The sequence below is a fragment of the Pinus tabuliformis genome, chromosome 1_2, assembly GCF_031772625.1.
Source record: "Pinus tabuliformis cultivar Carrire ecotype Pingquan chromosome 1_2, CPIR1, whole genome shotgun sequence".
Classification (NCBI taxonomy): Eukaryota; Viridiplantae; Streptophyta; class Pinopsida; order Pinales; family Pinaceae; genus Pinus; species Pinus tabuliformis.
This window is the reverse complement of record NC_142298.1, coordinates 1,110,667,673-1,110,811,851: the sequence shown is the minus strand read 5'-3', so window position 1 is coordinate 1,110,811,851 and position 144,179 is coordinate 1,110,667,673.

Sequence of the window (144,179 nt, the reverse complement as noted above, 5' to 3'; positions counted from 1 at the left end):
CCTAGTGTTAGCCTCCTGCTACAGCAGGTTAATCATCTTTCATGATCGACATTTTTACATGCCAAATATGTCGTACTATGCATGCTGCAATGCTCCATAGTTGCTACAGATGGCCAAAGAACTGCCCATGAAAGCATCCTAGTCTAAATGCCACTGCTGTGTTCCAATTTTCGGTAAGCAATTCATTTTTAGTTTGAGGCAATTCGTTCAGTTGCAGGACTTCAAGCAAGGAATGTCTAACTTCCCCTTCTTCCTCTTTTCCCAAATCTCTCACTAACTTCCCCTAAAAGAGGTCAAGATATGCTTGATACCTCTTACTTTCATCATTATCCATATCATTTTCCTTGGTGAAGATCTGCTTCACTCAAGGATTGTTCACACTTCTTCTATCAGTCATTTTCGCCCATTTGATAGCCTAAGACATCATACTTAGCGCTTTTTCTCATCATTGTCATATTAACTATTAACTTTACTATGTAGCTCCCTATTTATTTCCCCTTCCCCTACTAAAACTATGTATATTACTCCCCTATATACTTATCCCTCCCCCTGGTTGAAAAATAACCTTATACATCCTCCGGAATTGCTAAGTTTATCTAAAACTTAGCAAGAGCCCTCAATAGCCCCTCTAACCATCTCCCAAATGCATAAGGACTCATTCCTTTGCATAGTTTCCCTTCATATGTATAAAAATCATCCTTTTGGCCTTGTTTTACCTTTTTAAGGTATGAAACCCTTTTTTATAGGCCTAAACCCTCCTCCGATCTGAATCCCCTCCCTCCGACACGATATCGCTGTCGGAGGTGCTAACAGTGTTGGCCGCATATATATATATATATATATATATATATATATATATATATATAACACCATTTCCCTCTCCTCCGATGTGATATCGCTATCGGAGGCCCCCCTTATCATATCTCCCCTTTATCGCATATTACATATCGCGGCCGTCCGATCAAGCCTCAGATCCGACGGCTCATATTAAGTCACAAACCCCATTTCGACGATCACAACAAAAATGAAGTCACGCCCCATGCTCTCCTCCAACGCGAAATGCCAGCTTAATCTCCGTCGTCCATTTGGCCCTTAGATCAACGGCCCGTTTTTTATTGCATTGCCCCATATATTGCTCCAACTGGCTAGAGCCGAAATAATAATAAGGCACGACATATATATTTTTCGGGTCCGTAAATGGCCCCTTGTACAGCGAAATGGAAAGGCTCCGATGGGCCGGAGCCGAAAAGTTATAAAGAGAAGTTTTAATGGGTTTCTGGTCTGCTTATCATTTTTATTAAAATCCGCCGAGTTGGGTTCGTCGATGGGCCAGACCTGATCTCCATAAAGAAAGAGCCTATAAGCATTTCGGGTCCGCAAAGATTGGTACTGTGCGCCCCATATCCGGATCCAATAAATTATAAAGAGCAGTTGAAAGGGATTTCGGGTTCGATGACTCATTTTCACTCAAATCCACCGATAAGAGTTCGCCGATGGGCCGGACCCGATATAAATCATAAGGGAGCCTATAATGCATTTCAGGTCTGCGGGGTTCATGGCTCATCGGAGGCATTATGGTTTGGGATCCACCGATCTATTGATCGCCGATTTAGCGCCAGTCGTTGGATCTGCCTTCTCGCGATCCAACGGCCATGATTTAATAGAATGCACAGTGTTGTGGCAGTGCCAATTTTCAATGAAAATTCATGTTTTTTAAGCATTCGCGTGTTATAAGGAAAAGGGCATTTGTTAAAGTTTTGTTTATACAGCGCTCCCGCCCGCCACATCTGCAAAGCATTTTTTGAAGATTTAAGCATCATTTTTTATCGGCCAAGCACTGATAGCATCCCAAAGGCCACGGAAGCATTTGCAACAGTTATTCTTGCATTAAATTGGCAGATAGAGGGGCGATTAGACAGTTAAAGAGTATCAGAGAGAGAAAGTGGCCTGATTTAGTGTCAAAGTGTATCAGAGGAAGCGGCAAAGAGTATCAGATCAAAATATCAGCAGCCCGAAGCAGCAGAACATTAAAGAGGCCCCCATCAAAATCAATAAAGCAGCTCAGAGCCATCAAAGCCCACCAGATCACAGTTATGAGCATTAAAGCCACTCTACAGCAGTAGAACCGCCTAGAGGGGAAATTCAAGTGTTTAAAGCCTAGATTTTGCAGAGACAGTGTACAAAGACACATATGAGCAGCACAGCAAGTCCCAAGGCACAGTTATTGCAGAAGTGCCAGTGCATTGCTCAAAAGACCAATAATTTATTCATTCTTATGGATGCAGTCCCTGCACAGCTGGTAGATAGGCATTCTTTCATTTATTTGCAATAAATGTTAGGTTAGAAGCATTCATTTCTCCATATCTGCTATCAAATCTGCTGTTGTAGATATTTTGTAGATATTTTCTCTATTTATACCACCCTCTGGATAGTGTAAAGGTTTGGTTGTATTTCTCATTCCAGACTTGCACTATAAGCTTAAGAACTTCTGTAATCAAAGATTGCTGGAATATTTGCATCTGAACTGGCTGGTTGTGCTTTCAATGGCTGAAGAGCTTGATATGGAATTCTTGTGCTTGCTCATGGTCCAATAAGTCTTTCCTCCCTCTGTTTTCAGCTTATATGTATTCGTATCATCTATATATCATAATCTAAGTTGCAGGAAGAAGGAATAGTTCAGAAATGGTTTTCATGCCCTCTGTGCTCAATTCTTGTAACTTTTCTATGTTTTCGTCCGAATTAGTGATGAATATGCATACTTAATTCATCATCTTTAAGCTATTTCCTTCACATATGAATGTTGTCTAGGAAACTCTTCATTGCTCCTATTTAGCCTTCATCCACTTTCCCTCTTTGGCTGGATGAGAGATCCTTAATTGCCTCTCATCCCCTAACCTCCATTTCATCCTTGTTCTAGCATTAATCATTGTGCCATGTGTATCTATCCTGCTCCATATTCCCCTCTTCTGCCAAGGAAAACACACCCTTCAGTTCACATTCATTGAATCCATGCCCAATGGTTTGAACTTCTTACACTTTGTATGCCAACTCTGCTTGAATAGATCAACCATCCCACCAAACTCAAACAAAACCCATGTGCATCATATCTAGCCTAAAATCATCCCTTAAACAAAGCTAAATCCTAAAGAGAGAGCCCTCTCTGACTGCAGGTAGGCTAGGACCTGCAGTCCAAAGATTGGTTTGTGGTTACCTCAGCCGTATCCCTTTGGGAGTAAAAAGGGACAACCTGAGTGATAACATAATGGCGACTCCACTGGGACCTGAAATCATTTGTTTATTACTATGTACCCCCAATTTTGATCAGTTTCCCTTGTTTTCTGGAGAAGGTGTCCCTTTTCTTCAGAGCTTCTCATGTTTAGCTCTGATCTATGATGGTGGACAGAGATCAGGCACTTCAACGTTAATTCATCCACCTGGCGACTCCACTCAGAATAAAGACTCCACTGGAGAAATGAACCCAAAAGAGATATATGAGCAGATCAGGCTTTTGACCTGGATTACTATCCAAGAGGTCGTGTTTCTTCTCCATAAAGTTTTGTTGTGTATATTGTCTTTTAAAGATGATTCTATATCAGATTTTTATGATTTTCCTTTGGAAAATGTTGTTGAAAAGCCTCCTTGCACATTAGAGCAGCAGTCTTCAAATGTTGTTGAAGATCATCATACAGCCAAGGAGGAACCAAAAATAGAGCCCAATCTTACAGTTCCTGTATATACTCATGTGTCTTGTAAATTTCATGATAGATATAAGCCTCTCATTTCGCCTCCTGTGCTGAATCCTTTGCCTGTAGATCATCCTAAGTATCTCCCTAGATTTGATGGAGAAAATGGTATTACTGCCCAGAAACATATCCAGGCTTTTGAAGATTATCTTAATATATTTGAAGTAGAAGATGAAGATGTCAGTCTTAGATTATTTGCCATTTCTTTGCAAGGTGAAGTTAGGACTTGGTTTAAAGCATTGCCTGAGGCCAGCATCTCTAATCTTCAGCAGTGTTCCAAGCTCTTCCTTGATAGATGGACGATTAAAATCAATTTCCTCTCGCTCATCGAAGAATATAATCAGTTAGAAAGGCATCCAAATGAATCTGTTCAGCAATTTTATGATCGATTCAATCAAGTTTATCTTTCTATGCCTTTGAATATAAGACCTCCCCCTGATTTAGCTCTATTGCACTATCCTAGAGCTTTTGATCCAGAGATTGAGTTTCATTTGAGAGAAAGAAACCCGTCCACTATGAAACAAATGCAGGACATAGTAGTGGACGTGGAGGCAAATCTGAGGATGAGGGAAAAACAACGCAAGGCAGAGCAAGAAGAAAGACTTCATAGTGTGTTACAAAAGTCAGAAGAAATGATGCAGTTGATCACAATGAAAGTAGAAAGTCTAGAGTGCCAGGACACATCTGTTGTGCAAGAGGAAAGTAGTGACATTCACGAACAAACCTACCACAAATCAGATGACATATTCATAGAGCCATATGTGAAGGAGGAGTCTCCTGATATACTGTGTGAATATAATAGCTTCTCTTCTTTCAGCTGTCAGACCAAATATGATATGTATGATGATGATTATGAGCCTAAGGACCAAATCAGCCTTGCAGAGGAATCAGATCCTATTTTGGCAGGAAACGAAGTTCAGGCTCAGCAGCTTGAATGAAAGGATCAACTTGCCCAGTTCAGTTATGAAGTAAAGGAGGAAAGTGCAGAAAATTTTGATTTCAACGAAGGAACTTTACCATTTTGTTTTGAGTCTTTTCAATTTATCAGGGATAATTATCATGTTGTGTACGATCAAGTGTCACCTTGTGTTGCTATTGACTGCCTGGAGGTTAATCAAAATATTGTTCCAAAGGTATTGCCTCTAGTTTTGCAGCCCCAAAGAGCCATCGAATATTAGATTGAGGAAGACTTAGAAGTAGCAACATATGATCAAATGATCCAAGTGGATCCCCTTCCTCTTTGTTTTCATCCATCTGAGTTATTCCAAGAAGAAGAAGAGGAGCAGTCTGTGCAGATCAGTCAAGTCCTATTCGAGCTAGATTGTAATAAGTTGCAAGCACCTCTGCAAGTTTTGAATGACATATCTACTGGCAGGCAGAATGATGAAAGAGATCAGCGCTTTTCTCCATTAGCAGGCTGCAAGGCTCAGTATCGAGTTTTTGATGATCTCCCGACTCCAAGGCATGGTAGTGATCCTGAACCTTTGTACAGTTCTTTATTTCGGCCTAGCAATTGTATATATATGTTGCAGGACAGTTTTGTACAGTGTTTAAACACAGCAAAGGAGGTCAGTAGCTTCCTGATCTTCTCAAAGATTAACAAAGCCACATCAAATTGCAAGATCTCAGTTTTTCTCTCAGGCAAGCACAAGCAGCAAAGCCCACTCATGTTTTTATTGCTTAAGTGGCTGCATTGGCTATTTCACTTCAGCTAACAGCAAAGAAAGTGCTGGTTAGGCTGGGTAGGTAGGTAGGATCAATAAGGCAGCCAACCAAGGGAATTTTGCAAAACACAACAACAATTGAATACAAGGCAGTCTCACCTGTTGTTCTTGGCTTTTCACAAGGAAAAGCCATCCCCAAGTGGAGCCACTGTTAGCCTCCTGCTACAGCAGGTTAATCATCTTTCATGATCGACATTTTTACATGCCAAATATGTCGTACTATGCATGCTGCAATGCTCCATATTTGCTACAGATGGCCAAAGAACTGTCCATGAAAGCGTGCTAGTCTAAATGCCACTGTTGTGTTCCAATTTTTGGTAAGCAATTCATTTTTAGTTTGAGGCAGTTTGTTCAGTTGGAGGACTTCAAGCGAGGCATGTCTAACTTCCCCTTCTTCCTCTTTTCCCAAATCTCTCACTAACTTCCCCTAAAAGAGGTCAAGATCTGCTTGATACCTCTTAGTTTCATCATTCTCCATATCATTTGCCTTGGTGAAGATCTGCTTCACTCAAGGAATGTTCACACTTCTTCTATCAGTCATTTTCCCCCATTTGATAGCCTAAGACATCATACTTAGCACTTTTTCTCATCATTGTCATATTAACTATTAACTTTACTATGTAGCTCCCTATTTATTTCCCCTTCCCCTACTAAAACTATGTATATTACTCCCCTATATAATTATCCCCCCCTTTGGTTGAAAAATAACCTTATACATCCTCGGGAATTGCTAAGTTTATCTGAAACTTAGCAAGAGCCCACAATACCCCCTCTAACCATCTCCCAAATGCATGACTCATTCCTTTGCATAGTTTCCCTTCATATGTATAAAAATCATCCTTTTGGCGTTGTTTTACCTTTTTAAGATATGAACCCCTTTTTTATAGGCCTAAACCCTCCTCCGATCCGAATCCCCTCCCTCCGACGTGATATCGCTGTCGGAGGTGCTAACAGTGTTGGCCACACACACACAGATATATATATATATATATATATATATATATATATAACACCATTTCCCTCTCCTCCGATGCGATATCGCTATCAGAGGCCCCCTTATCATATCTCCCCTTTATCGCATTTTACATATCGTGGGTGTTCGATCAAGCCTCAGATCCGACGGCCCGTATTAAGTTGCAAACCCCATTTCGCCGATCGCAACAAAAATGATGTCATGCCCCACGCTCTCCTCCGACGCAAAATGCCGACTTAATCTCCGCCGTCCATTTGGCCCTCAGATCAATGGCCCATTTTTTATCGCATTGCCCCATATATTGCTCTGATTGGCTGGAGCCGAAATAATAATAAGGCACGACATATATATTTTTCGGGTCTGTAAATGGCCCCTTGTACAGCGAAATGGAAAGGCTCCGACGGGCCGGAGCTGAAAAGTTACAAAGAGCAGTTTTAATGGGTTTCGGGTCCGCTTATCATTTTTATTAAAATCCGCTGAGTTGGGTTCGCCGATGGGCCGAACCCAATCTCCATAAAGAAAGAGCCTATAAGAATTTCGGGTCCGCAAAGATTGGTACTGTGCCCCCCATATCCGGATCTGATAAATTATAAAGAGTAGTTGAAAGGGATCTCGGGTCGGATGACTCATTTTCATTCAAATCCACCGATAAGAGTTCGCCGATGGGCCAGACCCGATATAAATCATAAGGGAGCCTATAATGCATTTTGGGTCCATGGGGTTCATCGCTCATCGGAGGCATTATGGTTTGGGATCCGTCGATCCGCCGATCGCCGATTTAGCGCCATTCGTTGGATCTGCCTTCTCGCGATCCAACGACCATGATCTAATAGAATGCACAGTGTTGCGGCAGTGCCAATTTTCAATGAAAATTCATGTTTTTAAGCATTCGTGCGTTATAAGGAAAGGGGCATTTGTTAAAGTTTTGTTTATACAGCGCTCCCGCTCGCCATAACTGCAAAGCATTTTTTGAAGACTTAAGCATCATTTTTTATCGGCCAAGCGCCGATAGCATCCCAAAGGCCACGGAAGCATTTGCAGCAGTTATTCCTGCATTAAATTGGCAAATAAAGGGGCAATTAGACAATTAAAGAGTATTAGAGAGGGAAAGTGGCCTGATTCAGTGTCAAAGTGTATCAGAGGAAGCGACAAAGAGTATCAGATCAAAATATCAGCAGCCTGAAGCAGCAGAACATTAAAGGGGCCCCGATAAAAGTCAATAAAGCAGCTCAAAGCCATCAAAGCCCACCAGATCACAATTATGAGCATTAAAGCCACTCTACAGCAGCAGAACCGCCTAGAAGGGCAATTCAAGTGTTTAAAGCCCAGATTTTGCAGAGACAGTGTACAAAGACACATATGAGCAGAGCAGCAAGTTCCAAGGCACAGTTATTGCAGAAGTTCCAGTGCATTGCTCAAAAGACCAATAATTTATTCATTCTTATGGCTGCAGTCCCTGCGCAACTGGTAGATAGGCATTCTTTCATTTATTTGCAATAAATGTTAGGTTAGAAGCATTCATTTCTCCAGATCTGCTATCAGATCTGCTGTTGTAGATATTTTGTAGATATTTTCTCTATTTATACCACCCTCTGGATAGTGTAAAGGGTTGGTTGTATTTCTCATTCCAGACTTGCGCTATAAGCTTAAGAACTTCTGTAATCAAAGATTGTTGGAATATTTGCATATGAACTGGCTGGTTGTGCTTTCAATCGCTGAAGAGCTTGATATGGAATTCTCGTGCTTGCTCATCGTCCAATAAGTCTTTCCTCCCTCTGTTGTCAACTTATATGTATTTGTATCATCTATATATCATAATCTAAGTTGCAGGAAGAAGGAATAGTTCAAAAATGGTTTTCATGCCCTCTGTGCTCAATTCTTGTAACTTTTCTATGTTTTCCTCCGAATTAGTGATGAATATGCATACTTAATTGATCATGTTTAAGCTATTTCCTTCACATATGAATGTTGTCTATGAAACTCTTCATTGCTCCTATTTAGCCTTCATCCACTTTCCCTCTTTGGCTGGATGAGAGATCCTCAATTGCCTCTCATCCCCTGACCTCCATTTCATCCTTGTTCCAGCATTAATCATTGTTCCATGTGTAGCTATCCTGCTCCATATTCCCCTCTTCTGCCAAGGAAAACACACCCTTCAGTTCACATTCATTGAATCCATGCCCAATGGTTTGAACTTCTTACACTTTGTATGCCAACTCTGCTTGAATAGATCAACCATCCCACCAAACTCAAACAAAACCCATGTGCATCATATCTGGCCTAAAATCATCCCTTAAATAAAGCTAAATCCTAAAGAGAGATCCCTCTCTGACTGTAGGTAGGCTAGGACCTGCAGTCCAAAGATTGGTTTGTGGTTACCTCGGCCGTATCCCTTTGGGAGTAAAAAGGGACAACCTAAGTGATAACACCTGGAATAGAGTACTCTCGCAAAGGTCTATGAAAATATGTTGTTCTATTCTCTCAAGGTAGATTATTGCAAAAAACATTTGGAGTTCTACTCTTCACCTAGCCATAGACCTTATTGCTCCAGATATTTAAAAAACAAGTCACTTGTGAGCCATCAATCCATTACTATTTTGTCTCTTCTTAGCATTGTCCTTAATTACAGAAGAAAAGGCGATGTCATCTCCTCCTTTCTCTCCCACCTTACATAGAATACATTTATGGTAAGGTACCCAACCCCTATGGTCCACCTATCATTATATAATTATTCCTTTGTCTTAACATTTTCCATTCACATAAACCTACATCATATATTATTCTTCATTTGTCTTCAATTTTGTAATAATCAATATAATAATTAATTAGTAAGATTTATAGTTGTTACAAATTTAAAATTTAAGAATGGAATGCCAAGAAAATGTATCATGTAGATATTGAACATTTCATATATTAAATCAATATGGAATTTGCATATCTTTAAAAATTGCACCACTAAAAGCTACACCAAGGCTTGTTTTGCACATACCAAAAACGATTATAGTAGGAGACCAAAATGCCAGATGAACACCACCATTGTATAAACTTAATTTGAAAATCCAAAAAACCCAACTTTTCCATTCAATAAGAAAACAATAGATAGGAAATGTAGTTGAAAAGTTTGAAAAGCATAACCACTTGGTTCTATCTCATATAACTTTTCTTGATGAATGAAAATGGTGTATTCCTTTGTAGAAAAGTATGAGCTTTGAAATTATCCATGATAATTTCATATTCTTGGGGCTTATTTTTCAAGGCAAATTCCAATGTTCACTCTAAACTAACTATGATCATCAATAACCACTTGGTGAATGCTAGTAGTCAACCAGTAAACCAACCACACTAGAATTTGAAACTGAATAGGTCAAAATCAAAATTAAGTATGTTAACACAAGAGTTCAATAAGAACTTGAATTTGGTTATTTGGTCCTACTAGGGAGATATTTCCATTAAAGGAAATCATAACACAAGAAACATTACAATAAAGTATAAGTGATCTGAATGATGACATTACCAAAGATGTAAGTGAAGGACTCAGAAATTTATGGTGATCATGGGAATGATAGATCTCCAAGACAGCATCAAAAATAATTATCCACCCTCAAAAACCCTGCCCAAAACATTGAAGTGTGGTTCAAAACAAATTGTTGGTAGGCTATTAATTCTACGAACAATCATTGCCTCTCCAATTTTACAAGAAGCTCCTACTCAAGCTGCCTCCTCAACTATGGTTATAGTAAGTCCTTGCAAATGTTTTTGCTACAAGAAATTAAAATTGCCTTGGAATATCCACCAATCTTAGGGAACTTGACTTCTTTGCATGGCCTAACTATTTTGGGTTGATTGGTCAGTTAACTAGATGATCACTGAGTTTGAATGAAGTCCCATTTCTTAAATGACCTTCCACTAGTTCCTCCAAAAGTTAGAACTAGTTTAACTGACAACAACCTAAGGTAATTGAACTTTATTGCTACAAATTAGCAATTGCATATGCAAAACTGAATTCTAACTCCTCCAAATTGATTTTACTGAGCAAACTTGGTGACACAAGGCATGTCACACAAGTTAACATCATCCAAGTTGTCTGTTGATGTGGAAATTCGAATTTTTTCAATTTAATCAAGGAAAAATCAAATTGAGAATTTCTTGCTACATTTTTAACACATAGTTCACTAGAATGCATTACTTTCACTATGAACTTGGCATTGTTCACATGCTAAGTTCATAAGGTTTTGGGCTGATGTGGTTCTATGTGTTGTGTATATGAAGAATAGGTGTCCATCTCATGCTATCAAAAACAAAACTCCCTATGAAATGTGGTATGGCCACATTCCTTCGGTGAGGCATCTTAGGGTTTTTGGTTCCTCTTGTTATGCCTTCATACCTAAGGAACAGATAAAAAGACTCAGTGAAAGGAGTCACAAATGTATCTTCTTTAGGTACTCATACCTCCAAAGAATACCATCTCTATGATGAAGTCAATAAGAAGTTTATAATATCTAGAGATGTTATCCTTCTTGAGTCTTCCATGATTGACAATGTTGTTGAGTGGCATATTAATCTTTTGGATAGATTCTAACACACAAAGTATTTTGAAGAGTTTGATAGTGACATTCCACATCTCCTTCTCTTAGCTCTATACTTTCTAAGAAGAGCCTTGAAGAAATTAGGTTGAAGGAAATTCCTTCCCCTGCTTTGTCAGGAAAGAGATAAGAGACTACTGGTAGTAGGTAGCCAAATCTAACAAGAAGTGAGGGTACATGGAATATAAAAAGCAAGGATTAGTGCAAAGGAGTGTACTAACTATATGCATATCATAAAACATATTTCATCCAACTTAGGATGCCTTGCATTGTGCATGGTTAGTCATAAGATCATGTTGGTCACAACCTCTGTAGCTTAAATAAACAAGTGGTAATACTCTTCATCTTCTAAGCTATGTAATAAACAAGTGAAAGGGAGAAAGACACGTAGAGGAAACACATGGAATGAATTTCAGTTCTTGCAACCATGCATGTCATTGAAGATAGAATGATACGACAATGATAAGCAATCTTTTAAGCTACACTAAGAGGTGTATTTCAAAGCATGTGCTTTGTTTTCCATACCTAACCTCCAAAGGGTTATGCATCAGATGGAGTCTTCATGTGGTACTGATATTCTATCATACCTTGGGTTCCTTGGTATGCTTATTTTTCTCCTCATCTCCTTGAGAGTCATCTATCATGTCATCCTTATTCGTGGCCGCTGAGAGACATAATTTTGTATTTTCGGCGGCTAGTGAATGTCATGGGATGAGCTCCTGGGAGGACACATTTACACAGTTTTAGGATGTAAGGCACTGCTATAATATGAGGCCCTGGGAGGACACATCTATGCAGTTTCAGGATGCAAGGCAGAATAGGTAGTCAAGGGACAAAACTGCACAGTTTCTGGAGATAGTGGGTTCCAGTGGAGGGAAGGAGATTGAAGGAAACCACTGCACAATTTTGAATGTTAAGGGAAGTTGGGATTTTTGCGCATTGCATAGTTCCAACAGGCAAGGGAAAATATTGAGGGTTACATATGTGAAGTGTGCAGTTAAGGAACGTTGGATGATTCTAGGTTTCTAAGGAAACTCTGAAATTTGGCTAAGTGTGGGATCAATGGAACTGATTCGAACAGTGATAAAAATTTACTACAATCACAGACTTGAAAACTTAGCAATACATTATAGACCACCCAGAACATATAACACATACTTCGCTTAATTCAACAACCTTTGTGGTAGCTTATGACAAGTGTGGCTCTGATGATATACTTTGGGAGGATAAAGGCGACACTTTCATAAGAGTGTGTGAAATGAGTGTCAAACATGTCTATGTGGCAAGGATAACCAATTCTCATAAAGATTTCCCCTTGAAGCAAAACAAACCTCCCTTTACATGACAAGAGATAACCCCCATGCCCAATGATGACACATTCTATGTAAATATAAAAGCATGAATGACTCTCGAGATCGAAAAGGGGAACTTGAGATCATCAACTTACCAATAAGAGACTAAGGAATGATCAATCACAATATCCATAGTAGGCTTCGAAATTTAAGTGCAGGCCAAAAATTGGGAGGTTGTTACAGCCGCTACAATAGAGGCTTCACCTTCTTGCTAGCTTCTTTTTCAACTAGTGCCTTGAATTCTACGAACTTGGTGAATGTCTCATCTTTCTTCCACATCAAGAAGATCTAACACTTCTGTGAGGTCATCAATAAAATTGAAAACATATTTGTGTCTATCAGTGGAGGTTGTCGAGAAAGGTCCATAAACATGACAGTGGATCCTTTCTAGGACTGCATGTGCTTTGTTGTCCCAATCATAGGCGGATCCTTTATGGAGGCCAGTGGTTATTTATCGTATAATACTTGAGGTACCATGATACAAATGGCCAAGTATTTTGTGCCAAAGTTCATCGACATCGCGACCTGCACTTTCTCCACCTTAGTGCTTAATCCAACACAGTCTTCCACATCTAGCTTATATAGGTTCTTCACATGAACCCCGATCTTCTTCACCTTTCCCGTGGATATCTGTCTTAAGAACACTTTTCCCTTGACGAATATCACTTCACAGCCATGGTCTTCCAAAGCTGCAACAAAGATGAGATTTTTCTTTAGGCCTAGAAAAAACATGACATCGTTGAGCCTAATAGGGGAGTGTGACTCCGTCTGGAAGGTGACTGTACAAATACTAATCATATTGTACCTTTTTTCATCCCCTAGATTAATGTGCATCTAGAGATCTTTCTCCTCCAAGTCACTGAAAAAATATTTACATCTTGTCATGTGGAACGATGTACTTGAGTCCAAGTACCACACAATCCCCATCATTGTGTTGGACATGCATACAATAAGGGTTAAGTCAAGCTCGAACTATGAAGCCAAGGTTTAACATGTTTCTCCTCCTAAGGTCTTCTTGCTTGCATTTTTTTGTGGACACTTCATGGCATAGTGCCTACATTCATGACAATAGAAGCATTTAATTTTTGACAGATCTTTCTTCTTTCCCCCTTGACTAGATTCTTGTTTGGTTTGGTTTGAGATTTATTCCGTTTTCCCTTCTTTCCCTTTCAAACCAGTCTAAAGTTTTCTTTATCCTCACCTTTGGATGATGTCCTGTCTCTAGTATTCCACCTTATGTCCTCCTATACCAAATTAGACCATAAGTGTTCCCAATTCGATAGCTTCTCCCTTCCTTTCACTGAATATTAATAGTTATGCCAGCTCTTGGGAAGGCCCAGAAGGGCTAGGCTTACCAAGCGAGCCTTTGACCCAATAACACTAACTATTGCAAGCTCATAATGAACTTGTGTGAACCTACTCAGATACTACAAGATAGTGTCATTCTTCTACATCTTGATATTTCAAAGTTTATCCTTGAGCTCCAGCTTGCTGTGGTCACTACTATTCTAGAATAGATTTGTCAGTGTCTACCTCATTGCATAAGTATTTTCTTTCCCATGGAGATTGGTGACAATATGGTCTCTTATTCCCCCCAATATGTCTCGCCCATACTCCTTCTAATATTATTCTCCTCACCTTAGTTACATCTTTCTTTCACTGAGCAATGTTTTCGGCATCATATTTCGCTAGTTTTGCAACATCTCCCTTGATGTATTCTAGAAATCCATTGTCATCGAATACATCCTCCATGTGATCCTTCCATGCAATGAAATTAGAGTTTCATTCCAAGGAATACTAGCCTCAACCCATTGAAGGTCATCTTCTCAGCTTTGAAGAGATCCTACTACACTGAACTGCAAATTTGAACCTCCTCAGAAAGAACTTTTTAAATTCATGCTCTAATGTGAATCTTGCTCTAATACCATGTAGAAATTATGGTGTAGATTTTCAACTGCTCATGAAGTTTTAATCAAAATTACAAGTCAAAAACCTAGTCTACTACACTACAGAAGTTAATTCCCAACTTAGAACAAAAATTTTGGACATGCAATAATAATTAACACACATGCACACTGAATCTTTCTTGGGGAAAGAAATCTAGTAAAAACCCCAATGTATGCTTGAATTAATATGATGAACATAGATGTATCACAATTGCTTTGCTCAACTAGCACAACCTACAAGGGAATAATCCCTCTCTCTACTCATTGAGAAGCTCTGACCTAGACTTAGTAAATTTATGCCTTTTCTTGATTAACTATTTCCTTGCGCAATTCCCAATGTTGATCATCTGAGTGCCTGAAACACTTGTACACTCAAGACTAGTCTACAACTAATGTTACACTACCTTGGAATCTCCACCACAACTGGGGAACTCGAATTCTTTGCATGCACTAGTTATTTTAGGATGATTGATTAGTTAACTAGATGATGATTGAGTTTGATTGAAGTCCCACTGCACAACTGACCTTCCACGAGTTCCTCCAACAATTAGAACTAGTTTACTTGAATACAACTCGAGATAACTGACTTTGATTGATACAAATTAGCAATCACAAATACTTAACTAAACTCTAACTCCTCTAAATCGAATTTACTCAGTAAAATGGGTGACACAAGGAATGTCATACAAGTTTATTTCATCCAAGTTGTATGCTGATGTGGAAATTCATTTTTTCTCAATTTAATGAAGGAAAAATCAAATTAAGAATTTATTGCTACATTTTTCAACAATCTTTCAGGTGAAACTAATCCATGTTGTTGATGACAGTCAAGAGTTCCAGCACAATAATGTATTTATAATTGCAACCAACAGATAGAAGTAGCATTCAAAATAAATGAAACAGTCAAAAAACAAATATTAAAACAAAATTGATGGAGACCTTGAAAAGTACTCCAACTATGATACTTCTTATCCACGTTCAGCAAAAGTTCCTCCATCACTCCTCTCATGAAGCACACCTCTGTTTTCGGCCTTCATCACCCTAAATCCCATCAGTTTTTGTCGACCTCCATCACTCCACTTCCTGAAGAACCCATCAACAATGTAAAGTTGGACCCCTAATCCTTTACCTTTACCTTTTTTACTAGTGCCTTTATTGAAAATTTGAAGACAAAATATTTCTTTTCTCTTAAAAATTTGTCTTAAAATCCCACTCCATGTAGCAGTGTTGAATGCAACGATAGACAAGTTACCTCTAATCGCATTAGTAGATATGAAAGGGGCAAAACAGGAGTCGATGTCCAATAAATCTTGTTAGTAAAAGTTGTCATGTTCTCCTTAGTCGATCACCCCCACAAAACAAAATGCTCAACAAATCCTTGTCTTTATATAAAATAACATGAATGGTAAGTAAAATAACAACCTTGGTATATGTGCAAGACAGTAGTTGCCTGCAAGATGGCTGACTTAGGGCACATTGTCGGAGTAAATTTTACAGTTGTTAGATAATATTGTTTTAAATTGATATGTTTGTGTCTTAATTGTTAATTGTCTTAAATAGGTTTCATCTAAAGTGGCCATTATCTTAAATATAAAGTTTTGTCTTAAAATATTTTTGTATCAAACTATTTTTGTCTCAAATATAAAGTTTCGTCTTAAAACAATTTTGTCTTAAATTGTTTTTGTCTTTAAATGTTTGTCCAAAACTACTTTTGTCTTAAATATAAAGTTTCGTCTCAAATTTTTTTTGTCTTAAAGTATTTTTGTCTTAAACTATTTTTGTCTTAAATATAAAGTTTTGTCTTAAAATACTTTTGTCTCGAATTGTTTTTGTCTTAAAGTTTATATTTAAGACAATTCAATTGATATTAAATTTTAATGTAAAATAATTAAAATAAAAAGTGATATTTCAAGACAAAAGATTTCATTTGTATTAAAAAAATGTCTTAAAAGTGGCCTCGGTGCAGTAGTGCATGGACTCACCAATACTTCCTCCATGATTTTCTCCTCACAGACTCTCGGTCCCTAACTTTCCCAGCATCACAAATGACTTTTACATCCATATTTATCTCAACATACAAACTTGACATTAATGCATGATAGAGAAAATAATTAATATCCAACATGGCCGAATATACATAGTAAATGGTTTTCTGAACTTGTAGATGTTGTGGAGTGTGGGCAACAGCCGTCGAGTGAATTCTTTCCCATACTTATTTACTAAACTTCATTAAATGCCTTAACCTCTATGATGTGTTGTGGAATGGTCCGCATTGTACTTCTGTTATGACTTCAGTCCTTTTGCCTACAAAAGAAATCACAACCATGTAGTGGTTGACTGGGCACACATGGTGTTTGTCAGTATGTTTAAGTTGATGATTAAGATTATTATTTCTAGAAAATTGCTCATTCCTATCACATGCCAAAAAAAAGGCTCCATAATGAGGGCACGGTCAAAGCCCATGGCCTGAAGATGCTCAATTGCCTCACGTTCCTTTGGAATTACATTAATATTCTGGGGCATTCCTCCGCCAAGCTGGTTGAAGAAATCCCCTACAACATGTTGGAATTTGACAACTAATTGTAAATATGTGTAAAAATTGTATTTACTGGCAAGTTGGTTTTCTAACGACACAACAGTTATGTAATGGAAGATGCTCCTATAAAATGATGAATGCCCGAACTATTGTAATAAGGAGAATCATTGTTGGTTTAATAGAAAATCCAATCCCTTACCCTGTGGATGTTTCCTTAACACCCTGTCAAGGTTTTACTATATAAAAATCTTGTGTTTTTTACTTGTGTCTTTAATTTAGTTTCATTTATATAATTCTTGTTTAATTAACTGCTTGGGCCAACAATTGTTATTAGAGCAATTGAGTTGAGTTGAGGAGACAGTGCATTAGAAAATGTGAAAGTGTTAATATTGGGAGCTTGAGCCCTCGAACATGCTGCGTGAAGAATGGGAGACGCTGCATAAGAAAAAAGTGAAAGCATGAATATTGGGAACCCAAGTGCTCGAAGACGCCGCATGAAGAAGGGGAGACGTTGCATAAGAAAAAGGTGAAAGCATGAATATTGGGAGCTCAAACCCTCGAAAACATTGTGGCTGGGTCATTTACTACTGAATTTTTCTTGAACATTTTCTTTTAGTACAACAACAAGGATTTTATCTGCATTTCACATAGTTTCAGTCATCGAAGATGATGTTGTTTTGGTAGAAATACAATTCGCCTGCAAACATCCAAACCTGTCGTTGTTTCTGCCAGTGTGAATGATCCTTAGAAAACCCTGTACTTTGAAGCCATGCATGCTGGAGGGAGAGAAGCCACATTCGAAATAGATCTGCAGAGTTGAAATCGTGTTTTTGCTGGAGAGATATGCCACCACTTGCAGTCATCAGCGCCTTTTACCTGCATAAAGATCGCTAAGAATTCACCTCAGAAGAAAGCCTTCGATCAGAAGTTTGGGTATTTATTAAAATTTTGTTTTCGTTCAGAAATTTTTTGAAGATCTGTTGAGTTGTCTGAAGTTTTTTAAATACAAATTTTTTGAGTATTTGAGGAAATCTCAGGGTTTGAAATATGTGAAGTAAATTAAATAAAAGAAGGCAAATTTGTGGAAACGGTTTTTTCATTGATTTCTAGAAAAGGATTTCATTTCATTGAAGGGTTTCATTGAAGAACAGAGGAAAGGGAATTCTTACAAGATATCTGTTGTTGGTTTTCTAAGTAAAATTTAAAAAAAAATTGAGAAAGTAAAATTCTGAATTTTTTTTTGGGAATTTGTGAAATTTTTCCAAAAAATTGTAGGAAAAAAAAAACTTGCAAAAACCTTGTTGGAAGAAGACAAATCAAATATTTTGAAGGACTAAAACCCTAGGAGGTTGAAATAATGAAACCATAGGAGAAAGGAGATGACCAAGATGATGAATGGAAAGTTCGAGGTGGAGAAATTCACCAGCAAGAACAACTTTGTTCTATGCAAACTGAAGGTTAGGGATTTGCTGGTGTAACAAGGGTTGCACAAAGCAGTAGACAGGACAAATAAGAAACCTGCTAGCATGACTGATTCAAATTGGGAGTACTTGGATGCCCGAGATCTCAGTACCATCAAGTTATTCCTGGCAGATGAAGTTCTCTTCAACATTGTTAAATAGAGTTCAGCGACAGTTTTATGGGAAAAATTGGAAAGATATATATGAAAAAATCGTTAACCAATAGAATTTAATTGAAAAGACAATTGTACAATCTTCGGTTGAAGGAGGATACAAAAGTTGCAAAAAATTTAAATATTTTTAATACACTTATATGCCAATTATTAGATATGGAAGTGAAAATTCAGGAAGAAGACAAAGCTATAAACTTGTTGTGCTCTATTCCAGAGTCATGGGACCACTTCGTAACTTCAATCAGTTTGAGCACTGCTGATTCTTTGAAATTTGAATCAGTTGTGGGAGCTCTCTTATCTGAAGAAGTACGAAGGAAATCTAGTACTGAAACAACTCCACCAGAAGCCATGATAGCCAGAGGACGGTCAAAGGAGAGGAGAAAGAACAAGGGAGTCTTCCAAGTCAAAATCAAAGCGAAAGAAGTGTAAGGAAAAATGTTGGCAATGCAATAAAATTGGACACCTCAAGAAAGACTGTTGGAAACAAAAAGATTCTGATAACCCAAAGAAGGAACAAAATCACATTGATTCAAGTATGATAGACGAAGTTTTATCTACTAAAGAATTATGTATGATAAATGAAACTTTACCTCTATGTGATGTCGCTCAGGATTTTTAAAGTTGGCTATTAGACTCTGGTGTTTCTCATCACATGTGTCCACACAGAAATTGGTTTACTTTGTATCAAGCTGTAAATGGTAGTTCTGTGTTTATGAGTAGTATTGTATCATGTCAGACTATTGGGATGGGAAATATCATGATTAAAATGTATGATAAAACAATTAGCACATTAACTAATGTTATACGTGTACATGAATTGAAGAAAAAAATTAATTTCTTTGGGAGTGTTGGATTCGGATGGTTATAAGTTTACAGATTAGAATGAAGTGCTGAAAGTCTCAATAGGTGCCCTAGTTGTTATGAAAGAAGAGAAGGTTAGAAATCTTTACAGACTCAAAGGAAGTACTTAGGTTAGTGAAGCAGTGATTGTGTCAGAGAAAGAAGAAGAATGTACTCACCTATGGCATCAACGATTGGGTCACATGAGCAAGAAAGGTCTTCAGGTACTGATGAAACGTAAATTACTTCCTGATTTGTAATCCCTGAAGTTGGATTTCTGTAAACATTGTGTGTATGGAAAACAATGTAAATAATAGTTCAAAACTAGAAGTCATAATAGTAAATAAATTTTGGACTATATTCATTCTGATATGTGGGGACCATCTCCTGTTGTATCATATGGAGGTGCTTTATATTTTTTAACGTTTATTGATGATTTTTCCTATCAGGTTTGGGTCTTTATGTTGAAAAATAAAGTTGATGTATTCAATGTATTTAAAAAATTTAAAGCAATGGTAGAAAAAAGAACAAGGAAATCAATTAAATCTTTAAGAACTAACAATGGTGGTGAATTTACTTCTCTAGAATTTGAACAATACTGTAAGGATGAAGTAATTGTTAAACACAAAACTGTTGTTTATACTCCTCAACAAAATGGTGTTTTTGAACGTATCAATCGAACTATTATGGAAAGAGACAGAAGAATGATCAGCAATGCTTACGTGAAAATAATTGTAAAATTCCTCAAGAATTTTGGTCAGGTTTGTCTTGTGATTATTCACATTTAAGAATATTTGGTTGCGATTCCTATGCTTGTATTCCTAAAAATCAGCGTTAAAAATTAGATCCAAAATAGAAATATTATGTCTTTGTTGGTATGACTATGCGGTGAAAGGGTATAGGTTGTGGGATCCTACGTCACAGAAGATAGTCATTAGTAGAGATGTAACATTTGATGAATCTTCTCTTTTGAAATCGAATGTTGAAGGAATTGAACAGGAACAAGTATCGCTATATCAACAAATTCAGTTGGAGGCTAGACCTTTCTTTGAAAGTCGAAAGGAAGGAGAGACTTCTGGAGGAAAAGGTGATGAAAATACAAAGGAATTTCTTGACGTTTCTGAACCAGTTCAACAACCAGGCACTCTAAGAAGGTATACAAGGGAAAGAAAAACTCCAAAAATGTATGGATATTATGCTTCATCTTACTCTTTGATTACTGAAGATAGGGAACCTTCTTGTTATCAGGAAGCAGTAGATGATATGGATAGTGAAAAATGGAAAACGACTATGGAAGACGAAATGGATTCCTTAGCTAAGAACAATACCTAGTATCCTGTAGAACTTCCTGAAGGAAAAGTGTTGTTGGATGCAAATGGGTCTTCAAATTGAAATGGAAAGTTGATGGAAGTATCGAAAGGTATAAGGTGAGAATAGTAGTGAAAGGGTATTCTCAGTTTGAAGGTATTGACTTTCATGAGATTTTTTTACCAGTTGTAAAACTTGTTTCTATTCATACTGTGTTGGCACTAACTGCATTACTTAACCTTGAGTTAGAATAGTTATATGTTAAAACATATTTTCTACATGGTGATTTGGATGAAGAGATATATATGGAACAACCAGAAGGTTTTGTGCAAGGTCAGAGCAAAAGATTAGTTTGGAAGGTTAGGAAATCATTGTATGGCTTGAGGCAGTCTCCCAGGCAATGGTACAAGAAGTTTGACTCCTTCATAGTGAGCCAGAACTTAATTAGAAGTGAGTATGATCATTGCAAATTCTTTATCTTAGTTTTGCATGTTGACGATATGCTTATTACAAACAAAAACATGCAAGAGATCAATAGGTTAAAGGCTTAGCTTTATAGGACGTTTGATATGAAGGATCTTGGAGTAGCAAAATATATCTTGGGCATGGAGATACACAGAGACAGGAAAAATGGTAAGCTTTGGTTATCATAGCATAAGTATTTGGAAAGAGTACTTGAAAAGTTCTGTATGAATAGTGTGAAACCTGTTAATTTTCCATTAGCTTCCCATTTTAAGCTTTGTTCGGTTTTGAGTCCTAGAACTGATGAAGAAAAGTAGTATATGTCTTATGTACCATATGCAAATATTGTAGGCAACTTAATGTATGTGATAGTATCTACAAGACCTGACATTTCACATGCAGTTGGACTTGTTAGCAAGTTGATGGCAAATTCAGGTGAAGAACATTGGTGAGTAGTGAAATGGGTGCTTCAATTTCTAAGATGCACAAGTGACCATTGCATCATCTTTAATGGTAGTGAAGGATCAGTCTGTGGATATGTAGACGGTGATTATGTAAGTGATTGGGAGAAAAGGAGATCTACTACAGGTTATGTCTTTACTCTTACAGGTGGAGCAATTAGTTGGATGTCAAAGCTTGAAGAAACAGTTGCGTTGCTCACTACTGAAGCAGATTATGTAGTTTCTTTAGATGCCAGTACTGAAGCAATCTAGTTAAAGGGTCTACTTGATGAGATTGGAACGACGCATGAGAGAGTGAATGTACTCTGTGAGAGTCAAAGTGCTATTCACTTAGCTAAAAATCCAGCTTAACATAGCAAGACCATGCACATTGATGTAAGATATAATTTTCTGAGACATGTGATCGATGGTGGAAAAGTAGCTCTTAAGAAGGTCCATACACGGGAAAATTGTGTAGACATATTTACCAAGCGAGTTACAGTAGAGAAGTTACGATGGTGTTTAGCTTCTCTTCGCTTACAGAAGAGATGATGAATGGGCATAGGAAAATTGTTGTCAAGGTGGAGTTTGTTGGAATTTGACAACTAATTGTAAATGTGTAAAAATTTTGGATTTCAGCCATATCTGGTTCATTTCTTTTAAGTTGAATCTCGAAGTATCCACAGTGATATTCATACTTGTCAATGCTTCAAATCCCAACAGGGATCCATCATCAGGACAATTACTGAATGATGATAGAAGAAGAGCTCAGTAAGAAGATAAGTATTACAAAAAAAATTTCGGCGAAGATCACATGAAAGATCATTTGTCGACGCGTTTCGAACCAACCAGTGTGGTTCATCGTCAGGACAAGTTGAAGAAACAGATCCAGCCTAGTAGTTTAAATAGACAGAGCAAAGTCCCCAACGGTTAAAAAGACTAACAGCTACTTTTGACTAGGTACTTTAAAAAATACTACCCGGGTGACTAGTCCTTTAAATAAATTAATATTGTGATAAAAATATTAGAAATAATTAAAAATATATAATAGTTATGTTCAATTATTACCTAAAAATAATTTATGTTAATAGTTAGTTAAAGACAAATAAATAAAAATCATATCTAAGGGGAAAAAATTACCCTAGAGGGGGACAGTCCCTCAAATAATAATGATAAATAATTAAAAAAATTTAAAAATAAATAAACAATTATGTTCAATTAGTAAAAATAATTTATAAAAATAGTTAGTTAGAGATAAATAATTAAAAAATTATATCTAAGGGAAAAAATATTTCTCAAAGAGAGACCAATCCCTTAGAAAAAATAAAATAATTATGTGAAATTTTTTTTATTAATAAAACTTATATGATAATAGTTAGTAATGATAATAGTTAAATAGACATAAATAATCAAAATTATATTGAATTAAATTATATTAAAATTAAAATATAATTAAAATTATATTTAAAATCAAATTATATTAAAATTATATTATTAAATTATATTAAAATTATGTTAAAATTATATTACCCTAGGGGGACCAACCCCCTAAAATAAAATGATTTAATGATAATATATAATTCAAAAATTAAAATTTTTAAGTTAAATTAGTAATTAAAAATACTACGTGATAATATTTAGTTACAAATAAATTATTAAAAATAAGAAGGAAAAATAAGAAGGAATTAAAAACAGGACCAATAAAATGAGTAAAATAAAATATATATGTATGTATAAAAAATATATAAATAAATAAATAAATAATTAAATAATTAAATAAAATAATTAAATAAATACATAAATAAATAAAAATAAATAAAAATAATAATAACAATAACAATAAAAAAAATAATAATAATAATAATAATAATAATAATAATAATAATAATAATAATAATAGTTCAGAATAATAATAAATAAATACGTAAAAAAAAAAAAAAGAGGACTAGGATGAGAGTGCTCGGACCCAACACCAACTAATTTTCCAGCCGTCATCTCTATTGAGATTACTCGGCCTCTTTTCAATCTCAAGCGCCTCCCTAAATTTCCGATGATGGAAGTGCGAAACCTTAGCAATAACACTAGCTTCCTCAATACAAACATGATGATTGGTTTTCTTGGTGTGCTCAGCCAAAGCGGAAGACTTAGTACGCCTATGCTTAAGATCAGCTGCATGCTCACTAATCCTCTGATTAATGGAGCAACCAGTTTCCCCAATGTAGGAGGTCCCACAGGAACAGGAGACCAAGTACACACCTTTCATATCTTTAGGGTCGATAGGATCCTTTGCTGATCTGAGGGACATGCAAATGGTGTTCAGGGGCCTAAAGGTCACAGGAACATCATGCGACCTGAGAATCCTGCCAATCTTATCAGTAGTCCCCTGAACATAAGGAAGAAGGACACGAGGAACTCGCTCCTTTGGTTCTCGATGAGATAGTGAATTCTTCGAAGCTTTAACGAAAGCCCTCTAACCCAGGAATCTACTATAACCGTTCTCAACAAAGACATCAAGGAGATGGGATTTTTCTTTCTCAAAACTCTCATTATCCGAGATCCTTAGGGCCCGAGTAGCCAGGTTATTGAAAACACCAATCTTTTGAGCTGGGAAATGATGGGAACTGGCATGAAGATACTGCTCAGTATGTGTTTTCTTCCGAAAAACTCGGTGGCCGAGGGAACCATCACTATTCTTAGAAATAAGAATATCGAGGAACGGAAGGCAACCATCGACCTCTTGCTCCATGGTGAACTTAATGGCAGAGGATTGATTATTGAGATGATTGAAGAAGAGATCTAATTCCTCTTGGCCGTGAGGCCAGATAACATTGGTGTCATCCACATATCTTCTAAAACTCTTTGGCAGGAGCCTGGAAGAGTTTAGAGCCTTGGACTCAAAATCTTCCATGAAAAGATTAGCAACGATAGGGGAAAGGGGTAAGCCCATGGCAACCCCACAGGTTTGCTCGAAGAACTCTCCCTCAAAACAGAAAAACGTAGAAGTGAGACAGATCTCAACTAACTTAGCAGTGTCACGATCTGTTAGCTGGTTGATCACCTCCATGGCCTCACTAATAGGGATTCAAGTGAAGAGGGAAACAACATCAAAACTAACAAGAATGTCCCCAGGGTCAAGCTTAATGTCCTTGAGCTCCTTAATGTAGGAATCCGAGTCCTTTACGAAGGACTCCGTACGACCAACCAAGGGCTTAAGCTTTAACGCAAGGAACTTAGCAAGAAGGTAGGTAGGACCACCAATGGTGTTGACAATGGGCCTCAAGGGACCCCCATCCTTGTGAATCTTGGGGAGACCATATATTCTAGGTGTGATAGGGTTGCTTTCAATGAGTTTATGGTGCAGGGAACTCAATGAGCTAATGGATTTAATGGCAAGCGCCACCTTCTTAGCAACCTTCTTTAACAGATTCTTAGGAAGCTTTTTGTAGCTACCACTATTATGAAGATGATCCAACATCTTGCTATGGTAATCAGCCTTGTTCAAAATAACGGCAGCACCACCCTTGTCTGCCTTTAAAACAATGATATCCTTGTTCTGGTTCAAGGATCTGAGAGCGACAGATTCATCCTTGCTAAGGTTGCTCTTAGGGGGCTTAGCCTTTCTCAAGAAAACCGCACAATCTTGCCTTATGGTGTCCTTGACCCTATCAAGTAAATTTCGGATCCCAAACTCGATGTCACAAATAATATCATCTACTCGGATTCTCTTCGGAGCCAAGTCAAAATTTAAACCTTTGCCTAACAGTTTAAAAACAGAAGGGGGAAAGGAGAAACTGGAAATATTTAAAACCTTATTAGAACGAGAAGGAAGGCATTGATTATCAGCCTCATTCTTATTATTCTCCAAGCTAGATGAATTAGCCTTAAAAAATGAAAACTTATTATGTGAATTCTTATTATTACTGAATCTATTACCATTATATTTATTAATAAATTGATTATTATTATTGTTAATATTCTTATTATAAATATTAATATTATTAGTATTCTTATTATCCATATTAATATTATTAATAATATTATCATAACCATTACTAATATTATAATTATTACTCGTATCAATACTATTATTAATACTATTATTCATATCAATAATAATATTATTCATATCATTATTAACATTAATTATATCCTTGTTATTCATATTAATAATATCATTATTATAATGCAAATTATTCTTATCGCTTATAATAAAATCGTTGTTATTCCTACCATGTTGATTATCAATGATACCAAAACGCTTATTATCAAGACCAAAAGGAGACAGCGTACTCACCGAAAGGAGACTGTCACGCGGACGGGGAGAGGGGGTCGAGCCATCTCTGCTCCCCACAGACCTGCGGGCCAGCTAAAAATCCAGCTCCACGGTCAAGCTATCCACCGGAGATATCAACTGGCCCGAAGGATGAGGAACCAGAGGACGAGGAAGGGGGGCCGAGTCCCCGCTGACCAAAACAAACTGGTTTACCAACGCATTACCAGGTTCTGCGTTATGCATATGACCAGCTGAAGAGGAAACAGAGCTGACTAACCGGCCAGCACAAAGGCCATCGAGCTCCATAGATTCGCACAACAACGAAGGACGATCCGAATAAAGAGCCCCTGGATCTGAATCTTTGATTCCGTTTAAATCAAAACTGGGCTCTGTAGACTCAGAAACCCTCAGTGCAGGCCCGGAAACAGTAGAAACCACCGTCGTGCTGCTGATGCCAACCGCTATCTGACCCAGGCTCGGAGAGGAAGATAGATCTGGGAGGATGTCATTAGAAGGATAGCAATCACTATCATCGAAGCTGCAACCAAACCCCAATCTGCAAGAAGGGGCAGCACGTTCATCAACAGAGCTGCTAGATAACCAACTATTAAGCCCAGAGATTTGACAAGGAGAAATGCGGCTCCAGGAAGCTGCTCCCCTAGATCTATCCTGAACTGCTGAAATTTCAACAAGCCTCTGAAACTTAGAAGCTTGATGCTACTTCCGAACCTCTTCTACCCGAAGGGACATCAGATCTGAACATGCATCTATTCTTGCCCAAAGGGAAGATGAAAATAGTTCCCAAGATCCAGATGCAAACCCAAAAGAAACCAGGACAACAGATTCAGAGATTTCCTGACCCTACTGATTTCTGCCCTAATTAACGCCAAACTCGCCTTAAGGAAAGCCTGATGGTTTTGGGGAGTGTTAAGGCGGTGATTAATCCGGGCAAAGACAGGGATGATGGAGGAGTCTCTGCATCTTTTAAGAAAGGCTAGATCCGTCTTCAACCTTGAAACCTGCAAGCGTGCCCGTTCAAAATGATGGACCTTGGTTGCGATGGCTTTTCCGTGCAGGGATTCAATAGTAGAGTTTAGGGTTTTGTGATCCATATCAAGTTTACAAAAAAAATTCGGCGAAGATCACATGAGACATCATTTGTCGACGCGTTTCGAACCAACCAGTGTGGTTCATCGTCAGGACAAGTTGAAGAAATAGATCCAGCCTAGCAGTTTAAATAGACAGAGCAAAGCCCCCAGCGGTTAAAAAGACTAACAACTACTTTTGACTAGGTACCTTAAAAAATGCTACCCGGGGGGACCAGTCCTTTAAATAAATTAATATTGTGATAAAAATATTAAAAATAATTAAAAATATATAATAGTTATGTTCAATTATAACCTAAAAATAATTTATGTTAATAGTTAGTTAAAGACAAATAAATAAAAATCATATCTAAGGGGAAAAAATTACCCTAGAGGGGATAGTCCCTCAAATAATAATGATAAATAATTAAAAAAATTTAAAAATAAATAAACAATTATGTTCAATTAGTAAAAATAATTTATAAAAATAGTTAGTTAGAGATAAATAATTAAAAAATTATATCTAAGGGAAAAAATATTTCTCATAGAGGGACCAATCCCTTAGAAAAAATAAAATAATTATGTGAAAACTTTTTTATCAATAAAACTTATATGATAATAGTTAGTAATGATAATAGTTAAATAAACATAAATAATCAGAATTATATTGAATTAAATTATATTAAAATTATATTAAAATAAAATATAATTAAAACTAAATTATATTAAAATTATATTAAAATAAAAATATAATTAAAATTATATTAAAATTATATTATTAAATTATATTAAAATTATGTTAAAATTATATTACCCTAGGGGGACCAACACTCTAAAATAAAATGATTTAATGATAATATATAATTCAAAAATTAAAATTTTTAAGTTAAATTAGTAATTAAAAATACTACGTGATAATATTTAGTTACAAATAAATTATTAAAAATAAGAAGGAAAAATAAGAAGGAATTAAAAACAGGACCAATAAAATGAGTAAAATAAAATATATATGTATATATAAAAAATATATAAAAGAATAAATAAATAAATAAATAATTAAATAAAATAATTAAAAAATAAATACATAAATAAATAATAATAATAATAATAAATGATGATGATGATGGTTAACGTCCGCTGAGACCAAATAATGATCTATCGGACCTAAAAAGACAAATTATTTATTTTGATTTAAGATTTTATTCCTATGCTCAAAAAGCTTGGAGAGAAGCCTCCCGAGTTCACTATTATTTGGCATTGTAAAAGGCTAGGAAGGTCAGTATTGTAACAAAGGTTGTGAAATTGAGATCTAATGTGGTTGTATGCAGGGCACTCTAAGAGGAAGTGGTTTTCATCCTCGATGCTCCTATTCTCACAAATATGGCATATCCTTTCCATCCATGGCGTTTTAGGAACTGCCCAACGGCCAGTTTTACTATGGAGCTCATGAGAATTCATTCTAATCTTTGCTATATTAATTTTCTTCTTTGAGCTAGTTAAAATAGAGAGATACTTTTGATCTTCAATGGTGGGGTTGATGACCTTCTTATAATAACTTAATTTTCTTTTTGACGCTAAATCTTTCTCACACCACAATTTTTCTTTGAACTTAGAAGTAACAATATCTTTAATGTTATTTATGTTTTGCAGAGCATCATTCTCATTGATCTCCCAACAGTTTAGCCAGGCCCTTGTGTCCTTATGCCATCCTCGGTTAAGCCTTAGGTGGTTTTGGCTGGAATTTAAAGCTAGCTTAGGAAGTCTATGACTGTCTATGTTATTGAGCTTGTGCTTGTACAACAGAAACCTAAGCATAGCCAGGCTCTCAATAGGAGAAAGACCTGCTTCTATAAGGAGAATAGGATAGGGTGTATTACTTTTAATTTTCAGGTTATAAGTTATAAAACGCTTCTGGATTTGCTCAATCTTTCTCCATGATTCTCTGGAGATGCTACAGCCCCAAACTTCACAGCCATATAAGATAACAGGAGTGACTAAAGTTTCAAAGAGGAACTTCTTTTTATCCCACATTACGAGGTTTGCTGTTTTACAATTATTTTCAAGACCAAAATAAGCTTTCCATCCCCCATTGATCCTTTTCTCAATACTATGGTTCCAGTTGAGCTTGTGATGGATATCAATTCCTAGGTATTTGTAAGAGTGCACTTCCTCCAAGTTATTATTGTCATACATAAAATTAGCGCAAGTATCCTTCTTGGATTTGATAATCATAACTTTTGTTTTGTCAGTGTTAACAGTCATACCCATGGTAGAGCAGAAATCCTTAAGAAGCTAATAATAATAATAATAATACTAATACTAATACTAATAAAATAATTCAGAATAATAATAAATAAATACGTAAAAAAAAAAAAAAAAAAAAAAAAAAAAAAAAAAAAAAAAAAAAAAAAAAAACGAGGACTAGGACAAGAGTGCTGGGACCCAACACCGACTGATTTTCCAGCCATCATCTCTATTGAGATTACCCGGCCTCTTTTCAATCTCAAGCGCCTCCCTAAATTTCCGATGATGGAAGTGCGAAACCTTAGCAATAACACTAGCTTCCTCAATACAAACATGATGATTGGTTTTCTCGGCGTGCTCAGCCAAAGCGGAAGACTTAGTACGCCTATGCTTAAGATGAGTTGCATGCTCACTAATCCTCTGATTAATCACTGGTCGCTCCAGTAATCAGAGGATTAGTGAGCATGCAGCTGATCTTAAGCATAGGCGTACTAAGTCTTCTGCTTTGGCTGAGCACGCCGAGAAAACCAATCATCATGTTTGTATTGAGGAAGCTAGTGTTATTGCTAAGGTTTCGCACTTCCATCATCGGAAATTTAGGGAGGCGCTTGAGATTGAAAAGAGGCCGAGTAATCTCAATAGAGATGATGGCTGGAAAATCAGTCGGTGTTGGGTCCCAGCACTCTCGTCCTAGTCCTCGTTTTTTTTTTACGTATTTATTTATTATTATTCTGAATTATTTTATTATTATTATTATTATTATTATTATTTTTATTTTTATTTTTATTTATTTATTTATTCTTTTATATATTGTTTATATATACATATATATTTTTTTTACTCATTTTATTGGTCTTGTTTTTAATTCCTTCTTGTTTTTCCTTCTCATTTTTAATAATTTATTTGTAACTAAATATTATCACGTACTGTTTTTAATTTCTAATTTAGCTTAAAAATTTTAATTTTTGAATTATATATTATCATTAAATCATTTTATTTTAGGGAGTTGGTCCCCCTAGGATAATATAATTTTAACATAATTTTTATATAATTTAATAATATAATTTTAATATAATTTGAATTTAAATAAAATTTTAATTATATTTTAATTTTAATATAATTTAATTCAATATAATTTTGATTATTTATGTTTATTTAACTATTATCATTACTAACTATTATCATATAAGTTTTATTAATAAAAAAGTTTTCACATAATTATTTTATTTTTTCTAAGGGATTGGTGCCTCTTTGAGAAATATCTTTTCCCTTAGATATAATTTTTTAATTATTTGTCTCTAGCTAACTATTTTTATAAATTATTTTTACTAATTGAACATAATTTTTTATTTATTTTTAAAATTTTTTAATTATTTATTATTATTATTTGAGGGACTGTCCCCCTCTAGGGTAATTTTTTCCCCTTAGATATTATTTTTATTTATTTGTCTTTAACTAACTATTAACATGAATTATTTTTAGGTAATAATTGAACATAACTATTATATATTTTTAATATTTTTATCACAATATTAATTTATTAGTGAGGCCATGGAGGTGATCAACCGCCTAACAGATCCTGACACTGCTAAGTTAGTTGAGATCTGTCTCACTTCTATGTTTTCCTGTTTTGAGGGAGAGTTCTTCGAGCAAACCTGCGGGGTTGCCATGGGCTCACCCCTTTCCCCTGTTGTTGCTAATCTTTTCATGGAAGATTTTGAGTCCAAGGCTGTAAACTCTTCCAAGCTCCTGCAAAAGCTTTGGAGAAGATATGTGGATGACACCAATGTTATCTGGCCTCATGGCCAAGAGGAATTAGATCTCTTCTTCAATCATCTCAATAATCAATCCTCTGCCATTAAGTTCAACATGGAGCAGGAGGTCGATGGTTACCTTCCATTCCTCGATATTCTTATTTCTAAGAATAGTGATGGTTCCCTCGGCCACCGAGTTTTTCGGAAGAAAACGCATACTGAGCAATATCTTCATGCTAGTTCCCATCATTTCCCGGCTCAAAAGATGGGTGTTCTCAATGCCCTGGCTACTCGAGCCCAAAGGATCTCGGATAAGGAGAGTTTTGAGAAAGAAAAATCCCATCTCCTTGATGTCTTTATTGAGAACGGTTATAGTAGATTCCTGGGTCAGAGGGCTTTCGTTAAAGCTTCGAAGAATTCGCTATCTCATCGTGAACCAAAGGAGCGAGTTCCTGGTGTCATTCTTCCTTATGTTCAGGGGACTACTGATAAGATTGGTAGGATTCTCAGGTCGCATGATGTTCCTGTGACCTTTAGGCCCCTGAGCACCATTTGCATGTCCCTCAGATCAACGAAGGATCCTATCGACTCTAAAGATATGAAAGGTGTGTACTTGATCCCCTATTCCTGTGGGACACCCTACATTGGGGAAGTCGGTCGCTCCATTAATCAGAGGATTAGTGAGCATGCAGCTGATCTTAAGCATAGGCGTACTAAGTCTTCCGCTTTGGCGGAGCACGCCGAGAAAACCAATCATCATGTTTGTATTGAGGAAGCTAGTGTTTTTGCTAAGGTTTCGCACTTCCATCATCGGAAATTTAGGGAGGCGCTTGAGATTGAAAAGAGGCCGAGTAATCTCAATAGAGATGATGGCTGGAAAATCAGCCGGTGTTGGGTCCCAGCACTCTCGTCCTAGTCCTCGTTTTTTTTTTTTTACGTATTTATTTATTATTATTATGAATTTATTTATTATTATTCTGAATTATTTTATTATTATTATTATTATTATTATTTTTATTTTTATTTTTATTTTTATTTTTATTTTTATTTTTATTTTTATTTTTATTTTTATTTATTTATTTATGTATTTATTTAATTATTTTATTGAATTATTTATTTATTCTTTTATATATTTTTTTATATATACATATATATTTTATTTTACTCATTTTATTGGTCATGTTTTTATTTCCTTCTAATTTTTCTTTCTTATGTTTAATAATTTATTTGTAACTAAATATTATCACGTGCTGTTTTTAATTTCTAATTTAGCTTAAAAATTTTAATTCTTGAATTATATATTATCATTAAATCATTTTATTTTAGGGGGTTGGTCCCCCTAGGGTAATATAATTTTAACATAATTTTAATATAATTTAATAATATAATTTTAATATAATTTGATTGTAAATATAATTTTAATTATATTTTAATTTTAATATAATTTTAATATAATTTAATTCAATATAATTTTGATTATTTATGTTTATTTAACTATTATCATTACTGACAATTATCATATAAGTTTTATTAATAAAAAAGTTTTCACATAATTATTTTATTTTTTCTAAAGGATTGGTCCCTCTTTGAGAAATATTTTTTCCCTTAGATATAATTTTTTAATTATTTATCTCTAACTAACTATTTTTATAAATTATTTTTACTAATTGAACATAACTGTTTATTTATTTTTAAATTTTTTTAATTATTTATTATTATTATATGAGGGACTGTCCCCCTCTAGGGTAATTTTTCCCCTTAGATATGATTTTTATTTATTTGTCTTTAACTAACTATTAACATAAATTATTTTTAGGTAATAATTGAACATAACTATTATATATTTTTAATTATTTTTTATATTTTTATCACAATATTAATTTATTTAAAGGACTGGTCACCTCGGGTAGCATTTTTTAAGGTACCTTGTCAAAAGTAGCTGTTACTCTTTTTAACCGCTGGTGGCTTTGCTCTGTCTATTTAAACTGCTAGGCTGGATCTGTTTCTTCAACTTGTCCTGACGATGAACCACACTGGTTGGTTCGAAACGCATCGACAAATGATGTCTCATGTGATCTTCACCGAATTTTTTTTCGTAAACTTGATATGGATCACAGAAGCCTAAACTCTACTATTGAATCCCTGCACAAAAAAGCCATTGCAACCAAGGTCCATCATTTTGAACGGGCACGCTTACAGGTTTCAAGGTTAAAGACAGATCTAGCTTTTCTTAAAAGATGCAGAGACTCCTCCATCATCCCTCTTTTTGCCTGGATTAATCACCGCCTTAACACTCCCCAAAATCATCAGGTTTTCCTTAAGGCGAGTTTGGCGTTAATTAGGGCAAAAATCAGTAGGGTCAGGAAATCTCTGAATTTGTTGTCTCGGTTTCTTTTGGGTTTGCATCTGGATCTTGGGAACTTGTTTTCATCTTCCCTTTGGGCCAGAATAGATGCCTGTTCAACTCTGAAGTCCCTTCGGGTAGAAGAGATTTGGAAGCAGCATCAAGCTTCTAATTTTCAGAGGCTTGTTGAAATTTCAACAGTTCAGGATAGATCTAGGGGAGCAGCTTCCCGGAGCCGCATTTCTCCTTGCCAAATCTCTGCGCTTAATAGTTGGTTATCTGGCAGCTCTGTTGATGAACGTGCTGCCCCTTCCTGCAGATTGGGGTCTGGTTTCCGCTCTGGTGATAGTGATTGCTATCCCTCTAACGACATCCTCCCAGATCTATCTTCCTCTCCAAGCCTGGGTCAGATAGCGGTTGGCAGCAGCAGCACGGAAGTGGTTTCTACTGTTTCCGGGCCTGCGCTGAGGGTTTCTAAGACTACAAAGCCCGGTTTCGATTTAAACGACATCGGGGATTCAGATCCGGGGGCTCTTAATTCGGATCGCCCTTCGTTGCTGTGCGAATCTGTGGAGCCCGATGGCGTTTGTGCTGGCCGGTTAGTCAGCTCTGTTTCCTCGTCAGCTGGTCATATGCTTAACGCAGAACCTGGTAATGCGTTGGTAAACCGGTCTGTTTTGGTCAGCGGGGACTCGGCCCCCCTTCCTCGTCCTCCGGTTCCTCATCCTTCGGGCCAGTTGATATCTCCGGTGGATAGCTTGACCGTGGAGCTAGATTTTGAGCTGGCTCGTAGGTCCGTGGGGAGCAGAGATGGCTCGACCCCCTCTCCCCGTCCGCGTGACAGTCTCCTTTCGGTGAGTACGTTGTCTCCTTTTGGTCTTGATAATAAGCGTTTTGGTATCATTGATAATCAGCATGGTAGGAATAACAACGATTTTATTATAAGCGATAAAAATAATTTACATTATAATAATGATATTATTAATATGAATAACAAGGATATAGTTAATGTTAGTAATGATATGAATAATATCATTATTGATATGAATAATAGTATTGAGAAGAGTAATAATTATAATATTAGTAATGGTTATGATAATATTATTAATAATATTAATATGGATAATAAGAATACTAATAATATTAATATTTATAATAAGAATATTAACAATAATAATAATCAATTTATTAATAAATATAATGGTAATAGATTCAGTAATAATAAGAATTCGCATAATAAGTTTTCATTTTTTAAGGCTAATTTGTCTAGCTTGGAGAATAATAAGAATGAGGCTCATAATCAGTGCCTTCCTTCTCGTTCTAATAAGGTTTTAAATCTTTCTAGTTTCTCCTTTCCCCCTTCTGTTTTTAAAGTTTTAGGCAAAGGTTTAAATTTTGCCTTGGCTCCGAAGAGAATCCCGGTAGATGATATTATTTGTGACATCGAGTTTGGGATCCGAAATTTACCTGATAGGGTCAAGGACACCATCAGGCAAGATTGTGCGGTTGTCTTGAGAAAGGCTAAGCCCCCTAAGAGCAACCTTAGCAAGGATGAATCTGTCGCTCTCAGATCCTTGAACCAGAACAAGGATATCATTGTTTTAAAGGCAGACAAGGGTGGTGTTGCCGTTATTCTGAACAAGGCTCATTACCATAGCAAGATGTTGGATCATCTTCATAATAGTGGTAGCTACAAAAGGCTTCCTAATAATCCGTTAAAGAAGGTTGCTAAGAAGGTTGTGCTTGCCATTAAATACATTAGCTCATTGATTTCCCTGCACCATAAACTCATTGAAAGCAACCCTATCATGCCTAGAATATATGGTCTCCCCAAGATTCACAAGGATGGGGCTCCCTTGAGGCCCATTGTCAACACCATTGGTGGTCCTACCTACCTTCTTACTAAGTTCCTTGCAATAAAGCTTAAGCCCTTGGTTGGTCATTTGGAGTCCTTCGTAAAGTACTCGGCTTCCTACATTAAGGAGCTCAAGGACATTAAGCTTGACCCTGGGGACATTCTTGTTAGTTTTGATGTTGTTTCCCTCTTCACTTGCATCCCTATTAGTGAGGCCATGGAGGTGATCAACCACCTAACAGATCCTGACACTGCTAAGTTAGTTGAGATCTGTCTCACTTCTACGTTTTTTTGTTTTGAGGGAGAGTTCTTCGAGCAAACCTGCAGGGTTGCCATGGGCTCACCCCTTTCCCCTGTTGTTGCTAGTCTTTTCATGGAAGATTTTGAGTCCAAGGCTCTAAACTCTTCCAAGCTCCTGCCAAATCTTTGGAGAAGATATGTGGATGACACCAATGTTATCTGGAATCATGGCCAAGAGGAATTATATCTCTTTGTCAATCATCTCAATAATCAATCCTCTACCATTAAGTTCACCATGGAGCAGGAGTTCGATGGTTGCCTTCTGTTCCTCGATATTCTTATTTCTAAGAATAGTGATGGTTCCCTCGGCCACCGAGTTTTTCAGAAGAAAACGCATACTGAGTGGTATCTTCATGCCAATTCCCATCATTTCCCGGCTCAAAAGATGGGTGTTCTCAATGCCCTGGCTACTCGGGCCCTAAGGATCTCGGATAAGGAGAGTTTTGAGAAAGAAAAATCCCATCTCCTTGATGTCTTTGTTGAGAACTGTTATAGTAGATTCCTGGGTGAGAGGGCTTTCGTTAAAGCTTCGAAGAATTCATTATCTCATCGAGAACCAAAGGAGTGAGTTCTTGGTGTCCTTCTTCCTTATGTTCAGGGGACTACTGATAAGATTGGTAGGATTCTCAAGTTGCATGATGTTCCTGTGACCTTTAGGCCCCTGAACACCATTTGCATGTCCCTCAGATCAACGAAGGATCCTATCGACCCTAAATATAAGAAAGGTGTATACTTGATCCCCTGTTCCTGTGGGACCCCCTACATTGGGGAAGTTGGTCGCTCCATTAATCACAGGATTAGTGAGCATGCAGCTGATCTTAAGCATAGGCGTACTAAGTCTTCCACTTTGTCTGAGCACGCCGAGAAAACCAATCATCATGTTTGTATTGAGGAAGCTAGTGTTATTGCTAAGGTTTCGCACTTCCATCATCGGAAATTTAGGGAGGCGCTTGAGATTGGAAAGAGGCCGAGTAATCTCAATAGAGATGATGGCTAGAAAATCAGTCGGTGTTGGGTCCCAGCATTCTCCTCCTAGTCCTCGTTTTTTTTTTTTACGTATTTATTTATTATTATTCTGAATTATTATTATTATTATTATTATTATTATTATTATTATTATTATTATTATTATTATTATTATTATTATTATTATTTTTATTTTTATTTTTATTTATTTATTTATGTATTTATTTAATTATTTAATTATTTATTTATTCTTTTATATATTTTTTATATATACATATATATTTTATTTTACTCATTTTATTGGTCCTGTTTTTAGTTCCTTCTTATTTTTCCTTCTTACTTTTAATAATTTATTTGTAACTAAATATTATCACGTAGTATTTTTAATTACTAATTTAACTTAAAAATTTTAATTTTTGAATTATATATTATCATTAAACCATTTTATTTTAGGGGGTTGGTCCCCCTAGGGTAATATAATTTTAACATAATTTTAATAATATAATTTTAATATAATTTGATTTTAAATATAATTTTAATTATATTTTAATTTTAATATAATTTTAATATAATTTAGTTTTAATTATATTTTAATTTTAATATAATTTTAATATAATTTAATTCAATATAATTTTGATTATTTATGTTTATTTAACTATTATCATTACTAACTATTATCATATAAGTTTTATTAATAAAGAAGTTTTCACATAATTATTTTATTTTTTCTAAGGATTGGTCCCTCTTTGAGAAATATTTTTTCCCTTAGATATAATTTTTTAATTATTTATCTCTAACTAACTATTTTTATAAATTATTTTTACTAATTGAACATAATTGTTTATTTATTTTTAAATTTTTTTAATTATTTATCATTATTATTTGAGGGACTGTGCCTCTCTAGGGTAATTTTTTCCCCCTAGATATGATTTTTATTTATTTCTCTTTAACTAACTATTAACATAAATTATTTTTAGGTAATAATTGAACATAACTATTATATATTTTTAATTATTTTTAATATTTTTATCACAATATTAATTTATTTAAAGGACTGGTCACCCCGGGTAGCATTTTTTAAGGTACCTAGTCAAAAGTAGCTGTTAGTCTTTTTAACAGCTGGGGACTTTGCTCTGTCTATTTAAACTGCTAGGCTGGATCTGTTTCTTCAACTTGTCCTGATGATGAACCACACTGGTTGGTTCGAAACGCGTCGACAAATGATGTCTCATGTGATCTTCGCCGACTTTTTTTTTTGTAAACTTGATATGGATCATAGAAGCCTAAGAATCATGGTCGATCGGAGAAGAGAAGATGGAGCGATGGCGGCGCCTTGAGGTTTAGGGTTTCTAGGTACTGTGATAGACACAGAGCTGGAAGCGAATAGATCGAGGCTAGAAGTTTTGCTCAGAAGGGGACAAAATCTGACCCTACAGATGGTCAACGAGGGGTCCATTGGGACCCCTTCTTTCAAACAAATAGTCATGCAGAAGTAGAAACCAACAACGCAGGAAGGAGTCAGAATTTCAGGATATGAGAGACTCAGGCAGAATAGCGGGAAAAACAAGGAGAAAAAACAAGAAGAGGGCAGAGGACCAAGTAGCAACCCTCAAATCAATGAAAAAGAAGTTGAGGGACTGGTGAATAATGGAAAAAATACTACTACAGGACAAAGACTCGCAGATCACAATGAGAAGCAGTCAAAGGAGAAGGGGGAACAAAAAGAAGACCCCCAGGGGAAGGAAGGAATGTTAGGTGAAACCAGCTCGAACCCCAGCAACCACCCAACAACAAGCGGGACCTGCAAACCAAAAAAAGCAGAGACCCTAAGAGTTGTCATAGTAGATCTGGAGATCCAAGCTTATCGAGAACACATGGCAGAGCATGCAGTCATTTGCAAGTTTACGGGTTTATGGCCATCTGAAAGAGCTTTATGCCAATGGATACGACAACACTAGAAACCCAAGGGCGATATGAAACTACATTTAGGAGAAAAATGCTTCTTCACTGTAGTTTTTACCAACCTAGAGGACAAGGACAGAATTTTTGATGGTGGCCCATACTTCTTAGCTTCAGCAGGTCTCTACATGTGGCCATGGAAACCAAATTTTGTTCCAGAAAGGGAAACTTTCACTCAGGTACCAATATGGATAAGGCTGTTTTCTCTGCCCATTGACTACTAGGGTCTCTCAGCACTGAAACAAATTGGGGATCGGCTGGGTACGTTTGTCAAAGCCTCAGAGGCGACAATACAAAGAAGATACACCTCATGTGCAAGAATATGCGTGGAAATGGATGTCTCCGGTGCTCTACATGAGGGTCTATGGCTAGAGTACAGGGATTAGGATTACTTCCAAGCAATAGATTATGAACAAATACCTTTTCGCTGCCAAAAATGTCATGAGCATGGAAATCTAATGAGGGAATGTCATCTGAACAAACAAGAAGAAGTCATTAAAACAGAGCAAGTAGACAGAGGCAGAGATAATTTTGTAAAACCCAAGACAAGACAAAGAGCCAACCGAAGAAGACCAAACAGAATAGAAACAGAGCGAGGATACCACAGGAATACCTTTGAAGTCTTATAGTTAGACACAGACTCAGAGGATCCGAATAAAGCTCTCACCTCCAACGGGGAGCCAATCGATAACAGATGGAAAACCTCAAAAGAAACAGAAGAAAACATGATAAGCACCGAAATCCAAATGAATGAGCAGACAGAATCACCTGAGGAGGATGCAGATATGCTCACCAGCGATGGAGGAAGCGATGATTTAGAACTCGAGGAAGTTCTAGCAAAGGAAGGAATGAACCTACAAGTCATGGAAGAAAACTGGAAACTTCGAGGCATAGAAAATGTGCCGGAAGAAGAAATCAGAAAGGTTAATGAGTTATTCATTGCGAGGCAAAAAGCAGAATTAGAAAGACAAAGTAGAAAGTTAGGTATAGCAAGAGGAGCTGGGATCCCACCAAAGAGGCTTCTCCTCAACTCAACAAGATCTCAGCAAAAAAAGAAGAGAGGAAGGAGAACAAGTGGTGAAGCTCTGCAGGAGCTTGGAATATTGATGATAAACTCAGGGAAGATGAAGGCTCTAGAAGCCTTCTCTTTTTACCAATAATTCTTCTAGTTAATCATGAAAATCATCTCATGGAATGCAAGAGGGCTAAACAGCCAAGCAAAGCAAATAATTCTGAAAAGAAAATTTCAGAAAGAAAAACCGGATATCTTTTTCATTCAAGAAACTAAAAGTAGTAATACAAGCATGGCTAACATTAAAAAGCAGCTTGGAAGCCATCTTAACTACATGGAAGTAGAAAGTCAGGGGCGAGAAGGAGGTCTAGTCACGCTGTGGGACTCTAGAGTGCTTCAGATCATATCGGCAGAAGCCACCAGAGCTTTTATAGCGGTGGAAGCCCAGCCCACAGGTAATTCTGAATGCTTCTTATGTATAAATGTTTATGGAGCCCAGAAGATAGAGGATAAAATTACTTTTTTAAAGTCCCTGTCAAGTTTAATTTCTAGACATCCTCACTCCAAGTGCATCATGGGGGGTGACTTTAACATGATAACTACTCTTCTGGAGAAGAAAGGGGGAATAAGAAAACTCAGCAAGGATGCTGAATTATTTACAAATTTCATTGATAGTGCCAAACTGGTGGATATCCCACCTAAGAGTGGCACTTATACTTGGAATAATAGACGAGGGGGAGATAGGCTGATTGCCTCTCATCTGGATAGATTTATCATATCAGAGAGCATAATTATGAATGGTATTCTAGTTGAATCAGATATCCTTCCAAGTGGAGGATCTGACCACTGGCCAATATCCTTAGTAGCAGCTATCCATGGCACCCCCAGGAATAAACCTTTCAGATTTGAAAAATTTTGGTTGGATCACCCCAACTTCCTCAATCTGGTAGAGAAATGGTGGTCTGAACCAGTGATTGGAGGGGGTTCCAAAATGTTTAACCTTCAGAAGAAACTAAAATACACAAAAGCCAAAATCAAAGAATGGAACATTACAGATTTTGGAGATATCTTTAAGGAAAAACATTGATAGAGAACAGATTGGAATAGATTCACAAAGCGTGGGCTTCAGGGCACAATAGTGAAGAGTTTGCAGAGCAGGAAAGGATTCTAACTGGTCAGTGGCACACACGTTGTCAACAGGAAGAGACTCTTTGGAAGCAGAAATCGAGGATCCGATGGCTTAAAGAGGGTGAGCAGAACACCAAATTTTTTCACAGATCTGCACTAGATTACAGAAGAGCAAATAGAATTCTGGAACTCAAGAATGAGAATGGTGAAACTTTAAAGAATCACCAAGACATAGCGGCCTTACTAACCAGGCACTTCAGTAGTATTGCCAAGGAACCGTCGGCAAACAGAGAGGTTGCCATCAAGGAGCTCATCTCAGCCATCCCCAAAACCATCACCGAAGCTCAGAACTCAACTCTTAGCAGAGAAATAACCTTAGAGGAAGTGGAGGAAGCTGTCCGCAGTATGCCTAGTGATAAGGCCCCTGGACCGGATGGTTTCACTATTAATTTTTACAAAGCCTGCTGGAACCTAGTAAAGCATGAGATATGGGAAGTTGTTGAGGACTCTAGAAAATCTGGCACCATCCTCAAATCTCTCAACTCAACCTTCATAGCACTTATCCCAAAGATGGAAGAAGCAAACTCTCCTGAGAAGTTCAGACCAATTGCTCTGTGTAATGTCATTTATAAAATTATTTCAAAAGTTATAGCTAATAGACTCAAGCCTATTCTTCCTGGCCTCATATCAGAAGAGCAATCTGGGTATGTTGAAGGGAGACAGATCTTAGACAATATTCTTCTAGCTCAAGAAATGATTCACACCCTGCAAACTAGGAAATTAGTAGGAATGCTAATGCAGCTTGATCTATCAAAAGCCTATGACAAGGTCAGTTGGCAATATCTAGAAGCCATTCTAAGAGCCTTTGGTTTTTGCAAACAATGGATCAATTGGATCTTAGCCCTTATTAAATCAACCAGATTTTCAATCCTTGTCAATGGATCTCCTTCTAAACCCTTTTCACCTTCTCGGGGAATCAGACAGGGGGACCCTCTCTCCCACTTCCTGTTCGTTATTCTTATGGAAGGTCTCAGTAGACTTATAGCCAAAGCAAGAAGAGAGGGGAAAATCAAGGGCCTTCAGCCTATCCAATCTCTGCCAGCAACAACACACCAACAGTTTGTGGATGATACGATGTTGCATGCAACTCCCACAGTAAAAGAGGCTCTAGCTTATAAGAAAATCCTTGATCTTTTCAACAAGGCATCCGGAATGGAAATCAATTTTTCCATGTCCACAATTTACTTCTTCCATACTCATCCAGCTATTCAGAAGCACCTCTCTAATATACTTGGGTTCAGAAAAGGGTGTCTACCTTCAAGATATTTGGGAGCACCGCTAACTCTCAAACCCTGGCAAAAAGTGCACTGGGAGAGAATTATAGCTAACCTGGAGAAAAGGTGCAAGCACTGGACATACAGAGCACTTAATTTTGCGGGGAGACTAGTTCTCACAAAGGCGGTTTTGCAAGCTATACCTCAGTACTTTATCTCCATGTTGCCATCCCCCAACGACATCCTCCAACAGATTAGATCAATCCAAAGATCCTTTCTATGGAATGGAAATGGGGAGAAGGAAAAATGGGCACTTGTAGCATGGCATAAACTTTGTACACCAAAAATTAAAGGAGGCCTATATCTAGTATATCCTTCAGTCATCAACATGACTTGTGGAGCCAAACTCTAGTGGCGATGGATAAAAGAGCCCCATCTCCCCTGGGCAAGACATTGGAAATAGAAATATACCCCCGAACACAATAGTAGTGATCTTATTAGGCTTCAGGAGGTTCCTGAGGGATCACCCATATGGAATCTTGCTCGGAAAAATTGCAACTTGGTACAGGAAAATAGTTTATGGGAGATCCGAAATGGGCATTCAGCGCTCTTTTGGGAAGATGTGTGGCAACAGATCCCAAAATTGGAAAATCCCGAACTCGATCAGCTCAAGCAGAAATGTTAGCACGAAGGTCGTTACAGAGTTAACCAATACTGGGACTGGAACAACAGGGACACCATCTGGATAGAATGGATAAAATTTGACCTGGATAACAGCAATGGGGATGATGATAGTTCCAAGCATCTACATAACCAATTACTCAAAAGGAAAATAAGGAAGACGGATGAACAGGACAAGCTCAGATGGGGAATGAAGGGTAACAGAAATTTCTCTCTCAAGGAATCCAGGGAACTAATAGAGATTACAGAGCATAGGGAGGTTTCACCCTGAAGTCATAATGTGTGGGACGGCCTGTTTTGGCCAAAAATTAAAACTTTCCTCTGGCTTTTAATGAGGAAAAAAAACTTGACTTGGGAGAATCTATGTAGCAAAGGTTTTCATGGGCCGTCCAGATGCCCAATGTGCATGGCAAAGGAAGAATCAATGAATCATTTATTTAATTCCTGTGACTGGGCTTGCCAGTTGTGGAATTGGGCGGAGGGTGTAATGCTAAATTCTAACAGAAATAGGGAGTCCATTCAGGATACCATACAAAATTGGCAAAAGAACTTCTCAAAAAATTCCAGGGTCAACAGCATTTGGAAAGCTATGCTTGGGTTTTTAACATCGACCATCTGAAAGGAGCGTAACAGGAGAATATTCCAAGATGAATATAGAAACACAGAGCATGCCATAGACACTCTCATGAGAAACATTAAACAGTTAATTCAAGTAAAAGTAAAAGAGGAAACTAATGAGAAGTCGTCATCTAGTGACTTACGGATTTTAAAACTCTTCCAGCTGCATACCAACCAGAGCATGACTACGTCGAGAAGCCAGCAAAGCCCGCAGTCTAAGTCCAGCAGTTGGAGTTACCCACCGGTGGGTTGGCTGAAGTTGAATTTTGATGGTGCATCTAGAGGAAACCCTGGGATGGCGGGCATTGGAGGAATTATAAGAGACCATAAAGGAGACATCCTTCATATTTACTGCAAAGCACTGGGAGAGGGGACGAACAATGAAATGGAGTTTGCAGCTTTAGAACAGGGACTACGAATTCTAAGAGACATGCAGAATTATACAGCGGTGGTTGAAGGAGATTCTGCCCTGGTAATCTCTGTGGCTAAGAGAATCTATAGCGGAACCAAAGCAAGCAAAGCCACGAAGCATTGGAGATTAGCAAAGGTGACGGAAAACATAGCTGAGTTGATCAGCGGTATGAGAGGGTTAGTCTTCCAGGCGGTGAGGCGCAAAGCAAATGCGATTGTGGACCACCTCGCAAACCATGGCATCGATAATCAAAATAGGGAATGGGACAGCTGTTGGCAGTAGGTGAACTGCCCAAACTTGAAAAGGAAGTGCATCCAGCTGGCCGAACAAGACAAGGATATTGCAAATCGGGCTCAACCGGAAGGCGTTCTGACACCGGGTTTCTCTTCATGATGAAAAGCAAAGAAGTGGGCACGGACATTAAAAGCTGGAAAAAAACAATAGGACAATTAATTCCGGTGTGTTTATGGCAACCGGAGGGGAATAAAGGAAACAAATCTAAGATGATGAGCCACAACGATCACCATCGTCACCACAACAAGTTGGAGGACACATGGCATTCTCTGATTAGAGAAGAAGGAGGTAACATTAATGTGAAAGGTTAGATACACCACGCGGAAAACACATTTCAAAGCAGCATCAATAATGTCGGTACATCCACGTCGTTTCGGGTAAATCGAGTGGTCATGAACAATATCCTCCAAAGCAATTATTTAGTAGCAAGTGGAGGCATAGCTAGGAACAGAATTTTGCACTCCATAGCTCTGGTTCATCCATTATTGACTCTCAGAGCCAGGTCTCATGCTGCAAGGGTTAGGATAAGTATGGAAGGTGATAGCTGCCACAGTGTTAAGGCGAACATGGAACTCCAAATAGCAAGGGAGATGTATGAAACCAGGACAGCGGTGAAGAACAAACGCAAGCTGTCTGAACTGGAAGCCGCGGTGAAAGAAGAAGAACGATTGAGGTCGGAGAAGGATATAGCGCAGGAAGTCGACTGGCTTCAAGATCCTGGCACAGTCACGAAGCGCGCAACTCAATTTGTGCGTACTCAAGTGGAAAGCTGGAGGGTCAAAACCCTGCTGGCGCGGGCTCTGGAAGCAAAGGAAGACAGTAAAAAGCTCCCCCAGAATGACCAGGTGATCCCGGAGGCACAGATGAAAAGTCTTTACGCCATTTATGAAGCTTTGGATTTCAAAGTCACTGCAGTTCATGAGATGGTTGACTCATTGTCCAAGAAAGTTACGGTGCTCATAAAGCTCCTCAGGCAGACGCTCAATCCAGATGCAAAACAAACTGGAGGCCTGCAGGAAAAGAAGGAGGAATGCCGCAGCTATCACTCCCTGCAGGCAAGAGTTGACAGCCATGTGCTGGAACAGGCCCTGGATACGATGAGCAGGTTCGGGCAGTCTCCTTAATTCTTGGGTTCTGATGTTATCTCTCATCCTTCTTTCTGAATGCGCATATATCCTGATCGGTTTCGTTGGTCTCCCAAAATATGGGATTTTGTTATTACCATAGTCTATGCGGGTTGAAGGACTGCAGTCCTCGTGTCAGTATTTTCTATTTACAAGCGGTGTTAGATAGCAGAAACAGCCACCCTGCGTGGTGTGCAGATGATAGCCATTTTTGTGGTTTTTAGGGGTGGGAATCAGAATGTTTGGCCCTTATTTTTCAGGCCTCGATCTTGTAGTGCAGATTTTTTGTATTATAGTTTTTCTCTGTTAATATAAATCTCTGACTTACACAAAAAAATAGAAGCCTAAAATCTACTAAGAAGATAAGTAATGTTTAAGATATTTTCATTTCAAGGAGATGAGGTTGGCTTTAAAATTTTAATATGTGTATTTTTTTAATTAATTTTTTATTTATTCATAATAATTATTAACCATGTTTTAAAGTTTTATTATTTTTTTTTAAAGTGTGGTTCACGGGCACCGGAGTGGCCGCTACGTCCACATAGAGAAGCGGGGTAGCTCCACCCGAAGGGATCTGCCGGTCAGCCATATCACGCCTAACCCCGAGGGCGTCGAGGAGATTTGACCCCGTGACCTCCCAAACCTAGAGAGTACTAGCAACGGGAACTCGACCATTTGAGCTATCCCTCGGGGCTTTTTAAAGTTTTATTATAATCTTTATAATAAATTGTATTTTGTTATTTTATTTTATTTTTATTAGAAGATATTTTAATGAATAGTTTATCCTTTTTATTATTATTAAAAGAATATGTATAATGTTATTGTAATGATTAATTAGTTTAATTAATTAATGGATTCTGTTAAAAAAAAATAAGTTATTATTATATCTTAATTCTAATTAATTAGTTAATAATTAGGATAATTAATTTTTATTTTATTATTGATAAAGGATAAATTTATTTTATTTTATTATTATCACTAATTTTATTAGATTTAATTAGTTAAATAGCTAACCGATATTATAATTAGATATTAATTATTATTTAAATCCTAAAGTTAAATTGAATTGAATTGAATTTTTATTTTGAATGCTTAAAACTAATCTTATTGTAAATGCTTAAAATTAATAGATTATGTATAATGTTATTGTAATGATTAAATAGTTTAATTAATTAATGCATTCTAAATTTTTTAGTTATTAATATATCTTAATCCTAATTAATTAATTAATTTAATTAGTTAAGACTAAGGATAATAATAAAATTGCTCTTCACGATTGGAATTCCTATATTAAAAAGCTTTATGAATCTCTAAATGTCATCGATAATTTGGAAACCCTTCTCACAACGAAAGAAGTTTTCTCTTTAGAAGACATTAAGTTTGGGGTTAATCGCCTTGCTAATGGGAAAGCTAAAGACATTGAAGGTTACCAAGCAGAAATCTTAAAAATTGAAGGTCCTGTCCTCATCCCCCACATCCACAAGCTTTTCAATCAAGCAGTCAAGCAAGGATTCCCTAAACCATGGACTGAGAGCCTCATTATTCCTATTTTAAAAGTGGGGATACAAATAACCCCCATAATTATCGAACAATTATGATCAACCCTCTCTTAGCCAAGTTATATGGTAGTATTTTGGAAAAGAAGTTAAGCATATGGCTTGAAAGTGAAGGTAAGTGGGCTAAAGGCCAAGCAGGTTTCAGAAGGCATCACTCAACAACAGACCACCTTTTTACGCTTAGGAGCATTGCGAAGGAATGTCGTAATGATAAATCCAATTTATTTTGTTGTTTTGTGGACTTTAGAAAGACTTTCGATACGGTTCCTAGATACAACCTTTGGAATAGATTAGAAGAGCTAAAGGTTCCTCTCGAGTTGAGAGCTGCCGTTATAAGGTTATACGAGAATGTAATTGCCAAGCTAAAGAGCCATGAGGGGTGGTTGAAAGATATTAAGTGTAACATCGGAGTTAAACAAGGTTGCCCCCTCTCCCCTACCCTATTTGGCATTTACATCGATAAGCTCGAAGGCTATTTAGAGGAAGCAGGATGTGATGGCACGATCTTAGCTGGGATAGTCATCATCCTTCTTCTTTATGCTGACAATATTGTTCTTTTGGCAAGGTGCCCATCTCATCTTAATAATCAACTCAGGCTTCTTAAGGATTTCTGCTCTACCATGGGTATGACTGTTAACACTGACAAAACAAAAGTTATGATTATCAAATCCAAGAAGGACACTTACGCTAATTTTATGTATGACAATAATAACTTGGACGAAGTGTATTCTTACAAGTACCTAGGAATTGATATTCATCACAAGCTCAACTGGAACCATAGCATTGAGAAAACGATTAATGGGGGGTGGAAAGCTTATTTTGGTCTTGAAAATAATTGTAAAATAGCAAACCTCATAATGTGGGATAAAAAGAAGTTCCTTTTTGAAACTTTAGTCACTCCTATTATCTTATATGGCTGTGAGGTTTGGGGTTGCAGCATCTCCAGAGAATCATGGAGAAAGATTGAGCAAATGCAGAAGCGTTTTATAACTTATAACCTGAAAATTAAAAGTAATACACCCTATCCTATTCTCCTTATAGAAGCAAATCTTTCCCTATTGAGAGCCTAGCTATGCTTAGGTTTCTATTGTACAAGCAAGAATCAGTAACATAGACGATCATAGACTTCCTAAGCTAGCTTTAAATTCTAGCCAAAACCACCTAAGGCTCAATCGAGGGTGGCATAAAGACATAAGAGCCTGGTTAAACTATTGGGAGATCAACGAAAATGATGCATTGCAAAACATAAATAACATTAAAGATAGTGTTACTTCTAAGTTCAAAGAAAAAATGTGGTGTGAGAAAGATTTAGCAGCTAAAAGAAAATTAAGTTATTATAAGAAGGTCATCAACCCCACCGTAGAAGATCAAAAGTATCTATCTATTTTAACTAGCTCAAAGAAGAAAATTAATATCACAAAGATTAGAACAAATTCTCATGAGCTCCATAGTGAAACAGGTCATTGGGCAGTTCCTAGAATGCCATGGATGGAAAGGATCTGCCATATATGTGAGAATAGGAACATCGAGGATGAAAACCACTTCCTCTTTGAGTGCCCTCCGTATAAACACATTAGATTTCAATTCCACAATCTTTGTTACAATACTGACCTTCCTAGCCTTTTACAATGTCAAAATTATTGTGAGCTTAGGAGGCTTCTCTCCAAGCTTTTTGAGCATAGGAATAAAATCTTAAATCGAAATAAATAATTTGTTTCTTTAGGTTTGATAGACCATTGTTTGATCTCACCGGACGTTAACCATCATCATCATCATCATCATCAATTATGATAATTAATTTTTATTCTATTATTAATAAAAGATAAATTGAATTTATTTTATTGTAATCACTAATTTTATTAGATTTAATTAATAGTTAATAAATACAATAATTAGATATCAATATAATTGTATATGTTTAATAATTAATATTGATACTTAATTATTTTATTATAAATTAATTGATTAATAAATTAATAAATATATATTATAATAACTAATTATTATTATAAATGAATTATTCTTATTATTGTTGTAAGTAATCTATAATTAATTATTATAATGAAATTATTGTTAAGAATCATAATAATGATAACTTATTCTTAACTATTTTTATTTTTATTATGAGATCAAAAGAACATAATAGGAAGGGAGCACTTACCTCATTACTTGAGATGTACTCTAGGTCCTAATTCCTTTAATTAAAGGAAGCGAGCTTCCACTAATCTCGATACCGTTGTCCCTATTGAGGTTTTGTTGATGTTTTATAATTTCAAGAGCCTCTGTAATCTTCAGTCTTTGGTATTGTTATTTTCTAGCCATAATTGATGGGCTCTCCAAATAAATTGTATTTATTGCCAAATTAATTTTATAACGAAACAACAGATATGTAATGGAGGAGACTCCTATAAAATGATGAATGCCCAAACTATTATAATAAAGAGAACCATTATTGCTTTAATAATAAATTCAATCCCTTGCCCCATGGATATGGATATTTCCTTAACAGGCTGTTAAAGTTTTACCACCCAAAAATCTTGTGTCTTTTACTTCTGTCTTTCATTCAGTTTCATTTATATAATTCTTGGTTAATTAACCGCTGGGCCAACACAACACCTTCAACTGGCTATAAAATCAGCCAGGTGGTCTCGAATAAGCCACATCAATTGAGGATTCTGTCTGCTCAACTCCTGAAGCATTGGCTTAATACGCCTCCATGCCTCCACAACGGCCCATATTCTCCATTCCAGAATCCAAATTCAGGATCGACTTTGTAGTCACGTGACTGCAGGTTTGACAGGGAAAACAGAAACCTTAGAAATATCTCTTATCATACGACCAGGTCTCCGTCTACCTGACCATCTCCACCGTTGACGCCCAGAATTCTAAAGACGGAAACGCTTATCTGTCCCAACTCGACTCCACACGGATTTCAACAACAAATACACTCTGCAGCTTACCAGCAGATCGATCTCTCTAGACAGTGGCAGGAATGATGGTCAGAGATGCCAAATCAAACGGACCAGCATTAGCAGTCGATTGGAGATCGCAGGTAGACTGATAGATTCACTGGGGCGCTTCTCCTTCCAGCAATGGCTGGTCCTCGTAGCTCAAGAGTCGAAAGCACACAACAAACGAACAAACAGAAAATGGCACACCAAAAAACAATGTATTTTCACACACTAATATCTAACCCCTGCCGATTCTATGTACACAGAATCAAACTTTATATATTTTTTTCATCTCCCGAAGCTGAGTCAAGTTCATATCGGCTCTGATACCAACCAGCGAAACAGAAGAAGAAACATGATTACTCATAAATTAATTACTATGGTTTATCATAAATCTTAATTATAAGTCTCATAAATAGTGATTATGAGATCTAATAATTTTTAAGACACTTGAATACTTTAGATAAAATATAACTAAATTTTAATGTAAAGATTATTCTAAATATAATAAAGATTATTCTAAATATAGTATACTTAAGTAAGTTAGAAGTGCAAACAAATCGCTATGTGGAAGTGGGTCCCTTGTCTTATAAACAAAAAGTCTTCTACACCAATTTAATATCTAATTTAGCTATGACCTTAAAAAGGGATATTATTATAGTATTATTATAATATGAATAAATTAAAAAAAATAAATAATAAAAAATTTATTAAAATTTAATTTATTAAATTTTTTTATTTAATAGTAATAATAAATTAATTTTAAAATCACATTGAATAAGTGTATTTGATTTGATTTGATAGCAAATTTGTTATTAAAACAAAATTAGAGATTTTTCTGTATGAGATAGCAAATTCGTTATTAAAACAAAATTAGATATATTTTTTTAAATATTAAAAATTTTACTATAATTTAATTTATTAAATATTTTTAAATAATAATAATAATAAATTAATTTTAAAATCACATGCAATTTAAAGATTGGATAGGTGGATTTTATTCCATAAAGAATTTGTTTATTTATATTTTTTTCACTGAGAGATCTAGCTACAAATACTAAGGTATATTTATTTTATTTTTTGGATTTGAATTTATAATATTCTTAAAAACATAAATAAACTTAAATTCAATAATAGATTACAATACTACTTACCATATTAAATGTGAAATTGAATTTAGATCAAGATGATAGTAGACATTTTTTCCTATTAAAATAAGTTCAATACATAAATATAATCTATATTTATTATCTTTATTTCAAATTATGGTAATTACGTTGGTAATATGCATTTGGGACAAAATATTTATTTAAATTGCTACTCGTCAATGATTTTAAGTTTCCAAATAGTAAAGTAATTTTGTTCACATAGAATATTAAAAATTTTGGTCCATTTCCAAATATTAAAGTGATTTTGTTTCCTTGTTTATATAGAATATTAAGATTTTTGGTATTTGTTGAATTATATTAAAAAATATGGATATTATACTTTTTCTTGAGTCATCTAATTGAATATTTTTTCCTTTTTCTTTATAAATAATTATATAAAATAAAAAAAATTATATTAAAAAATGTAATTTATAGTTTTTAAAATAATTTTTTTAGTTAAAAGTTTTTTTTTTTAATTTAAATGCAAGGAAATATGTTAATACATCAGGACTAAGAGATATTTGGAAGAGTGAAATGCTACCCCTTACTCACTACCGATTGGTAATTATAAGTAGCCTAATTTTTCTTAAATAGCAATAATGAGTTAACCAAAATTGATTTGATAAATAAACTATGCAAAAATTATATATATGTAAATAAAATTGTGTAGGGAAGTGAATCTATTTCCTCTCACTATTTAAGCAACATTTAATGAAATTAAAATGAGCATAAATCTAAATGTATATAATATGCAATGTTCAATTGGAAAAGGTAAAATTGTGTATTACAATTTTTTTTTTGACAAAAACTGAAAAGTATTTTTTATAGATTTTAGGCCCTTGTTATCCATAGTAAAAACTATATTTGTCAATGTTTCAAATATCATCATTCAGATTGGTCCTGATGATGGATCCTATTGAGATCTGAAACTTTGACAAATATAAATTCAAATTAGGACAATTACTCCTAATGATAGATCCCTATTAAGATCTGAAACTTTGACAAATATAATTTCTACACGGCTCAAAAGTATTTTTTATTTTTTCCATTTGAATCGGGAAACTGCAACAGACTGAGAAGTAATGAAATGGAACAGAATGAAAAGTGTGTTTTATTGTGTCCCCTTTTTTAAGTTTGAGTAATGACTTTCACGTAACAGCTCTATTTTGTTAAGGCCTCTCCGTCAAAAAGCCTCTTCTGTTTTCTCCGGGATTTTGGCAAAAACCTCAGACCCGACGGTATATTCGTCACCAGCCACTGAACCTAAGTAAATAACTTACTTATCGGGCACTTTTAATCTTATTGCCCGCATATATATCAACGAAATTCAACAGGGGAATGGAGAATTAAGTAAATTTGAATATGCACCCATCTTGCGTGGAGATGGCTCTAGCTGAACATGCAATTGACAGGCGCGTTAAAATTATTTCCACTCGTGGTAACACCGATAAAGAGCCTTGAGTGATTGAAAGACGGAATAGGTTGTTTAATCACATTTAACTTGTAGTTATTCTATTGCACTTCTTAATTATTCTGAACATTCTTTTTCTTTTACAGACATCCGTTTTAAATTTCCGAGGCATTCATGTTTCTCCTAGACGATCTGTTATGGTTGCCCATAAGTATAAGCCAGTTAGGAACAATCTTAGTCTTACTATTAATGGTAACCGGAAAAGGATGGAATGTTTATAGCAAACTGACCATCAAAACATCATTCATCATCCCGTTTCAGAGTTCATCCGAATTATTGGTAATGCCATTCCATGAGTTCATCTTATACATAACAAATTTCATTGCATAAAATCATCTTACACGTAAACAGATTTCTTTCTTTCACCGAGCACATTTGATTGCATAATATAATCCTAACACGTTTCATTACATATAATAATCTTACAGATAAACAAAAGTAAAATATGCATCTCGATGTATTTGGTAACCTATGGACCTCGAAGGGTTTGATTCTTTGGTCGGAAGTTTCTATACCTAGAGAATTACGATGGATCTGAACAACTATGTAAAAGCAAATGTAGACAGCAGACAACTTGGTATATGAGAATTAAGTATTTACCTCTGGTTGGGTTCGCTACGCCTCGGAGCAAAGTTGTCACAGCCCAGGGGGTTCATCGTGCCCTATTCCTGGACTATGATCCATAGGAAAACCCACAGCGCCATCGCTCTTTGTTGCCATACTATGCTCGTAATTTTCATGAGGTGAAGGGTTTTTCGCCTTCTTAAAAATTTCATGACCAGCTCTACCATGAGCTCTCGCCAACGTGTTACTCCCACTAACTTCGTTGCCCAGAAGAGAGTTCTCGTTCCCCTTAGGGTTCATACTCAGGAGACTGCGGCTATCTCTCACAGCACCGTTATATGAGGGGATAAACCGAGCGTCGGCTGATGTAAAGCCGTCCACAAAAAGCAAGAGCAGAAGTATAACAGTAACAATTGTGGCCTTCATTTTGGAATGAATGCCCAGATTCTACCAACTTACAAGTGATCCAAGTTAAGTACTTCTCAGCTTCCTCAAAAAGCAATCGACAATCGGGCCATCAAATAGATGAAATCCTCTATTGTCGAATTGGCTGAGCTCCCAAGAGTCGTATATATAGATATTTCTCCAATAGATTTGCATTAACATAAGCATAGATGCCTCGGAAAATACCGTGTAATGTTGTACAACAAACAAGCAATATTTCGTTTTTAAATTCCTGTTGTCAGTGACATGAACCATTTGCCATAGATCTTTCGCTGTTCATCTGCAAATTTCTGTTTAAGGTTTATTGCGACCTTTCGGTCACTGTCCTCGAGATGCTCTCTCCAGCATTATAAATTGCATTTTATAATAATTGTTTGACGAAATCGTGTGCAGTTGCTACGTTGGTATCTACAGTTGGTACCTGTATGACAATATAGTATTTTGTATCTGTGGATGCTATTCGAAGGATATTTATTTACACACAACATGCTGTCAACTCGAAATAATTTCACAGACATTGCAATCTTTTATGTTAGACACTCATTTTAAATATCAACTACCACTGATAAAGAATCTTGCACGACGGCTGATCACAGGGAAACCGGTGACCATAGCAGTAACTTTTTTAATTGTCAAAGATCCACTTGCGGCAGTGCTGGTTGTCGTGGGAGAATTAGGACACTTATGATTACACTACTACATGAATCACACTTTTAACACATTTACTTTTCCCACATTTTTTTTTTTTTTTGAAAAATGAAAAATAAAAATAAGAATATTTTTTTATTTTAGTTATTTTTACTGTGGTTAATATAGTTCAAAGTTTCATAAATATAACAAAAAAAAGTATGGCAACAAAAAACTATGGCACCAACAAGAATATTTTATCAAAGCACACATTTATTTGATTAACTATGTATAAAAGGATTATGGATCAATTTTAACTTAAGGAAAAAAAGAATTACACCTAAATAAAATTTGTTTATATATACAACTTTAGTGGGCCTAATAGTGAACAGCATGTGTTCTCTCCTAAGAGGTCACTCGTTCAAAACCAAAGGGTGTAGAGTATGTATGCCTTCTTAGACTTAGAAGTTAAATCCCTCCGTGGATCCCTTGTACCACAAGCAGGTGGTCTCATACACCAATGTGGTGTCTGACCATGACCTTAAAATTGGATAATAATAATATAATATTAATTTCCCCATCTAATTAGAATATCAACTTATTACAATTGGAATAATCTCTAATCCCTTGGAAATTGGTGGGGGCGAGCCACATGACACAAACCTAATTTAAATTGAGAAAAAAAAGAAATTACACATTTTATTGTAAAATGAACCATTTTGCTAAAAAAAAAATTTCTTATATATTAATTTCTCCATCTAATTAGAATATTAACATATTAGAATTCAAATAATCTCAAAACCCTAAGAAATTGGTGGGCATATGAAGTATTCCGCAATCAATTGAATTGTATTAGATATAAAATTTAAGACAAAGGCAGGACACAAATAGTTTGAGAATAAAATATTTTAAGTCAATACTTTATACTTAAGACAAAATAGACCATTTTAAAAAATAAAATTTTCTTATATATTAATTTCTCCATCTAATTAGAGTATGAACATATTAGAATTGAAATAATCTCAAAACCATAAGAAATTATTGGGCATAGGAAGTATTTCACAATAAATTGAATTGTCTTAAATATAATAAGACAAACAGTTTGAGACAAAAATATTTTAAAACAATGCTTTATATTTAATACAAAAACAATTTCAGACCAAAGTATTTGAAGACAACTTCAATATTCAAGACAAAAACAATTTAATACAAAACTTTATATTTAAGACAATGGCCATTTTTAAAACAAATATTTGTATTTAAAACAAAAAGACAAATAGTTTTACACTAAAGTTTATATTTAAGACAATGACCACTTACAACTCATTTAAGACAACAAACAAACGATATCAATTTAAGACAATATCCTCCAGCTTGTAAAATTGACATACTCAATCTTGTAAAATTGACATCTTGGAGATTGCATGCTACTAGTGTCTAAGGCCTAGACAATGATCTCTTTGTTTCTGGGGGGAGCCACCTAACAACAATTCATATTTTTTTCCTTCTTGTTCCTTCAATCTTTGTTGATACTATTATATACAACTTGTCTATCATTGCCTTTTGTAAGTTTCCACAAAAATCCCATGAGTGGATAGGGGATAATAATATTTTTAATTTTTAAAAATAGATATTCAAACCATATGAAATTTAATCATATCAATTTCTTTCTTTTTATTTTACTTTTCTTTGTTCATTAACCTTTTTAAATTAAATATAAAATTAGAATATGCTAATTATATTAATTTTTTAATTAGTTATAAAATTAAAATAAAGCATTTTGAAAAGTTAGAATATTTTTAAATAACTTTTTAAGTATTTAATTTAATTTATATTTATTTGAAAATTATATTAAAAATTACATAAAAGTAATAAATTAAAGATAATTAAGTTTCAAAACAATTATAATATACATACCACATTCTAAAAATATAATAAATCAATCGATAAAAAAATATTGTTTTTTGTTGCCCTAGGGAATTTAATTCTAAATCTCATGCTTTTACATAATAATATGTGAATATTTTAAAATTACTTCAAGTAAACTTTAATATAGATTTACCAGAAATTAGATACAATATAACGATAAAAATTATATATATATATATATATATATACAAATTCACCAATATATGCATTTTAAACCTTCATTTTCTAAAGTCTGAAATTTGATTATTGCATATATCTTATACTAACATCTCAATTTTATTTTCACTATTGAAGAAATATATAAAAGAGATAAATAAAAATAATTTAATAATTTTTAAATAATATTTTAGCATTTAAATTTTTTATTATTGTAAAAAAAATTCTACTAATATTGTAGAAGAAAATATGCAAATGAAGTTTAGTATTCTTTATATTAATTTATTGTTAGGTACTAAGATTTTGGTCAAAAAAATTATCTATTAATTAGAAACCATGAATTCATTATCAAGAAACCAAGTAATAATAGTAATTGATATCATTTCAATCTATGGAATAACTATTATGTGATTTATCTTCTCCACTTCATATATATATATATAGATATAAGTAAATTATGAAGGAGGATGAAAGAGTATCTCTAGCATAAACTTTAATTTAACCTAAAATACATTGTCATGCCCCTATAGTCACCCACATTGGAGACTAAGTTAGTGCACCTAGACGGCCCATCACTGTATCTCAACACTATATGTATGTGTTGCATCGTGACTCATTTGATCTCATCGTTTTACTCAATATTAAATTTAGTGATTCCATAATAAACCTCACTTTTTAGATTTAACAATTATTGAAATTCATAAGTTTCACAGTTATTGAAGTATGTAGATAATCATTCCATATAATTATGGGTTAACACACCTAATGGACAAATTATATGAATGAAAGTATTTTTATAGAATCAACAACCCTACGTTCCTAACAGTTGTCGAATAATCAAATGTGTTACAACCAAGTCAGCTCTAGTATCATTTAGCAATTTAAAAATTACAAGAGCACACAATTCATACAAACCTATTCCAAAATTTCCTATGTGATTTGTGATTTACTACCATTGATCACAACTTTCTCATAGATCAAAATTGTTTCACTTGATAGAAATTGTAAGTACTCTGGTATGCATGCAACGCATGAAGAGTTAAGTTAAGCGAAGGAAATCAAGCTAAGTCTAGGATTAGAAGTCAAGTGAGCTAGATTTAAAACTTTAATTACTTGTCAAGAGAAGCTAAGTTAACAAAAATAAAAATATTCATTTATGTTAAAGTGAAGTTATAAAAGTTTAGCTAAAGTGTCAAGTGATCGTTTGCATGAGGAAAATAAAGTTAGAGTTTGCATGATTCCATATTTAGAAATTTTAGTGCTTATATACTCATGGTTGGGTCATTGTAATGTGAAGTAAGAAGAGAGAATAGCAGAAACTCGGTGGATGTATATGAGAGAATAATTAATGAATAAAACTTCTTTATTCTAGCATAATCTTGTGTACTTATCGTCGTATGTTTACATGTTTATCTCTGCCTCTAAATAACAGTGGGGTCATAGCAAGGTTTAGAAATGTTTCAAAGAACCAAAGAAGTTAAGAAGATCATAAGGTACTTCCACTAAGAGCCTTAGCTGTTTTCAATAGCCCACAAATCGAAGTTTTTAACCATTGGTCCATAAATAGAAACTAGAGCTCATTGAGAGTTTGTAAACCCAATTACTAAAATATTAGGGTGAGTAGCATACATAACCATCACCATATCAAGAGGAAAGAGCCTCTACCACTTACGGAAGAAGGATTTTCCAACATAATATGTAGCCATTAGCCTCCACAAGAATCTATGTAGAAGAGCTTAGCAAAGTTGCTTGTAGTCATTGGGAGCCACCCTTAAGGTGAAGGTTAAAATTCTTAGTTTTAAAGATAATAATGTGTATGCAATGTCCATTTCTAGAAGGTTGACACAATAATGAAAGAAGAAAAAAAACAAGAAACAAAAGAAAAATGGTAGTTATGGGTCACAAAGAAATATTAAGCAAACCAAGAACATAAATCGAAAGAAAGAGCCAAAGTATTTCGAAGAGCTCATATAGGTTCTTGCCACAGTCTGGGCATCTAAACGACAAGCAGATGAAATATAAAAATTCGAGGATGAATGGATTATGATAGATTTGGTAACACTTCCAAAATCTACTGGTAAAAATTTTAATTTTTGGGAAGTGTAAAAAGGAAAAAATTTCTTCAATATAAAGAGTTGATTGAGTATCGGTCTATTAACCCATATGATGAAGTATGTGATGCCTTAGAATAGGATCTTATAAAACATGCATTGCATGAAAATTCCTTGTGCAAGGTAGCAAAAGCTTCATCATCCTAGGAAGCATGGAAGACTGTGGAAGTAGAATTTGGTATAAATAAAAGTGACATAAACCAGCATATTTTGTTATAGTTTGTTGAAGAATCAATAGAAAGTCAACCACCGGTCTAAGAGTAAATGAGAAATAATCTAGGAGGAAAATAGAGCTTGTATAATACCACTCAATTGTGGATAATGGTCATAAAGTCTACAAAAGTGAAACCCACCATGTAGACATGCATATGGATGAAGAAGACAGCAAAAAGAATGTAGAGTAAGAAGTTGAAGCCTCTAAGTGTGAAGTAGAGAAAGATCATATATATGCTCAAGAACCCCAGTGTAACAAGGATGGTGAAGATGATGGGGAATCCCATTGTGACAAGACATGTGTGGATGGTAACTGAAAAGTGAGTTTTGAATTGGTCAATCCAATAACAGACCTTGTTGTTGATGGTGAAGCTTCCAATAAAGAAGTGAATAACATGTGTGATATAGTTGGTATAATTGTAATTGATGATGAACTATTTGCATCATAGTTTGAGCCATTTAAGTTTGAGAATAACAAAGATAGTTTTTCATATGAAGTAATGATTTATAGAGATGAAAGTGCATCTCTCAGGAATCCAAGAACAAACGATGCATTTGGTGAAGTTAAAATTGTTAATGAGCACATGTATCCTCAGATATTTCTCCACAGAGTGGATGAAACTTATGTCAATTTTTTTTGAAGCAAGGATTGATTGTGGAAATATGGTAATTGCCATGTTTGATGAAGAAATGAAGGTTGAAGCTACCATTGTAGAAGCAAGTTACGAAGTAATAGTTAGGATTTCTCATGAAACATTGTGTGATCTAGTTGTAATTCATGATTTAGAAGAGGATAAAGTGATTCACGAGTTTTTGATGAGAATATCCACTAATGGAAGATAGCCTCAATGCACTTGAAGATGTAGAGAGGAAAGAAGAAGCAGAGAAATCTTCCATTGCATAGAATAGTGAAGATGTTTTTAACATTGATTTTGAGTGTGCAAGTAGACATGACAACAATCCAGTTAAAGTTATAGGTGAAAGAGAAGATGAAGAAAAATATGTATGAAATGGCATAGAAGTTTCTAAAAAATAAGAAGAAAGAATTGAAACAACCTTTCAGCAATGCAATCAAGAAAAGATCAGATTCTACTATAAAAAATATGGCAGAAAGAATATGAGGAATATGAAGTGGAAGAAGCATGGAAATTTTCATAGTTTAAAGATGAAGAGTTTTGGTAGTAATCCATGGCTGATTGAATATTTAAAGAGGAAGCAATAGAATATAGGCTCTGAAAGCCTAAATTATTTTTCAGAATTCAAAGAAAATTTGTAGTAGTAGCAAGTGGATAAATATGGAACTTCCATCAAGAAAGTGCAACTGAAAATGAAACAATTTCAATGGTATAGAATATGTAATAAATGAAAAAGAAAAAACTACATTGCAAAATGTTTTTTGAGTGAATTTTTTATTGCAATCGTAGCACGCATAGTTGTATCGCTATTAAATTAAGGTTGAGTCATATGGTTGTAATTAAGGGAGAGCTTTAGAAATAGTAGTTACTCATGTATGTATGCAATGCATGCATTGTAGAGTTAAGTTAAGGAAATCAATCCAAGTCTAATATTAGAAGTTAAGAGAGACAAAGTTAGAAGGTTCATGCTTTTTCTAGAAGAGATGAGTCAAGAAAAAAATGGTAAAGGAAATTTAGAAAATTTAAGTTAAAGCATGAAGTCTTAATTTGCATGAGGAAAGGAAAGTTATAGTTTACATGATTCGATATTAAAAATATTGATGTTTATATACCCGTGGTTGTGCTATTGTAATGTGAAGCAAGAAGAGAGAATAGTTGTAGCTTAGCCAATGTATATGAGAGAATAATTCATGAATAAAAATTGATTCAATGAAAATCTTGTGTATTTATTTTTCTTTGTTTGCATGCTTATCTTTGCCTCTGACTAATGACAAAATTTCTCCCTACACATTTTGATATAAGAAAATTGTGTCATTACTTTTGAAATTACCCACCCAATCATGCTAGACATTGATTGATTGCACACTATCCAAAACCATATAAACTTATGAATTGTGCCTCAAACTCCTTCACCAACTCTTTATCTCACGTTAGAACTTATAATCCAAATGGTGCTTGGTTAAATGCTTGTTTCCTTAGCCAACTCTCTTGTCGCATTTACAAGAAATTATTCCAAACTGAGGAAGATTGCTTCCTTCCATTTAAAATGGTCAATGTTTTTTATTACAAACTTTTCCCAAATGATAGGTTTCCCCAACCTATCTCAATAGCCATCTATGTTCCTTTGTGCTCACTCGACACATGCTTTATCCCACCATTTCCACTCTAGTTGATTCAACTAATTCTAATGGATGTCTTTGTACATGTTTGCATGTTCCCTCATCCTTTCATCCCATGTGCTACACATTAACCTTGTATTCAAACTAGACTTGTTCAATCATCTCGTGTGAGCCCCTTGATGCTTCACATGCCATAAAAAGGCAAACAAATGTATAAGGTGTTGATTTATGTTAGCATCGGATGTTTTCTAAGTCTCTAATTTTACATGCAAGCTTAGACACATGTATTCTCAAATACCCAGGAATAGTTTTGGAAAATTCCACCCGGAGAGAGTGATATTAAAATATTTAATTATTTTTTATGGGACCCTAAGTCTAAACTTAGGAAATTAAAATAATTAATTGGTATTAATCTAAAATATGGGTGAAATTACTAGAAGAAGGAAGAGATAAAGTTAATATGATCCTAGCCATTAATTAGGATGTAATATGGGTCATTTATTGATCAACGAGAGGATTATAGGAGATGGATTGATGGGAACTTGGAGAACACACGAAAGGTAGATACTCAATTACTCGAATGAGATCGATTTTCTCACTGGTCGAAGATCGGCAAGAGAAAATCGAATCAGAGGGAGAGTTGCAGGTAAGAAAGGAAGAGAGGGCATTAACATCTTTCGACAGTGCAAGGAAAGAAGACATAGAGTAGGGAGAGACAACATAGAAGCAACTTGACAAAGAAAGAGGCAGTGCAATCGTAGGTTGACATTGGTACTGCACAAGAAGCTTGATGTTGGGCCAGTGTGGGGAAATTGACGCAGGGGGATGCAGAATGATTTCGAGGGAAGAGTAGTACTCCATCGAGATTAGAAATTTGTCAGGAAGTGTCCATAAATTTTCTCACTTTCGTTTTGTTGGTTGTAACTTGTACATGGGATTTTGTTTAAGAATGATAAAGAAACCCTCATCTGCTACACCAGTTTTCCCAAATTGGGCTTTTCTGGGGATGATTGTCCAAAAACAACTGCGTCATTATGATTATATTTGTGACAATATTTTTCCTTGCATTAAGTTTTTGCAATACTTTAATTATGAAGAATGCAATAGAATATATTTCAATATTTTCCGTAAGAACATTGTGAATAACGTATTTTTGAGATAATATGTAGAAGAAATAATATTAATCAATTTAGTTGGATTTCCATTTAGAAATTTTTACATGGTATCAGAGCCGAGGTAAAGCAGAAGAAAAGAGATGGAAGACCTAGTGTTGAATGAAGAAAGGAATTGAAAGGTTCTCCAGGGTAGTAATTTGAATCTACAAGGGGTTTTTGCAGTTCAAGCTAGGATGATTATGTTTTGATGGTGTAAGCCTCTTTGAGTGAGTCGACAAGGAGGTATGTTTTTCTAATTGAAATCTGTCGGCGGAAAATGGAACAATGCAACAAAAGAGTCAACGATAGAGGCTTTGTTAGAAGGGACGCAACTTTTCCTACATAAATTGTCGGGGTAGGATAGTATCAGAAGTCATCACAAGATGGATACTCAAAGTGTCTCAGATTTATTTACCAGACTAGAAGAAGAATTTGCACGACTAGCGTATTCAGCTTCAACATATGTTTGGTACATTGATAGAGGGGCTTGAGCTCATATGACTGGAGTATGAGAACATTTCTCGAGATATAAGGAAGAAAAAATGGACTTCTATATTACTATGGGAAAAAAAGGAAATGTAATCTAGTAGGGAGAGGCACCATAGTGTTTCAAATGGAAGAGGGGACCATCATTCGAGCCACCAATGTTCTCCATGTGATAGGATAGGGAATGAACTTAATTTCAGTGTCCTAGTTACAAGACAAGGGATACGATGTAGACTTCATAGGAAAGAAAGTATGTGTCAGTCATCCAAGCTAGAGGAATGAAAGAAAAATTGGGATCCGAAGCAACAAATTGAATAGGTTGTAGCTTGAGTCACCAATGGCACTGATAGGTAGCAAAGATAATGGTGAAAAGGAATGAAATGATTATGGCACAAGAACATTGGAGAATTACACCATGGAGCACTGAGGATGCTTAGAGACACTGTTATAGGAGTACCAACCCTTAGTCATGATCATGATGACTAATGTCGAGGATGCATGCTAAGGATGTATGCTAAAGAAACTCTTTTCCTGAACTAACAATAGAGTAGAATGTGTATTGTTATTGATACACTCAGGTATATGTGGTCTAATGTCCACAAGATCTCTTAGTGGTGGCGAATACTTCATCATTTTTATTGATGATCACTCGAGAAAAACATGGATATATTTCTTTAAGAACAAGGATGAGGTCTTTGATCGATTTAGATAGTTTAAATGTCTCATTGAAAATATGTCAGGGAAAAAGATAAAGGTATTGCACTCAGATAATGGTGAAGAATATAAAGATAGAGACTCCATAGATTTCTACGCAAAGGAGGGCATCAAAAGAGAGTGGAGAACTCCATATAATCGAGAGAAGAATGGGGTAGCAAAATGGAAAAATATAACTATTTTTGGGACAGCCAAAGCTATGTTGTATGATAAGGATCTACCTAAGTATTTATGGGAATAAGTTTTTAACACAATGGTGTATATCCAAAATATAACTCCTCATAGAGAATTGGGAAAGAAAATCCCTGAAGGGGCCTTCACAAGGAAGAAGCCGAAAGTAATTCATCTCAGAATATTCAGAAGTGTGGCATATTGTCACATTCTAGATGAGAAGTGTAGTAAAATGGACTAGACTACTTAAAAAGGGTATCTCGTAGGATACATCGAGACCTCAAAGGCATACAAAATCTACATTCCTAGAAGTAGGAAGATTGTAGTTAGATGAGATACAAAGTTCATGGAGGAAAGAGCTTTCGTAAAATATCATGAGATGCCTACAAAATATCCGTTAGCAGATGTTCCACTAGTGTAGGAGTAGTAGGGTTAGCAAGGCGGATAGGCAGGAGGACAGACAACTAAATCCAGTACAGTAGTACTAGTATTTCCTTGGAAGGAGGAAATCCAGATAGTTTTCAACAGATGGAACAACAGGATCAGGAGGAGGAGTTGATTAAGTCTCCCACCACTAGTGGTAGAACCAACAAATAAGTAAGATAAAAAGTGAGGGACATAGAGGAGTTTGTTGGAGTTCCTAGAACTGAGAAAAGGTAATGTTGACAACCTGACAGATACCAGGAATTGGTAACTTAGGTTTAAGAAGCTCCAACCTTCAGGAAGTTGTTGAACACCAAGTATGGGTTGATGTCATGGTAGAAGAGTACCACTGTATCATGATGAATGATGTCTGGGAAGTAGTACCTAGACCAAAGGATATAATAGTTTTAGGATCACGATGGATATACAAGATCACGTTTGTTGCAGATGGCAGTATAGAGAAGTGTAACGTTAGGTTCATGGCAAAGGGGTATGCTCAGAAAGAAGGAATAGACTATGAACAGACCTTCACCCCAGTTTCTCTATACACCTCTATCAGATCTGTTATATCCCTAACAGCTCAAATGGGATGGGAGATTCACCAAATGGATGTCAAGACATCATTCTTGAACAAGGTGATAGAAAAGGAGGTGTATATAGAAAAAGTCGAAGTCGTCAATACTCATGAAAAGAGAACTCATGTTTGTAGAATAAAGCAAGCCTTGCATGGTCTCAAGTAAGAACCAAAGCATTGTATGGTCAAATTGATAGTTACTTGGAACATTTGGGATTTGTCAAAGGTGATGTTGATCCCAAAATCTAGTACTTAATGAAAGAGAATGAGCCACTTATTCTGGTATTATATGTGGATGAATTATTCTTAATAGGGTCATGAAGGCTCATATAGGATTAAAAGAAGAATCTTGAAGATAAATTCGCCATGAATTTGAGTTGGGGTTGATGCATTATTTTCTAGGGTTGGAAGTTTGGCAAAAGAATGGGGAGATATTCTCTGGGAAAGTAAGATATGCTACAAAGATTTTGAAGAGTTTCAGAATGCAGGATTTTTGAACCATGGCTACTCTGATGATCACCAAATAGAAGAAAATGGATGCATCAGGAGACAAGGAAGTGGACCCCACCTTGTACAGATAGCTCATTTGGTCTATCATGTATTTATTCAACACTAGGCATGACATTTTCTTTGTTGTCAAAACTCTTAGTAGTTTATGTTGGAACCAAAAAGGGTGCATTAGGAAGTGGCTAGACACATTCACATGTATGTGTGTGGAATAGTTGTATTTGTGTTGAAGTACTCCCAAGGGGAGGATATCAAATTCAATGGGTTCACAAATGTAGATTCGGTAGGTAGTTTAGTATACCGAAAAATTACCTTGGGGTATTGCTTTAGTGCTGGATTAGAGATGATATCTAGGTGCAGAATGAAGCAGAAGTTAGTAGCTATGAACTCAAATTAAGTTGAATATATGGGAGCCAACACAACTATGTGTGAGGCTATATGGCTAAGAAAAATTCTTGTCAACTACTTCACAAAAAGGGTAGAAGTGACCAGGGTTTACTGTGATAATGACAGTTGTATCAAACTCTCTGAGAATATATTATTTCATGATCGGTTGAAACACATTGATATTGGCTATCACTTTATGAGAGACTATGTTCAGTGTGGGGCAAGGAAATTTTAAGGATGGAAAATTTTCTTGAACTTTAAAAACATTGGCGGATCTCACTAATCCCTAATATGAAAACTATAAAATGATTATTGATATATTTGTAAAATTATTCAAATTTATAATGATTTTATATATAGTCTCTATATAATGTTGGTGATTTTTAAGGTAAATAATTTTAAATTCTAAAAATTGGACAAGTCATCTTTTATAAAATTGGAAATTGGCGAATATTTTTTGTGGAAAAATCATGGAAAATTAGCCCACTGGCCAAACATTAACCCCTAAAATTTTCCATGGTGTGGGGCAGTATAGCTATATTATGTCCCCATATGTGATCAGGTACTAGACATACTCACAAAGGCTCTATGATGATCTAAGTTCATTCAGTTCAAAGTGAAGATGGGTATGGTAGAGAATCCATTTTAGTAGCAAAAATAGGTGATTTCTTAGTTATAGTGGTAGAGGGAGTTGCAGTACGGATGTAGTGTTTACAATGTGAGTGTCAGAAACAGTACAAATGCAGCATTTTTGCAATGGTTGGTGGATAGCATGTGAGACATCAGAAATGGTGAGGGAGATATTACAAAATAGAGTGATGCTTCACCAGGCTGCATTGCTAGAGCACATTCTTCACTAATAGGGAGTGTTGATTTTTGGTAGAATTAGATGTCCTCTAAATCTCAAATTTTGTAGGGAGGCTTAGGGACATGGATATTCCAATACACATAATTTCTTTGGGAAATTCCACTCGGAGAAAGTTTTATTAAAATAATTAACTATTTTTAAAGAGACGCTAAGTCTAAAATTAGGAAATCAAAATAATTAATGGGTATTAATCTAAACGGTGGGTGAAAATTCTAAAAGAAGGTGAAGATCAAGTTATTATGCCAACCATTGATTAGGATCTAATCTACTCCGTTGATTGATCAATGAGAGGATTATAACAGAAGGCTTGATGTGTATCTCAAGAACACACCAGAGGTAGATACTTAATTACACGAGTAAGATTGTTTTTATCACTAGCTCGACAAGAGAAAATTGAATCAGAGGGAGAGTTGGATGTGAGAAAGGAAGAGAGGGAATCTACATATTTCAAGAGTGAAAGGAAAGAATATGCAGAGCAGGGAGAGACAAGGAAAAAACACGTTGACGCAAAAAAAGGCACCGCAGAGGAAGGTTAATGTTGGGACTGCGTGGGCAACTTGATGCTAGGCCAGCATGGGGAAATTTATGTAGGGGGATGCAAAAGGATTCAGAGGGGAGAGGAGTACTTCGTCGGGATCAAATATTTTTTAGGAAGCGTCTGTAAATTGTCTCACTTTTGCTTTGTTGCTTGTAACTTGTATGTGAGATTTTGTTGAAGAATATTAACGAAACCCTCATCTTCTGCACCAATTTTCCTACATTAGGTTTTTTCGGTGATGATTGTCCAAAAACAACTTTGTCATTGTGATTTATTTGTGCCAGTATTTTTCCTTGCATTTAACTGATGAAATAATTCAATTGTGAAGGCTATAGTAGAATATATTTCAATATTTTCCGTAAAAAGCTATGAGTAGCTTATTTCTGAGACAATAAGTAAAAGAATTAATAATAATCATTGCAGTTGGATTTATATTTAGAAATTTTCACATAAAGGTTGTGCTTGTTATCATTCCATCATATGTTTACTACTCTCATTTACGTAGTATGATTATTCTAAGTTCCTTTCCTTCCAGGCCAAGTTTGTAAATAAAAATTGAATATTGTTTTTCATTAAGAGAGAATATGAATATATACAGGGAGAAGGAGACTATTGGGTTTCATCTGCCAATATCTCTTCATCTTCTAACATCCTTTATTTTTTTCTATTTACAATATTTACATAATTTTTCCTAATCCCAAATATTACGTGTTAACATTCCCCCACTTAATCTTAAGGGATGTTGGTGATTCCAAGCATCATTCTGAATCTTTCAAACTTTTCCATTCCAGGTGCTTTGTTGAAGATGTCTGCAATCTACTCATTTGTGGAACAATGTCTTAGGTCGAATTTTTTGGCCTCAACATGATGTCAAATCATATGTATATTGTATTGATGTGCTTTTTTCATTCATGGAACTTTGTTTTCTTATCCACCTTTATTATAGAAGTGTTTTCAATGAAAATAGGAGTTGAATGTACTTTTTTCTCCTACAAATCTTACAAATTTTTCTTAAGCAACACAATTTACTTTGTTGCTTCAATTGCACCCACATATTCTACCTCGGTTGTGGAATCTGTTGTAACTGACTATTTGGATGACCTTCACGAGGCAGCTCCTAATCCAAGACCCATAACATAACGTGAAGCAAATACTCTAGTTCCCTTATCTCCATCAAAGTCTGAATGAGAGTATCCAATAAAGCTTAAGTCACTCACATGTGTATACCTGAGTCCAAAGTCTTGAGTTCCCTTCAAGTAATTTAGAACTGATTTTGTAGTAGACTAATTACCCTCACAAGGTGTTTGCATAAACATTGAGAGGATTCAAACAAAAAATGAAATGTCTTGTCCGGTAATAATTAGGTACTTAGGCTTCCTATGAGTTTTCTATAGTTTTTTGCATCCTCAAATTATTTTCCTTCAATATATGTGAGCTTTCATTTGTGTTCCATTGGAGTAGTTGAAGGATCGTACTTAACCATGTCAAACCTATTCAACAGATATCCAATGAACTTCTTATGACATATGAATATATACTTCAGATGTTTGGTTACTAGAACACAAAGATAGTAGTGAACACAGTCCTAATATTTCATTTAAAAACCTTTCCTCAGTTTTTTGTTTATGGATGCAATGTACTTCTCATTTTTCTCTATCCTCAAAAGATCATATGTAACATACACCACAAAGATATACATCTATTTTTCAAACTTTCTTGTCAAACAAAGTTGGATCATCAATATCATAGTATTTGAAATTGAGTTTCTGAAGATGCTTAGTCCACTTCTTGTACTAGGCTCATGGAGCTTACTTGAGGCCATATAAGTATTTTACAAGATTGCATGCTTGCTTACATACCATGTTCCATGAAAGATTGTTCAATGCCACATGAGGGAGAAAATTATACACTAGAGGTACTTTTTAATAATGTTTAAAATCAAATGTGAATGGAGAGGAATTTGTTAGGGTTTTCTATGAGGGTCAAGGGTTTATAGACTTTAATAGTTTATCAAAATTATGGCATGAGGAGGTGTTATCCAACGCAATGAGTTCACGAGAGGTGGATTCAGTTGTAGGTTTTGCCGTGGTGAATATGAAAAAGGTTTCGAGCTTCATTTTGTCGGCTAGTGAGGATAATGACATTTGTTATTCTTTAAGGAAGAGATTATTAGACTCCTCACCTCTGGTGAGAGATATACACAAAAATGGCGCATTGTAAAATGAATTTTTACATTTCGATTCCATTGTCGACATCCTTTGATCTTCAATGGGTTTTCATGCTGGTTAGCTAGTGTCGATGCACAATATGATATTGACAATCAAGGTTGGATTTTGTTGGTGTAAAGGATGGTGTGATGCCATATGCCTTACAATTCTCTTTCTCTACTTATCTGCTAGTGTGGGTTGTTGCCTTTCATTGGGGTTTCCACGGTTGGGGCTTTGCGATCATTTTAGTGCCTACCATATCTACTCTGGGTTATTCCATGGTGGCTCATGGTTATATGTTTTGGTTTTGACCTGTTTTGTAATTGTTTGATGACTGTCTTTGGGAATTTCAGAGATGTACCCTTTTCTAAGGGTTATGACCGACTGTTGTTTGGGAATATGACCGATGCACCCTTTTTTAAGGGTTCCTATTCGTAGGCTTGCATATCTAGTTTTCTCGATTTGTAAGTGGTTATCCATTGTTTGGGCTATATCTAGTGTTTGGATATGGGTTTTCTTTAAGGGGCATGCATTCCCCCTAACTTGTTATTGTTTATATGTAGGTTGGTGGTTATTTAGAACATATTCTATATGCATAATTATGTAAACATATTTTCATTTTAATATACTAAAATAATAATTATTTTACTAGAAGGATGTATTGAGAAGGGGCATTTAGTGAAAGGATTTGAGGAGGTGTTTATCAATGTCTACTGAAATTAGGCTTACTTTTTAGTATCCCACAAACAAATATGCTATAGGTTGATTAACTAGAAAGTCAATGCCATGAGTCCATCATCATCTATTACACAATGTGTGTTATAAATCCACATCTAGGTGTGTCATATGATGTGCGTATCCATGAAGTGTGTTTCAATTTATCACGCAATGTATGTGCTTGTGTCCTCATCTTTATTAGACACATTATATGTGCACAAGAAATTATCTATCCATCCATAAGTGAACCCCACAGCATGTCACATGCCCAAGGAAAATAAATTTCTCTGTACTAACTATCAAAGTCAGGATTTATCATGTTGTGCATGGTACATTTGTGCACTTATTTCCTAAGCATATTGTACAAGAGTGTGTCCACGAGTGTTTCCTAAGAGTATTTTGAAAGAGTATTTCCTAATATTATGGTGCATCCCACATTAAATCGTCAACACACTTTTGTAATGAATAGAACATAATACCTTTATAATCATAAGGAATATCCTCCATCCAATACCTACATCAATTCCGTTGATAAATAAGAGACATACTCATAGGACATCTTCCTTGAACCATATTGTCTTTCTCTAAAAAATTATGTCAGACATGCACTATGCACATCAATCCATATAATCTATGAAACAATTAATCAAAAAGATAGGGTAGATATTCAAGTTGGTTGTCTTCAAGGAAAACACTACAACCATAATTCCAACCCACTAACATTCGTCAGAGCTAACATCACCATAAAAACACACTTCTTTCTCTCCACATCATATCAACCGTAAAAAATCCTCAATCTATAACATATAAAACCTAGTCTTAACACCTTCCCCTCACGACACCTCAGATACGCTCAGTCTCACATTTGTGGCCACAAGCCACCATGTTGTGTGAATTTTGAATATGAAGTGAGATGGTTATATGAGGAATCCTATCCATGCTTAAATTGGTTCACCATGATTTGGGACGCTCTATCATACCTCTCTACCAAATACATGATAAGAGAAACATTGGAACCAATTTTTCCATCACACCCCTCCGCAATCCACTTATATTACTGATTGTATGGTATCTCACCCTGAAGGTTATTTGTGTTCAATCGAAATTCCTCTGTGGCATGCCTATACTAAGGCTACGAATGCACCTCATCACACAATTGGTATGTGACCTATTCACTTATATGTTCCTCAAATCATTTTAACGTCATATCATCAATAATCTTCACCTAGACTTACTATGAAATTCACTTGCATTAGCTATCATATACATGGATATAATCATTTCCTCCAAGCTATCCTCAAGCTTATGAATGTGCCACTTTAATGTTGCCATTATTTTCTCTATTTGTAGTGTTATTTCAATCAACTACTTCTCACCATGTTCATCTGTGTCCCCATGATGACACTAATTTCCTCTATTACTGAGTCACAAGGAAGAAACTTTCACACCTACACTCATCATCCTACTCGCAATATGCACCAACTGTGGGGTTGGGCATGAAAAGGTAGCCAAATAGTTTGAGTCAGAAAGGGTGACTACCTTCCATGTTTGCATGAACTCTTGTCCTAGAAAGTACAAGAAGATGGTATTTAAGACATTTCTTTAAGATGAAATAATCATTTTGTTTTAAAATTATAATTTTTTTAAAACTATTTACTTATATTTAATTATTTTTGACATTTTTAAGTATTTTGAAGTGAAATGGTCTCATGCACATAACTAAACCTCTATGCAATGTGTGGCCTTACGTTTTACGTAAATTTTGCATTTAGAGGAGGAGATGTGGAAATTGAGCCCCAAATTTTCTCTCAATGTATCTAGGCTGAGTATCGGGATGGAAGGATTGGGAATTTTCCCTCAATATATTCAACCTAAGGAATGTGATGGATCTACGATGAGTATCGTGATGTGGAGATTACGGATCGGACCTCCATACCTAAATAATGATGGTCTCGTGGAAGAAGTTTGCAATAAAGTCATTGAAAGAGAGTGAAAGCTATCGAATATAGGAAAGGAGAAAGCAGAGCTTGATCAAAAGATCATTCCAATGATTTTAAGTTCCAAAGGAGAAAAATTAAATCCCAATTTTTGCAATGCGGTTGGGGTTAGAGGACATCACTATGGAGAAGACATAATATGGCTACTGCATATGGAAATGGCACGGACATATTATGATCTACGATGAGGAAAAATGTGTTTTTTCCTAGAGGACATCTACGACAAGGATTTCTGGTGGCTTAGGGTAGATGAAAATGTGAGGCTAAGCATGCCCAGAATTTAAATTTGCAGGAGTAGATGGAGAAAGTGGATGAAGTCAATGATCAATTTTTTTGAAGAAAGATTCATGCGACCTCCAAGTGTTGAATTGAAATGCTTATTCTAGCCATGGATGTCATGTAAGGTTTTATATATATCCTAAGTTTGTCTAGTGGGGTTTATTTCATGTCTGTCTATTAGGGTTTTCAATTAGAAGGCACTTTGGATGGCAATGCTCCAAGGAAATCATTAAATAAAAGAAACCCTACTACTTAAATGTTTAAGTATTTTCCTGTGCTTACAAGCTTCATTATCTTTTTCGATCCTAAGCAAGAGGATATGAGAGTGAGAGTGTATTAGAGGCAATGTATGAAGATGTTTCATTGACCTAGATAAGATTTCCTTAGGTGCAGATATGATGGACGTCGTGGCCGAGGCTGAAGTTGATGAGTTAGAGGATATATCGCTAAATAATCAATGCACTACTTCTGGAGTGTGGAAACCCCCAAAGTTTGATATTCGGATGCCACATCTTCATCGCATGTAGATGTGTATGTTTGTATACCAATGTTTGGTTTGTTGGGTTTTAAAATTAATTACATGTTTGATAAATTGATTCCTATGTCCGTTCGATTCAAGCGGAGCAATTTTTGACAAAAAATTGCTATGATTAATATTGGATGGTTAAAACTATTGGCATTCCCGGTTTCTAATCTAGTTTCAACCAAAATTTTGCACCCTCTCTCCAGCGCGAGTAAAAAATTCTGTTATTTTTATCCCTAATTTCAATGTAAATTATCAAACTAAAAATGTACAGAGTACCCATTTTTTTGAGGTAGCAAAAAATTATCTAATTTTGAAATGCATTGGTTCAGAATACACCTATTTTTTTAAGGATATTTTTGACACTTTAAATTTTCTTATGTATCAGGTATGAACATTATTTTAAAAATGTTAGTGATTTTCATGCTAATTTTGAAAAGTGTTGTTGTAGCATCAACCCATTTTTCGAGAGGGCTTATTTTTGACATTTTACTTGTTCTGATGTATAAAGTGTGGATATTTTTTTAAAATGTTGATGATTTTTATGCAGATTATGAAATACATCAACATTTTTTAAGGAATATTTCTTACACTTTAAATTTTTTTGTGTCCTACCTATACACAAATTTTTTTTTAAATGTTGGTTATTTAACTATTTTTATGTTAGGAAAATTAATAGTTAATTACACATAAAACAATTGTCACTAAAAATAGTAATTTTAAGAACTCACAAAAATACACATTTTTCATATAGTCATAATTAAAAAAATATGTATTTTGGGATGTTTTCACAAAAAATTTCATGCTAAATATAAGATTTTTATGGAAAATTTGACTAAAGAATGTTGGAGAAATAAAATAATTATGAATTCAGATAAAATTCATAATTACAATTCAGATAAAAAAATGAAGAAATTTGAAAAAAAATAAAAAAAAATAAAATGATTCAGATAAATTTTTAAGTAATAAGGATTCAGTGGGCGATGCTACGGGCCCCTAAGTGGACCTCATATGGAGCTATCGGCTCAAGCCTAAGCTCCCTCGGGCCCCTGGGCAAGGCCTTACTGATTTCGAGAATCGGGTAAGGCCCACCCACAAGCTCAAAAGGCCACAATTGCTTTAATTTCATTTTTCTTAAATTAATTACAATTTTTATTTGTTTTCACATTTTATATTTCTTAATTTTTTAAACTTTAATTAAATTTTTCTTAAATGTTTTTAATAATTGTTTTTTAATGTTATCTTTTTTTTTTCATTTTTTTTAATTTACCTCTTTTTTAAATTTTTTTAATTTAAGTTTTTTAATTTTTATCTTTTCATGTTATTTTACTTTTGAATTATTATTATTATTATTATTATTATTATTATTATTATTATTATTATTATTATTATTATTATTATTTTTAGTTTAACGATTTTGTTTTTTTTTTTTTTCAACTTGCCCAATAAGGTTTTATTTATTTGTCTTTTATTGTTAATTTTATTTTATCTATGAGACAACTTTTTGTTTTTTGTTTTTTATATTTTTATATTTATATTTTTAAATTTTTATTTTATATAAGATAATTTGGATATTTTTTTTTGTGTGTGCCTGTGTGTGTGTGTCTCTTTTTAAATCTTTTTATATAATTGATATCTTTTTGGGGGGTATTTCTTTTTGCTTTAATATTTTAATATTTACTTTTTATTATTTTTTTAAACTCCTTTTTTTAATTTTTTGCAATGTCTCAATTTTTATATTCTTTTGAATTTTTCATTTTTATTTATTTATTATTTTATTTTATTCTACAGGGTTCATGTCAATCCCTGACTAGCAACACAATCTCATTATGTGTCAATTTAATGCTTGATTTTAATGTTTTCGTTATGATGGATCATGTCCGCCGCCACAATGTGTCAATTTCATGGTTGGTTTTTATGTTTTCATTGCAATGAGTCAAGTTTGTCTACAATGTGTGTCAATTTGATTGTTTAGTTTTAATTTTTTGTTGCAATGTATCAAGTTGGCTTAGGCTAAGATTTTAGAATAGCTATACTTTTAGTATTTCAAAAAGAAATTATTGTTGTTATACTAACACTTTCATTCGGGTGTTCATTTTTGATCTTCTTTTTTCATAATTTTTTTCCAAAATGTCATGCTTGAAATATATTAAACCTTTAATTTTTTTGTAGTCATGATTTTTTTTTTTTATTCCATTGTTGAAAACTTTTCAAATTATGAAGGTTTTCTAAGTCATGATATTTTATCTTTAATGCAATGATTGAAAACAATTATAAGTATTTTTTCTGAACACCATGACTAAAAATTATTGGAATTTTAAGGCTTTTCAAAGACACAATATTTTATCTTTAATTCCATGTCTAGAAATCATTCGAATTTTAAGGCTTTTCGAAGATTAATATTTTATTTTTAATGACATGTATGAAAATTGTTGGAATGTTAAGGTTTTTCAAAGTAATGATATTTTATATTTAATGTGATTATTAAAAAAAATTGAAAATTTACACTGAAAAATAAAGTTACTCCAACATCAACAATTTTCATTTTTTAGTTGTTTTTCATGTTTGTCTAGGATTTTTTAGCTAGAGTTCTTGTTTTCAGTTTACGGTTCCAATTTGAAAGTTTACATTGTTTTAAAACTCCTAGTTTTAATTGCCCACCTTAGCTAGAATGGCTGTGTTTTTTAGGACCTAGTTAGACTCAATATTGATCAATTCTAAATTGAAGTAGCATGAGTTCTTATATGCTACAAATTCCCTCCTTTTTAAATCAAAATTTCAGTAGTGCCACAGTCTGTTTAAAATGATTTTTTCCTCGCTTGCACCTCCTCCTACACTAGCATCCAATTTTTCTCTTGCAACACTTCCCTATCGACAACTTCAGCCATTTGACCCCACCCCTCTATTGAACCTTAAGTCACTGAAAATGAATATATGGTTTTAGTTTTTGAAACAATGAATTTTACCAAAAATACCTTTAATGAATTGAGAAGCATGAATGCATAAATACATGTGGGAGTTGTTGAAAAAATATCATTCTCCTACCATGTATGACATTGTTGATGTTGCATTTGGGCAAAGCATTGTAATGCTACTAAAATTGTTGATATTTCCTTGGGGAAGAGCATTGTAATTTTACTCACGTTGATGATGTTTTCTTTGGGAAGCTCATTGTAATGCTACTAACACTGGAGGTATACATGATCTAACTCCCTCTAGATTTGATCTTGTAACATCTTATGAGGAATCACACGTTTCTAACCATTAGGTCCACTCAAATTGTTTGAGATTTCTTCTATGAACAAATGTGAAGATGCCATCAAATAGGAAAAAGGAAGTAAGTAGAAAATATACAATGTCCCTTCCCCAAGAGTTAGGACAATGCATCAACATGCAAATTACATCTGAGCATGCCAAACTCGTGCAACTCCTTTGCACGTTTAGGAGTGTTTGGTCCAAAAACCTACAATAAAAACTTGCACTGGCAAGCTACTCACAAAATGCAACTGTGTGAATAAATATTGCCGAACCCCTTCTTTTTTTTAAATTTTGTTTTCATTTTTTCCCACTGTTAACCATGAATGTGTTGTTTTAAATATTTTCTATTTTTTATTTACTTTAATGTAATGTTTCCATTTTTTTGTCATTTTACTTGTGTTTTTACAATATTTGTAGCCCTCAAACCTACATTTTTTTGTTGTTGTCATCATGAATCGCTGGTCCCAGAATTCCGTAGGTGGGAGACATAAAAAAAAAAAAAAAAACTTCTAGGAAACATTTCCACCTTATTTCTTATTTCTTTGGTGAAAGAAAAAAATGGATAAGTCATTTCTAATTTCATAAATTCAACACTGTTTATAGTTTACTTATGTATATGCATATTTATGTTTCATCTGCAATTTTGTATATAATATAACATCACAAAAGCATATAGAAAAGTTAAACTACTAAAGTGTGCATCAATATTGTTAATATAATTATATATGAAATGGAGGATTATGGATAGGGCTCATAATGGTAAATTTCATAGCAAAACTAGAAGAGCAAGGAGACACAAGATTAGGATAAAAGAAAATGTACCCATCGATTCCACAATAAATATACATAGTAAACTAACAATCATAATTTTATTTTATTTCTCTTATAGGATAAGTCAAACATATTTTTCCTCTTTAAGATACAAAATGACTTGTGTTAACCTTTAAGGGATGTGATTTTTCCCTAGGCCACCTTTCAAATTATCTTGCTTTGCAGAGAAAATATCTTTGACTTTCTATTTTTAATAAAGTAGTTAGTCTTGCATATGGAAAGAAATCATTTACTATATATGATATTATGTTGAATCAAAGGGTTGTTATTTTTCCCTAGGTCACCTTATTTGTTGAATTTAAAAGTATTTTTCAAATCAAATTTTGAATTTTGTTGCAAAAATAAGATGAGCAGGCTCTCTTCTTATAAGATAGTTAAAGTGTCAAATTTTCTATATACGGTAATTAACAAGGTAATTTATGAATATATGAAACGCGAAATTATCTCCAACTTCATTCACTATAACCCATGTTTTCTACAAGTCTAGACTATTGGGTGTCTACCACATGCAAAACTCTTTTGGTATGAGCATCGCGACTAGAAAGGAAATAGACAAGATCTTGCTTATTGGTTAATGTGGTTTATTGAAGTTGTGCAGAAAAAGTTTCTGAAACAATCATTTGACATTTTTAATTTATAGTATCCTCTCTTCAAAGCATGATATTCAAATCTAATGTTTCGATGGCATTAAGAGACATCAAGTTCATGCATATAGAATTCTTGGGAATCTAAACACTTAATCTCTTAAAATGGATCTTGAATTTGATTTTAGATATGAATAATTCGACTTCAGTGAGTTTTTTGAAGACCAAATGATACATACTATTCAATTTGTATTAGGTGTCATCTCCAATATTTCATCTTGTCTTTAGCTTTGGGAAATTAGATATTATTGCACTTATTTTACTTTTTATTTGGAAAAAATTATGTTATATGCTTGAAAGCAATGGGATATTTTGTAGCTTGAAATGGGATGTTTTGTAGCTTGTCATAGTCAAAGTTATTAGCCATTTTCTATGAGAAGGTTATTCAATCTGGATGGGGATGAATAAAATACATGTTTTGGTCATTGTTCAGGTTGGAGTGCACCAACGGTATCATGGGGATAAAACTAGAGGTGTATTAGGCTTATTATAGAAAATGACTTGGACATTTTTTTATCAACCAATTCGTTTTGTGGGTGATATATAGTAGGAAAAATCCACAGGGGAGGGTTACCTTGTATCATGTCATTTATGGTTTACTTTGTGTAATTTTTTGTATTAATCATTAGTTATGTATTAGATAATTATATATTCTCACATATATTAGATAAATATTAAAGAGGAGATTGATATTGAACATAAATTTTCTAATTTTTGGGAGTAACTCGATATAAGATATTAACATTGGTAGTTTAGGATTATGATCATTTTCCCATAAAAAGGAACCAGATTTTGAGTGTATTACCATAACTGGACTCTTTTATATAATCCTTCACTTGTTGTGATATAGTACTACCTTCCTTGTGCAGTTAGAAGATTATTTCTTCTCATCTTTATCTCCTGCCTAAATCATCTTCATATGAAAGCTCATGTAGTAGGCTACAAGTTTTTCTCATTATTATAATTCTCTACTTTCTAAAGTGGTCACTTTATCTTATAGCTACATGTCTTCTAGATTCTCATATTTATTCGTCTTTGCTAATCTCATTTTAATTGTGATTGTAATGCAAATATAACATATCAACACATATAGTTTGATTTGTTATATTTATTTCTCTAAGCACAATCATGTTTCTCCTTATGCAAATTCTTAGTGATTTTCTCCATGCATTGCATCCTCACCACATTGAGTTTCAAAATAAGTTCTATGAAGGGGATGGTTAGAAATTCCATCCATTCTTCCATTTTAAATCTAAATATCATTATATTAGCCTCACATAGACAATGCTCTGGCATAATATTATAGCCTCTATGTAGAAACATAAGCCTTTTTCTCCCCAAGGTTGCACATTCCCAACAAAGGTATAATAACCGTCCACCAACCTGTATTTTTTGTTGGAATAACGAATTACTTGCGGGGGGTGAATAGGTAATAGTGAGATTCTTATAACTTTTACGAAATATTCTTTTATTTGTTTCCTTTATTCTCTATTACTTATGAGAGAATTCATTCATAAATAAAGTGAGCAACAAGATTAAGCATTCATATGTTCATACAATCTATCACATGAGCGACACACACATATTGACACGGGTATTTTCACATGGAAACACAGAGGGAAAAAACCACCAATTTTTTGTTGTTTATAATGTAGATGAAGAACCTAATTAATTACATCAATTTTTTGTGAGCACCCATTGATAGGAGGCACCAAACCCCTTAGGATAACAACCAACTACTCGCAAAGAGGCACCAACATATTCTGAATGCAGGCTACAACATTCTCTTGCCATTGTTCTACTTTTACTAAAAACAAAGGCTTATACAATAATGAAAAATACCAATATGGTTAGTTACAAAAACAACTTCTTCTCTCAGTCCCCTACTCTTTCATAAACTCCTTTGGTCTTCCACAATATCACTTTAACCTCTGCTCACAACAACATATCCCTAGCCCTATACCTTCTCTCACAAAGGTTTTCTTCTACACAACTTTTAATTTTTCTCTTGTGCTTGTTTCAACGCACACTCTCTAATCAAATTGCTAAGCTCTTCAACAATACACTCTTTCCCACTTTTCTCGATGGAAATAGATGGTTTTGATCCTCTCTGACACACTGCACAACGATGTATCTACTGCCTATTTCCACACGATCTGAGTGTGCCTTTGTATGGCTCCTCCTGCTGTTGTTGTGTCTTATGCTTGAATTTTTTCATGAAATTAAACATAATAATGGGTTACCGAGTTCTTCACTAACTTCTTGTGTAATCCTCCATACTAAGAATTTATTCTTATTCAACCTACACACTTTAGCGTGATTTAACATGGTTATTCATTGCTCGAAAAAGCTTGAAAGTGATCATAAATGGTCACTGTGCTCCTTTTTTAAATCTACAAAATGTGAGTAGGAAGTAGGAGTTGGATTTATTCATCTCATTAGTTTTTATCTATGGGTCGTTATCCTCATTTCCTTGTCTCAACACTTTCTGGAAATCCCACTAACTCCATAAACCAACTCTATTGATTTTCACTTAATCTCTAGTTGTCGATGCATTCATCCTTATTATTCTATATAATTTTATAATAAAGCTACAACATATCATAATTCATATAAAAGGAATGTTACAAAATCACACAGTTCGAATACTTTCAAGCCCTACATGCTTAGCTCCCTGATCATTTTCTTTCTCATCAGACCAAGCCTATGACCATCGACTTAGCATACCACTATAGTGTTATATCAAAGCTCCTGTATATAATAAATTTTATTAAACAATCCTTAGAAAATTTTAAAGTCATGATTGCATTTATCACCCACTACTTATCCCTTTATCGCATTTCCATCATAGGACTCGGTGTCATCAAGAGGGGCATAAGACTAAGGTGCTAAGCCTCATCTATACCCTTGGTTCTATCAACACCATGACCAAGTATCAATCTTACATTAGAGCCCCTTCCAATGTAACCTATTTCAAATTCCATCTGCATAGGATTTATGAGGTCCTCAACCTTTGACATGTTGACGTCCAAGATGATGTCATGATTTTGTCATCCCTTCATGTGGCACCTCCTATGTGGTGACACGTGTAACCCTAATTTGTCCCATTAGCTCACCGAAAATGCCAAAACCAATGTCACCTGCTCACCGTATTGCAACATCATGCCAATGTTGTTTTCCACATCAGCTCTCCAGGGCCAATCACCTTCTACCATGTGTCCTATTTGAGGAGAGAGAAAGGGTCCTCCTTGGTCCCTGGTCATGCACTAAATTCCTTTCTATTTATTTTCCTTTGCGAACAACAATGCTTCCAAGAAATTACAATCTGTAAGGACTTACGAGGTTATGATATTCTAATGGTATCGTCCTTTAATATAACCTGCTCTGAGGTTCTGATATTTTGGTTGCCTCATCCTTCGATATAAGCTTCTCTAAGGTTCTGATCCAACCTTTACTCTGAGGTTCAAATAATTCTCTCGCTATGAGGTTCTGATCCAAATTTTTTCTCTGAGGTTCCAATAAATCTCTTTCTTTGAGATTCCGATCCATCCTTTTCTCTGAGGTTCCAATAAGTCTCTTGCTCTAAGGTTCTGATCCAAACTTTTCTTCAAGGTTCTGATGTGCTCCAACTTGTGATATACCCTACTCCGATTATCTGATCAGTCCTATGCTCTGAGATTCTGATATTTTGTTTCCTTTGAAGGACTTTAAGCTACTTACTTCAGTGATGAAGAACATTTGGTTTTTACGGCCATTTCCATATTCCCATATACCGTTGGAAATCTTATTCATAGCAATTTATGCTAGAGGTGGTCCAATGTAGTCTTTGAGCCCATCTACAACCTGAAATATGGATGGAGACATGAAATATGATGCAATGAACCTAGACCCCCAATTCACTATAGTGATCATTTTATTGCTTTTCCAATAAGCCTTCTACTATGGTGATTCTCTACCAGGGTACTATGGAAACCCTAGGATCACAATGATAATTTGGTTGACATGGATGACAACACACTCATAGCCACTTGACACCTAGACAATACCAATTCTCTAACAGTCTCCCCCTTTCACATTGATGGCAACACCATAAGCTCCCCCTAAAACTAGGCATGGTATTCTTCGATGCCCTAGTAATCTTCCCCCCCTTTACTATCAATGGAAAATGATACTCTTGAATACTCCCCATAAACGGGTGCAACCAAATCTTCCATTGTTCCCAAACGCTACGTAGTTTCCAACACCTATCAAAATGAATTTAGTTGGAAGGAGGAGTCGTAAATCCTATTTTCTACCGTAGATATTCAAAGGGTTCTCTTTCCAGTGAGTAAAGGTATCTACAACTTCAAGTTTAGTGGCCACATATTCAAGTCTAACAACATTAGATGCAACTTGTTCCCTCAAGAAATGGAAACTGATAGGAATATGATTGATCTTCGAATGCATGAAAAGAATTTTAGAGATATCGATGGAACTTTTATTATCACACATAATTCGAATATGACTACTCAAATCTACCTTAATAACTTTTAAATTCTTCTTGATCCATAGAATTTGCGTGCAATAGGTAGAAACATGAATATACTCTTCTTCAACAGTCGATAAAGAAATGGAGACTTGTTTCTTGTTGACCCATGACACCAAGAATTTCCCCAAGAATAAAGTTGCACCTCAGGTTCTTTTCCTTTCATCAGGACTTCTAGCCCAATCAACATTAGTGTTGGCCTTCATCTTAAAGTATTTTCTCTTAGCATACCATAATCGATATTCTACTATTCCTTGAATATATTTGAAAATCCTTCTGAAAACAACAACATGGCTTTCACGAGGGAATGCCTGAAATTGGGCCACAAGACCCACAAATTGCATGGGGTTTGTTCTCGAAGTTGTTAGATACAAGAAGCTTCCTATCATGGATTTTTATTCAATTTGATTTACCAGTGGTGTCTCATGTTCTTTGCACAATTTGTTGCATGTAACCATACGTGTGCCCAATGGTTTGTAATCTTGCAGCCTGAACTTATTCAAATTTTCTTTAAGACATTTGCATTGGGAGATGAACACTCCTTTCGAAGACTGAGAGATTTCTAATCCTAAGAAGAAAGACAAGTTTCCGCTCATGGACATTTTTTACTCTTCCTACATAAATTTTGTGAATTGATGCCCCAATCTTTCCCTGTCGCTACCAAAGATTATGTCATTGACATATACTACAACAATTAGTAGATGGCCACCTTCATATTCCATTTATAATTTTTTTTCGATAGTACCTCTTTTAAATCCTTGTTGAAGGTATTCACCCAACCTTTTGTACCAAGCTTTAGGAGCCTGTTTGAGTAAAAATAGGGCCATCTTTTGTTGAACACAAACACTTCGCCTGTGGTGAGAACAAATCCTTCTGGATGCTTAATGTAAACTTGTTATTTGAGATCTCCTTTAAGAAATGCATACTTGACAACCATATGATATACTTTGATGTTTTTTTGACTCGCATGCACAAGAAAAATTTTGATAGCTTCCAGTATTGTTATTGGTGTAAAGGTTTCCTTGAAATATACCCGTTCTATTTGGGCATACCCTTTGCACACCAATCGAGCCTTGTTCCTGAATACTTGACCCTATTCATTCAACTTGTTTCTTAAAACCGATTTAGTGTCAATGACATTTTTCTCTCTAGGTCTTCAAACAATCTCCCAAGTGTCATTATTTTTAATTTGGCCAAGTTCTTCACTCATAGCTTTCAACCAGAACTTGTCCTCTCTTGCATGGTTGAGATTTTTGGGTTCAATCTATCACAATAGAGCCATAATTGCACAACTTGAATTGTGAACAAGTTTGTTCTTGTTATAAACACCATGGAATTGATCTCCAAGTATTAGAATCCCAGTATGTTCTTTCTGTACAAACCTGGAAGGTGCTTTTGGCCTTGGAGTTGTGCTTGCTTTGTCACATTCACTATCTAAATTTATTTATTCTTGATATGAGGACCTCATATCGAGATTTACTTCACCGTCTAAGTTCATGTTTCTTTTAGAGGACCTAGGTTGTGAATATGTTTGATCTACTATCACATCAATTCAATCCTCGGTTTTCTATGTTTTCTTTTTGTAACACTTATATCCTTTACTTTGAGTGAATCGCCTGAGTAATTTTCCCCGTTAATGCGAGAGTCAAACCTTTCAAGATTCTTATCATTTATTTTGATAAATCGCTTCCTCCAAAACACCTTGAGGTGTTTAAGTGATGTAGGTCTTCCCTTCCACAAATCATAGGGATTTTTATTACTGTTAGGCCTGAGTTGACCGTTTCTTTATAACTATATTGTCGCATGTGCTGCTTCTCCCCAGAAGATGTGACACATCTTCTTCATCCAACATTGCTTTGGCCTTTTCCTGGATTGTTCTGTTCTTTATCTCCACTACCACATTTTGTTGCAGAGTTCTAGCCACTGAATAACTCCTCCTTATGTTGTGCTATTCACAGAATTATTCAAACAACACATATTTCATTAAATTTGGAATTAAATAGTGGATCTAGAATTTCAAAATAACCAAAAATCTCAATTATATTAATGTCATTGCAATAAAAAAAAATTCCAATTTTAACGAAATATGTGTTAAACTCTTTTGAAGTGTATTCTCCTCCTCTCTCTCATCGTAATCATTTGATCTTTAGATCTTATCTTCTCCACATTGAGTTTTAAATTTTTGTAAATGTTTAAATGATTTTGATTTTTATTGTAAGAGCACGATCCATGTTGCCCAGGTAAAACCATCAATGAGAAGCATAAAGTACCTTTCTCCTCTTAGGCCTTTTGATCTGGTTGGGCCACAAATATCTATGTGAATTATCTCAAGTGGGCGATATGAAGAGAACTCTTTTGACTTGAAGTGGGCCATGGTCTGCTAACCCAATTGGCGTGAATTGAAAATTGAGTTATTAATTCTTGATAGTCTTGGAAATTCTCTCATAACTCCAAGCTTGCTGAATTTTATCAAACTGTCAAAATTCATATGGCCAAGTTTCTTGTGCCATAACCCTACTTCATTTGTCTTGCTTAAATATCAGCTTACTCTGGAGTCATCAAACACATATGCATTATTGTGAGTTCTAATTTCTTTTCCTACTAGCTTTACATCCTTCATATTGTGAATCTCACAACCCTTGGATCGAAAGGTCACATAATAACCATTATCACACGTTTGGCTTACACTAAGCAAGTTGTGCTTGAGACGTTCCACATACCTCACATCTTCTGTCTTTGTGTTTTGATCATGATTGACTATCCTTTAGCCTTAATTCTTGCTGGAGCATTGTTTTCGAAGGTGACATTATTCCAAGGATAATTTTAGGGGCGAATGTTCGCCCTTTGGCGAAATTAAGGGGTTTTAAATTTTTAGTGGGCGAATATTTTGTATCATAGTACAGTTTTACAAATCACCTCAAATAGCCCACCTTATTTTAAGGGAGAGGGTAAAAAAGGTAAATTTAGCCCTTGAAATTAGGACTTACAACCTTCCATTCGCCCATTTTCAAGAATAGGTTTTATTTAATTGAATCCATTCGCCCATTTTCAAGAATATGTTTTACTTAAGTGAATCCTATGGGCCAAATACCATATTTACAAAAGAGGTATGGTAAATTAATAAAAATATAAATAAATGAGAGGTATGGTAAATAAATAAAACATTTTTTATATTTACTCCATAAGTCACCTTATATACATGTAAGGGTGTAAACAAATAAAAATATAATTAAAGTGGAGGTATGGTAAATAAATAAAACGCCTTTTTATACTTACTCAAAAGGTATGGTAAATAAATAAAAATATAAATAAACTAGACGTATCGTAAATAAATAAAACCTCTTTTTATAAATGGGTTATATTTAGGTGAAACCTATGGCCAAAATACTATGGGACAAATACCATGGACTAGATTGTTATTAATACCATGCAAAAAACCATTATTAACCCTAATATTAGAATTAATAAAAATAAAAATGGCACATGGTATTGACCCATGGTATTCACCAAAATGGCACATGGTATTGACCCATGGTATTCACATGGAATGTGGCCTATTTAAATGGGGGAATTAAACTAGCATGTAGCCTATGCTAAGATTCACTAGGACTTTACAAAGTTTTATTATTTAGTGAAAGACTCGCCAAGATCTTACAAGATTTATAATTGAGTAAAATATTCGCCATGCCTGGTGAGAGATTCGCCAAAAAATTATATATGCATATTATATTATTGATAAAATCGCCTTCCATTTTTCCTATATACCATGGAGATTCGCCCATTTATTATATTTATAAATTTAGGGGGGGTTCTTAAAATTTTCCCTGCATTATTCCCTATGTCCTTTTGTTTTAGAAAGAGAAATTTTATTTTATCCTCAACCATATGCTTTGAATAACCAATATCCACAAACCATATGTTTTCTTTATTATGTGTTAATAGAGGAAGTCCACACTGCAAGGTATTTTCAGTTTTCTCACTTCCAATTCTCCTTATCCTTTTGTATAGTCAATTGTCAAATATTTTGGAGCTTATATAGGTATTGGAACCTACTTCCGCACTCATTTTCCTAGTTCCCGTAATTATTACATTTGAAACACTCCACATCACTTAACAGGGGATAGAAGAAATTTTGATCTCTGAGGGGAAAGTTTTGAGATCTAAAATTTCGATACTTACTATATCTAGGATTTTCATGTCTTTTGAATTTGATCCTTCTATAATCCACAACCCTATGTAAAAAAATATAACACTTATAAAAATGACCATAAAATAAATAAGTGTGCCTATTGTTGGAAGTATTATGAGTTTTTGCATGAAAATACCTCAGTTGTCTCGCTGATTGATTCATTATCCATTGACGATCTCCTCTTTCTAGTGCTATTGTTTTGTCATCATTGATTCTTTCTTGATATTTATTTTTGTATCTATGCAGTTCCTCAAATCCTACGGACCTGAAGTTTATCTTCCCCATATAATATTCATGTGTCTTTGAGTATCACAAACCTATTTTGATTCCTCAAGGCCTTTAGCTATTTATAATCTAAACTAGTTTCCTTGTTCCTTCTACAAATTTTTCATTTCAACCTTTCTCAGTCATTATTCACTTAAGATCCATTCTTAGAGAGATAACCTATGCCTCAAGACTCTGATAGTTCTCTTCCCATTCATGGATCAAATCTTCAAGAACCTCTTCCTTTCATTTAGCTCCTTCTAGTTTAACTTTAAAGGATAAGATATCATCCTTACATGTTTTTGATATTGTTTCCTTCCTTATCTTGAGAAACTCTTGTTTTAATTGTTGGTTATCTTCTTCTAGTTTCTCACATGTTCCTTGTTTTTCTTCTAGTAGAAGTACTAAGCTATATTTGCTCTTAATATCTTATTCATGTTTTTATTTTTGATAAACAAGCTCCTCATTATCAGAGTTATACATACCTTATTCAACACTTTCTATGTATTCCTTCAACTACTTATTATTTTTCCTTGGTTTCTTTAACTCTTCAAGAGCACTGATGAGTTCCCCCTCAAGGTCCACTACTCCTTCGTCTTCAGAGTCAATAATACTTTGTTTCTTGGGGTCTGTTACAAAATCCAAAGTAAATACTTATCTTAATAATCGTCTGAAGAATTTTTGATTTCTGACTTTGGTGTTGAGCTATCCTCTTTGGAGTAGAACCCCTTTTTCTTATAAAACTTTTTCTTTTGATGTTTCTGAGATTTGTTTCCAAGTTTATGATCCTCTTCCTTTTTCAGCCCTTTCCTTGTATTGGAATTTGAATGAAAAATTTTGAACTCTTTCCCAGTCAAAACATTTAATGGAAAACTTCCCTTTATATTTTCCCAAGCCATGCTTCAGATTCTTGGCCAATTGAGCCAACTCCTAATCAAATGCACAGTTCGAATAGTCTTGATTATCTTTTTCTCCTTTTCCTTTTTGGATACCTTGAATGTTTCTTCCTTAGGTTCAAACTTCTCTCTTCCTACTCTCATATCATAGGAAGTGAGAGGACCAAGTATCTGGTCCATCTTGAGATCCTTTAAATAAGCCATTTCTTTAATAGCTAAGATGTTGACATTAAATCTCATCGGCAGAGATCTTGACATTTAATGAACCATCATCTCTTCCTTGACTTACTTCATCTAATCTAAGTGGATATTGGTGGCCACCCACCTATTCCTCTTGGACCCCCACCATTATTTCCTTTAGTTTTTCAGTTTCCTTAATTGTAGCACAATATATTATTTTTGGCATTTTTTTGGTCTTGAACTTCCAGAGCCAATTTGAGGCCCTAAAAGACATTTTTTTGAAAAATGGTAAACATCAATCAATTAATGATGCATGTATTCAAAATTTGTATTCCTCGTATAAATATATCTAACAAGGTATTATTCTTGTCAAATAGATATTGCATGGCAAAGTTACGACCTCGGGAAGTTGATGTACAAATTTACCCAAATGGGGCCCACATTTTTTCCACTTCATCTCCTAAGGTTGGATTTTTGGATGTTTAGGGTTGTACACTATTTCTCAATAATAAATAGTTCTTCGAGCCTCATTGTAACACAATTCAAAGGCATGCAACTATCACATCTCTTGGCATAGATAAGCTACGATCATCTGAGCTAGTTTACTTCCATTTTTGTATGTAAGCATATTTCAATTCTTTGATATTAATGAAATGAAGTTTTATTTCTGCTGCATCTCTGTGTATGTGCGTATTTTTGTATTTAGTTTCGTTCCTACATAATTTTGGATCAGTGGTATCAGAGTGGTCTGCTCTTTCTATGTTTTTCTTTGCATGTCCCCAATGAGGTTAGGGTATAAGGAGTCAGGGCTCGAACTGTTTGAACCTTTGGAAGACTGGCCTTGCAAACCCTGATGACCTCCCATGAAGAAAGAAAAGAAATTTGAGGGGGCATGAAATCCTTTCAAAATATTTCTCGAAGAACCCCTTGAGCGACATAGGAATGCAATGATGGTAACTTTGCCTAGATCCTCTGGTGGCTACCCGCGGAGGATGAATCTTCATCTAATAGCCACTCTAGAGGCACCACTCCTTTTGAGGTATAATTTAAATTTTATATTCCCATAATTGAGGGCCAAATAGATGCAAACGTCAAAGATATATGGTTAAATATGTTGAAAGTATATTTCACAGTTCATGACTTTTCCATTTGGGAAAAGATTACATTCTCACTTCTCAAAGCCATCTTGTACGTCAAGGACTAATGGGAAACCTACTATGAACAAAAGGATGAGAGGGAATACTCACTTTTTTCACCTGCACCCACTCGGAATTCCTTCCGATATGAAATCAAGAAACAATATTACCTTGTTGGGAGCTATTAAGATAAATACATAAATTGGACCACGTTGCAGTAGGGAAGGGACCAAGATGTGTTAGAGTTCAGAAATGTTTTCCATACCCTTCGAATGAAGACGGGTATCAGTAATTTTGAGCGACATTTCTTACTCAAGTACCACGGTTGTCTACATAAGTTCATCAAGGATGATGTGGAGTTCTTGGATATCTCCTCGCTTGGCGTCGCCTATCGATATTCTATCAAGATCGATCATAAGAGAGACTTTGGATCTATGAATCCGAAGAAAGGTAAAGGAGCCCCTAAGCCACCTAACAAAGGACAAATGCAAGGCAGGGAAACCCAGGAAAATATGCCAAACTGATAACCGAAGAGCAACACCACAAAGACAAGGGCAGATATAGGGAAATGGTGTGACTTCCATAAGAGACCCATTCACAAGACAAGTGGATGACAAGCTAAGAAGTCACTAGTGGCCATGTTGAATACTAATGAATGAGATGCATGGTCGAACTCTGAGTTAGAAAATGACAAGGGTAATGACAAAGGGAAGCATATTATCGATGATCAACCTAGTGTCACCATCTCCACCACAAAGATCCAGAAGGATGAGCCTGAAGATCTAGAGGAGGGGGATCTACTCTTCCACTCATAGATGTGGGTGAAGTGCTCTCTCCTGCAACACATTTTGGATAGTAGGAGCTAAAAGAAACTCATTTTAGTAGAGGTCATGAAGTAGTCGGGCCTATCGACCACAACATACATTCAGTCATACACCATAGGGTTGATTCACTAAGGGTGAGATCTCTCCATCAACTAACAGTGTCTCCTTCCCTACAACATCAAGGACTTCATAGATGAGGTATAATGTGATGTTTCTCCTCTTGAAGTTTGTGATGTATTATTAGGCCAATCATACTTGCGGAAGCGAAATGTTATATATGAGTCTAGGCATCACATTATTATTACTTTTGGTGATAAGTTGTATAAGATACCAGAGGTAGCACCATCTACTACCATTTCTTTGATCACCATGAAGCAATGAAGTAATATCAATTTCCAAACTAGGAAAATTGTTTTCATTAGGATTTTCCATTAAGGAGAGAAGAAGATTGTGACCACGATCTCCAGACAGGGCTCCTCCGCACGAAAACAATAGATGGATAAGGTTGTGGAGGATTACAGGTGCATTTTCACCTCATCCATAGGGGCACCTCTACACTATCGAGTCAAGCACTCCATCGATCTGACCTCGAGTGTGCCACTACCCAATGGACCAATTTGTCTACACTTTGTTCTAGAGAATGATGAAATCAAGATTTAGATCTAAGGGTTGTTGCCAAAAGGGCATGTCAAGCGATGTTCATCACCCTATGGGAGCCTGATCATGTTGGTACAAAACAACGACGAGACTTGGAGACTCTGTATTGACTATTGGGTGTTGAACAGGATCAATTTCCAAAACAAGTATCCAATCCCACAGATCGATGACCTTCTTGACTAGCTTAAGGGGGGCAAATATTTGGACAATATTTACGTGAAGTCCGATTTTCACCGGCTACCAATCAAAACCTCCAATGTGTTGAAGACTACCTTCAAATATAAGGAGGGTTTTTTCAAATGGATGGTCATGCCTTTCAGGTCAAAACATTCCCACGTAATCGTCATGAGGTTAATGGAAAACATCCTGCGACCCTAAATCAACCTATTCGTAGTGGTTTATTCATATGAAATTTTGGTCTTAAGCTACAATTGGGAATAACACCTCCACCATATTCGATAGGTCCTCCAAACCTTGTGGAAACACAAGTTGTGTGCTAATTCGAAATTCACTTTTGGAATGACCTAGGTTCAATAACTGGGGTATATCATTGATGAGAGGGGTGTGCAGGTGAACCCAACCAAGATACAAGTAATTTAGGATTCGCCAGTCCCAACCACTCTAACAGAGCTCCACATCTTTCTAGGTCTTGTCAACTTTTATCACAAGCTTGTGTTGGGGTTATATAATATCACTTGGCCCTTAAGTCAAGTCAGTAAGGGAAGAGAGAAAGAAAACTTCTTTTATTCTTAATCCCAACAAAAGGCATTTTTTGGGTTGGAGAATCGCCTCTGCTCTGCACTAGTGCTCACATTACCAGACCTATAACAACCATTTGAGATTGAGACAGATGCCTCTAACTATGTTATTCGTGCAGTTCTTACTGAGTAGGAGTATCCAGTGGCATATCATAGTGAGACACTCTCAGAGATAGTCCAAAAGTATCCCACCTATGACAAAGAGATGTATTCCATTATGCAAGTCTTCTGACAATGGAAGCATTACATTTTGGGGAAGGAAACAATCATCCACATAGACCACCAACCCCTGCAGTTGATACAAACACAAGGGAAGTTACAGAATGAACCCCATCAGAAATTGTCCACATACCTACAACAATTCCATTTGAGCATTAAGTACAATAATGCAATAACAAATAATGTTGCACACTACCTCATCCAATAGTCTAACATGGCGCTAACCATTATTCCCTACTCTTGTGGGCATGAGACTACTAGGTGGATGCATCTTAACAAGAGCGATCTAGAATTCGGAAAAACATGCTAGCTTCTCCTAGAAGGAAAGGAAGCTCTAATTTTTTTTCTCCAGGATGCATTGTTATGCCACCTGGGAAACATTTTTGTCCATTCAAGTGAAACTGCTAAGATTATTTGGGAGGTGCACTCGAGTTGGGTCACTCGACATTTCAGGGTAGAGAAAACAATGAATTTGCTACAAAAGTACTTTTATTGCCCGAACCTTTAACAAGATGTTGGGAAGTACATCAGATCTTGCACTTCCTATGCCATTGTTTTAGGTTTTAACCATGTACAAAAATTACCTGCATATGAATTAGAAAAATAGGGGATAAGCAATGGCGAGAGAATAAAACATAAAATTGATATAGACAAAGATTTCGTCTTGATCCCAAAACTGGGACTACCATATTGATTTTTTATTATATTCCTTTTAATGTTACGATACATATATATACATGATGAAGCATCCACAAACCCCAATCGATTAACACTATATTAGAACATAATCATAGTTCCCTTGACTAGATCTACAAGATACCATGGTCATAAACCATCATGCCAAAAACCATGTGCAAAACCCATCCACAAAACCATAGGTAGGTCTTAACACCTAATATAGGGTCCATTTTTTTCTTTTTTTTTGGGTGTTGCCCCAAACCCCGTTGAGGGGGCTTACCATATCCCTAAAAACCCCTGACAAGGGTGGCTTCTACCGCCCCCCTCATCCCGTGACCCCCCCGCTATGTCCAGTGCAATGAAGGGGCGATTGTACACCCCCCCTCTAACCCCCCGACATTGTGCATGGGGCTATTCATTAATAGAGTATAACACACACCCAACATTCTCCCACTTATTGTTTTCTTTTACAAACAGGGGGTCAAAGGAGAGCTTACTCATAGGTCAAACTCCACAGTACCCATTATTTCTCTACAGTAAGAAAAATTCTCAGTACTCACAGACTTCTTCAATGCATCTCCGCTATTCTTCAATGTGTCCACCGTTACTGGAAACACCTTGTCCTCAATTATATCCCTCAGAAAGTGATACTGAACATTAATGTGCTTTTTCTTTGAATGATAACCAGGGTTCTTTGCCAATAAAGTTGCACTTTTGCTGGCACAACCTATCCTTTTAACTCATTGTATTAAACCCGCTCTTGAACACAGTCTCTACAACTAAACTGTTTCCTTTCTTGCACGAGTGGTTGCCATGTATTTTGCCTCTATAGATGAAAGTGACACAACAGATCTCTTACTCATACAATTGAACCCACCTCTAAATAGGTTAAGCACATACCCACTTGTAGATCTTATCTGATTCGGATCCCCAGCTAGTCTGCATCAACAAAGCCATAGATGTTCAAATTTCTTTTCCAATTCTCATCTTCCTCAGTAACACTGACCATAATCTCTAGTGCCACGCAAATACCTGAAAACCTGGTTCACAATTTTCCAATGCCCCTTTCCTAGTTTTGACATAAAGTTGCTCAATACTCCCACTGCATGTCCAATATTTGGTCTAGTACAAACCATTGCTTACATCAGGCTACTGACTACACTTTCATATGGAACATGACACATGTCCTCTTCCTCTTTATCTCTTTGGACACTCTTCGGCAAATAAATTTACAACTACAAGAATAGGAACCTTCACTAGTTTACTATCCTGCATATTAAACCTCTACATTATTGTCTCGACATACATCCTCTAGTTTAACAGGAGCTTCTTATTTTCCTTATCTCGTTTAATTTCCATGCCCAAAATATAGTTTTCAGCATCGATATTCTTCATGTTGAATTTGGAGGACAATTGGGTCTTCAAATCCTGGATAACTTTTTTGTCATTTCCAATCAACAACATATCATCCACATACAAGACGAGATAAATAACACGGTCACCAATTAATTTAAAATACACATAGCGATCTGAGTTGCTTCTGGTGAAGCCAAGTCCCCATATAAATGTATCAAATTTCTGATACCACATCCTTGGTGACTTCTTTAACCCATACATATTCTTTTCTAACCTGCATACAAGCTCTTTCTTACCCTTCAAGGAAACTACTTCAGGTTTCTTCACGTACATCTCTTCTTCCAGATACTTGTGAAGAAATGGTGTCTTCACATCCATATATTCTACCTCAAAATCAAAAGAAGTAGGAACATGTAAAAGTAATATAATAGAAGCTACCTTGGAAACGGGTGAAAAATATCACCAAAATCAATTCCCAACACCTGGGAATAACATTTTTCTACCAACCGAGCTTTGTATTTCTCCACCTCGCCTTACACATTCATCTTATTTTTAAAAACCCATTTTGTTTCCTATGGGTTTCTTTCTAGTTGCAAACTACATGGGATCCCAAGCCTTGTTTTTGTGTAAAGATGCCATTTCATCAAGCATGGCCACTTTTTACTGTTTTCCATCCTCTGAATCTACTGATTCCATGAAAGTTCTATGATCATCATTAATAATCAATAAATAAAAAAATTGAATAGAAAGCATATGGACTATACCTTTCTACTTGCATTCTTTATCGAACTGATCTTCTCACAACTATAGTTTGTGGCTCTTCATCTTTTGATTCCTCTTCTACTGTAGATTATGATTGTTCCTCCTTTAGCTCAAATTATGTATCCTTAGGTTCCTTTGGTAGGACTTCATGTTTAATAACATCTTTCATCTCTCTAAACACCACATCTTGGTTGTACACAACCTTGCTTATTTTTGGGTTCCAAATCTTATAACCTTTTAAACCATCCTTATACCCTATAAAGATGCACCTTTTAGACTTACTATCCAAATTGGTTCTTTTCTTCTTTGGAACATGTACATATGCATCACAACCAAATACCCTCAGATGTGAAAGAGAGGGTTTCTTACAAGTCCATACCTCTTGTGGAGACTTATCATCCAATACTAAGGAAGGTGATATATTAACCAGGTAACATGAAGTCTCCACCGCCTCTGCATAAAATTCTTGTCCTAAATCAGAATCACTGAGCATGTGTCTTTCCTTTTCCATCAACATCCTATTCATTCTTTCTATAACTCCATTTTTCTGAGGTGTGTGTGGATTAGTCTTTTGTCGTGCTATACCACACTTCTTATAGAACTCTTCAAATTACGTCTTGCAGAACTCTGCAACATTATCTATCCATAACACCTGTATCCTCTTCTTTGTCTAGTTTTCCACCAAAGACATAAATGCTTTAAACTTGTCAAAGAATTCAGATTTATTTCTTAGGAAATATATCAATGTATTCCTTAAGAATTGATCTATAAATGATGCATAGTACACAAAATTACCCAATGATGGCACTGACATAGGTACAAACACATCATTGTGGACAAGCTCTAATATCCCTTTCACACTCTTAGCACCAGAGGGAAAACATACCCGATTTTGCTTCCCATATACACAATGTTCATATAAATTGAAATCCAAAGGGAAATTAGATGTACCTTTTACCAACCATTACAATGAAGTATTTGAAGGCCCTTCTCTCCAATATGTACAAGCCTTTGATGCCATAGCACGGTCTTTTCTCCAGAAAACATAAGAGTTTCTTCTATGACTGAAGACAGTCTATCACAAGCCCGAGAAAAACCCCTCAGCAACAAAGGCACCCCCTTGAAGCTGAAACATCTCTAATACTTAATGCAAGTTTTAACCCTATACATAAATTATCTACATACAAATTCTAAAAACAAAAAGTAAAGAATAGTAAGAGAATAAAACATAAAAGCACATATACACAAAGATTTTCCCGCGGATCCAAAAATTGGGACTACCAAATTGATTTTTCATTATATTCCTTCCAATGTTACAATACATATATGTACATGCCGAAGCATCCATAATCACCAATCCATTAACCCTGGATTAGAACATAATTGTAGTTGCCTAGACTAGATCTATAAGATAACATGGGCATAAAACCATCATTCCAAAAACCATGTGAAAAATTCATGAACACGACCTTAGGTAGGTTCGCCCCCCTCAAACCCCCCGACAAGTGGGGCTTCCACCGCCCTGTAACCCCCTGTGGCACCTAGCTAGTAGCGGAAAGAATATAACATACACACCCAATGATTTCCAAACTAACCATCAAGAATGAAGGAATATATACTCCTCTGCCTACTCCTAGCCATCCTTGGTAATCCATGTCCATCGATTACATGTCGGGATTCCATTCTACTAAGCATGGCAAAGACTTTGATTTTATGGTCATTGACAACTTCTCTAAGACTCCCATTATGGTCCCCTGCATGAAGAGTATAACAACAGAAGCCAATGTGAAGCTCTTCCTTGAACGAGTGTGGGTACACTTTGGGATCCCACTATCCATTACCTGATATCGGGACAATAGGTTCCTAAGTATATTTTGGTCAAGTCTTTGGTCGATGATGGATACCAAGCTCACTAAGTCCACAACTTACCACCCCCAAATTAATGGCCAAATAGAGGTCCTTAATAGGATGATCGTACACATTATTCGCATGTACAACTCAAAGCATCCATAGGCATGGGATGAAAGCCTCCCTTATGTCCAACATAGTACAACACACCTCTCCATAACTCAACTAGCCGTAACCCTTTTTTGGTGGGATTGGGATTCCAGCTAGTATGTCCCATTGATGTGGCCATACCACTTGCAGCTACTCTAGGAGATTCAACTAATGTCCAATCTGTAGATGACAGGGCTAACAAATTCATTAAGTGCATTGAGCACATACACCAATAGGTACATGACATATTACATGGATCTAGTTCTAAGTACAAGAAGTGTCATGATCAACATTAGGTGCCACACAAGTTCTAGGTGGGCGACAAAGTTTGGAAACATTTGCAGAATGATCGCCTCACTAGGCCCCACTTCAAGCTTCTCCCTCTCCAATATTGGCCTTATACCGTAACTAAGAATTTAGGGGGCAATTCTTTCTAGTTCAACATTCTGCCATTTCTAGTCCTATCCCTGTGTTAAATGTGAACCGCCTTCGACCATAGTTTCTATCGTTATTAGAGACATCAGACATTGCATAACAACTTACACCAACGGAGTTAAATCCAAACAACATGTAACATGCCACAATTTATCGAGTCATGGATGCACAGATAAATAATAATCACCAACAAAAGATCCAACTTTACGGGTTGTCAAAGTTGGCCAACTCATGTACTAAGGTAAGTGGCTCACGACGGACCAAGTACAACAAAATTTTTCCCATCTCATGGGGACACACAATACAATGGGGAACATTACCTTCTAAGGGGAAAGGACTAATCCAGGTGGATATTGGTGGCCACCTGCCTATTCCACTTGGATCCCCACCACTATTTCTTTCATTTTTTTAGTTTCCATAATTGTAGCACAATTTACTCTTTTTGTCAGTTTTTCCAGTCTTGAACTTCCAGGGCAATTTTGAGCCCATAAATGACATGTTTTTGGAAAATGTGTAAAATAAGGCTTTAATTAATGTTTTTAGTCCTCGGGTAGATATTTCTTATGAGGTTTTGTGCTCATCAAACAAAGATCGTATGGCAAAGTTATGACCCCGGGAAGTTGAAGTACCAATTTACCCAAACAATGCCCATAGTTTTGATGCTTCATCTCCTAGGGTTAGTATTTTGGATGTTTTAGGTTTTCCATTGTTTCTGAATAATAAACAGGCTTTCGAGCATTCATTAGGGGAATTTTGAGGTGTGAAATGGGCCTCCTAAAGAAATTATAAAATAATAGTGGAAATAATAAAATAATGTTAGATTACATTATCAAATTTTAGAGGGAAAAAGAAAAACTATTTTTGAGTTCTTCTTTTCAACTTATCTCCCTATGGGTTTACTCAAATTTCAACCGAAAATAGTCGTTGGATGCATAATTTGATTCCTCATCCAAGGAGTACACATGTTAGATACTTTTCACAGACCCTACTACATGAAAAATGAGAAATACATTAAAAAATGTGATTTCAATCACAAATTCTCATGCATTTCTTATTTTTCGTGCAGCACAGTCCATCAAAAGTATGCAACATGGGTACTCCCTGGATCAAGAATTAAATTTTTCATCCAAAGAGTACGCCAACTTGAAATTTTAGTAATGCCTTAGGGAGATAAGTTGAAAAAATACAAGTTGAAAAATAGCTTTATTATTTATTAACTTTTAATATTTTTACTCTTTTACTCCAAAAATGGTGAATCACCCCCCATCATTGACATCATCATCTTGAATCCTATTGTTTCTTATAAAGCTTATTTTCGTTCTACACTTTCCTCAGGAGGCCCAATTTAGACGTCAGAATTCCCCTAATGATTGTAACAGAGTTGAGAGGCATGTAACCTCCACATCTCTTCTTAGAGATAAGCTAACATTGCTTGAGCTATTTTGTTTCCATTTTTGTATTTAAGAATATTTCAGTTCCTTGATATTAATGAAATGAAGTTTTATTTATATTGCATCATTGTTTATATGTGTATTTCTATATTTTATTGTGTTCATGCATAAGGTCGGATAATCATCAACTCGGAGGAAGTATTATGTTGTGTTTTCATATTCACTCATTCTTAAGCTCTCAAACCTCATTTTTAAATTTTGAAGTTTCACCTTCTCTACTTTGTCATCTCCTTCATGACTCTGATTAATATTTACCAAAAATCCTTAGTAGACCAACAATGCATAACCTTTAGAAGTTCTTATTGACTAAGACTAAACAGAATGACATTCTTTGCTTTAGCATTCTTTCAATACAATCTTTTACCATCTGCATCAGTGGGCAGAATATTGGGGATATTGTAGTTTACTACAAATGAAGCCCAAAAATATACTCCCAGGGACATAAGATACACTTCCATCCTTACTTTCCAAAAGACATAGTATGTCCCATCAAAGACTGGTATTCTGGTTGAGTAAGCCTATTGAATCTCTTGCCTAGACATAATTTCTTTCAGATCTACCTTCTAGTGGTTAGAGTGTTCCAAAAGTAACGTGCCTTTGATACCAATTTCTGGAATAAGGAATTATTGAGACGGGGTGGGTGAATCAGTAATAGTAATATTCTTACAATTTTTTGTGAATATTCTTTTTGTTCTCCCCTCTATTGTTTGATTCTTATTAGAGAATTCATTCATAAAGAAAGCAAGCTGCAAGATTAAGTATTCACATGTTCATACAATCTATCACAAGAGCAACACACACATATTTGTTGAGCCTCCAAATTAAACATAAATTAAGGCCGATATGACAATCCATCAACACATTAAACGTCTATTTACTAAATCATATGGCATATTTTTAGTTTTAATATGTTCATTGGGAAGTTTTAGAGATAATTTCATATTTTTGCATAATATTATTTATTTTTTATATAATATTGTGATAATATTGGGTAGATTATGAATATTTAGAGGAGGCAATAATCTACGGACTTTCTCCCTACTACAGGAGGATCAAGGTTGGATAATAAACCAACAGGATATTATGAAACTATACCTATTTTGAAGCTCAAGTAATCGAGAAAATCAATAAATGTGTTCCCTATCATTTAATGCAAATTCCTGTGTTGGGAACCAAATCCAATGTTTAAGGGATTTTGGAGGGGAAAGCTTCCTCCTTTCAAGGAGGATGCTTCCTCATCATTTTGTGTAAGTACCAATTTTAATTTTCTACTAGGGGCACGGCTATTTCTTAGCCTTCTTGTGGAGAAAACTTGTATTTTTGTAGCTCCATTTTCATATCTAGTACGGATGTGCTTGGATTGATTCATATAATGAAGTTTTGTGCCTTTTTTAGCTTATAAGGCTTGCTCTCATTCACATAACTCTTATCATTCTTAGGTTTGGACATCCGAGGAGCCTCAGAGCCCTTTTTTCTATTTTTCTTTTCTTCTTTTCACTTCTTATTCACATGCATTTCCTATTCTTCTTTTTCCTATTTCTACATTTAGTATTGATGCTTCTTTTGTTGTAAGATTGTGTTAAATGATTGAACTAAGTTCTTTTTCAGGTTATTTACAGAGTCACAATAATTATGAATCCTTATAATATATTTTAAAAGTCATATTCATCATTGAGCTACTTGGATTGGTTTACTAGTTCACAAATATAGAATTTCTAGAAGTTCCTTGTACCAAAATGAAGTATTTTTATGCTATCTTTTAGAATATTTTAATGAGATTCAATTGATTTTATTCCAATCTTATTATTTCATAAAAACATTCAAATTAATAACAAAATTTACCCCACTGAATTTTTGCTTGATTAGGCTAGGAATTTGAAAGGTTAACTAGCTCACTAGTTCATAATTTCTAGATTTTAGAGTTGTAATTTTATGATATTTTTTATCACGTGTTAACAGTGGTATTTTGGAGTGATTCTACTTTCAATGGAGTCCTAAAAAATCCTAATTAACAAACAAAATTATCCCACCCTATTTTCATTTGCTTTACTTGGTCATTCGGTGAATTATCTCCTCCTGTAGCAATTTTTTTCTCCTTTAGCAACCTCCTGTAGCTCGTGTAAAGTTGACTATATTTGCTCCAAAAATTTTGGTTTTTATCTCTTAGGCTTGAACCATAAGTCCTAGGCTATAAATAAATTATTGAGGAAGAATAAAAACCAATTAGTACATGCCTTTATACAAAGTAGATTGGTCCTATTTATTTGAATTCGTGCTCTTAGGATTTCAATTGCAAATTGTTGTTTTTGCGAAGGATTAATTTCTTTTCAAAGTAACATTTCCATTTCTGAAATTAGTTTAATATTTTATTTTAAGAAATCCATTCCATTGCATCATATCAATGAAATAAGGATGAATTGTAGGTTTAAGATAGAGTTTTGACACCTCTTAAGTTTGTAAGAACCCCAGGTTGATAATTTAAGTTGGTAGCCTTGGGAGTTGCAACATTCTTGTTGTAATACTGGGTCTCATCACTTTTTGGCACTGTTGCTTGGGAGGTGTCAAATTATTCATTTTTATTTTCCCTATTTGATTTATTTCTTTTACTTTTTTCAAAAACACAAAAAAATTGCATTAGGCATCTTTTATTTCAAAAACAAAAAATTCCATTGCATTAGCATTTTCATTCGAAAAAATCTCCAACAGCAAACTCGCCCATTTGATCACATGCAATAAGAACAACATCACCATCCACTTTTGCAGATAGAATAAGAAGAGGTGGTAGAGAAGGTAGAATAAATGGATGGAGATGATGAAAATGAAGAATATCCTCTTTGATTTCCCATTCAAGATATTGATGTTAGTGTGCATATGAAGAAAATCCCTCCATCTTTCCTTCCCAACTTCCATGGTATGTGCTCAAAGGACATGAAAACCTTTGTCCTTGAATTTCAAATTCTTTGTAGATATTATCGATATTTACTAAACACTCAAAAGTTGATATTTTTTCTTGGAACATTGAAGGATAGACATCTTAAATGGTTCATGAATTTAGGGACTAATTCAATAATATCATGGAATGATATGCAAAAGATATTTCTAGAAAAATATAAAGATCATAATCTCGAAGAAGAAATATTTAGAATGAATAAAAAATAAGATGATGGACTTGAGGATCTAATAGAGAGGTTCATGTGTAATATTAAGAGTGGAGAATTATGTCATTTAGGATCAGACACACTAAAAACCATCTTACTTAGAATAATTAGAGATTTGTGAATCAATCTTCTTGATCTCATGCATAGAGGTGATGTATACCAATTATCGTTTGAAGAATTCTTCGAAACATACAAACACATATCAAGAGGAAGGCAAGAGTAAGTAAATCAACATCAAGATTGGTAAGTCAAGCTAAACTTGGAAATTTGTTTTATGACTTTAAAACATAAATTCTTAGCAAGCTAAGAAAATACGTAGAAATTTTAAGAATGCAAATTGAGAAAAAATAATATGATGATATTTGTGTTGTCCATTCGGAATCACATGTTATTTAATATTTCCCATCATCATCAAGGTTGAAGTATATTTACCAAGAAGAATGGAGTAATTCAAGCATCAAAGCAGTTATGTAATGTATCTCCAAGAGGACCATGGTATCCTAGTCAACCTAGTATGATGCAAGAACCTAATTCAGAATTTCAAGGTTATGAACATCCATCTCAAAGTAAATGTAACACACCCTTTCCTTGGCAACCTTGGCCATCTCAACCCAAAAACTAATCTTGGAAACAAGGTTGGAAAGGACCTTATGGGAGAAATATACAATATCATCAATATTTTCCTCAATATACTCTATACCCAACTCTATGTTATATGTACCATCCATCTCTACCACAACCACAACCCCAACGACATCCATTTCGAAGATCCACTCCCACTCAACTACTTGTACCACCATTTCCAAACGCACACAAGCAAGTGGCCCAACCAACTTACAATGCTGAGGTACAACACATACTAACATATCCTCTTGATCTAAATGGTATTCATCTTGGCTTAGAAAGAGTATTGAAAAAGATATATTCTCTTAATACAATTGAAGGAAAACATTTAGAAAAATAAGATTCAAATGAGAATACCAAAGAATAATGGGTTGCACTAGATGAAGAGACCACATTAGAATCAAAGACGGAGAATGTTCTCTCTTGTTCACCATCATATCCTCCACGTGTTCAAGAGCATAATCAACAAAAAGAGGACGATTTGAATGCCGTGGAAGAAGAGGATACAAAAAGAGATCCAAATGTGCAAGAGAAGTAGGGGCATCACAACTATATTGAAATATGGTTCTAGAAAAGACATTAAGTTGCAGTAACACACTCTTCTTCAACAACTTTTGATCTCATCTCAATCAAAGTAGTTGGTCTCTCATATTCAGGTACATGTCAAAGCATATATTTTGAGCCTACACGTGTTTTTTTTCTTTCATATTGATGTGCACATGTCTCCATTGGAAGTATTCCTATACCTAAAAGAAAATTTGTTTTTTCAATTAGAGTACAATAGAAAAAGAAATAAAAAAATGGAAAATAAGAGGAAAAAATAAAATATCTGGTAAAATCCTCCTTTGAGGTGCCTGAGTTTGGCTCATTGATTGAAAGCCTCCATGAGGAATTCAATTGGTTGGTAAAAATATAAAAGAAATAATGTCCTAGGTGAAAACCTCTTCGAAGGCGCCTAGGCAGACCTATTAGCTAACAACCTCATTGAGGCAACTAATAGGTCTAAAGAAAAAAATTGAAAAGAAAAACAAGAAAAGAAGAAAGAAAAAGGATGAAATAAAATAAATTTATTTTTCCAATTGCATATAAGTACTTTCATGTAGGTACTCCTCCACCTGCATAAGGAAAATAAACAGGTCAATGCCACAAAAAGAGAAAAAGAAAGAAATGGGAAATGAGACAAGAAAAAAGTAAAGAATAATCAACCTTGGGCTTCTTACATTCTATGAAAACTGCTCAAGAAGGACTAAGGACATGTCAATCCATCACCCTCACCCATTTCCATGACATTTACCATCATTCCCAAGCCTTTCTCATCCATTTTCCTCGTTATCCTAAAATGCTACATCAGGGCTATGTTTTGCTATTAGAGGGCAAAATACACAAAGAATAAAATGGATTTTATCAGATATTCAAAATCATGCATCCGTTGGCTTCTATGTTTCATGGGGAGATTCATATGGATGATGGTAACATGCTCAAGCGTTTTCAACAAATTATTTCTAGAAATTGGCCTTCATCGTTGATAACCATTTGTAATTTTTCTCGTGATCCTAGCATTCATTGGCAAATATTTTTTATTGGAAGTGCATAAGGATGATGGTAACATGCTAAAATAATTTCAATTCAATCTAGTCTACCTTTGGAGAGATATGGATAAAAAAATCTGCTACAGGAGGTTGTCTTGAAATGCTACATGATCAACCTGAAATTCTACAGGAGGTTGATCTAATTTGAGGAAAGGTTAAAAAGGTCATGTATCTTTTAGGGAAGGCTGAGAAAGGCCTTCGAACACCAATTTCATCACTCATCCACTCCATGTAGCCAAGATTCATCTTCAAATTCCATTATGTCTTACATAAAAAATCATAAAAAAACTTTTTCATCAAATATTCCACCACCTACATCACCTCTTGATAGTTTTAACCTTGTCGTTATACCTCCTATGACATTCCATCAATCCCACATGTAGTGATGAGGTCTCTAAGAGGTATTAAATGACCACTACAGGAAGAGGATTCCTCTTATAGCAGTGTGTATAGTTACAACAAAACTCAATATCAATTCTTCCCTCCCACATAGAAGAAGATCCAGACACCTTGAGCATCATGAAGCCATTTCTGAAGTTGAGAACAGAGACATTCTCCTTATAAAGTCATCCATCCACTCCACCAGTAGCAGATGTGACATTGGGAAGAAATCTGCATAGACAGCAATTTTATCAGTCAAAGGATCATCAAGCTAAGAAGAAATGTGTAGAAGAAAACAAAGGAAACCAAAACCTTCAACATATACATATTATTAAGTCCATCTCTAGAATGCAAACATCCCCAACAAATTGATACCACATTTAGGTATAGGTATGCAATGTTCTTCACCTCTTCTCTTGAGGGTATTATGATTAGAAATTTGTTATCAATGCATAAGAGATAAGGTTTTATAAACTAAGGATGGGTCAACAGTTTTGGTCAGGCTCAACTATTTAAGTGTCATGCTCCATCCTCACTTTCCATGCAATTTCATAGTACATGCATCATGTAGAAACAACGTGAAGAGGTAAATTCCTCTCGAAAAATTATTTTCTTATATAAGAGTGGCAAGGCAAGAGAAGTGAATCTCTTTCACTAATATAGCAGTATCATTCTTCTCTTTCTCCGACCAAAAATTAAACACCCTATCTCTACCTCTACACACCATACTATTCAAAGAAAATTCTTTGAAATTCCTTTCAAATAATTTAAGGAGACAATAGTAGGAGCCATGGGGGGAAGTTTCAGCCAAATGGAAAGCAACTTTTGACATCCATGAGAAGGCCAACCACTAGAGCGGTCCCAACTAGGAAGCTCAAAGCGTAACAATCCATGCTATAGGAGAAAACAAGGTTGCTACATGAGAAACATAGCTGCTATAGGAGAAACAAATTTTCTACAGGAGAGGACAATGTGCTACAGGAATGTCAAGAGAGCCCTTGAAAGCCTAATTTTGAGAAACCTTACATATATTTGAAGAGGTAAATCTAAGAGAAAGGCACATACGCATTTTTCTTTACCATCTGTGGATAAGAAACCTACAAAATCTCTAATTCCTTCAACCAAAATTCTAATAGCAGTTTGATAATAAAATCTTTGCTCCATTAGGTCACTAGAAATGCCAAAATAAGTTGTCACATGTCCATTTATTTCCATGTCAAGGTGACATCAATTTTCACTTCAGCACTTTAGGGTCAATTACCCACTTCCATGTGTCCTATCTAAGGAGAGAGAAAGTCTCCTTCTTGGTCCCTAGTCCTCCATTGAATTCCTTCATATTTATTTTCCTTTTTTAACCTCAACATTTCCAATAAATTATAATTTGTAAGGACTTATGAGAAACCGATATTTTGATGGCTTCATCTTTTGATCTACTCGATTCTGAGGTTTTGATATTCTAATGGCCTCGTCTTTCGATATAGCCTACTTTGAGGTTCTGATCTGACCTTTTCTCTGAGGTTCCAATCAGTCTCTTGGTCTAAGGTTCCAATACAACCTTTTATACGAGGTTATGATGTGATCTGATCTTCGATATAGCCTGCTCTAATGCTCCAATCAATCCTTTGCTCCAAGGTTCTGATATTTGGTCTCCTCTTAAGGAATTCATGCTCCTTACTTCGACGATCAGGAACTTTTGAGTCTCATTGCCATTTGTGGATTTCCATATAATTTTAAAAATATTATTCATAGCACTTTCTACTGGAGATGGTCCAACACAGCCTTTGAGCCCATTTGTAACCTGAAATATGGCTCCAAACTTGAGAGATGATGTGAAGAACCTAGACACCCGATTCTCCATAGTCATGATTTTATGAATTTTCCAATAAGCCTGCTAATGTGGTGATTCTATTCTAGAATCCTACAAATACCATAAAATAACCATAATAATTTGGTTGACATCAATGCCAACACATTCACAACCACTAGCCATCCACACAATGTGAATTGTCCAACAATTTTATATTTCAAGCACAATATACCTTTGTTTATCTTATAAATACAAGAAAATAAGTCTAGCCTCACATAGATGAGGCCTTGGTACATGATTATAGCCTTTATGTGGCATCATAAACCGTTTTCTCCCCAAGCTTGCACATTGCCTAGCCAGGTTATAATGGGAAACATTGGGGTATGTCCAAATATCCAAAAAACTAGCAATAGAGCCATGTTAAGAACCAACCACCAAACTCACTGAGAAAGATGAAGAGAACCAAAAACAAAGAACCTTTCATATATCAAAATTTGGTATAATATTGAAACATTAATGGAATTGGTTGGTTGTGCAATAGGTACACTAGAGAGTGATGTTTCCAACATCCCACTTTTCATCCTTTCTGTTAAGCCACATTTTACTAATAGTGATAAATGAGTTAGGTATATGCCACATGTCCTAGCATATCTCTTCTCTTTTCTCCATATCACTTTTCATATCATAGCCCCCTAGTTCCATTGGAAGCAATTCCCTTGATTTTGTTAGCTCCCCTTTTGAGATTTCATCATACGTACATATTGGCTTCATATCTTGGGGAAAAAATTAGGCTAAGTGAGATAATTATGTCTCACTAGAAACTTTACTATATCCTACAATTAAATCCATATGTACAAACATATAATATGTGGTCCCTTGCATAATGTCTGCATGAATTTTCACCTAGGAAACATTTAATTTGATATGTTATAGTGTAGTTGATGCACATAACGAGAAGGTACTAACTTGGGTATTACAATAGTATTCACCCCTATTTTATACCTTAAGAAGGATAGTACAATTAAACTTAGAATTTTTTTATGGTAGGTTGGTTTTTGTTAACAACAATGAATTTTTTGAATTCTTGTAGGGACAAGTCATCAATATAACATTTGTGGTTGGTTTGAATGGAGATATAGGGAAATATAATTACAGTGTGGCCAAAGCAAGAGTTATTGGGATGACTATGATTGTTGCAATGGAATATGCCAGTAGAAATATCATGGTGATTTTCTTAACTTTGTAAATTTCCATGTGCGTTAGAATTTTAAATGAAGATTTTGTATTGGAGTTATGAGGTCTTATCTTAATTACCGTTCCTTTTTTGGGAAACAAAAAGCGATTATTTTCAGTTGTAGAAAATTGAATGTCATAGTCCTTGGATTTATTACATTAGACATGTTCGCAAAACTCAGTAATGAAAATGGAAAGGAAGTTATCCATGAGATACATATAGGTAAGTATTTCAAGCATTTTTTTGTTATATTACTCTAATTAATAAAGTAACTAAGAATTCTTAATATTTCGGACATGTCATGTATTGGTGTTTTATTCATATTGCAAACAAACCAATGTTGCCATGTTCTCTTTGCCAGTGAAAAATATAAGGTTTGAGTAATTTTATACTGGAATATTATTATCACATTAAACTGATATTGAATAGACAAAATACTATAATCATGAGAAGGGAACAAACAATTTATATTTTCATTCAAAATCATGTCCTCTTACATATATATGAATGAAGAAGAGAAAAATGTATGTAAATTATCCCTATTTATTTATTGTAAACACAAAAGTAGTTAATATACTATGTATTTATGTAATGGAAATGTAATTACTAATAAATTACCATTATTATAATCACTATAACATCGTACCTTAATGGTATTTCTGGAAAGTACACCAAATGTTTCTCAAACTTTGACAATTTTATCTGCACCAAATGGCTTGGTAAAATTGTTTGTAGACTATTGTTTTGTGGTAAAATATTCAATTTGAACCTCTTCATTTTCTACAAGTTGTGTCATGAAATGTGTTAGGTCCCTATAATACTATATATTGGACATCAATTTTTTTGGTTCCCTCATGAAAAACTAGATTCTTTGCTAATTTTAGAACACTTTAATTGTGACATAAAAGAAATGTTGGCTTGGTATGTTCAAGATTAGATGTGCAAGTATTATTTTAAACCAAATTGTTTCACATGGTCCTTTTACTATTTCGCTATTATCTTCCTCCATAGAAGAAAGTGAAACCACATTTTTCTAGATCAGCCATAAAATTTCATCTGTTACAAGAGTGAACCCATATATAGTTATTTGTTTTCAATTATTTATTAATCCCACACAATTAGAATATATATAACTAGTTAAATGAAATGTGCAGCTTTCACCATTTACTAATCCAAAACCTGTTGTACTCTTATCATATTTCAAAACAATTTTTATTGTTATCCAATTTTTTACTTTAGGGTGTGTGAGAAATCTAGATATGTAGTTGTCTACAAAACTAAGATATGTACCAATGCTTGTAAGATAAATCAAACTTCCGACACGTTACCTACAAGTTGACTCATTTTTTGCTTTTGAGTCTACTTTAGGTCAAAGTTTCAAGCTCTCCATAGATGCATCTATTTTTAAAATTAATAATATTGTATTTTTCTAGTAGGAATTATGCATGCTTTTTCTGTATCTGAATTATTATGATAATGAAATATTGTGTTTGGAATGTGCATGTTCTATATCTAATATTTACAATAACCGGTGTCCTTACAGGTATGAGCCACTATCATTTCACATTGGAGAAGAGGCACCAATGAACATGTTTCAAGGTTCTATGTGATATTGATGAATTTGATTACAGCCACTGCCATCTCATATTATGAAGGATTATGTTGCCATTGTATGAAGGTTCGTTAGGAAAATTCTAATTTTGACAGTGGAGTGGTCGAGCTAGTGTGCATGTTGGCTCAAAGAAGATGGTGATAGGCTAGGTGAGTGTTGTCAAAGCATCCTAAGTGGAATCAGCACCAGTCTGACTGGTGTTGGGATTCATTTAATATGTTATTTTCTAGCTCAGATCAGTGTATTCTTTTGATCCCTCACTTCCTCGTCCTCAAAACTACGTTAGTCATATTTATAACGTTGTAGCGAACTAGATTATAATGTTGTTGATCTATTGCAAATTCTATATAGTTGGAGAGCTTCATCATTATTGTAGCATGAATATGAGGCTAGGAGGGATTTTCACCATTCTTACACACCCTATGCAGAGTCTTGATTGTCTTCATCTAATGTTTTTTAAATCCCCCAATGTGTTATCATTGTGGGATTTTGAGAGTTACAAGATATCCATGAATTTGCGTCTCATTGAGTTAGGACCTTATTTTCATATTTGAATCTTGGCTATGAAGGTTCCTTAGGCAATTTCTAGTTTGGCAGTGGAGTGGTTGATCTAGTGTGCTTGATGGCATAAAAAACATGGTCATAAGCCAAGGGAGTGTTGGTAAAGAATCCTAAGTCAAATTTACACTAGTGTGACTAGTGTTAGGATTCATGTCATATGTTATTTTCTAACTCAGGTCAAGTTGTACCATGTTTGGATTTTGTTGAGAGAGAGTTTCAGTAAACAATCAATTATCCTTGTTGTTTTTGTTGGAAATAATACTGAGAGGGGGGATGAATCAATATTATCTAATCAATAATATTTTTTTCATTTCCATATCAAAATTCATATACGCTACTTAATTTAATGATACCTGTGTATATACGCAACTGTGTTTAATGCAACTAATGTATATCCAGTAAACTTATGATTCAATTAGTTGATCTTCAATGAGTGCATCAGAACATTATTAACCATATTAACAGTAAACAGGTGTAGTAAAACAGAACAGATCATCAAACATAAGGAGCACACATGAACACCGTGATATAAGGTGGAAACCTAATGTGGGTTAAGACCACCTGCTGCAATTCGTCTCTATCTTCTTTTAATAAGAAACTTCTTTTTACAATAGTACTAGTGCGGTCTTATACAAGTACGCATGCTTCTACTTGCAGAAGGCTACAACCTTCTTAGCTCTTGTACTAGCTGACCATTTACTAGTACATAGGCGCCAACGCACTGAATGCTCCAACCTTCACTCATTATCCAACTGCTCCTGGAAGAGAGCTAAAACCCCCTGGCTCTTGTACTGGTCGATATGTTTACCAGTACGTAGGTGCCGACCGACTGAACTCTACGATCTTCGAGGGACCACGTTTCATACATTTTCATACTAGATCCATAAATAAATAAAAAACACCACTGCAATACAATCATCAACTTATACCTTCATCATCAATCTCTGAATCACCCAATATTGAACCAATGAAACCCTGTCAACAACACAGTCACGGGAACACATAACAGACAACAGAACTCTGCAACAATAACCAGATCTAGCTGCAACTTCAAATATCATATCTTATAATGTATACGCTACTATGAAGAACCAAAATAGTGTACATACGCGCATTTACCAAAGCCAACCCACGTACAGATATGCAAATACTTACTCATAACTTTGCAGCTATTCCAGACATTAGTCATACCCAGATCGTAACATTCATACAATAAAGCATGCATCAATAATTCATATATATTCTATCCATAATCAAACCATATAATGATAAACATACCAAGCCTTAAGATCCCCATCCATTGTTCATCATCATCCACATGAGTGCATCCTTGATTCAGATCAAGCACAACATCACAAACCCATAACCAGCATACTAGATCTCACGTTTTATTAGATATTCATCACTTACACACCTACCCTTGGCTTAATGATCTTCTCTTTATATAGGTTTAGGCTTCTCTCAATACCATGGTCCAAAACCATGTTGAACTAATACCTTGGACCCAATACCCAGGGTCAACACTTTGGACCAAATACCATGGACCAATACCAAAATACCATGGACCAAAACTTAGTTTTCTCGCATGTACATGCCTTTCATTCTATGAACCTGCGTGTGTACATATACGCACCTTTTGTTCTTCTCACCCGTGTATATAGGCACTTTCATCAAGGTTAACCTGCGTATATATCTCTCTTGACCTGTTGTACTAAGATCTGTCCTTCGATTGAGTTGCCATCACCTGTATCATACCTCTGAGTGAGTTACCATCAAGGAAAACACTTGTATCATAATGCCAACAATCTCCCCCTTTCAACTTGATGGAAACCACCACACCAAGTCACTCTCCCCCTTTGACATCAAGGGCAAAGGGCAGACCAAGATATTCTCTTCTTTGATATACATTCTGCTGTCCATGCTCCCCCTGAGTACATACTGAAGTTTCTTACTGAGCTCCCCCTTTGTACATGCCAAGTTGTACCAATCCGTCCATGCTCCCCTTTAGCACATGCAAGGTCTACAAAAGCATAACATTACTCTAAACATACATTTCCAATGACGTTCCTAAAGAAATATACATACATCAATCTACCAACCAAGTGGGGATACACCATTTTTGACTCAAACACAAGAACCATTATATCATCCATCCCATGCATAGTGGGGTAACAAGATACATCATATGGCTCACAAAGACCAAGGACCTAGATAAGACCATGACAGATATCATCAACTATCATACACTATATGATCTGCACTATAAGCATCTTAACCTGCAATCCATTCTCTTGGTCAATCAACAATTAGTAGCAATATATGTCAATAAGCATCGTCACCAAGGACTTCTAACCATAATGCCAACAATGCATTATTCAAAGCATATGCTCCCCCTGAGCTTGTGCCAACCACCACGACAGAACCATTTCCAAAGTTTGTTCTGCTGTTTTTCTTCAGAGCTCCATATACGCGACTGTTCAGTGTCTAACTTGTGTATATACACGACTTATTTTCATGAAACCTACGTATGAGATTTAGAACACGAATGTTCCACACTTTCCACTTCCTCTAAGTCTGTGATGTCTGTATATTCTGTTATGCCACATCTTTCTGGATGCACTTCCTTTTTCTTCCATATCCTCAACTGTGATGACGTTTTCTCCTTTTGGTATGGTGTCCAAAATCTTCTCCTGCATTCCTTTGCTATATGTCCAAGCTTGTTACATGCATAACATCTTACATGTGTCATATTCCTCCGAAAATAGTCAATGGCTTTGTGACCAAACATATTGTGAAAGAAAAACAATATCCCTTAAAGTATCTGGAACGTGATGATCTTTCTGAGCGATAGTCTTGAATCATTCTACTTCTGCATCTGGCTGCAACATGTCCAAGATTATGACATACATAACATTCAACATTATTCATCGAAGGAAATAATCATCTATCACTTCCACAGTTAGGAGCAAAAGATATTCTTTTAGGAATTTCCTTGGCTATTGATGGGGTTGTCTTCTCATCTCCTTGTTGAGCATTTCAAATTTCTCATTAGATTTCCTTGCCTCACCTCGTGAGCTAGATTCACCTTTTAGCGGATTCATAAAAACCAAGACCAGTTTTGATAGTAGGCGACCTTTGACTACTAAGAATATCATCCAAAATCTTAGTACTGTCTTGAAATGGTAATAGTTTAGCCTTTTCTTCTAATTTACCTTTTAATATATTTACCTCAACCTGATGTTTTTCTTCCTTTCCCAGACATTGTGTCTTCAAAATTTCTTAACAATTTATTCCTTCTTCCACTTGTTGCCTTAGTTTGAGAATCTCTTTTTCTTGTTCTTCATTCAGCTCCTGCAGCATTTGATGAACTCTAAAGGAACATTCCAACTGAGATTTTAAGCTGATAATTTCTTCTTTGAGTGCACTCTCCCTTTTGCTAGGTAGATCTTTTTTATCTATGATTTTATCTGATGCTTCATTTGCTTGTTCGTCTTCAATCTGAGGTGATTCAGGATGTGAATACTTGCTTCCACTTAACGACAGGCTGTCATTGTTCCTTTGAGTTGTCTTCCTCTTTAGACATGCTTTCTTTCCCATTGTTCTACAGATCTCCTTCAAGCGATCAAGCTTCTACCAAAGGACCTACTCTGATACCAATTGTTGGAAATAATATTGAGAGGGGGGGTGAATCAGTATTATCTAATCAATAATAATTTTTTCATTTCCAAATCTAGATTCATGTACACTACTTAAGTTAAGGATACCTGCATATATACGCAACTGTGTTTAATGCAACTAGCGTGTATCCATTAAACTTATGATTCAATTAGTTCATCTTCAATGAGTGCATCAAAACATTATTAACCATATTAGCTATAAACAAGTGCAGTAAAACAAAACAGATCATCACACATAAGCAGCACACATGAACACCGTGATATAAGGTGGAAACCCAATGTGGGTGAAAACCGCCTGCTACAATTCGTCTCTATCTTCTTTTAATAAGAAACTTCCTTTTACAATAGTACTGGTGCAGTCTTATACCAGTACGCAGGCTTCTACCTGCAGAAGGCTATAAACTTCTTAGCTCTTGTACTAGCAAAATCCACTTACCAGTACGTAGGCACCGACGTACTGAAGGTTCCAACCTTCACTTGTTTTACAACTACTCCTAGAAGGGAGCTACAACCCCCTGGCTCTTGTACTAGCCGATATGTTTACTAGTACGGCTCTGACCTACTGAACTCTACGATCTTCCAGGGACCACGTTTCATACATTTTCATACTAGATCCATAAATACAAAACAATCACCACTGGAATACAATCATCAACTTATACATGCATCATGAATCTCTGAATCACCCAATACTGAACCACTGAAACCTTGTCAACAACTCAGTCACCATGTTAGGCCCCTGTACTACTAGTGTAACCCCTTAATTTTATTAGTACAACCCACTTATTATATTGATGTACCCATGTAGTGCCCATATTGTTACTATTGTGCCCCATAGAAGCCCACTATTGTTATTATTGTGCCCTTACATTATTATTGTTATGTCGGCTCTGATTATGTTATGACCCCTTAGACTCCTATATATAGAAAGGAGGTCCTTTCATTTGTATCATCCAAGAATTGTTCATTTATGTAATGTAAAGGAGGTTTCCCCCTCAAAGAGGCTGAATTATAAGCCGTTGATCTATCTTTTCTATCTTTTCTTGAGCTGGTTTCATAACATTTGGTATCAGAGCTTTGGATTCTAGGGTTTTGCTACTCCAAATAGACTCTTGAATTACATTCCAAATAGGTGACCTGGGGAAAATCGTCATTACTTTCTCTTTGAGCATTGGATTGAAATTTTGTAAGAAGGTATAGAAATAAGACGGACTGTAGTTTCTTGTATATATTTTTTAAACCCAAAGGTCAAAATAGGGAAATGTGGCACGTCGTACAAGTTCGCTCTACTGAACTAGTCTATAATCAGGTCAGTGTGGGAGATTTGACATAACTCTTCCTTGGAGAATCCAATTGGAGTCAAACTGGTGGCATTAGAAAGAGGATACAGAGGGCTACTACAGGTCGCAATTTCAGAACTTAAAGATCTAGAAGTACAGAGTTATAGTCGTTTCAAGATCGAGCTCCTAAAATCAAGAAAAAGCAAGATGAGGAAGTATGATGGCAAGGATCCGGTAAATTGGATACCTCAGATGAAGCAATATTTTGATCTACATGGTGTACCATTGTTACAAAAGGTATGTATTGCGTCTTCATATTTAGAACTCGATCAATTTTTATGGTATGAAGGGCTTTGTTCTCATAAACAACTTGTTACATGGTCAATTTTCACGGAGGAAATGATAGCACATTACGAGGATACAAAGAGAAACACCTTCTTTAGAGCAACACCACAACAATTGGAAAGAGTAAAAGGGCTTTGTGACATAGTGGAAAGCAAAATTATGGAAACCAGGAAGCATACCCCTCACAACTATAAAGATGGAAGTGTTGTTTCTCCCAGCCTTCCACAACTTATAAGGGTTACACCACAACAATTGGAAGGAAAAAGAGAAAAAGGGCTTTGTTACAATTGTGATAGCAAATGCACTAAAGGTCATAAGTGTGCTAAGAAGAAATTATTTTACATAGAATATGAAGAGGAGGAAGAAAAGGACCAAGAAACATCAAAAGAAGAGGATATACGCCAGGACCCCACTCAAGGGAAAGAAGAAATGAATCAAACCATATCTTGTAAACCATTGGCAAGAATTACCAATCCTCAAACTCTTAAGATATAAGGACATATCAAGAAGAAAAAGGTGCAAGAAGTGAAAGATCACATCGAGAAAGAAGAAATGAATCCAACCATATCTTGCAATTCATTGGTCAAAATTACCACTCCTCAAACTATCAAGATAGAAGGACATATCAAGAAGAAAAATGTTCAAGAAGTGAAAGATCGCATCAAGCATCAAGAAATGAATCCGACCATATCTTGTAAAGGATTGGAAGAAATTACCATTCCTCAAACTCTAGATATAGAAGGACATATCAATAAGAAAAAGGTTCAAGCAGAGAAAGATCACATCGAGCATCAACAACAAGTTCTCCAACTTTTAAAGGATAACGGCATTTCGGCGAAAAATCAAACGAAATAGGTAGATCAACATCGTAGTGAAAAAAAATTGATGTAGGTGATTGGGTATTTTTACTGCTACATCTCAAGCAAGCTATTTATGAGAAGGAAATGTTCGCAATACTACATGCACTTAAAAAATGGCAACCTTACCAAATGGGAAGACTCTTCAAGGATGAGGATGTGGAAGCATTGTTTTGTGCTATTTCTACTATCCAACTAGATTGGATAAACGAGGCAAGGGATGAATGGAAGAAGGACGAAGAAGTATGGTCACTTATTCAAAAGTTGCAAAAGATCCCAATTCAAATAATATTGCCGAAAATTGAAGAGGAAGGAAAAATCATATTGGAACCTGGAGTAGTCACAGAAATAAGAACTCGACAGCTATGAAATTGATCAATTTCAGAGTATCTCATCAAGTGGAAGAACTTAACCGCTGAAGACTCCACATGGGAGGACAAGAATTTTATAAAAAAGCATCAAGAACTACTCAAGCGTTGAGGACAACGCTTTTTGAAGGAGAGGGGCATGTTACGCCCCTATACTACTAGTGTAACCCCTTATTGTTATTAGTACAACCCACTTATTATATTGATGTACCCATGTAGTGCCCATATTGTTGCTATTGTGCCCCATAGAAGACCACTATTGTTATTATTGTGCCCTTACATTATTATTGTTATGTCGGCTCTGATTATGTTATGACCCCTTAGACTCCTATATATAGAAAGGAGGTCTTTTCATTTGTATCATCCAAGAATTGTTCATTTATGTAATGTAAAGGAGGTTGCCCCCTCGAAGAGGCTGAATTCTAAGGCGTTGATCTATATTTTCTATCTTTTCTTGAGCTGGTTTCATAACATTTGGTATCATAGCTTTGGATTCTAGGGTATTGCTACTCCAAACAGACTCCTGAATTACATTCCAAACAGGTGACCTGGGGAAAATCGTCATAACTTTCTCTCTGAGCATCGGATTGAAATTTTGTAAGAAGGTATAGAAAGAGGATGGACTGTAGTTTCTTGTATATCTTTTTTAGACCCAAAGGTCGAAATAGGGAAATGTGGCATGTTGTACAAGTTCGCTCTACTGAACTAGTCTATAATCAGGTCACTGTGGAAGATTTGACATATCTCTTCCTTGGAGAATCCAATTGGGGTTAGACTGGTGGCATTGGAAAGAGGATACAGAGGGCTACTACAGGTCCCAATTTCAGAACTTAATGATCTAAAAGTACAGAGTTACAGTCATTTCAAGATCGAGCTCCTAAAATCAAGAAAAAGCAAGATGAGGAAGTATGATGGCAAGGATCCGGTAAATTGGATACTTTAGATGGAGCAATATTTTTATCTACATGGTGTACCATTGTTACAAGAGGTATGTATTGCATCTTCATATTTAGAACCGGATCAATTTTTATGGTATGAAGGGCTTTGTTCTCGTAAACAACTTGTTACGTGGTCAATTTTCATGGAGGAAATGATAGCACATTATGAAGATACAAAGAGCAACACCTTCTTTATAGCAAAACCACAAAAATTGGAAAGAGTAAAAGGGCTTTGTGACATAGTGGAAAGAAAAATTATGGAAACCAGGAAGCATACCCCTCACAACTATAAAGATGGAAGTGTTGTTTCTCCCATCCTTCCACAACTTATAAGGGTTACACCACAACAATTGGAAGAAAAAAGAGAAAAAGGGCTTTGTTGATAGCAAATGCACTAAAGGTCATAAGTGTGCTAGGAAGAAATTATTTTACATAGAATATGAAGAGGAGGAAGAAAAGGATGAAGAAACATCAAAAGAAGAGGATATACGCCAGGAACCCACCCAGAAAAAGAAGAAATGAATTAGACCATATCTTGTAAACTGTTGGCAAGAATTACCACTCCTCAAACTCTCAAGATAGAAGGACATATCAAGAAGAAAAAGGTGCAAGAAGTGAAAGATCACATCGAGAAAGAAGAAATGAATCCAACCATATCTTGTAATTCATTGGTCGAAATTACCACTCCTCAAACTATCAAGATAGAAGGACATATCAAGAAGAAAAATGTTCAAGAAGTGAAAGATTGCATCAACCATCAAGAAATGAATCCGACCATATCTTGTAAAGGATTGGAATAAATTACCACTCCTCAAACTCTAGAGATAGAAGGAAATATCAAGAAGAGAAAAGTTCAAGCAAAGAAAGATCACATCGAGCATCAACAACAAGTTCTCCAACTTTTAAAGGATAACGGAACATCGACGCAAAATCAAATGAAACAACAGGTAGATCAACATCGTATGAATTTTTTTTTTATGTAGGTGATTGGGTATTTTTACTGCTCCATCTCAAGCAATCTATTTATGAGAAGGAAATGTTGGCAATACTACATGCACTTAAAAAATGGCGACCTTACCGAATGGGAAGACTCTTCAAGGATGAGGATGTGGAAGCATTGTTTTGTGCTATTTCTACTATCCAACCAGATTGGATAAACAAGGCAAGGGATGAATGGAAGAAGGTTGAAGAAGTATGGGCACTTATTCAAAAATCGCAAAAGGTTCGAATTCAAACAATATGGCCAGAAATTGAAGAGGAAGGAAAAATCATATTGGAACCTGGAGTAGTCACAGAAACAAGAACTCGACAGCTACGAAAGCGATCAATTTCAGAGTATCTCATCAAGTGGAAAAACTTACTCACTGAAGATTCGACATGGGAGGACAAGAACTTTATACAGAAGCATCAAGAACTATTGAAGCATTGAGGACAATGCTTTTTGAAGGAGAGGGGCATGTTAGGCCCCTATACTACTAGTGTAACCCCTTATTGTTATTAGTACAACCCACTTATTATATTGATGTACCCATGTAGTTCCCATATTGTTACTATTGTGCCCCATAGAAGCCCACTATTGTTATTATTGTGCCCATACATTATTATTGTTATGTCGGCTCTGATTATGTTATGACCCCTTAGACTCCTATATATAGAAAGGAGGTCTTTTCATTTGTATCATCCAAGAATTCTTCATTTATGTAATGTAAAGGAGGTTTCCCCCTCAAAGAGGCTGAATTCTAAGGCATTGATCTATCTTTTCTATATTTTCTTGAGGTGGTTTCATAACACACCAGAACACAGAACAGACAACAGAACTCTGCAACAATAACTAGATCTAGCTGCAACTTCAAATATCATATCTTATAATGTATATGTTACTATGAAGAACCAGAACAACGTACATATGCGCTTTTACCAAAGCCAACCCGCGTACAGATCTACAAATACTTACTCATAACTTTGCAGCTATTCCAGACATCAGTCATACCTAGATCGTAACATTCATACAATAAAGCATGCGCCATTAATTCAGATCTAGTCTATCCATAATCAAACCATATAATGATAAACATTCCAAGCCTTAAGATCCCCATCCATTGTTCATCATCATCCACATGAGTGCATCCTTCATTTAGATCAAGCGCAGCATCACAAACCCATAACCAGCATACTAGATCTCACACATTATTAGATATTCATCACTTGCACACCTACCCTTGGCCTAATGATCTTCTCTTTATATAGGTTTAGGATTCTCTTAATACAATTGTACAAAACCATGTTGAAGCAATACCTTGGACGCAATACCTGTGGTCAACACTTCGAACCAAATACCATGGACCAAAACCAAAATACCATGGACCAAATACCACGGACCAAACTTAGTTTTCCAGCATGTGCGCGCCATTCATTTTGTGAACCTGTGTGTGTACGTATATGTGCCCTTTATTCTTCTCACCCGCGTGTATACGCACTTTCATCAAGGTTAACCTGCGTATATATCTCTCTTAACCTGTTGTACTAAGATCTGCCCTCTGATTGAGTTGCCATCACCTGTATCATATCTCTGAGTGAGTTGCCATCAAGGACAACACTTGTATCATAATGCCAACAGTTTCATAACCAAACTTATGGAAGGTGTCTAGAGTTGATGCATATGGATGGTAGGAAAACCACCCCTATGCAATAAATTCGCATGAGCATACTTTCATATGGGAAATTATTATGTTATTAGGTTACTACCTTTAGGGAGTGATATCTAGTGACTACGTTACACCAACACTTTTTTTATCGTAGTACAAGTTTTTATAGAATTTTTATAGTTGAACAATAATTTTGATTATTTTTAAGGATGATGTAGGCCCACCACCACCATTAGGGCTACAAATCCCGAGGCCATTTTTTAGCATCTACCCCCACTTTGTCTTGTCAATGGTAGCCTTATACTCCTCGCTTATTGTGGGGTAATATTTCATGTTCTCTTTTAAGCCACTAATTTATCGAGAAACCAATTTGTTTAAGCTCGAAAACAAGAGACAGGATGAAATTCAAAACCCAATATTTTTAAGGTTGCTAAGGGTCAGGAAAACATTTTAAAATCATGAAAACTGGAAAAAGTTTAAGGGGTATGACTCAAACTCATGATCCTTTAGGGAAAGTAAGGGGAAATTAAGGAGAACATCAGTTGTTTATGATTTTATACCATGATCCAGGATCCTGAAGCTATTTTTGATCGAATTCCATGGTTGGTAACAATGCTTTTATTAAACTTCTTGAAGGAGATGTGCTTAAATATTACTACGATGGCGAGTGAACAACATATTCTTTAGGGAAATTGGTGGGCATTATCAGTAATATGACTAGGAAGACACAATACAGGGTTCAAGGTTCATCTTTTCACATTTTAATGGTTTTTTATATTGTTTTGGGCTTAGGCAGGGAGGATTTTGTGGTTTTAGTGTTCTTAAGCATTGTATTGATTTTTTTTTTTTGGGAGATTTAGGAAGATGTCAACTAGTGTGTAAATGAACATGTCTTGTGACTTAGGATGTGGAAAATGTTCCTTTTTTCAACTCAAAAATGTATGAGGAGGAGCTTTTTTGCAGGGTAAATGCAAAATGTGTTGTATGCTATATTTCAAAGGACATTCTTGGTCATTTTATGTTCTAATTGAAAACTTTATCATTCTACTAGTCTGTTTGAAGAATTTCTTTCCTCACTCAATTTATGTTATAAATGTGCCTGCAACAATCTTATGTTCAAACATTTTGTATTCAAAAATATGATGCGTCATATATTTACCTAATAGTCAAATCTCTCTATGCCAGCCATAAACGCTCAACTTTAGCTAATTTATAATACAAGCTACCTCTGTAAATTCCTTGTCATGTTTTTAGTGTCAATCTACGCGCTAGTGATCACTGACAAGGGAGTTGTTTCATAGATATCTTTATTTCATCAACCAAGTCTTGTTTTGAATGAATTTTTTATTGAAAGCTATATGATAACAAAGAGAAGGAGAATCCAAGGAAATTTAGGTTTTTTGATAATGTACTTCGTATATGGTAATATTCCTTAAATGTTATTATAGATGCAATTTAACTGTATGTTTTCTCATGCTAGCAGGATGACCAAGAGATGGATGACTGGTATGCACAACTGAAATTAGTTCATGATTCCGTGCTAATATTTGGTCAATAGGTACTAGACATATGGGAATATTACAACTAGTTCGTTCTTTTGCAATATATTTCTAATATCTTAACGATTATTTGTAGAGATGTTTTAAATATTAGTTGATGCTTACAATATGAAGTTTCTATTAATTATTAAATGAGTTTCGATAAGCCTAAAATCAAATGTGAAAAATTTTGTTCTGGCTTTTTGTTCAAAATTGTAAATTTCATGATAGTCATCATTGTTAAAAATTTTGATTGAAGATGTTGTATTGATTCAATGTATCTTTCTGCAGAATAATGAGAAATTCATGGAGAAACAACTGTCAGTACCTCCATCCAACACTCCTCATATGTTCTGCAAGATGATTGTCATGCGGAAAGAGTCGATAGTGCGGACACAACCGACCTCCGTAGAAGCAAAAGCTTTCTAGTGACAAACAAGACAAATAAACACTACCTTTCTCTAAACATGCATTGATAATACAAGTAATCAGGTGATTTTAACATACCTTTAGTCCAACGCTTTGTAGTAGTCCAGCCTCGCTGATCCGGATGAGCTCCTCCTTCTCTTCGAAACCTGCATTCACTAACAAGCCAAAAGATTAAATAGCACCTGATAAACTCATAAAACAATACATATCTATCATACAGACCAAGGAGTATATGAAACAAATTATGAATAACAATCTGTTGGGAAAAATGAGTTCATTTGTATTAAGAGGAAACAAAAGGAACCATTACAACCTGAGCCTTGGTGTTGTGCAAGTCCCTCCTAGGGTCCAGCAAGAGTTTTCCTTTACTTTGATCAGCTCACCCACTCTCAAATAAGGCTAAGAAAGGATGGGAATCTCTCCTCTCAAGCTTTACAAGGGAGTCCTAACTCCAGCAGCATCTACCCTTAGGAATGTTCAGCTTTCAACCTCCTCTCCCTCTGGCCCAATGCCTGTATTTATAGTGCTTTAGAGGAAGTTATTCAGGTCCACCATCAATGGGATAAGCCCCTCTTTGGATGGGATAGCTCCCCTCTTGATGGGATAAGTTCCTCTTTGATAGGGATACATGAACCATCTGGAGGCGCTCCATACACGTCAAACAAGCTTCTAGAATGCTCTAGAAATGACCACAAGTAACTTTTTTGGAGTGAAACTTGCGCCTTTTGACCTTTACAGGAGTACGCACCCATTGCTTTATATACAGAGCGTACAAGTACGCAGGTTTTATGAACTAAAGGTGCGTACACGCAGGTAAGGCTAAGAGAAACTGCGTAACCAGAGTTAATTGACTTTTTAAGGACTTTCTCTCTTTCTTGGAGTTTGACATGAGGAGAAAAGGTGCAAGACTTGCCAAGGAGGATAGTATGACAGTTGATGGAGCCATACTAACTGCAGATAGTCATGGTGACAAATTTTAGTGTAACAATGATAACAACTTCTGATACAATTACCCATGGTGGCTTTTTAGTTCCTTCAAGGGCTACATAGGACTACTTTTTACCAAAGTTGAGATATTGAAATATTACATGCCGTAGAAAATTTTAGTCTTTTATTTATGCTTGATAGATTACTCATGTGATTGGTGCAATTTTTCTTTCATCCTCTTGATGGTTAATTGAGGGTTGTTCTTGAACAAGCTCTAAATTCAACTATCTTTTTAACATAAGGGAAACATTTTGTTGCTTGTCATTGGGCTTTTGTAATGAGCTATCTAATTGGAAATTTATCTAGGATTGTATTGTCTTCATTCTTTAAAAATAAATTATATCCACTTTTCAACTTTCCATTTCTTATTATATATAAAGAAGGAACTAAATACACAGATAAACATATTTTTCCCCCCTTTTGGGTTAAAATATTGATGTTTCCTTTACCCATGACTAACACCTTGTTGTTAATCCCTAATATGAGTTCTAATTTTGCACTATTATCCAAATTAGAAAACATTTCTATGTTCTGTGACATGTGATTACTACAACCATAATCTAAAACCCACATATCCTTTTGATTTTATTATACTACATTACAAGCTAAGAACACGTTATCATGGTTTTTGGTTTTCTCTTGTAAATTTTTCATTTGCTTTGCTAAGATCGTATTTTTTATTTCTATATTAACTTCAATAATGCCCATACTTTTTACAATAATTACACTGAATTTGAAACCCGTCATACCCTTGACTTCATGCTTGACTTTGACATGGATTTTGGCTTTGATTTGGAGTTCTTCTTCTTCCACTTGAATTTGAGGAGTTGCTTCTTCTACTTATATATCAACTTCTTACTTTACCTGTAGGATTTGATCTTCCTCTTCCTCTACCATGACCAATTGAGACTTCTGGCTTCAAAGCATGTTCATGTCCATGAGAAATGAGGGATTCATGGAGCTCATTCACTCAAAAATATGAGATTCTTTATACTCTCTATGGCCACAACAATAAATTCAAACTTTGTTAGTAAACTTCTTAGAATCTTGTCAACCATTTTCCTTTCTTCAAGTGTCACACCATGAGATCTTATTTGACATAAAAATCAAATAATTTGAGTAAGAAAAGAATCTACTATCTCAGAATCCTCTAGATATATTGTTTTAAATCACTTCTCAGTACTTGTCACTTTGATGTTTCCAACATTTCCATGCCTTGATATGTAAGAATGTCTCATTTTTTTTTGGTTTTGCTAGAATACGTGGAAGAACACTATCATGCATTACTTGGAATATGTAGAAATTGGCTTTGAAGTCCATCTTCATATAATCTATTAACAATTTTTTGTTGTGTCAATGAATTGTATGTTGTTGCATTAGCTAGCTCTTGGAACCCATTATTTACAATATCCCACATATCTTGAGAACAAAACAATGTCTTCATTGTGATTTCCCAATAATCAGAGAAATTTGTCGGCTTATCAAGAATATGTTTGAAGCTGCCATTGATCAGCCATATAAACCTTGAACCTTAACTCTAATACTAGGTGAAAAAGAGACACTTATTTACTCTAATACTATGTGAAAAAGGAGACATAGGGAAAATCTTTATAAAAAACAGAAATGTTGCTCCATTTAAATACCTCAAAGGCCCTTCTTTTAGGTATTTTGCTGTAGTTTTTCTATTTATTTTTAATCATAGCAAGAACCATGTCAACTCTATCTTCACTCATGTAGCTCTATGTTTACTCACACAAAAGGACATCATTGAGCTAAGAGGCTCATTCTACAACCCAGTATGAGGGGGATACCCAATATGAGGGGGTTGTTTAAGTATGTCTGTCCACCCGTATCCTTTAAAATAAAATAAAAAATAAAAAATTATGTTCTAAATTGAAAAATAATGTGCATTATAATAAAAAATAAATAAATGTCTTGTAAAGCAATTAAAAATAAATAAATGTGTGAGTAAGATGTTTAAACCTTATACTTTTCAAAAATATTTAAATAAACTATTTGAAAATCTAAGTTAGCTAATTTATGTCCATGTGAAGTTCATATATATATATATATATATATATATATATATATATATTGGGGTTATCATAAAATATTTTAAAGCCCAATAAAATTAGGTTTTATTGTTAAAACATTTATTTGGTCCTATATATGCTCTACTAAACATTCAAAAATACAATTTGTTAAACAATGAAAATTAACACATTGTATTTTGCATTGTAAATAAGTTTGCATGTGAAGAAATTTGATTCCTCTCCGCTAATGTTAGATCAGCGTTTCATATATATTTATATATAGAAAAAAAATACAGGTTTTTATGGTTAAAATTTTTATTTAGTGCTCTATATATTTTATTTAGCACTTAAAGATACAATTTAAACAATGAAAAATAACACATTGTATTTTGCACTCTAGAAGATTTGCAAGTCAAGAAATTTGATTACTCTCTACTCATATTAGATCCTATAGATCTATTCTAACCTACAAAAACATCTACAAATGTAAAATATGCTGAGCAAATATAGTTACCATGGATAACATAAGCCGCTCATAATCTATATGCTTCCATTTTGTTATATGCAATGAAATTTCCTACTCTATAGTAATCAGGGACCTCCGCGAGCGAATAAATATGCTTAATTGATTATGTGTCGCTTTAGACTTCAGAAGAAATCTCCGACAGGATTTTTTTAAATACACAAGAAGTGACACTCAGAGAATTTTGGAGAGTGAATGCTGTAGTTGGGATTGTTTCCACTAGAGTAGGTTGAGGCAGCGCGGGATATACTGAAAATATCATTAGTAACGTTATAAACATTAATGGACTGAAAATATGATTAATATCGTTGTTAACGTTAGTAAAATGGAGGTATCCTCTTATAACGTGTTACGCAATAACACCTATATAATCGTTGGCACCGCTATACCAGGGTAACACGTAAGACCAGCAGTGGCTTACATAGACAAATCGGCGTCATTTAGGTTTACACACAAATGGAGACCATGGAGACTTAAAATTTCATTCTCCGTGTCTTTTATGGTTCATTACTAATGAATCTACTGGTAAGTGTTCTATTTCTATTATACTTTTACAACCTGCAACATCCACTATTTTCGTATGGAAACCTCTCAGAATGCAGATTCGTACTTTCATGATTCTTTCCGTATAATTGGCTTCCGTCTAGAATTAGACAACTTGATTTCAACTAAAATATCATATTTTAAAATAAAATATTTTTCTGATTTCACTGCTCAAAAAGTGCAAAAAGTGCAAAAGAAAAAAAACTGGTGTGCAAAAAGTGCAAAAGAAAAAAAACTGAAGTCCTGTTAACGTTGTAATTTACTAAAAGGACTGAGGTCCTGTTACCGTTGTAATTTACTAGTATTACAGGTGAGGATGTGACCCGTACGACGTAAAAGGTTAAAGGAATATCCAAAATAAACGGATCGCGATTTATATTCGACTTGGGTCATGATAGAAGTTTAAAAGATTCAAGGTATGAATAATATTTTGCCTAGGTATGAACATGATAAATTGAGGAATCTTGGAATACGTATTATACGTTTCTGTGAAGCATTTTAACATTGGTCGTACAACTATTCCTCTTGAAAAGAATCTCAGACAACACTCATAGTCGCACCTGAATATCCACTTTTTTATTTTTAATGTGTAAGAGTGACATAACATTGTCATCTTTCCGTTAATGTTGACTAAGCGAGAGACATAAAACATTTCTTTCCTGCCATTTGAGTAAACTGTTTATATTTATGATTTTAACATCGCTGATAACTACGGCATGAATCCTGTTAATTTCAATTTATATTCCACCAGATTTCATTATGCTTTTGACTTCATATCACATATTCATGCAATCCCACGCTTAAAGGAACTTTGTAAAATAAAATAAAACATTACATTTTGTTGGTTTAAGATACGTGTGGCGTAAATCTGAATTATGAATTCCACTTTCTTCAATAATATAATAAAAAATAATATAAAAATTCCCCCTCGGATATAAAGCCGGCTGATGTGATAAAAAATAATTTAAATATCCCCACTAGCATGTAAAGCCGGCTGACGTACCAAACAATGATTACAAAATCTAGATTCTGATCTGATAAGTTGAACCTAAATCCCATATGATATATAAAATCGTTGCTACGCCTGAATATCTTTTTAAGTTTATATAAAGCATGTGGAGCCTTGTCTAACTATTTTGTAAAGGGCATAAACCTCTTTTTATAAAGAAGGTGCAGACATTTCAATAATAAAAATATAAAATATGCCAACCGGAAGGAACTCTTAAGACAAAAACGTTATCGAACATTAAAATAACAATAATATAAATATTCCCTTGGGTAACTTAAATCTACGTAATGTACCAAAGAGTTATTCTAAAATCTAGACATCTTAGAGTTTTTTAATAGATCTTTTTTTCTTTCATACTATGATAATTATGATATTGATGATGATGATGGTGGTGGTTAACGTCCACTAAGACCAAACTTGGGTCTATTTGACCTAACGAAATGAATTATTTAGTTTGATTTAAGATTTTATTCCTATGCTCAAAAAACTTGGAGAGAAGACTTTCGAGCTCACAGTAGTTTTAGTAAAATGCTAGGAAGGTCAGTGTTGCAACAAAGATTTTGAAACTGAGATCTAATGTGGTTGTACACGGGGCACTCTAAGAGGAAGTGATTTTCATCCTCTATGTCCATATTCTCACAGAGAGAGCAAAACCTTTCCATCCATGGTGTTTTAGGAACTGCCCAATGACCCGTTTCACTCATGAGAGTTCGTTCTAATCTTGGCTATATTAATTTTCTTCTTTGAGCTAGTTAAAACAGAGAGATACTTTTGATGTTCTAGTGTGGGTTTGATGACCTCCTTATAATATCTTAATTTTCTTTTAGCTGCTATTTTCTTTGAACTTAGAAGTAACAATATTTTTAATGTTATTAATGTTTTGCAATGCAACATTCTTGTTGACCTCCCAATGATTTAGCATGCCCTGGTGTCTTTGTACCAACCTCATTTGAGGCTTAGGTGGTTTTGGCTGGAATTTAAAGCTAGCTTAGGAAGTCTATGGTCTCCTATGTTATTGAGTTTGTGGTTGTACAACAAAAGCCTAGTCATAGCTAGGCTCTCGATAGGGGAAGGACCCAGTTCTATAAGGAGAATAATATACGGTGTGTTACTCTTAATTTTGAGGTTATACGATATAAAACACTTCTAGATTTGCTCAATCTTTCTCCACGATTCTCTAGAGATGCTACAACCCCAAACCTCGCATCCATATAAGATAACTAGAGTGACTAAAGTTTCAAAGAGGAACTTCTTTCTATCCCACATTACAAGGTTTGTCATCTTACAATTATTTTCAAGACCAAAAGAAGCTTTCCATCCCCCATTAATCATTTTATCAATGCTATAGTTCCATTTGAGCTTGTGATGAATATCAATTCCTAGGTACTTGTAGGAAGACACTTCCTCCAAGTTATTATTGTCATACATAAAATTAGGGTAAGTGTCCTTCTTGGATTTGATAATCATAACTTTTGTTTTTTCAGTGTTAGCAATCATACCCATGGTAGAGTAGAAATCCTTAAGAAGTATAAGTTTCTTATCAAGGTCAGATGGGTACCTTGCGAGAATAAAAGTATCGTCAGCGTAGTGAAGAAGGATGATGACTATCCTAGCTAATATCGTGCCAGCACATACTACTTCCTCTAAACAACCTTCTAGCTTGTTGATGTAAATGCCAAATAGGGTAGGGGAGAGGGGGACACCTTGTTTAAATCTGATATTAAAATTAATATCTTTCGACCACCCCTCATTGCTCTTTAACTTCGCAATTACATTCTCGTATAACCTTATAGCGGCAGCTCTCAACTCAAAAGGAACCTTTAGCTCTTCTAATATGTTCCAAAGGTTGTTTCTAGGAATCGTATTGAAATCCTTTCTAAAGTCTACAAAGCAACAAAAGTGATACGATTTATCATTACGGAATTCATCCACAATGATCCTAAGCATAACGGGGTGGTATGTTGTTGAGTACTACATTCTAAAACCCGCTTGGCCTTTAGCTCGCTTACCTTCACTTTCAAGCCATATGCTCAACCTCCTTTCGAAAATAATACCATATAACTTGGCTAGGAGAGGGTTGATCATAATTGTCTGATAGTTAGAGGGGTTATTTGTTTCCACACTTTTAAAAATAGGGATAATGAGGCTTTGAGTCCATGTTTTAGGGAACCCTTTCTTGACTACTTGATTGAAAAGCTTGTGAATGTCGGGGATGAGGACATGACCTCCAATTTTTAAGATTTCTGCCTCGTAACCTTCAATGTCCTTAGCATTCCCATTAGCCAAACGATTAACCCAAAAATAAATGTCTTCTAATGAGAAAACTTCTTTTGTTGTGAGAAAGGTTTCAAAGTTATCCATAACATTTGAAGATTCGTAAAGCTTTTTATGATAGGAATTCCAGTCGTGTAAAGAAATTTTATTATTATCTTTACTTTTCCTAGTTAGAATCTGCCTCTAGACTTTCTAAGGAGCTACCTTAGAGAGGTGTATGAGATTCTCTTGTCTTTTACGAATATACTGCCTTTCTTCCCTTTTGGTTACTGCTTTGTACATTTTTATCTTGCCAATTTTAAGAGATTCATCAACAACTTCCTTAATTGCTCTCCTCGCACTTTAACAATCTTTGTCATACCATGGGTTGGTTTTGCTATTTCATTTAATACTTGAAACTTCAATTGAGAACTTGTTAATAGAATATGAGACGGTTGTAGTAAAATTATGATAGATATCTTCTATGTTGTATATACTAGATAAAGGAAGCAAATTAGTTTTTAATTCATTTAGAAAGAGATATTTTTTATTTCTATCAAAGATTAACTTCTTTTGGATATAAGGATTATCTTTTATGGGATCTATATGCATGAAAAAATTGAGAGTTATAAGTGAAGGCCTATGATCAGAGTCTGGCTCGTGGTCGTTTAAGATGTCAAAATTTGTTATTTCGTTGTATAGAGAGAGATCGGAGATAACATTGTCTACCATGCTGCTACCAAGCCCATGGATGCGGCTCATTTGGCTAGAACTGGGCCACCTCTTTAGACCTTTGCCAATTATGAGATCCTGAGCACTTTAGAGCTTGACTAGCTCCAAACCAAACAAATTCTCCCTGAGCTCTTCAGAGCTCATTTTGTACCAGCTAGCCAGAGGAAGGTCTTCATCTAACGAAAGAGGATTAATGTTGGAATGATTGCTCAGGAGAATAGCTTGGTTGCTTGATGTTCGAGCATTAAAGTCACCAATTAAAAGGATATTTCCTTCATTCCTTATGCTAGAAATATCATTCTCTAAAACATTGTAAGAACTATTTTTATCTAGATTCTTTTTGTTATAGAAGTTAGAATTGATGGGGGGGGGGGGGCGGGAATAACAGATTGCTATGTAGGTCTTTTTATCATAAATTTCAGTAATTTATATCCAACTATATTGGTTCTAAGGGTCGTTTTTATAAATCCTAACACAGGGAGAGATGTTCTTCATAATGTAACTAGCTATACACCCAATGCATGTACGGGAGTATCACTTATTCTAGGTAGACCATAATGTAAAGCCATATTAGTACATATAATTGATCATTATATTAGTAAATGTGATTGATATAAATTAATAGTTTATTAAAGATATTGACAATTATCAAATATAAAATATAAAAATAGAATTTATTTTTTATAATTCTTAATGATTATATAAATAAAAACAACCATATATGTGGTTATTATATTAATATTATATTATATATTATATAGCATTATTATATTATATTATATTATATTAATATATAAATCATTATATTTCAAAGTATCACATAATATAATAATAAATTATAATATAAGGGTACTATTAATAATACCTATTTACTTCTCATTATTATATTAAACATTAATATATATTTATTAATATAAATATATATTTGGTTTTATTATTATTATTATTATTATTATTATTATTATCATTATACTACAAGTTTAGAGCCAAGGCAAAGTTAGGCATCAAATTGGTGTATGAGACTCATTTGTGGGACAAGGGACCCACATCTACGCAATGATTTGGCTCCTAAGTCTACGAAGGCATACATACTCGTGAGACACCAAATTGATGTATGACAACCCTTGTTTCTGGGACAAGGGACCCACATCCACGTATCGATTTTACTCCTAAGTCTATCAAGGCATACATACTCTACCCCCTATCATTTTGAAGGCATACATACCCTACATAGTCTACATACTCTTCCACCTGTGGTTCTTGATCATGAATCTAAAACTCGGGTTTTTCCAAACCAATGGGCCTGCTACATGAGGGGATTATTCCCCTTGTAAGATTTTCCTTCAGTACATCTTACACATGTACCTTCATGCTCTTCTTGAATTCAAGCATCCGAGTCACCATCTGACTCACATTGGGTAGGGCCCCATGCATAGACCTCCAGTGCTATAGATGAGATGTGATAAATAAAATGGTCCCCAATAGACTTCCAGAAATTTGATACAACCCTAAGCTCAAAAGTATTGAAAATTCCATTTTCAAATACGTACCTTTCCATCGATGAATGCCACCCTGAAATCTTTGACTTCTATTGTCAAAATGGACACCAGGTTCTTCTTGCGATCAGGTACACAAAAGTGAATTTTGTAAATGAATCGAGTTAACCTTGTTCAATTGAGGGGTAACATTCCCTACACCCTTTCCAGGGTAGGTGGCATCAACTGCAAGTATAATCTCACGATTGTTTCAATCTATACTAAATTAGAGGGAGCATCATTCTATTTGATGCAGTGCCTTGAAGCACAACAATCAATGATCCAAGTGGATATTGGTGGCGACCTTCCAAGTCCACTTGGACCCCCACTATTTTTTCTTTCAACTTTTCATTTTCCTTAATTGTACCACAGTTTACTATTTTTAGCATCTTTTCAGATCCTGAACTTTTAGAGCCATTTTGAGGCCCTAAGTGACATTTTTTGGTAAAATTGGGAGGAACATGGGTCCATGGAATGATGTTGCTCTTACCAAAGTTATATTTCTTGGATAGATATTTCTAACAAAACATTGTGTGCTTTCAAATGGAGATCATATGCCAAAGTTACGACCCTAGGAAGGTGATATACCAATTTACCCAAACGGGGCCCACAATTTGGCATTTCATCTTCTAGGATTAGGTTTTTGGATCTTTAGGGTTTTCCATTGTTTCTCAACAATAAATAGGCCTTCGAACCTCATTGTAACACAATTCAAAGGGATGTAGCCACCATATCTCTTCTTAGAGATAAGCTACCATCTCCCTAGCTAGTTTATATCCATTTATGTTTGTAAGCATATTTCAAAATTTTACAGCATTGAAATGAAGTATTATTTTTGTTGCATCTCTATATGTATGGTTATATCTATAATTTGTTACATTCATGTTTAAATCTAGATCAGTGGTATCAGAGAAGTTTGCTCTTTCTCTTCCTTTCTTTGCATGTCCCCAACGAGGTCAGGATATAAGGAGTTAGGGCTTGAACTGGTCGAACCTTTGCAAGACTAGCCTCGCAAATCCTGATGGCCTCCCATGGAAGATGAAAATAAAAATGAGGGGGCATGACATCCTATCAATATATTACTTGAAGAGGCCCTCGAGTGACAAAGGAACGTGATGAGGACAACTTTGCCTAGATCCTTCAGCGGCTACCCAGGGGCAACACATCTACTTCCAGCAGCTACTCTAGAAGTGCCAAACCCTTTAAGGTACAAGTTAACTTTGACATTCCCATATTTGAGGGTTAGATAGATGCATACACCATATATAAATGGTTAAATCTACTAGAAGGGTATTTTTTTGTTCATGATTTTTCTGGTTGGGAAAATATTACGTTCGCTCTTCTAAAAGACACCCCCCATGTCAAGGATTGGTGGGAAATCTACTTCGAGCAGAAGGATGAAATTACGACCTCACTGTTTTCAGTCGCACCCACTTGGAATTCATTCCTGACTTCCATGAAGGAGCAGTACTACCCTGTCGGAAGCTTTGAGGATAAATACATAAAGTGGACCATGCTGCATTAGGGAAGGGATGAAGACATGCCATAGTTTACCAATATTTTCCGTACCCTTTGCAAAAAGTTACGTATCAAGGATTTAGAGCAGCCTTTGGTACTCAAATACTATGGCTGCCAACACAAGTACATCCAAGAAGAAATAGAATTCCTGAACATCTTCTTGCTCAACTTTGGATCGATGAATCCAAAGCTAGGGAAAGGTTGCCTGAAACTGCAGAATAAAGGAAAAAGCCAACGCGAGGTGACCCAAGATGACCTGCCAAAGTTGAAGTAAAGAACATCACCATGAAGCTGAAAAACAACACATTAAAGTGGTGGAGCTCCACCCACAACACAAGTGAGTGTCGGGCCAAGTAGTCACTGGTGGCCGAGATAAAGGTTTCAGAGTTAGATGCATGTTTCGAGTCTGAGTTAGAACTTGACAACAGGAATGACAATGGGAAGTAGATTATCGATTTAAAGCCCAATGCCACCATTTCCACCATGAAGATCTAGAAGGAGGAACCTGAAGATCCAGAGGAGGAGAAGCACTTCTTCCACTCCTAGATGTGTAAAGCACTGCCCGCTACAGTTCATTGTCGATAGCGGGAACCAAAAGAACCCCATTTCGGCAAAGGTCGTGAAGCGGTTGGGCTTACGGACCACAACACATCCACAACCATACACCATCAGGTGGCTTCACCAAGGACGGGATCTTCACATGATCAATCAGTGTCGCCTTCCATACAACATCAAGTGCTTCACAGATGAGGTATTATGTGACATTTCTCCCCTTGCTATTTGTGATGTATTATTAGGACAACCATACTTGTGGAAGAGACATGTTGTGAATGAATCAAGGCCCCGTGCTGTTATTGTTACTTTGGGAAATAAGTTGTACAGGATACTGGAGGTAGCATCGCCTACCACTATCTCTTTGATTACGGGGAAACAATACAGTAAGCTCATTCGCAAAAACAAGATTTTTTTTTTCCTAGTGATACACCCTCAAGGGAAGGAGAAGACGGTGGCAATGACCTCCAAACACGGCCCCTCCGCATGACAACTATAGATGGACAAGGATGTGGAGGAGTACGAGGAAATCTTCACCTCGCCCGCAAGGGTTCCTCTTCACTATCACGTCAAGCACTACATTGATCTGACTACAGGTAAGTTGTTGCCCAATGGACCAATCTATTGGTGCTCCTTTCTAGAGAATGATGAAATCAAGAGGCAAATTTAGGAGCTACTGTAGAAAGGTCACATCCGTCTAAGTTCATCATCTTGTGGGAGCGCAATAGTGTTGGTACATGACAAGGATGGGAGTTGGAGACTCTGTATTGACTATCGGGCATTGAATAAGACGACTGTCCATAATAGGTACCTGATCCGATGGATTGATGACCTCATGGACCAACTGAAGGGGGGGGGGGAATATTCCAGCAAGATTGATTTGAAGTTAGGATATTGCCAAGTACCAATCGAACCCTTCGATGTGTGGAAGACTGCCTTCAAAGCCCAGGAGGGCCTTTTTGAATGGTTGGTTATGCCTTCTGGATTGACGAATGCTCCTATAGGCTTCATGAGGCTAATGGATGACATGTTGTGGCCATTCACCAACTCCTTTATAGTGGTATACTAGGATGACATCCTGATCTTCAGCCAAAGTTGGTAAGAGCACCTCCACCACCTCCGACAGGTTCTCCAACCACTCTGATAGAGCTCTGCATATTTCTAGATTTTGCCAACTTCTACCGCAGGTTCGTGTTGGGATTTTCTCATATGACTTAGCCCTTGAGTCAAGTCACCAAGGGAGGAGTGAAATAAAATTTCTTTTAGTATGAATCTCAATAGAAGGCATTCACGGAGTTGAAAGATCGCCTTTTCTCAACACAATGCTTGCATTACCAGACTTGCAACAACCATTTGAGATCGAGACAATTGCCGCTGACTATGCTATTGAGGCAGTCCTTACTCAACATGGGCACCCAGTGGCATATCACAGTGTGACACTTTCAGACACAGCCTTGAAGTATGCCACTTATGAAAAAGATATGTATTCCATTGTACAGGCCTACCGACAATGGAATCATTACATTTTGGGGAAGGAAACGATCATCCACACAGAAAACTGACCCCTAAAGTTCATACAGACCCAAGGGAAATTGTAGAATGATTGCCATCAGAAGTGTTCCACATACCTGCAACAGTTCCATTTGAATATCAAGTGTAAGAAGGGCAGCACCAATAATGTTGCAGATTGCCTCAGTCAATCACTGGTCATGGCATTAACCATCGTTCTCAACTCTTATGGGCACGAGACTTCTGATTGGCCACTTCTCCGCAAAAGCGACCCAAAATTCGGCCACACATACCAAACACTCTTGGAGGGTCAGCATGTTCCATATTTTCACGTCTAGGGTAACTTGTTATGCCACTTAGGTCACCTTTTTGTTCCTTCAATCGAGTGTGCCAAGATGATTTTGGAATCACACTACAGTCAAGCTACTCAGCATTTCAGGGTCGAGGAAATGGTGGCAGTACTGCAAAAGTATTTCTATTGGCTGAATCTTCCATAGGACGTCGACAAGTACATTAGATCATGCACTGCCTGCGCCATTGCCAAACCGACCATACAGAAGCAGGGCCTCTATACCATATTGCCTACTCCTAGTCAACCTTGGGAATCCATGTCCATGGATTACATGTCGGGCCTTCCTTCTACTAAGCATGGAAATGACTATGCTTTTGTGGTCATCGATAGGTTATCAAAGATGGCCATTATGGTGGCCTGCAAGAAGAATATCACAATAGAAGCCACTGGTAAAATCTTCTTTGAACGAGAGTGGGTACACTCTAGGATCCCAATGTCTATCATCTTAGATTGGGATAGTAGGTTCCTCAGTACATTTTGCTCCAGGCTCTGGTCGATGCTGGACACCAAACTCTTTAAGTCTATAGCCTTCCATCCTCAAACTAGTGGCTAGACATAGGTTGCTAACAGGATGATTGTACACATTATGTGCATGCACAACTCAAAGCATCCACACATATGGGATGAGAGCCTTCCCTATGTTCAGCACAACTACAATTGGGCTCTCCACAACTCGACTCGCCACAACCCTTTTCAGGTGGGCTTGGGATTCCAACCACTATGTCCCACTGATGTGGTCATCACATTTGTAGCTACTCACATAGATTTAGCTCATGTCCTATCTGAAACAAATAAGGAAAACAACTTCATTGAGAACATTTAACATATTCACCGGTAGGTCTACGAAATTTTGCAGAGATCAAGTCCCAAGTACAATAAGCGACATGATCAACATTGGGTGCCACACAAGTTTCAGGTGGGTGACAAAGTTTGGTTGCATTTGCAAAGGGAACACCTTACTAGAGCCTATCAGAAACTCAAACCACTTTGATATGGTCCTTACACCATTACCAAGAATGTGGGAGACATTGCATTTGAGCTCGACATTCCCCCATTCCTTGGCCTGCACCCAGTGTTCAATGTGGACCACCTTTGGCCATACTTTCCACCATTACTAGACACATCGACATTGCATAAAAACTCACACCCACAGAGTTAAATCCAGATATCATGGAACAAGCTGTAACTGATCAAATTATGGACACACAGATCAAGCACACTCATCAGTAAAATATCCAACTGTATCGAGTTGTTAAAGCAGACCAACTCCTTTTCCAAGGCAAGTGGCTCACCAGTGACCAAGTTCAACAGAAGTTTCCTCGTCTCATGGAGGAACTCAATGCAATGGGGAACATTGCTTCCTAAGGGGTGGGGAATGATCCAGGGGGATATTGGTGGCCACCTACCAATTCCACTTGGACCCCCACCATTGTTTCTTTCATCTTCTCGTTTTCCTTAATTGTAGCACAATTTACCATTTTTAGCAGTTTTTCGGGTCCTAAACTTATGGACCTGTTTTGAGGCCCTTACCAACATTTTTTGAGAAACCTGGGAGAAACATGGGTCCATGGACCAAAGTTTCTCTTCCAAAAGCTGTAGTTATCGGATAGATATTTCTAACGAGATATTGTGCATGTCAAACGGATATCGTATGCCAAGGTTATGACCTCGGGAAGTTGATGTACCAATTTACCCAAATGAGGCCCACAATTTTCCATTTCATCTTCTAGGGTTAGGTTTTTGGATGTTTAGGGTTTCCCATTGTTTCTCAACAATAAATAGGCTTCCAGGCCTCATTGTAACACAGTTCAAAGGCATGTAGCTGCCACATCTCTTCTAAGAAATAAGCTACCATCACCCTAGCTAGTTTATTTCCATTTCTGTTTGTAAGCATATTTCAGTATTTTACAGTAATGAAATGGAGTATTATTTTGTTGCATCTCTATAGGTATGGTTATATCTATAATTTTTTGTGTTCCTATTTAAATCTGGTTCAATCAATAAGCTAGATTCCCAAATAATTTGAAGGAGAAGGCCAATACAGGATAAGGCTTCTTTATCTTATCAAAAACAACATTTGATTCTTCATTCCTGGGGTTCCTTGCTTTGTTTGAAGAATTGGTTGTTTCCTTGATGACCTGCATTACCTGTCATTCCTTTGATCATTGAAGATGTACCTGGAATGATTATTATCATCATCAAGTGATGTGTCCCTGCCATTCAGACACTCCTTCCCATAATGGCTGAACTTATTGGGAAACATGGCATCTACCTTTCCTTCCACCCTTAGATCTGGACTTCCCAATGAAGTGAACTTTAGGTAGGCAATGAGAAGCTTCTATTGCACCATTCTGATAATATTCTTTGCTTTGATTTCACCCTTGGAGAACTTGAAGAGGGATGAGCAATCCATTGATCCTTTTGTCCTTTCCCAATTATCAGCGGTGATTGTTCCTTCACTCTTGGATGGGCATTGTCTTCACCTCAGCTTTGATACAATGTTAATTTTAGGTATGTTCTATGCTTAGAGAAATTTATTTCAATTTTCACAGATAGCACAATATCTTTTCCATATTAGAAATCACATTAGCATTAAAGTAAACTGCAGATATAACACAAACATAAATCGTAGAAGGGAAGCCAAGACAAGAGGACACAAGATGTGGCACTAGCCAGGGACAAATCCCAATGTGGGGAAACCCTTGATCAATTCTTCTTATATGTTCTTCAATAATTCAGTATAGAGAGAGAGAGAGAGAAAGAGAGAGAGAGTGTGTACATTTAAAACAGAAGTCAACACCTTGACTTATCTAAATAAGAGCATAGATCATCTATAAGAAGATGATACATGAGATCAGTTGAAGACATGTTGCTTCAACTAATTCTCCAAGGTGACTCCTTCACCTATCATTGTGCTACATCTCGTCATCATGTTGCACCTCACCGTGTCACACCATGCTGCGCCCATCATCATAATGCTGGACCTCATGACAATGTTATACAAATCATACTGTTGCACCATGATTTCCTTGTTGTCCATGCTTACTGATGTCCCATTTTCCTTTATTGTAACATGCTAATCACTTCTGTCATATGTGGCATACACCTGTCCCATTGTTCATTCCAAGTTTTCTTGTTGTTCCATGCATCTTTGTAGCACTATGTAGCCTTGTTGTCCCATGCACCTTCGTTGCAATAAATTTTTTGTTCCATGCATTTTTGCTATGTAGCCTGTTGTCCCATTTACTTTGTTGCACTAGTTAGCAACACCATGTAGCCCAGACGTCCTATAGCCCAACTGTCCTATTTACTTTGTTTTTGTCGACAACACTATTGTTCTAGTCCTGCCTTTACTATTGCTTATAGGGTGACTAGTTAGGGCATCTCACAACCCTTAAACGCCCAATTATCCATCCATAAATAGTAGCATATTGCTTCTATTATCCCCGAATTTGTTGCTTGACTATTGTTCTCTTAACCGTCCTCTCCCCACGCTGTCCCTACAACCCTTTCCCACTCTCTAGGGTGAACTCCACATTGTCCCTCTGACCCTTCATGCTACAACTAAGGCTCCGCTATGCACACAACTGTTCACATTGTCTAGGGCAGCCTCCATGCTATCCCTTTGACCCTTCACATCAACGTCCTCCTTCTTCTTGAGCTGCCTTAGGATAGCTTCGTTACGATGGCCTTTAGGTCTTAATGATGAATGCCTTTAGGTCTGCGTTAAGGCTACCTTTAGGTCTGCGTTAGGGTAGTCTTTAGGTCTATGTTCAAGTTGGGACCAACGTATAGGTTTAGGGCTCCTTCTTGATAGCATTAGGGATTTTCTTCATGACTATGTCCTCTAGATTAGGGCAATGTATTTCTACTTAACTGCAGTGAGGGCAACCTCTTATCCTCCAACGTCTCGGGATTCCACTCCTATATTTATCTTCCACTAAAGCCCAAGACAAGTGGAGAGAAATCAAGATAGAGGTGTGTGTGAGAAATGACTCTCAATTCATATCCTTTTATACTAAAACATTGTGCACATGTGGGGTTTATTTGGTTGCTAGCCAACCATAACGAATTGTCTTATAGCACAAATAAATTCATAACTCCATGCATTCTTATCAGAATCAGATGATACTTAGATCAATCCTACACCTTTGGATGAGAGGGATCTAAGAAAGATATCAACTGCCATAAATAATATGACCCACATGGAGTTTGGCCCTAGTTTCCAATTTTAACACACTGCAACCACTGCCATCCATCTTGGTCCAAGTAAAGGGCTCCAACATGTAGTTTATTTTTATCCTCAAAGATATCATTAAGGGACAAATACTATTCCATTTCTTCTACCCATATTGCAAGGTAAGAGCCATCAAATTTGTACATGTGTAGCTTGGCCGTCCACTGGTCAGAAGAGTGGTGATTTCCATAGAGGTGAATGTGATGGCTAGATTATCCTTCTATGTGGGCATCGACACTAGGCTCCTCCCTATAAGGAATTCTTTTAAGGGCTTCTAGTCCTGAGAGTTATTTGGTAATATTGGCCTTGAATGCCTCGAATATGTCTCCAAGGTGGGTGACCCTTTTGAATTCCTTTTCTGTAGCCATAACTTGAGATCTGGTACCGAGCATACACAAATCCCAGTCAATTTTTTTGAGCTTACTTAATAGTAGTCTACATGGAAATATGACAATCTCGATAGTTTAATGACGTGGGTCACTTGAAGCTGTGCTAGGAAAAAATTTTGGACTGTTGAAAAATTAGGAGGCTTACAAGTGAATGGTATGACTACGACCAAATCTCATCCTGAATCTTATGCGCTAAGTCTCTTGTAAGTGTCCCAAGATGGTCCACCTTTTTTTGTAACTTCAAAAGGATTTTTACTCCCCACTGATTAATAATGGAGTGGTTGAATTTTAGAAATATTGATACTCCTCAATGTCTTGTGAAAATCGGGATTGGATTGTAGTAATAGAAACCTCAAGGTCTTGGTACAATCAAATGTGTTGCGACAATCTAACGTAGACTATGGCACCCAAAACCCTCACTACACGAAGAGTCCAATCTGCACTATGAAAACCGCAACTCTTGAATCTGAGTTATATGGTGGTGACATAATCCCAACTGTTGGATCTGATCTAGAAGATAAGAGAGAGGGAGATATTTAAATACTAGAGGGAACTATGGTCACAAAGGAATTTCAGGTGCTACAGATTGCAATATACACAATGGTCACACAATAGTACTCAGCGCAATTTTTCAGGGCACTAAGTAAGGAGGATCGATAATACCCTTGGCCGTAATCCCGACTAACCTATTGCACATGTCAGTAATCTCCCCTAGTGTTTTTCTTAGTGTACTGTAGCAGCAAGACAACCGATGGATTATCTATGGTTAGATTTTAGGTGAGCCTAAGGGGCTTCCAATATACCCAAGGGTACATAGACATGCCATTCATGCGTGGTTATGTCTAATGCATTACTACTCAAAGAGGAACCCGCGAGGGTTATAAGGGAGTTTAACAAGTCTGACCACCTCTTGTATTTCATGCATGCATGCCTCCCCAAATCCATATGTTTATGCTCTCAATGATAGATCCCATGGTTTAAACATTGCGGAACACATCTGTAGCCTAAAAAAAATTCTGCAAAAATTGGAGGTAAAACTAGCCCTGAAAAGTGCTCCAATACCACATGTTATTCTCTTGACCTGTGAGAAATCTAGAATACGATAAATGTGATGAAATATAGCCCATAACACATAATTTTCACATGAAATGATAAAAATGAAAAAGCATTTTATTATTCAGAAGCAGATTCAATGTTCATGTTGACACCTAATCTTCGTGATTGGGGAATTTGTGTAAATAAATAAATTAGGAATGTGAACAGTCATCGGGAGATGAACTGAACAATCACTCCCAATTGTATATAACAATAGCCTACCTATGGAATAAAATACCAATCAGTTTTTTCTGCCCTTGGAGAGTTACTGCCTGGCCTAACATGGTATCAGAGCACAGGTCCCAGGTTCTAAAAATAGTCGTAACTCCCTCTGTCCTAAGCACTGCCACTGCCTATGTCCTAAAATAGTTTTCCTCTGCCCTTGGAGAGTTACTATACCTTAACATTGGAGTAAATGAAGATTTGTTTAATGCTTCACTTGCTTCTTCAAAAAATGATTGGTTGCTTGATTCAGGGGCAACCTGTCATATGACTCATAGGAAAGATTTTTTTTAAGATTTCACTGACAATGTTGATGGAGCAGTATACTTTGCAGACCAGTCAAAAATCAAGCCATCAGGGCTTGGCACAATCAGGCTTAAACTGTCCGGTCTTCCAAACTTTCTTCTAGATCATGTTCTATATCTCCCACAGCTCAAGAGAAACTTGGTGTCCTTGGTCCACATCCGCCAGCAAGGTCACTCCATTCATATGTTTGATGGCAAGCTTGAGGTAAGAAAAGCATCTGACCACTCACTTTTCATGAGGGGAATAGAAGAAGAAAGGCTTCTCAAACTGCAAGGAACCTCTGCTCATGCACAACATTTCTCATATATTTCTCATCATGAAGAAGGTACACTTCCATCAAGTTTATTATGGCATGCTAGATTTGGACATTTAAACTATGACAGTCTCCGCTTATTGAAGAAAAATGGTGTTGCTGGTTTGCCTACAATTCCTAGGAAACATAAGCAATGTGATGCTTGCATTCTAGGAAAGCATAGCAAACAGTCTTTTCATGATTCACATTCAAGAGCACATAGGAAGCTTGAACTCATTCATTCAGATTTATGTGGTCCAATGCCTGTTCCTTCTGCAAATGGAAATAAATATATCATGACATTTATTGATGATTACACCAGAATGTGTTGGGTTTATTTATTGAAGAACAAATCTGATGCTTTTCAAACATTCAAGAATTTTCATAAATGGATTGAAAATGATGCACAATCTCATATTGGGTCTATTCACACTGATAATGGAAAAGAATATACATCAAATGAATTTGAACACTATCTTCGCCAACATGGGATTAAACATCAAACAACTGTACCTTATAATCCCCAACAGAATGGTGTAGCAGAAAGAATGAATAGAACAATTTTGAATATGGTACGATCCATGCTTTTCTTCAAAAATGTAAAGATAATGTTTTGGGCTGATGCTGTTCTATGTGCTGCATATATAAAGAATAGATGTCCATCTAATGCTATAAGAAACAAGACTCCTTATGAATTGTGGTATGGACATGTTCCTTCAGTAAAACATCTCAGGATCTTTGGTTCCACCTGCTATGCTTTGATACCAAAGGTACATAGAAAAAACTTGGTGCTAGAAGTCGTAAGTGTATCTTCCTGGGGTATTCAAACACCTCTAAAGCATACCGCCTCTATGATGAAGTAAATAAAAAGTTTGTTGTATCTAGAGATGTCATTTTTCTTGAATCATCTAAATCTGACAATGTTGTTGAGCGGCAACTTGATCGCTTGGATAGATTCGCAAAAAAGAAATCATTTCAAGAATTTGATAATCAGATTCGACATCTTGAAGGGGGGATTCCTATACTAGATCAACATGTGGAATCTTCTTCTGAAACACAATCTCCCCTGCATGAAACTCCAACAACGGATGATGCTTTAAGTGATGTAATTGATAGAATTGGGAGACTCAATCTTGATTCAGTCCCAACTCAATCAACAAAGCAGACTGGACCATCTCAGAAAGGTCCCCCAAAGTGGCTAACAAAGACACTTGAAAGTGTTCATCCTGATGAAATTGGAAAAACAGGAACCAGAAATTCAAACCGACAAAATGGAGGTGATGTAGATGACTCTAATTCACCTATTGATATGGATGTTACTTATGATTGTGAATTGAACTTGTCTACAGATTTTGAACCAACTTCCTTCAAATAAGTTGCTTCTCATGATGAATGGAAAGAAGCGATGCAAAAGGATTATGATGCTCTCATAAAGAATGGCACTTGGAAGCTGGTTGACCCTCCATTTGGAACTAGACCAATTGGCTGCAAGTGGGTCTACAAGAACAAGTACAAAGCTGATGGCTCACTTGAAAAGCACAAAGCTAGGCTTGTGGCAAAAGGTTTTACATAGAAGGAAGGGGTCGATTATGAGGAAACTTCTTCCCCCACAGCAAAATGGGCCACCATCCGGACACTCTTTGCACTAGCAGCTCAGAACGGTTGGAAAGTCCATCAAATGGATGTAAAGACTGCATTCTTGAATGGAGATCTAAAAGAGAATGTTTTTATGTCCCAGCCTGAAGGATTTGTTGTGAAAGGACATGAACAAAAAGTATGCAAACTTGTGAAGTCCTTGTATGGCCTCAAACAAGCACCGCGAGCCTGGTATGAAAAACTAACTGAGCATCTTCTAAAACTCAACTTCAATCATTTTGATCTTGATGATGCAACTTTATTTGTCAAGAAAGTTGGCAAACCAGTTGTATATTTTGTGGTATATGTAGATGATCTTTTAATGACACGGAACAATGAAAGCTATTGCATCCATAAAGAAAGAATCGGGAAAAAGTTTTGAAATGACTGATTTGGGCTATGTTCATTACTATCTTGGCATTGAAGTAACCCAACATCCAAAATCCATATTTCTTTCTCAAAAGAAATACATTGGAGATTTGTTAAACAGATTTGTCATGACAAAGTGCAATCCTCTTTCTACTCCAATGGAACAAAACTTAAAGCCCACATCTATTGAAGGAAAGGAATTTGAGGATGAAACAAAGTATAGACAGCTTGTAGGAGGTCTCATCTACCTCACTACTACCAGACCAGACATTTCATTTACTGTTGGAATCCTCTCCAGGTTCATGCAAAAGCCTTGTGAAGGACATTGGTCTGCTGCAAAAAGAGTTCTAAGGTACTTGAAGGGAACTCAAGACCTTGGAATCAAGTATACACAGGTGGACAACTTCAGCTTGATTGGATACTCTGATTCAGACTTCAATGGAGATAAAGAAACTGGGGTATCTACTTCAGGATATGCTATGAGTCTTGGATCAGGAGCTGTCTCCTGGAGATCACGCAAACAATCAGTTCCAGTAGATTCCACAACAGAAGCAAAATACGTGGCAGCAGCTGAAGCAACGAAAGAAATTGTGTGGCTCAGGAAAATTCTTGAAGATTTGCAGGTAAAACAAGTACAATCAACTCTACTCATGATTGATAACACCTCTGCAATAAATTTGGCCAAGAACCCAAAGTGCCATGATCGAAAAAAGCATATCAATACTAAATATCATCTGATTCGACATCATGTTGAGGCCAAAACAATCCATCTCCATCATTGTTCCATAAATGCGCAAATTGCAGACATCTTCACCAAAGCACTTGGAAGGGAAAAGCTTGAACGATTCAGAATGATGCTTGGACTCACCAACATCCCTTCAGATTAAGGGGGGGAATGTTGACACCTAATCTTCGTGATTGGGGAATTTGTGTAGATAAATAAATTAGGACTGTGAACAGTCATCGGGAGATGAACTGAACAATCACTCCCAATTGTACATAAAAATAGCCTACCTATGGAATAAAATACCAATCAGTTTTTTCTGCCCTTGGAGAGTTACTGCCTGGCCTGACAGTTCACTTGCCTCTTCAAGGGGACAACCTCCAAGAGAGAAGAGCTCAATTAAAATAACACTCGATGATCTTTCCCCTACTAACTAAGATGATTTATAGCTAAATGATGTACAAAGCCCTAACTACTAGTGGTCACTTGCATAACATAGGGTAACCACCTTATTTATTAAATATGATCTGTTTACGACTAACTGTGGCCCATTTTCTCTAATACGGGTCAACCACTTACAATTATTAATGTAGGATTTATTGACTCCCTAACTATGACACTGACTCAGACCATCAGGATTATTACATAAATAAAGGTGTTAGGTTTAGAACCTAGCAATCTTGATAGAACACTCAAATATTCCTTATAGATCTTGGATTTAATAAAAATAAAGGAGTGAGCGAGTGTGTGTATTAGAACTCTAAATTTTTTTCATGGAAATAGTGCTTCTGCAATCTCATCTTTTTAATACATATATTATGCATGTAGTCCTATAATTATCACCATAGGAGAGAGAAACCCATGATATATTTATATACATTGCTGAGTTGCAGGCAGGTTGTCGAGAAGAGAATTGAGAGAAGTGAGGATAGTCAAAGTACAGAGTTGCACATCCATATAACATAACTACAAGGACTAACATGTAGCCGATTTCTATTTATAGGAAAGTATGTTGATTAAAGAAGCCAAGATCCACCACCAGGCAGCTCGACATTTGACAAATATCATTCAAGTGAGGTTCGCCTAGATATTATACCCAAGTAGTCTTGTTAATTTCTTTTGTTCGACCTGATGGGATGTTGTGAGCGGGTGGGTCTCGCCTGAAGGTTTCCACATGGAGGCTCTTTTCGAGCACCCTTTTCTATTGTGTGAGAGCATATAAATAAACCTACAACTATCAGCTGTAGGTCCCAACCATAGGGCTTACCCCGAAGATCCTTACAAGTTCTTTTTCCCATTGCATTGAGTTATCAAAAGCCAGCCTGTGATATTATATGGAGGTTTGGGTGTGCCTCTGTTTATTGTATGTTAGGCCCCTATAATACTAGTGATTCCACCATTACAGTTGTCATTGTATCCCTTATTGTT